The following is a 144,179-nucleotide window of genomic DNA, read 5'->3' as shown; positions in this document are numbered from 1 at the left end:
TACCCAACCAATAAACTCAGGGCCGAACCCAAATTTCGCCAAAACGGCCCAAATATATGGCCACTCCAAAGTGTCGAACGCCATAGTAGCATCTAAAGATGCCAAGATGGCCGGCTCCCGTATAAACTCGGCTCTAGCCAGCACACCGTGCAACCGCCTCAAATTTAGGGCGGTATTCCGATGGGGTATAAAACCGGACTGATCCTGATGAATCAAGTCGCCCGCGACCCGAACCAGTCGGTTAGCCAACACCTTAGCCAGAATTTTGGGTTCTGCGTTCAACAGCGAAATGGGCCTATAGGAGGCGCAACGGTCTCGCGGCTTCCCATCTTTGTGTATCACCACTATGGTGGCGAGGCGTTGGTCAGGGGGAAGGAAGCCCGCCGCACGTGCCGCCGAAAACATGTCTCGAAGATACGGCGCTATCTTATCAGGACGCAACCTATATAGTTCAATGGGAAGACCATTAGGACCCACCGCCTTACCAGACGCGATCGAGCGAATGGCCAAAGCGATCTCATCTGATGACAACTTCGCCTCCATCAATATTGCATCCGCCTCCGATAAGGTTGGCAGTGCGATGTCTCTAAGCAACAGATGAGAATCCTCCTCCGAACGCACGGAAACCGGAGAGTATACCCCGCGGAAGTGATCCGCGAAGCAGTCAACAATCTCCACAGGGTCAGTCACACGCACTCCATCCATTCTCTCCACAACGGGCACCACCTGCTCGCTCTCTCCTTCTTATCCAACCAAGCAATCAACTTTCCGGCCTTATACCCCACGTCATACAGTCGCCCTTGCTGCTCTCTATGCATCCCTTTAGCAGCTTCCGTGACTAGCGCTCTATAATCTAACTGTTTGAGGCTGAGAACATGCAATTTCTCATCAGTAACTCCACGCTCCAAGTCCTCCTCCATTTCAGCTATTTCAGCCTCCAGGCGAACCACCTCAGCTCTCTCGCACCTCTTAGTATGGGAGATAAGGGACAAGGCCTGCCCCCTGACCACCACTTTATAAGCCTCCCATAGGGAGACGGCCGACGACACCGACCCCACATTATCAGTGAAGTAGTGATCAGTGGACTTGACCAACTCCGCGCGGATCTTAGGGTTACGAAGATACCAGGGGCCAATGGGTGCCACTCTTCCCTCTGTGCCAGGGTCAACCCTCAATTGCAACCATATAGGGGAATGGTCAGAAATACCTCGGGCTACATGACGCACCTCCCCAATCATCCCCGCTTGGGTCGCCGGCATGAGCATATAGTCGAGTCTCGAGAGACTCCCATGGGCCCCCGAGTGAAAGGTATACTGCGCTTGTCCCGGGTGCATCATTCTCCAGCAATCTACCAGTCCCAAAGTGTCCAAAAAACTCCCCAACCAGGCCTGAGCCCTAGGGAGATTCCTGGGGGGGTGACGGTCCTCCAATCCAGAGACCACGGCATTAAAGTCTCCACCCAACACCAAAACCCCTCCAGGGAGCCCCAGGACCAAACGCCCCAAGTCAGCAAATGTAGTCGTCTGCAACCCCGGGGGCACATACACCGCCACCAGTGAAATGGTTCTGCCCTCCCATCTCCCCACCAGCGCCACATATCGCCCCCTATCATCGTGAAGCAACTCGTCCACTGCCAATGGGAGGGAGGTCCTAACCAAGATGCCCACTCCCCTAGAGCCAGAAGTGAAACCAGAGTGAGCGGCAAGGCGATAGCCCCTCCTATTTAGGGCCTGGAAGGAGTTCCCAACCAAATGTGTCTCCTGCAGGAAAACGATGTCGGGCGAGAGCCGCTTCAAGAACTGTAACACTACCCCGCGCTTGATCCTGTCCCCCAGACCATTCACATTCCACGAAAGGATTCGCAATCCCCTATCCCCCATCCCACTCCCGCACATGATACCCACATCTCGGAGAGCACAACCCGGAGAAATCAGCAAACAACTTCACATTGCCCTGCAAAACGAAAAAACAACAACCATCCCCAACAACCCCCCTCCCCCACAGACCCAAAACCACAACTCCCCCCTCCCTGCACCCCTGCGTGAGCCCGAACAGCCCCCCCAACTTGCAGTGTGCCTGTCGCCCTAACATATACCACAAAAGAACCCCAGAAGGAGGAAAGGACCCCAATAAGCTCCCCACAACCCCCAGACATTTGAAGGGCATGATGTGCCGGATTAGAGTGCAATTGAGCCAAGGTGCAAAAAATAGTCAGTCTAGTCCATCGCCAGGAACCAAGTTCTAGTCCTGCTCCACCACAACCCGTCCGCTCTCCTCCGTCCGATCATCTCGATCCTGTCCCCGCGGTAGGGCATCCAACCAGTCACCAACCGCCTCCGGTCGGTCAAAAAAGTGGGAACGACCCTGGAACTCAACCCGCAACCTCGCCGGGAATAACATCGCGTATTTCAGCTCCATGTCCCTCAGGCGCCGTTTGACACCCAAAAATCCCAGCCGCTGTTTCTGGACCGCTTGCGTGAAGTCCGGATAAAAGCTAACATTGGAGTTCTCAAACTTCAGCGGCCCAGCCACCCTCGACGCCTGAAGGATAGCATCTCTATCCCGAAAGTTAAAAAGTCGGGCGATTATAGGCCGCGGGGGAGCACCCACTTTGGGCGCACCACCCGGAATCCTGTGGGCCCGCTCCACCGCAAAGAACTTGCTCAATCCCTTGGGCGCGAGACGATTGATCACCAGATCCTCCACAAAAAGATCAGCAGCAGATTCCTCCGATCTTTCCGGCACTCCGATGATACGGACATTGTTCCGTCTAGCCCTGCTTTCCGAATCCTCAAGTCGACGATCAGTCTGGTCACTGGCAAGCCGCAACCTACGGACCTCCGTCTGCAGGGCGGCCACGTCCACAGTTAGGCTCGACGCCGCTTGTGACAAGGAGTCGACCCGCTCGTTGGTTTTAGACAGGTCTGCCCTGACCAAATTCACATCGATCAGTACCGCGTCCAACTTATGTGCCAGGGTATCAAATCGCTGACCCACTGCAGCCTTCATCTCCTCAATGGCGCCCATAACGTCCTGCAGGGTAAATTCTGACGCTGGGCCCGCAAGCTCTTTAGACCGCTCAGGCGATTTATGCAGGCCAGCGGGGGATCCCTTTAGCTGCGCATAGCGGTCCATGTTGTTGGCCTGAGCATAGGATCCCCTCCGGGTTGACTTAGATTTCGACTTGTCCCCTTCGAGTCTCGCCGCCATCGTCTGGAGGCCACCAAGGTTGGCACCCGCCAGCGCCAGGGACAGGGACCAGTTGGCTAATTTAAGCAGACACTGCGATCGCAGACAGGACGTCCGTGTATAGTCCGAAGATCAGGCCAGACACTCAGCCGATCTCAAAAAGCAGACTTGAAAACGAAAGTGAAAGTGCGGGGCACGGGGCAGGTCAAGCCCAGCATGCCGCTGTTGTTCACTTCGTACCCGGGCACCTCACCAACTCGAGACCGGGACCTAGGCAATAGCAGGCCGCAAACTTCGGAGGGCAACCATTCGGGTTCCCGGTGTCCGATCAGAATTCGGAAAACGGGTGGCACCTCAGCGCGAATGCATCAGCAAAAGCCCGTCAAATTTAGCAGGATTTAGTCAGGATAGATGTGGGAGGTTGCGGAGGCCCTCGAGAGCCGTAAGCCTATGCGGCCATCTTGGTTGCGCGCTAGGCTCCTCCCGTGAGGCAGATTCTTAAAAGGAACTTGGAGTCCCTGGTTATGCCCTGTAACTCTGTCCTGGTACAGTATATTGATGACCTGTTGACTGCGTCAAATACTCAAGAAGCTGGCAAGACTCATACTATTGTTCTGTTGAACCTCTTGTCTGAGAATGGACATAAGGTGTACCCCAATTAGTTCTAATACTGTTTGAAAGAAGTCCTATATCTCGAAGATCACATTGAGAAAGGAGTCAAGAAGGTGTTACAGGAACTAATCTTGCCAATTCTGCAAATAAAGCTGCCAACAACACAGAAAGAAGTCAGGATGTTCTTGAGAATGATCGGCTACTATTGCCTTTCTTCTAGTTAGGGTAAGGGGGAGACACACTTTAGATAACCCCTGCTCACCCCCTGGGTAGCTTGGCACGAGCAGACAGGCCTATTCCAAAGGCAAAGTGTAAAGTATTTGTACTTCAAACACACAGTAATACAGTGATAACACCACAAATGGACACCACACCAGTTTAGAAAAATAAAGTATCTTTATCTAAACTCAATAAGACCAAAACATCAAAATCCAACATACAAGTATTAATAAAATGACTTTATAAAGGTGTTTGGCAACTGGGTCCATAGAAAACTATGGATGCGAGATTTCTCATAAAGTTCCCGTAGTTGCGATAAAATTCACAAGGCCAAACAGCTGCACCAATGGCGACAGTTCAGTTCTGCTGCACGCAGGAGACGTGCCTTAAGGTCCAGTCAATAGGGGGAAAGCGATGCGTCGATTCTGAGGTGACTGATCAGCAGGTGATGCGTTGGAAAAACCTGCAGCACAGGTATGATACGTGGAAATCTGGAGTGCGTCGGTAATGGATGCGGCAGCGGCAAGCAGCGGCAAGCAGTGCTGCTTCGGTTTCTTCAACCACGACCCCTCATTGCACTGGTTCTTGCAGCGGCGACAGGCGCTGCATCGGTTTTGGCAGCTGCTCAGCATTGGGTGGAGATTCTTCTCACACCGCGGTGCTGTGTCGAGAAAACGGCCGCAAGAAGAGCGATGCGCTAATTTTCTTGTAGTTGCGTTGTTTTTTCAGCTCCCAACATCAGAAACAACCTCCGGAGGCCCAAGACAGTCACAGGCACCTCCTGGCATGCCAGAACTCCCAGCAAAGAAGTTCAGGGAAGCTTGGGGTGAAGTCTTTGTGTCCCTGAGACTTCTAAACAGGAGGCAAGCTCTACGCAAGCCCTTGGAGATCTTCTTCAAGCAGGGGACACAGCACACAGCAAAGTCCTTCTCCTTTCCTTGACAGAAACAGCTACTGTAGGCCAACACCAGACACACAGCAAAGGTGCAGTACTTCTCCTCAGTTTCTCCAGTTCTTCCCCTTGACAAAGGTTCCTCTTGATTCCAGAAGTAGTCTAAAGTTCAGGGGTTTTAGGTCCAATATTTATACCCCAAAATATATTTTTTCTCTTTGTGCAAGTGTCTCTGAGCCCAGTCCGGCTCTGTCCTCCCTGGTGCAGCATGACTGCAGGGGGTGGAGAAAGCATTGTGCAAAGGAGACAAGCCCTATTCAGGTGCAAGGGAATCTCCTCCCACTACTCTAAATTCAGCCAGGGTATATTCAGCCCAGGTGTGAGTCTTCCAGGAAGGGCCAGGCATACCTCAACCCCCAGTGGCTGTCTACAGTGAATGCACATCCCCTGGTCAATACACAAACAGGCAGAGGTACACAGAATGGTTAAACAAGAAAAATGCCTACTTTCTAAAAGTGGCATTTTCAAACACACAATTTAAAAACCATCTTTACTAAAAGATGTGTTATTAAATTCTGAGTTCAGAGAGCTTAAACTGTATTCCTCTATCTTGTTCCAATGGAAAGTTGTATTTACAAGATGTTATAAATAAACTCACATTCTATCCTATGGGTCAAGATAGCCTTTCTATAGTGAAAAACAAAATTGGCACTATTTCACTATCAGGACACGTCACAGACACCAGTACATGTCCTACCTTTCAACTACACTGCACCCTGCTGAGGGGGGTACCTTGGGCCTACCATAGGGGTGCCTTACATGTAAGAAAAGGGAAGGTTAGGGCCTCGCAAGTGGGTGCACTTTCCAAGTCGACATGGCAGTTAACAACTGTGCACAGGCACTGCAGTGGCAAGCCTGAGTTACCTTTTCAGATCACAATCAGTGCTGCAGGCCCAGTAATACCATTTAATTTATAGGCCCTGGCACACTTCAGTGCACTTTACTAGGGACTTACCAGTAAATTAAATATGCCAATCAGGGACAACAAATTGTACCAATAATTTACACAGGGAGCACTTGCACTTTGACACTGATCAGCAGTGGCAAAGTGCCCAAAGCATCTAAGCCAGCAAAACTAAATCCAGTACAGCATCAATAATACAGGAGGTAGAGGCAAAAAGTCAGAGGGAACCATGCCAAAGATGCCAAGTCTACCACAAGTGGATACCCAACTTTTCCCTAGTGACCAAGCCTTTACAGAGGCTGATACGCAATGATGTGTCAGATCTGGTACCTTGGGATAACGATTGTTTGGTTTCCTTGCTAGAGTTGAGAGAAAGTCTCTGCTGCCCTCTGGCACTGGGAAAGCCTGATTACAATAAAGAGTTTTCACTTTTTTGCAGTGAGAGGGAGGGCTGCACTCTCTCAGTGCTTACACAGCTGCATGGAAGTGCTCGTAGACCTTTTGCCTATTTTACTGCTACACTTGGTACAGTAGCTTCAGCATTACCCTGGTGTCTCAAATCCATGGCTGCTGCTGGTGTTAGCATTGAGAGGTGTGAAGGCATTGTTACGGGCCATCCTATAACTTTGTATGTGCCCCATTGAGGGAGGAGGCTGAGGCCGCGCGCGCATTCACCAGTGCTGACACAGGGACTCCGTAAGGCGGCCGCAGGAGGCCTCGGTGACCGAGGCCCGCCCTGAGGAAGTTGATGGAGAATAATTACCCAGTGACAAATGTATGTTGGCCAGTGTTTTGAAGAAACTTTTACCAAGGGTCGCTCCCCTTCCGCACAGCTCCGCCTGTGTGCTCCTGCCCTAACTGCCGCTGCTAAGATCTCGCCCATAAGTGTGCTTTCTCCGTTTCTGTGCCCCAGTGTTTTGCTTTTGTGCCACTGTTTTTCCCCCTTTGCTGCCCCGTTTTTTGCCTTCTGTGCCACTCTTTTTTCCCCTTTGCTGCACCGTTTTTTACCTTTTGTGCCACTGTTTTCCCCTTTGCTGCCCCGTTGTTTGCCTTCTGTGCCACTGTTTTTCCCCCTTTGCTGCACCGTTTTTTGCCTTCTGTGCCACTGTTTTCCCCCCTTTGCTGCCCTGTTTTTTGCCTTCTGTGCCACTGTTTTTCCCCCTTTGCTGCCCCATTTTTTGCCTTCTGTGCCACTGTTTTTCCACCTTTGCTGCCCCGTTTTTTGCCTTCTGTGCCACTGTTTTCCCCCTTTGCTGCCCCGTTTTTTGCCTTCTATGCCACTGTTTTTCTCCCTTTGCTGCCCCATTTTTTGCCTTCCGTGCCACTTTTTCCCCCTTTGCTGCCCAGTTGTTTGCCTTCTGTGCCACTGTTTTTCCCCCTTTGCTGCCCCTTTTTTTGCCTTCTGTGCCACTGTTTATCCCCCTTTGCTGCCCCGTTTTTTGCCTTCTGTGCCACTGTTTTTCCCCCCCTTGCTGCCCCATTTTGCTTTCTGTGCCCTAGTCTCCCCCCGCTGTGCACTCTGCGGCCCCGCCCCCCTGACTGCACACTGCCCATTCGCTGATCCCGCCTCCCAGCTCCTCCTCCCTCCCACCTCCCCATATATGCCGGAAGCTGCGTGGCCGCGCCGCTGGCGTGCCAAAGGCACGCCTAAGGCAGGCCCGTCTGCACCCGTCCGTGCCTGAACCGTGCCCAGCGCCAGGAACCCTGGCCCCCGCACACACCACGACGCCTGCCTCCGCTACGACTCCAGCACCCTCCATGCACTCAACGCCGGGCAATCACGCACCTGCTACCTGGCCGTCCCGAAGCGCACCCAAGGACCCTTCTCCTGCCGGAACTGCAGCTTCTCCAGCATCCGGCCCGCCAACCCGCCCAACATGGAAGCCAACTTCCTTAGGTGTATCCTGCTCAACACCCGCTCCGCCCGCAAACACGCCATCAAACTCTGGGACCTATTCGACTCCACCTCCCCAGACGTTGCCTTCCTGACGGAGACCTGGCTGACCTCCTCCTCGGCACCCAACATCGCCATAGCAATCCCGGAAGGCTACAAGATCACCCGCAAGGACCGCACCAACTGAACTGGAGGAGGAATCGCCATCGTCCACAGGAATACTCTCAAAATCTCGACACACGCCGATGACACCCTCAGCACCGCCGAACACCTGCACTTCCAGATCCACACTGACCCCAACACCACCCTCAGAGGCACCCTCGTCTACAGACCCCCCGGACCCCGACCGCAGTTCAGCGACTCCATCACCGAGCTCGTCAGCACACACGCCCTCACCTCCATGGACTACATCCTTCTCGGGGACCTGAACTTCAACCTCGAGAACAACAACGACCCCAACTCCACCACTCTGATCGACAACCTCGGCAACCTCGGACTCAGACAACTTGTCACAGCACCCACACACTCCGCCGGCCACATGCTTGACCCCATCTTCTCAGCGAGCAGCCATGTCTTCTTCGACCGCACCACCGAACTCCACTGGACCGACCACTGCTGCATCCACTTCACCTTCCGGAAACCCACCACACACAACCACACCCAGCAGATGCCTCGCTGCAGCTGGGGCAAGATCACCGAGGACCAGCTAACCGCCGCCCTCGCCCAGAGCCCACCCACAGACCCAACCGACCCCGACGCCGCAGCCCGCAACCTCAAACAATGGATCAACGACTGCGCCAACACCCTCGCCCCGCTCAAGAAACCCCCCAACACCCACACCAGTAAGAGAGCCAGCTGGTTCACCGAAGACATCCAGGCCTCCAAGCGAACCTGCCGAAAACTAGAAAAAAACTGGAACCGTGAAAGAACACCAGAAAGCTACACAGCCCACAGGAACGCCACCGGCCGACATCACCAACTCATCAGATCCGCCAAAAGGTCCGCCTTCAGAGACCGCCTTGACAACAATGCACACAACAGCAAAGAGCTCATCAGCATCGTAAATAAACTCTCCAACCCCAGCTCCAACACCAACGACATCCCACCGTCACAAGAACTGTGCGACTCACTGGCCACCTTCTTCCACTGCAAGAACACAGACATCCATGACAACTTCGACGCCGTCACTACCCCGACAACAGCAGAAACTCCCACTCCCATGACCACCACCCGCACCAACCACTTTCTCGCCTGGACCAACACCAACGACGACGACACCATCAAGATCATGAACACCGTCCTCTCCGGATCCCCGGAAGACCCCTGCCCACACCACATCTTCAACAAAGCCAGTAGGACCATTGCACCCCACTTTCGGAAAACCATCAACATCTCCTTCGAGACAGCGACCTTCCTGGAGAGCTGGAAGCATGCAGAGATCAACGCCTTACTAAAGAAACCCAAGGCGGACCCCAAGGACCTCAAGAACATCCGACCCATCTCCCTGCTTCCATTCCCTGCGAAGGTCATCGACAAGGCTGTCAACAAACAACTGACCAGCTTCCTCGAAGAGAACAACATCCTAGACCCATCCCAGTCAGGGTTCCACAGCAACCACAGCACCGAAACTGCCCTCGTCGCCGCCACCGACAACATTAGGATCGTGCTCGACAACGGAGAAACCGCGGCCCTGATCCTCCTGGACCTGTCAGCCGCCTTTGACACAGTCTTCCACCACACACTAAGAGCATGCCGCCACGACGCCGGAATCCAAGAGAAGGCCCTGGACTGGACCATCTCCTTCCTCTCCGGAAGAACCCAGAGGGTCCGCCTACCCCCCATCCGCTCCAAAGCCACCGAGATCATCTGCAGCATACCCCAAGGCTCATCTCTCAGCCCAATGTTATTCAACGTCTACATGGCACCACTCGCCCACGTCGCCCGACTACACGACCTAAACATCATCTCCTACGCCGATGACACCCAGCTGATCCTCTCGCTCACCAAGGACCCCCACACCGCCAAAACCAACCTCCATGAAGGAATGAAGGCCGTCGCCGACTGGATGAGGAACGCAAAAATGCGATGCAGCACGCGCAACGAAATTCGTTTTATTTATTTAAATGTGTACTTACCCCCGTTCATCCATATTCAGGTGTTTACATTTCCTCACCCTGCCCCTCCCCCGCCCCGCCTCACCGCCCCATGGAACTCCCTCCACGGACCGCTACTGTTTGAGGTATATCCTGTTGCTGTGTGAATCTTTTCACGCTGGGATCGAGGCATACCTGACCAGGAGGAATGACAGTCTCACAGTAGCAAAGTTTGTTTTGAGGGAGTTAATACCTAGGTTTGGCTTTCTGACTTCTCTAGACTCAGATTGGGGAACACATTTCCACAACAAAATCTTGAGAATGTTGTGTGCAGCTGTTCTAAGTTGCACTGAGACAGCATTGTAGCTATAGACCTGAGGCTTCAGGTCTGGTGAAACAGATCAATGGAACATTGATATCCAGGCTTGCAAAACTGTGTGTTTCTATGTCTCTGATGTGGCCTGAAGCTTCGCCTCTTGTGTTGATCAGTCTTCGCAGCATAACTGATCCGTAGACAGGATTGTCCCCCCATGAGATCATCATGGACCGATCTATGAGACTGCCAGCTGTACCTGCAAATGTGCTTGTGAAGGTTACCGATGACATGATACTTGATTACTGCAAAGGACTGCTGTTGTGGTGTGTTCTGTTTCATCATGTTGAAGCGCCACATGACCTTAGTCCTGGCAACTGGGTCTTGGTGAAGAAACATGTACAAAATAGTTGTCTGGAGTCCTGCTGGTTTAGTCCTTTCCAAGTGATTCTGAACACAACTGCTCTGAAGTGCCGAGGTCTCCCCAACTGCTTGCGTGTTGCCCACACTCCCTGAGTTCCATGTCTCCTTGATAATGTAATAGCACCTCTCCCAGAAGTGCTGGTGGTGGTCAAGAAATCATGGGAGAAGGTCAGTCAAGCTGTTGGGAAAACAGCTCTTGTTTGGCCTGAGGAGGGTCTTGAATAGTCGATAGCTGGATCAGAAATGGGAGAGTCTCGTCCTGTAGAGATGACTGAGGTAGACTCAGACCCCGATGAAGGTCCTAGTGCTATAGAAATGCGAGTGGCAGCAGGAGAACTCTGGCAGAGAAGGCAGGAGAGAGAGAGAGACTGAATTCACGAGGAGAAGGTGAGCTCCAGACTTTTCCAGAGGACACTGGGGATTCTGATTTGAGTAATGAAGGAGGTGAAGGTATTGTTCTCAGAAGATCCAAACAAGCCAGAGTACCCTATCGAAGTACCCTGTCAGAGGTTCTTGTCTCCTGAATAGGCTTCCTTTGCCACAAGTGACAGAGAGAGAGAGTTCTGGGAAGACTGGGATAACAAATCCAGTTGAACCTTCTTGTGTCAGAATCTATTCTAGATAGAACACTTTCTTCTCCCTACGTTCAGTCGTAGAGGCAGCATGGCCCGTAATCCCATTAAAGCATCCGATGGCAAGCAGATAGAGTCAACTGTGTGCCATCTTTTACTCCCTAAGGAAGGGGGTTTGCAAACAAACATTAAACTAACAAAACAATCTAAAATAACAACCTGATAAGTGAGTTTGTAACAGCACAGATGAGGTACTCAATAGCACAGGTGAGGTGCTCAATAGCATAGATGAGGTACACAATAGCATATGCGAGTAATCACAACACAGTTACCTGAACGTACCCCAGGGCCGGGAATGACTCATTGTTCATGTCTGCTTTATACCTTGGAGATGCTACTCCTATTTGGATCAAGAAGCGCACAATGAAGATCCGGTCCAGCCTATTGCAGAGAGGCTCCCTGTTAGGGTGTCACAGGGAAACAAATAGTCATATGGGGTTAAGCAGATGCTGCTGGTAACACATTGGCAAAATGCTGCACTAGTGATACAGGCAAAGCCACACACTCGAGCACTCTCACTGCCAAAACACTCTTGTCATGATACACCACCAGTTCCAAGTGCCCCTGCTAGGCGGCAATGTTCATGCAGTCAGAATGGTTCCTCGCAGGCTCTTCATTAAATACGTTTAGTCCTGCACACCAAACGGGTGAAGAGACCTTCATGGTAAGCATCACATTATAAGGTCCACAAAGTGGTTATCAATCATTACACAATTGTAATCACTTTCTAATCATGGCGCACCAAGCGCCTCTGGCAATCATCCTGAGAAGTGTCAATATGCCCAGAGGCTGTACTCACTATGCTGCACTGTTCTTATAGTCTTCTCCTGCAAGAAGCAAGAGAGCACTGTGACTTAGCTCCAGACCTCCAAGAAAATACCCAACGGATTGGGGAAAGCCAGCTGTCAACTCCATCATCAGGAAGCTCAATGCGAAGCATCAAGTACTTTCATGGGCAGGGTTTAAATAACCTTGGGTTAAAGATAGCCACTGGGACTTGGACAGCCTTTAGGGGAGTTCCCAGCATGGCCCCATTAGCAAAGAGCCATCTGGACAGCAAATATCGCAGCCCCAACCACTGAGGGCCGCCTTAGCTTCGCTGACCCAGCCATAAAGGGCTAGACCAGATAAAGCATCATTCCATCAGCAGCATTGGGCCAACAAATCACTGAGTGCCTGTCATGCTGCAATGTGGTCTCCTGAGGAGTCTTCAAGGGAGTAGATCCTCAGCCAGGGGATCCACAGGAGGTACCTGGAGGTTAACACGAGTAAGGAACATGAGGTAACAGCACAGCCCACCATGTATCCCCCCTGTGCATCACCCTCAGTGTATCTCCTATATGCAAGCACTATCCCCAAGCAGGTAGATTCCGTATAGTGTGCCTGCACCAGCTCCAGTGCAAGTTGGATGGAGTGCGTGGTGGAGGACCCTGTGATGGAAGAGTCTGTCTTGCCATATGGTGGAGCAGGGTACTGTCAGAAACTACGAAACAGAGGGTCCTACCGTATACTTGCACAGGAACAGAGATGCTAGTTCCCAATGCCCCTTCTAGGATTCTCCAGAGACCGAATAAGATCACGTCTCCAAACAACCCCAAAGGGGGAAGAGGGAATGGACAAAATAACAAAGAAAGAAGAGACTGGTTCAGGATTTTTCGGATCTCCAACACAGCACCCTTTTTCTCATCAGTCCGTTCTATAGACCTTCACTTGAATGATACCTGAGGAAACTAACAGAGCACAATTACTTAGCACCTAAGCCTACTCTACACTTTTCTAAATAGCTCTATAAGTATTTAGTTTGTACCCTTGGGAAGGAATGTACCCCTCAATCCTTTTGAACTAGCCTCTCTTCGTGTGGTTGGTGGTTGACTGCCTGGAATCTTTTTTCTTACTTGTTCTGCGCAGTTCTACCTAAGGCATATGAGCATTCAATGAATTAATCCAATTGCCTTATCTAATTTTAATTATTATTCTATTTATCAGCTCACCTGCCAGTATATTTTATGAAGTGTCCTCTATTCTTCTCTAAAATTATTGTGGTAACTTGTGGTAAGATTTTGCCGTCTTTTTCTTCACTAGGATTTAATAATGGCGTAGTTGTTTTCTCAATGAGTATTAGTCTCCTAGTTATTGCATTTATTCAATTATTTATTCTTGTTTTTCTTTCTTTAGCTTGGTAGTTTAGCAGTGATTTCTCTATATTCAGGTAAGTCTTTCTTCTTATATTCTGCGACTATATCTTTTTATTTATTTTTTCTGTTAGTGATATATTTCCTGTATTATTCTTTCTACAAATAGACAATATGTAACTTAGCTTTCAAGGTTGACTCCGAGTTCTTCTTCCTTTTGACCGCTAGAGTTAACTCCTGTCAAAAGTCGCTGAGGCGGAGGAGTTACGTCATGAAGAGTTCCTCACACGAGTCTTGTAATCTCCAGACTGGGAAAGAATATCGGGCAGGAGCGAAGGTAACTATGCTATGATGCTCCAATACTTTAACTGTAGACTAGGAATTATCATTATCATTTAAGTTCTAAGATTTTCCTGGAACGCGTAAGTTCAGCTCCGAACTCTGGCGACGCTTCGTTGAAGTGCTCATTCGTTAGGGAGAGCGCATTCCACCAAGGCTCCACACAGGTGTGAAGATAAAGACTAGACCACTCGTGTCAAAGGCCCAGTGGTTCTGACAGGTACCCTGGCTTTGGCTGGGGAATAGGTTATGCAACCTACTGTTCGGACATGTTTCATGACAACTTGAACTGAAATTTAGTTTGAACTACAATTGGAACTTAAATTCTCATCAAAAAATCCGCAATATGTTATTCTGCATGTGACTATCAGTGGCTTTGAACTGAGCATTTATTAGAGACATTTATCTAGATTGGTAAGAGAAGAAAGAAGAGTACCGAGGCCCAAGGCAGCTGAAGGAGTTGTCCTTTAGAAGAACTCTGAGTAGGGCTAAGGAAGACTCACAAAGACCTTGTATATAATCTTATTGCATATTATATGGACTTTGGTTTTGACATTTGCACAGGTGGAAATCGACAGAGAAGAGTCTACATCTACTAAGTTCCACCCAACGGTCCGGGTTTTAGAGAAATAATAGAAGCCAATCATAATATTATGAGATGTAGGTACATAATAGCAGGCACTCTAATAGTTGTAGTCATAGTACTAATCATTTTGCTTGTAAAATTATATCCAGCTACATCTAATTCAGTAGAGATTAAGGGCCTGATTACAAGTCTGGAGGTCACTCACGCAGGCAGTCCACAGTGCGCCATATTACAACTGTTAAAGTCGCAGGGGGGAGACCGCAGGCTGCGCCAAGTAACAGTCATTCCCTGGTGGTGGCGCAGGAGCACCACAATGCATCATGCTGAGCAGGGACCAGCACAGTCCCGCTCAGCATATTGCAAATTCCTGGACCACCAGCCTTTTCACGGCAGGCCCTGCCATGAAAAGGCTGGGGGTGCAGGAACAAAGGAGGCCCTACAGGACCCCCATGTCGCCCCCACCATATGGATACATTCAGGGGGGGCACAACATGTGCACCCTTTCTGTATTCCCCCCAGTTCCATCATGGCATGGACTTCAGCATCCATGCCGTGCTGGAACCTTTTGGCCATTCCCATTTTGATGCCTGTTTTCAAGACACCATAATGGGAAAGGCCAAAGGACCATCAACCATATTGCGAGTTGTACTTTTACAACTCGTAAATGGACGTCGGTCCATGCGTCGATTTGATGCAGCATAGCCAACGTTAAGCTCCTAATCGGGCCCTAAATCTGCAATTATTCCCAAACCCTCACACCCTAGTAGTAATAACCTGTATTTATTAGGTAAGACAGATTTATATGTAGATGCATCTAGAGGTTTGTCTATGCTAAGCAGATCTTTAAGTCATTGGGTCGCCCGGAAGCTATAGTTAAAAGGGACATAACATGGCTTAAACAGGATTTTCGTGATATGGTTGCTGCAGACCTAGTGGCTAGCCCCTCGTAGAGCGTTCTGTTCATCATTTTGTAATGACAAAATCAGTTCTTAGAGGGAAGCCTTATCTGGCCTTGGAGATGTCTAACTTTCATTGCAGATTGTTAACCTATTTTAGATTTAATATTTTTCATCAGCTCCTGTTGTCCAAAGGATCTTGGTGCAAAATTTCATAACTCCTGGACAGTATTTGTGATGCTATCTCCATTCCTGATACATTTCGTATCATCATGGTTTGTTCAATTTTTAGCCATTTTAGACATTGATTTAGTCGCCCACTCCTCCTACCTATGAACTTTACACAAGTGAGGCCTGCCTTTCTTTTCCAGCAGTTGTTAAATTCCACCACTATTTGTTTTTATTTGACTCTTTTTTTATCTGGGGTCATTCAGGGACGATGATGTTTTTTGACCCTGGTGTCTTATGTTGTGTATAATTAGTCTTTTCTTAAATTCTTATGCTTTTATGATTTTCCTGAAAAAATCAAATACAACTATTCATTCATTCACATCTAGAGAGGATTATTTTGCAAATACCCATTTTAAACTGCCTTATGAGTATATTGACACTATAGATGCCAGGGAATGCTACGTTTGTACTCAATTGCCGGCCTCAGCTGCAGAGGGTATTACTTATCACCATATCCCTTTGATTTATGTTGTTGCCTGTTGTATTTTGATGAGCCTTATGTATCGAACGGAACATTCTGAATATTATTTTTCTAATCAGTACTTCACTTTTTCAGAAGTCCCTATACTTGAACACCTAAATTGTCGCATTGATCCCAATTCTAAGTTTCCTGGAATTAATAAAAGGTTATTTAAAGGTGAAGACAAGAGGAGAAGTATGGAATCTAGGTAAAAACATACAAGAACATTAAGAAATAACATGAATGGACTAAAAAAGAATTAGAGCATCTAGTGGCAGGAAATCAAGCAGCATTGACTCTAGATTGGAAAAATAAAGGGAAATTATATATAACTGTGGAGAGATCAGCATTTGAAAATCATTTTTTGGGAAAGAGTAAGTGCGACCATACAGTTGAAGTTAGGGGAAATTAGAACTTGTTTTTGATGGGTAACATTCCTGCTGTTCCTGGAGTCTATTATATTTGTGGAGGACATGCTTATTTTACGTTGCCTAGAGGCTGGTTAGGTACTTGCTGTCTAGGTGTAGTTTTCCCAAAGATTTATCATGTGGAACGTCTCAAGGGCACTGTGTGGGAACAGAATTCCAGACATAAGCGAGGAGTTAGTGCTGAAGAAGTAGTGAGAGATATTTTTGGTGTGATGAGCCCATCTGCGGGTGTAATTTTGAATGACATTAAGATTAGAAAGTTGTCCACTATAGTGGGTAAGTTGGCTACTAGTACAGCAGGAGCTTTGTTAGTTATACGTACGGAAATGGTGGCTATCAGGTCCATAGTTTCGCAAAACTGCCTTGCGTTAGACATCTTGCTCACAAAATAGGGTGGAGTTTGACAAATGATAAAGGTCCAGCAATGCTGCACCTACATTTCTGATAAGAGAGGATTTGAAGAAGTTTATCAAGAATATTTCTGACCTACACAAGGATTTGCAGGAGTTAGAAGCAACAGGTGCTTGGGAAGCCACTGGAAGATAATTTTCTCCAGTAGGCAAATAGTTTGGAAACCTAGGAAGCGTAACTGTGGGTGCTATTCTGAAACCTCTGGTGATAATTGCCCTTTGTGTAATATTCCTAGTTGTGATCTTTAAGGGATATAAGTGCATTAAAGTCAAACGGGGAGTGAGGAGGAGAGTCAGAGTAAATACTATGACAACTTGAAATGTCTGGAAGAATCTTTAGATGATCCATCTGAAATTGTGATGGATTGATTCATCATAAGAGGGGAGACTGGAGCAGCATCATTTTGGTTCCACCCTTTCAAGTCTTAAGTATGCCATATATACGCACATGTAGTACCATATATTTGTGTGCTTTAATATCATTAACGTAAAGTGATGCACGTGATCGGAATGCTGAAGGTGCATTTGCTGTATAAATCAGACATTTAATATGACTGTGCATACTAATGTTTTACTTATAGTGATACCAAATTGCAGTTTTCATATATATCTACATTATTGCAGTTTGAGTAATTTTGTTAACTCTGTATATACTCATATTCATTTGAATACTATCTGCGAATTTTATAACTGTATATGCATCCATAACCATGCATTTAAATGTGTACTGAAGTGTTTGTTATGTTAACTAGACCAAAGGCCTTAAGGATTTGAAGTCTAATGTTTAACCCTGTATGTGAAAGTTTGCTTGAGTTGCAATGCTTGTTCTTGTTTGCAGGTTTGTTCATACGATCTCATAGTTAGTGAAAGGTACATTGTGTATGAGAGAAAGTGAGGCTCAGCAGAAGAAGTTTTGGCAAGGACGAGAGGTGCTAACAAACAAACAGAGAACTCCTATTTGTGTTATATCTGGAGACCGGAGGAATCCAAGGATGTCCTGATGCTCAGGCCATGAGATGGGAGTATCAAATAAGGTTGCCAAGGTCTGCTGTGGGAATGTGGAAAAGTACTGGAACACATGAAATGGGATTCTCGAATGTTGTGTGGAGTTTTTTTTTTTTTTAATTCTTTTTATTAAACCAATTCGACTGTCATACAGCAGATATTCATTGGCGGGCGACTTCAGTTTCAATCGGCCACAGTTTACACATTTCAATACATGTTTCAAACATTGTTTCCCAGCGGTTAGGGGTTTACATGAGCCTCATCATCAGTTTGTCTGCCAGGTGGGGGACACACATCTCCTCTATAATGGTTCCAGGCTCCCCATACCTTGCTCCACTTTCCAGGGCATCCCCTGGCTACAAACACTGACTTTTCCCTCCACATGCACCAATCTAAGTCCTCTTTCCACTTCCCCAGACGGGGTGGCTGAACAGCACCCCACAACTGTGCGATATTTCTTTTTGCGATCATGAACGCCAGCGTAGCCCACTGTTTAGTGCATGCGTTGAGGTCAGTAGGCTCCCAGACATTTAGCAGGCACCTCCGCGCCTCTGGGTGCATGTCGACCCCCAGCACAGCCCACATAGTGCGGTGTATACCTCTCCAATACGTTTCTATCCACTGACAACTCCAGAGGATATGGAAGAAAGTCCCTGTGTCTCCACACCCCGCCTACACTCTTCACTTTCCGCCCGCCCCATGCGAACCAGCCCAGGTCCTGTTACATATGTCCTATGCAAAATATTAAGCTGCACTAAGTCTGGCCTGGGTTGCCACCACCCTCGGGGAGGAGACCGCCTCTTGCCAGTCTTCATCATCCAGTTCGAGGCCTTCACTGTTCCACTTGCCCTTAAGGCGAACCAGTGGATCTTCCATATTGTTAATTAATTTCCTGTAAATAAGGGAAATAGTCTTCTCTGGGATATGTCCGTCCAACACTCGGGCTTCCAGTGGTGAGGCCTCTGGCAGTGTCTCGCCCCTGGGGACCCGCGATAATAACGAGTGGCGGATCTGGAGGTATCGAAAGTGTTCAGTGTCCATCATGCCGTATTGCTCCTTGAGGGAAGCAAACAGCAGTACCGTACCCTGTCCCCATATGTCTTTGATCTGTGTGATTCCAATAAGATCCCACCTATCAAAGCCCTTGGATCTCCAGAGGCTCCCTAGCTTTTCCGAATTCCATAAAGGCGTTGCTAACGTCAGTTTACCGTCCCATCCCAGGTGTTTATTGACCGCATGCCATATTTGGACTGCATGCACAGTAGGGCCGGTCAACGAGAACCTCCCCGGCCTGGCAAACAGAGCCCTAGTATAGTCCCCCCCCGGGAGCAGCCACCTATCCATGGCGTATCCGGGATCATCTGGGTTACAATGCATCCCGTGGTTAATCGCCGCCAGCTGGGCCGCCCAATAGTATTTCCTAATGTCAGGGAAACTAGTACCCCCGTCGTACCAATTCAGGGTCAGTTTTTAGAATGCAATCCGAGGTCTGCCGTCCCAGAGGAGTTTTCTCTGGACACTCTCGACCTCTTTAAAGTAGGACCCTGGGACCGGATCCATCGTGTTATGGTGCGCATACAGGAAACGCGGAAGGGCCATCATCTTAAAGAGGACCGCCCTCCCCAGTATGGAGAGAGGAAGGGACCTCCAACGGGCAACATCCACTTTGAGTCGCTGCAGGGGTGGGTCCAGGTTACAAGCAAAGCGCCGCCTCGGATCCAGGGACACATAGATCCCAAGGTATCGGAATACGTCCGAGGCAATTGTTATTGGGCAGCACGGCGGTATCGCCGGCGGTTCGCCTGCCAGCACATAAATTACTGACTTAGGCCAATTCACTGTGAAACCGAAATACCTACTAAAAATAGCTAGCACGTCCAATAGGCAGATCAGTGACGCCTTAGGAGTAGCAATTTAGAGTAGAACATCATCCGCATACAGGGAGATCTTGTCTTCCCATTCGTTAGTCCACCGCAATCCCCGAATAGATCGATCTTGCCGAATCCAAGCTGCGAGCGGTTCAGGTGCCAGCGCAAAAAGAAGCGGCGACAGGGGGCAACCCTGGCGGGTGCCCATGCTCAACTGGAAATCCATGGACTTCCGGTTATTCACTACTGCCCGGGCCATCGGGTCAGAATATAGGAGACGGATCCAGCTCAGAAATTCCGGGCCAATCCCGAACTGCAAATAAAAAGGGCCACTCAACCATGTCAAATGCCATGGTGGCATCTAATGAGACCAGGGCCGCCGGTTCCTGTATAGTCGACACTCTACTTAGCACCCCATGAAGGTGGCGCAGGTTGAGTGCCGTGTTACGATGTGGCATAAAGCCCGATTGATCCGGGTGTACTAGAGTAGTAATTACCTTCCTTAATCGCGTGGCCAACAACTTCGCCAGAATTTTAGGCTCCACATTTAGGAGCGATATAGGCCTGTATGATGCGCGGTGTGTTTCAGGTTTACCTTCTTTACGTATGACGACTATATTAGCGACCCGCTGATCCTACGGAAGCATTCCCTTCTTTCTGCTGTCCTCAAACATTGCACGGATGTGGGGGGCGAGTTTATTCGCTGCCAACTTGTATAATTCTACAGGGATACCGTTAGGACCCGTGGCTTTCCCGGAGCGCACATCTCTGATCGCCTGTGCCACCTCCTCATCCGTCAATGGGGACTCCATATATGCCCCGTTCTCATCCGAGATTGTGGGGAGTTTTATGTTGCTCATCATTTCGCTGTTATCCTCTTCCGAATATATCCCGGAGGCACTATAGATCGAGCGGTAATAGTCAGCGAACGCGTCGGCGATGGCCTGCGGCCCAGTAATAGGATGCGAGTCTTCTCCCTGTAACTCGGGTACCAGACGCGAGGCCCATTCCCTTCTATCCAGCCACGCTATCAACCTCCCGGCCTTGTCACCTAGCTTGTACACTCTGCTCTGGATCCTGCCACACTGCGCCTGCGCCCTATTTTTAGCAATACTGTTGAACTCCTCCTGCCTCAACTTCAACCGGTGAAGGCCTTCTGGGGTCACTCCCTGAGCTATCTCCTCCTCCTCCGACCTCAGTACCTCCTCCTCCGCCCCCGTCAGATCGGCCTGCCTATCTCTCTTTTTCCCCGCTATGGAAGAAACTACCTCACCCCTGATGACTGTTTTGCATGCCTCCCACAGGGTCTGCGCAGAGTCAACTGTGCCCCCGTTTTCTTGAAAGTATGCGTCTGTGGCCTTGATGGCATTTTTACGGATGATTGGATCTGTCAGATACCATGGGTTTATTGGGGCTATCCTGCCAACTGCAATGCTTCCCATTCCCATTTGAAGCCACACAGGGGAGTGATCGGAGATACCTCGTCCCAGGTGACGAATCTCTTGGATGGTATGGGCCTGTGACGCTGGGACTAGGATATAATCAATGCGTGACAGGCTACGATGGACACTCGATACGTGCGTATATTGTGTCCCGTTAGGGCTGAGGGTACGCCACCCATCCACCATCCCCATTGTTTCTAGAAAATTTGACAACCACTTCTGAGAGGGCTGCAAGTCTTGTGGCGGGTGCCTGTCTACCTCCCCAGCCACCACCGCGTTGAAGTCTCCCCCCATTACAAGGACACCCAGCGGGAATGTTAGAAAGATGGAGCCCAGATCCTTAAAGGTGTCCGCTTGCAAGCCGGGCGGGACATATACGGAGATGAATGTCGCCGTTCTCCCTTCCCACTGACCCGAAACCCCAACATATCTGCCACGAACATCGGTCCATGAATCCTTTATTATGAAAGGGAAAGAGTTCTTCACCAGTATGCCTACCCCTCGGGACCCAGATGTGAACCCCGAATGCGCCACCATTTTGTACCCTCCCCTATGCAGGGCAATGCATTTATTCCCAACTAAATGTGTTTCCTGAAGGAGGACCACATCTGGGGCGTGCCTCTTGACAAATTGGCTGACCATCCCCCACTTTAGTTTATCCCCCACCCCGTTCACATTCCAACTGAGGACTTTGACCCCCAAATCTTGCTCATTCCCCATTACCACAGTGTAGCCGAAGTCCCTCTCGCTCCGCCAACCATTCTGACATTGTCGAAAAATACATTGCAACAACAAACTCGAACACAACACTAATCCCCCACCCCCCCCAACACCCTCCTCCCTGCACCCCTGCTGACTGGGACCACCCATAACAAACTGGCAGAGTGCCTGTCGCCCTGAACCCTATCCCGAAGATAACTAAATGTAGTACTGAGGTGGCAGCCCACTCACCACCCCCGGGTTCCCATCCTCCAACTAGATTTGCCCTCAGTGTCCTTCAGCAGTCCATTACTACGATACCTTGTTCTCATTGATCAAGTCTCTCTTGGGGCCCACGACCCCCATACCGGACCACCAGTATAGCGTCCGTAAGGCCGCCCGCCGACCTCAAGCCTGTTCCTGCATCCCCTCTTCCTCGACTCTGCGACGTCCTCCAGCTCCACGAACGTGTCGGCCCTCGATCCAGTCTGCAGCCCCTTCGGGGGTATCGAAAAACCACACCCTCCCCTCACTCTCCACCCGCAGTCGTGCCGGGAACATCATAGCGTACTTAATCCCCTTGTCCCGGAGCTGTCTCTTGACTGCCAGGAATACCTTCTGCTGTTTCTGCTCCAGCTGGGTGAACTCTGGGAAGAAGGAGAGGGCTGCATTCTCGTAGCGCAGAGGGGCAGACGCTCGGGCCGACTGCAGGATAGCGTCTCTGTCCCTAAAATTAAGAACTCATGCAATAAGTGGGCGGGGGGGCGCACCAGCCTTGGGTCGCCCACCCGGGATCCTGTGCGCCCGTTCGATGGTGAAGAATTTCCCTAGGCCCTTAGGCTTGAGGTTGTTAAGAATCAAGTCTTCCACAAAGAGGTCCGGTGCAGGCCCCTCTGATTTCTCTGGCACCCCCAAAATGCGAACGTTGTTACGTCTAGACCTCCCTTCATAATCGACCAACTTACGCTCAGCCAATTCACAGAAACCCTTGAGATCGTGGACCTCCCGCTGGAGATCCAACACATCCTCCGCCAGGCCGGCCGTTTTAATATCCAAAGACTTGACCTTCTCATTGACTTTGGTGAGATCCGCCCGTATTAAGTTAACTTCGATGGAAACCGTGTCTAGTTTGTGTTCCAGGGATTCCACCTTGCATTCAAGAGAGGATTTGACACCTCCTATGGCAGTCATCACGTCTTTCAGGGTCAGCTCCGGAGGGGGGCTCACAGAGTCTCTCCCGGCCTTTAATGCCTGTTTCTGGTCCGTGAACGGGTCTTTAGGCTGTGTATAGCGGTCTAATTTGAAGGTCTGAACCTGCTTGTTGCCTTTATTAATTCTTGGCTGGGACTTCTCGGCCTCCACTCTGCTGCCCACTTCACTGGCCGTCCCCTGCAGCGCCCCGTCGGCGCCGGGATGCACCCCCCTCCGTATATCGACTCCGACGCCACCAAGATGTCCGCCGGTCCGCGCGTCTCACCAAATCCAGCACACACTCAGCGGGATCGGGGCGCGGAGGGCCCCCATTTCCCCCCCCCGCCGCCACCCAAGGATTTCCGCGTCCAGCCACCGCTTGCAGCTCCTGTGCGTCGCACCCCGAGGCAACCCAGGACCAGGGGGGGGAGGGGGTGGGTGGGGTCCCCAAGAAAGAGCACCCCACCGGCGTCCCCTACTTGCAACCGCCCCGTCAAGGCGTACACTGCAGATGATCCCCACGGCTCAGCGGCCCCAGGTCCAGCCAATCAGCGCCGACTCTCACTCCCAGCACCTCCCAGCTGTTATTCTCCGGCGTCCGAGTGCTCAAACCAACGCACCGTTAGTGCAATGCAGGATTCTCCCGCGAGGCGCCTCCTCCTCGGGCGCCTCGCTCACCCTGCAGCGGCTCCTAGCGTGCCCGGACTCGCGCCTCCGCCTCGTCCAGGGGGAGGCCGCGGTCGGCGTCCGCAGAGGGAGGGAGGGGCGAAAGCCTCAAGCGCGCCTCTCAGCTGGGAATCCTCTTCGAGGAATGGCGCCCCACCGGCCGGTGCCTACCGGCTCGCACCTCCGTCTCCCCTTCACCTCCACGCCACTTCCGCCTCACTCGAGCCCCCGGCTCGAAGTCATGCGCAGGCCCAGACAAGCGGCGCCGCCAGCTCAGCCGCCAAGGGGGTGAGAGACACCGGGTTTTCGGGAAAATGCATCGCTTTCCCAGTAGCTCCTTTACACAGACAGCTGGGACAGGATATCACGCAGGATAATAGGTCCCCGGGGTGGTGACCACGGAGCCCGGTGATTAAGCGGCCATCTTGGTCCGACGCTCGGCTCCTCCCGTTGTGTGGAGCTTTAATTGGTGGTCACACTTTAGCTTTAGGCAGATTCCTTTTTAGACTCAGAGGGGTACAGACGTCTTAGCTATATTTCTGTTGTGTGACTTTACGCTATACAATAGTCCTGGTTTTGGAGAACTTCTACAGAAGTCTCTAAAATGCTGATACTTTCCTGCATCTAATTAGGGTTTCCTGATTGATGGTACTTAATTCAGGCTTAGTATAGGTCAGTGGTTCCCAAACTTTTGACTCCTGAGGGCCCCCAATGACTCACCACTGGAAACCGGGGACCCCCAGCAATTTGTATGATTTAAATTTCAAACAATAAAAGAGTAATTCAGAAAAAAAAACACACGTGCACACAAAACAATTACTTTTATACTGAAAGAGTTTGCAAAAAGCGGAAAACTTTAATGAGAAGGTTGGTGCTGCATCTCTGTGATTAACTTTTAAATGTTTTTTTTTCGCAGTTAAAGGCTCCTGCTCCTGCCAGGGCCAGAGCCGAAACCCAAAGCAGCCCTGGCAAATGTTTCAGAACAAGCCCCCATACAGTGCACACCAAGTGCAGTGAGTGAGCCTGACCACTACAAAGGGGGCTTTGGGAGGATCTCCCCTTAAGAAAATTTATTAAACACTGGTGCATTCTACAACACATTTATCATTATATATTAAATTGTATTAGATGTTAAAGAATAGTAAATGATGACCTTACTGTGCACCAGGATTCGACAATCTTTGTGGGGGTTCTTCAATGATTCCCTTATCACCCGTCAACAGTACCTCTCATTTCTCCATAGCCCCTCTGTCACATGTAGTGCATTTGTTTTATAGCATCTCTCATGCCATTGTAGGATGTCAGAGCACTTTACATCACACACACATATAGAGACAATGAATCATTTGTGTAAATCAGTGTAGAGAAAATGTTAAATAAGGCAAAGGGGACTACAAGGTGTAGGATTCACATGTCATTCATACTGGTAGGCATTTTTAAAGAGTGCTTGGTCTGGAAAAGCACAAACTCAGGATTCAGAACATAACACAGTGGTTAGCATTGACTTTAACAATAAAAATCTATTTCCACCCAAATAAACCCCTTTAGCAGCATCGGGATAATGAACGACTGGGGAAAACATAAGTTACTAACTTGTACCATGCAGTGTGTAAGCAGCTCTTTGATGACAGTTTATAGGTCACTGTGCTAGATTATGATTGTCTCTTATTAGCTGCAGAGTAACACAAGAATATCTGTGACAAAAGCAGTAACCCACTGACCTATGCACATAAAATACTGTTTTTAAAAAGCACGGTACGTGTTCTTTGCAGCAGACATATCAACCCTCTGTGCTACATTAGATAAGTCGAACCTGCCTCTGGACAAAACTCTCATCTCTCTCCAGCAGGTAGATTAATCACTGGTGTTATCTTGACACTTTTATTGTTGCTTGAAAACTGCTAATTCTACAAGAAACTGTGCAGTGCTTTTAAAACTGCTGCCTGCGGACCCCCTGGGAATGTGTCACAGACCCCTGGGGGTCCATGGACCCCAGTTTGGGAAACACTGGTGTAGGTAATTTAGATTTACTCATTTATAGGCAAGAGGACCAGAAATCATATACTGATTACAATATTTTGTTCCTTATTTTCTGCATTGCTATTACTGAATTCCTCATTTGCTTTATGGTGTTGGGACTAAACTTTGTCAGTTTGGCTTTGATTTTATAATAAACCTACATTTAATCCCATTTGTTGACTTTTGGGTCCTCACTGTGTAGCCAAATGGGCTACACTGTAAATTGAACTCTTGAATGATGTTAACTCCTCTCTAATTCTCAGGCATCTAGAACGGTCTACTGCTGGGAAATTTGGATACTCAGCTCAGTGCTCTGTCACTTGCGTGGCTCTCACTTTGGTTGTTTTACCCAGAATCTCTTGCAAACCTCAAGCCTTAACTAAAAAACATATTTTCCTCACATTTCTGTGATGGCAAGTTATGGAATCTGCAGGGAGCCACAAACTTCCTTCCACTCAGCATTCCCCTACGTTTTCTGATAAATATGGTACCTCACTTGTGTGGGTGAGTCTAGTGCCTACGACAGGAAAGAGCCCAAAACGCACCATGGATACATCGCATTTTTTCACTCAAAACTGACCCATGTTTTGTAAAGTGGGAAGCTGTGGATTTTGGACTCTAACCGAGGAGGCACCTAGGGAACCCTAGCAAATCTGCACATTTTTAAAAACTAGATATGTGGGGAAATCCAGGGTGGAGTGACTTGTGTCGCCCGCAACAGGTTGTTTTACCCAGAATCCCTTGTAAACCTCAAACTTTGACTAAAACATAAATTTTCCTCCCATTTCTGTGATGGAAAGTTCTGGAACCTGCAGGGAACCACACACTTCATTTCACCAAGCATTCCCCTATGTCTTCCAATTAAAATTGTACCTCACGCAGATGGGTAGTCCTAGTTCCCATAACAGGAAATGGCCCAAAATGCAACATGGATATATCACATTTCTCCACCAAAAGCTGACCTATATTTTGCCCACTGCAGTGTTCTTGCTACAGGATTGAGGACGTGCACATTGACAGTCCTGATATTATGGTTATTCAGTTACGATTAAATTCCCAATCACATTTAATGGTACTGAATGTGTACGCGAGAGGACTTACGGGTGGCAGACAGTCCACCACAGTCTCCCTTTTAGACAGTTTTCTGGATAATTACAGAGGATCATGTAACCTTGTAATAGCAGGTGGCTTTCACACTACTTTTGAGCCCCTCGAGCAAGATGATAGTAATCTTAGTGAAGATGAAGACGCTCAATGGAACATTCCTTCATTAGAGCTGCCCCCGATCAGGAAATGGACAGAGGCAGCACTACATAAAAGCATTATGCATGGAGCGGGGCATCAGGGCAGTTAACGGGAGAACTCCCTCAGATAGATCAGGCTCCCACACTTTTTGTAATGGCCAGAGAAGGAGTCGCATTGACTATTTCCTTATCAATTTGGGACATTGGTCATTCCTCATTGATATGGAGGTATGTGAGAGAATTGAAAGTGATCACAACCCCCTCATACTAAAGATGTCGGCCCCAGGCTTTGTAACGGCCCAGTCACAGGTAGCTCAGTGCACGACAGCAGATGCCCTGATTTGTAAAGTTATGAGGCGGGTCAAAAGGGACAGAATCTTGGATAATTACCAATCGTTCGCACTAATAAGGGCAGACGTTGCTTGCACTCTAGCTGAGCTCCAATCCACCACCACACAGGATAAATTAAATGAGTTCATTACTCAAGCCCATAAAGACCCACTTTCTAAAGCCCTACAGACATCATTGCAAGGCAACAATAAAGCATGCCAACTGGTAAAACAAGGCATGTAGAGAAGTCTACAAGTGACTGGCCATAGAAATAAAAACAAAAGAAATGTGTAAAATCAAACAAGCAAGATTGAGCTATAGCAAGATTGGGATGAGCAAAGATGGCACGATCTCTATCAGGCCAGTAAAGAAAAAAAAAAAAGTTCTGGCAATTAGTTAAATTGGGTAGCGGAGAGCAAGGGCCAATAGCACAAAACCACGTAGCACCAGATTTGTGGGTCACATACTTTGAGGCACAATTTGCTGCAGAAGAAGAGGGGGGATTAGATGAACTGTTTCAAATCCCCAAACCTGCCACGGTCTTGTTTTTTGATATCGAGGAGGTCACATCGGCATTGACAGCAGTACCAAGAGGAAGTCCTTATAGCATACCGGCAGACCGATTCCTATACAATATCGATATTTAGCAAAAGTACATACAGCAGCTAGCAAATGCAATAGCTAGTGGAGCCTCAATACCCGAATCCTGGCGTGGTGCAGAAATCCTACCCATTTATAAAAAGGGTGATCGATCCAACCCCAGCAACTACAGGCCAATCAGTCTCATAGACTCAATACAAAAGATTATGGCAAGGCTAGTGTTGAGCAGAATAAAGAATTGAATCAAAGAGAATGATATTTTTTTTTACAATATTTTTTTTATTGAAAATAGAGACTTGTAGTAAGAACATTGCTGTAGTATATTTCCATACAATCATGTTTCTTTTATACACAATATTGAGCACGTATATAACACTTCAACGGATGGACATTCTGTGGCACATCTACAATTGCACAGTATGCTTTTTCAATCATCCTCGTCGGACACCGGGGTCAGTAGAGGATGGAGTTCAGATTTCCCCTCAATATGTATTCCATTTACCCCACACCCACACTCACTTGCGAGGGCAGCCTCTGTGAACATATGAAACTCTCTGGCCGCCATGGTAATATCCATATCTTTGCACCAGTCTTCCAGGACTGGGGAGGTACATGCTCCCCAAAAGCCTAGTAATATTCCGTTTTGCCATCGTTATACCCAAGGTTGCCCAAGCTTGGGCTGCATGGTTCGGATCTGTGGGTTCCCAGATGTTTAATAGACACCGCTTCGGCTCTGGCGGTACTGGATTTGCGCTAACTTGTGTGATTGTGTTCATCACTGCTTCCCAGTATAATTGGATTACAGGGCACTCCCACAGTGAGTGGTAGAAGGTGCCTATAGCACCGCATTGTCTTAGGTAGAGTTGGTCATTAACCCTCCCTATCTTTTGTAATGTTGTCCTGGTGTAATATGTTCTGTGCAGCACTTTAAGTCGGAGGAGGCGGAACCTGGAGGATACAGCCACCACCCATGGAGATTCTAGTGCTTCTTGCCAGTCGGAATCGTCTAGTTTGACAATGTCCAGAGAATGACATATTAACCCCGTTTCAGGCAGGATTTCGTGCTCATGTAATCATCATCGATCAGGTTTTCCGCTTCATTTTAATCTACTGGCGAGTTGTAATGATAGCAGGAGGCACCATTTATGCCGCTTTTGTGGACCTTAAGTCTGCATTTGATATGGTCTCCCGTAACAAACTGTGGGCAGTGCCACTTGACCTACTATCTGTAGTCATGAGACTACACAAGGCCAACTATGCCCAAGTGCGCTGGGGCTCATGGGGCAATATTACAGATCGGTTCCCAGTATCTAAAGTGGTCACCAAGGGTGTGTCATGGCCCCAACACTATTTTCATTATTCTAAATGGGGTCGTTAACTATTTTTCATCCCACCCGACAGACGCTCCATCACTTGCAGGGATTAAAGTACCGATTCTTATGTTTGCGGATGACACGCTTCACATCTCAAAAACACAAAGTGGGTTGCGGAGAGTGCTGACGCGCTTTGAAGATTTCTGCAAGACCGTGGCCTTGTGATAAATGCAAACAAAACAAAATTCATGGTCCTTCACAAACATAGAGCAGTAAAAGGTAGGGTACACTTAAACAAGGAACAACTCGAACAAACTGCTGTCTTTAATTATCTAGGGATCACCCTTAGGAAGAAAATTAAACTGGAAACCCCAGATTGAAATTATGGCTCTCAAACATCGCCAGTTGACAGGAGCACTGCTGAAAGAACACAAGCTCTCACAAGCTAAGCCGATAGGCCCAGCATTAAAGATCTACAATACCAAAGTTATGGCCTCCACACTATATGGTACTGAACTCTGGGGCTTCGACAATCTGACACCGCTAGTCATAGCCCAGAATACATTTGTGAGAGGCCTCACAGGTCTCCTGCAAAACACTCCACTAAAGCCCCTTTATTATGACCTGGGATGCAACCGTCTGGATGAGGCAGCAAGGTTTAGATCGATAGCATTTTGGCGTATATTATGGTCCACTCTGGAGCTATCACATTATGCTAAAGCGCTAAAGGATGTCAGAGAAGCCGACACCTTCTGCAAGATAGTTTGGCTCCAAAAGGTGAAGAGCACATTGGTGATTATGGGCCTAAGCCATCTATGGGAAGATCCAGCTGGCCATCAGTTCCCTTCTAAAAAAGAATTAAAGGAGCTTTATTGGTCTACAGTTATCACAAATAGCATACGTTCCATTGAGAACACTACACTGACTGGTATCTTCATGGAGTACAAGCCAAGTCCCACGTAGGAAATTTTCTGGGATGTTATAACCGAGCCCAGTGATAGGAGACTATTCTTCCAATTCGGGGTTGGCACGCTTCCGGTTAAATCCTATACCCACAAATGGCACAACACCACTGATAGCAAATGCCATTTATGTATAGAGCAGGAGGAGACAGTCCCACACATCCTTTTTGCATGTCCCGCCTATAAGGCTCCCTGGGACAAATGGTTAAAACCCTTATGTATTAATTTGGGCACAAGGTCTAGTGCTACAGTGCTAAGAATATTGAAGACAAATACCAATGTGCTCTGTGTGATATCCATCGCCAAATTTTTAAGTTGGATGTGGCGAATCCACGTCAAATTGCTAAAGATGTTGGCAACAACGTAAAGTAGTAGCACACAGTAAGAAGAAGTTGCTATTGTTTCGACAGGCCATGGGCAACCACCTGGTAAAAATTGCCCCAACACCTAGTCGTAATTACAAATAGATTTGCCGTAGTAATGGTCAAAATAAGTGACTTAGTCCTGTTTCGGAATTCACGTATTTGATAGCTATGGTCACATAGACTCACATTCGTATCCCTCCCCTTGTTCCAATGGTTAGAGTATTATTAATATTACGTTTTTATCATTGAGGCTTCTTACCTAAAATGTAGTTATCTGTAAATTCAATTGTATTATAAGAAGACCAAGAACACAATGGTTTTATGAGTAACTCTTTTACTGATAATTTTTTCATCTTTTGTGATCCCGCACTGAAACCACCTTTTATGCTATTGTATAATGATAAGCGCTGAAGCTTTAATGAATGTTTTATCTTTTTTTAAATGGTTCTCTCCTTTTTTACTTCATATAATATTGTGAATGTCTTTTATGATCTGTGTGATCGAAATAAAGATTATGAACTGAACTGAACTGACATACTGGATAGCTGTGGATTTTGGGCCCTGACTTAGGTGGAACCTATTGCAACCAAGTAAACCTGCACATTTTTTAAAACTAGACAACTTGGGGAGTCCAGGGTGGTGTGCCTTGTGTGGATCCTGTGAGGTTTTATTTTTTCCCATACTGCCATGCAAACCTCAAACTTTGCGTGAAATCACCCATTTTCATTACATTTCTATGATGGAAAACTTCTGGAATCCAAAGGTATCTACATAATTCCTACTTGGGGGAATGCTGTGTAATAGGAAATTTGCGACTTCCCACAGATTCCAGAAATTTCTCACCTCAAACGGAGCACTTTACCGGAGATCTTTTATTAAGCCGTCTGTGAAGGCTGGGCATATGGGTATTGGTGTAGATTGGAGTGATTAGTGTATAATTTGACCCAGTAGTTATCTTAGATGATTAGTTCCAGCAGATAGCACCGCTATTTTTAAAATAGACAGCCGGACTCTGTCATTAAAAAGTCTTTTTGGGAGTGCCCCTTTCTCTATTTTTAATCTTGCACTTATACTTGTACACTAATCACCCAATCTACACCAATAACCACACACCCAGCCTTCACAGATGGCTTATTTAAAGATCTCCGGTTAATGTGCCCCCTTTAGGGTGCCCATCAGCAATTGTAGTGCCGGCCCGACGTGGAGTAAAAGCCTGATGATCAAGCATACATGCCTAGGTGTGTGAGGGCAATTGTTCGCGCTCCCTCCTGACCTGAGTAGAAATCTTCCTTCTTCTTCTGAAAAGGAACTGCATACTCCATTGGTCTGTGCTATTCATTCTGAGCATGTATGCTGGTCTTTAATGCACTCTGAATTCTGTTGCTTCTTCTGACATGGAGATACAGTAAATGGTTTGCGCTGGTAAACCCCAGCTTTCCAGTCTACCTTTTAATCATTCCTGACCACTTTTGGGCATCCTCAATAAGTAATTAGTGGGGCACAGGAGGTGATGAGGAGCTAATGACTGGATTTTGTACTAGTCAGTACTCAACTTCTCCCTGCCTGCCATTACAGACTCTGACCAGGAGGTGCTTCATCTGCAATCCTGAGGCTGTGGCTTGGTATGAGCAGAATGTGCAAGCAGTGGGGTGAGAAAGAGATGGAGATTACTGGTAAGAAATCCATCCATCGGGGGCATGGCTTCAGCAGCCGAGATGGTGGCTGTGATCGAGAACTGCTTCCACAGCCCCCTCGGCTATCCTCCGTCATCCACCATGTGACAGCAAAGTTCTTGCCTCTCTGCCGCGCTCGGTGGTGGGGAAGACCAGAGGACTGAAATGAAGTGCTGGGAGTAGCGGAGCTGCAATCCATGGTCATGGTGCAGTGACCTCTCGGAGCCACACACAAGATGGCTGGCCGAGGTTGAGCGGTAAACCTCAAGAGGAGAGGAGGCCCTGCTGTGACTATACGCAAGCCTATTCCGGGGCCAGAGGGTGGTCCAGACCCACTGGTATGGAGTGCTGCCATTGCAGTGGCAGCGTGCCTGGCTGCGCCTCCTGGAGACCAGCTATCGTGGACCCTGGGCTGCTTGGAGGAAGCAGCTGTTGCAGCACAAGGAGTGCCTGGGGGAGCAAATCAGCACCTTAGAGGGTATCAGACTCAGAGACTGGCAGTGGGCACACTGCGAAGTAGGAAAGCGGGCCCTGCATTATGTTGGCAACTCTCCCTTTATTCTGCCCTTGCCTGTGCTTGGCCCTAGGGAAAATCCTGGAAGCCAGCTGTCTGCTGGGGGCAGCTCTCCCCTGAATCTACCATTTGCCTTCTGCTCTTCAGCGGGATGGGGGGTCGAGTTGGTTGCTGGAGCCACTTCTTGTGACTTGGGGGGGCTCTGAACCTCTGCACCTCTCTGCATCCCTTGGAAGGGTGCTAGGCATCCGTTGTGGCCTCAGTGTGGGTTGGCAGAGGGGGGGTGGTGTAATTGCAGAGCTTGTGGAGTAAGGAGCTGTGCTGTACATTATTGCCTCCTGGGATCCGATTTCTTGTTGGAATCTGGCGACATGACGGACCTGCTGGACGCTCCTTCCCTTTGCTTTAGACTGGGACTTTAAAGGGGCCTGGCCCTTATGACACTTATGACTAGTTGGGGCCCAGCCTGCGGTTGATGTGGTCGCTACAGAGGGGGACCACACTATTGGTGACAGGCCTGGCCCCCATTGTTCTCCATACTTGATCAACTTTCCTAGTTGATTGTCTCTTGGCTGTACTGCTTGTGCTGCCCATCCAGGTTTAGTGAGCCACTGGGGAGTGGCCTCTGCTTCCCCCTTGACACACCAACAGATTTCCAGTTGAAGATTGGAAGAGATAAGCCTCCCCGCTGGTGCAGATAATGAATGATCAATACACCAAACCCGCTGCTGGTACCCATGGGGCTGCTGGAAGCCCCTCACCTGTGTGATTGGCCGCAACGGGGCAGACCTTAATGTCATCCTTAAGGCGATTCAGGATTTCAGAGAAGTGGTTGAATCTAAGGTGGGTGAGGTCTGCATGGATGTGTACTTGCTGCTTAGGGACCTTCAGAATGTTGCTGGTCGGGTAATGCTGGGTAGAGTGTCTTTGGTAAAGCATAAGGTGGTGACCCTGAAACTGCAGCTCTTAGAACTACTTTCCACCACAGCGTTGCTGAAGGAGCGAGCTGAAGATTCAGAAAATAGATCATGGAGGAACAACCTCCAGTTTGTGGGCTTCCCAGAGAGTGTGGAGACATCCAGTGCAGATCGGCTGCTTGAAGACTAGCTAAAGTCATGGATACCCAATGACAAACTGTCTCAGTGGTTTGTGGTGGCGAGAGCTCACCAACCTCTGGCCTGTCGCCCCATCCAGGGCTCCTCACCACCGATAATGTCCCATATCTCTAAACATCGAGACTGAGACGCTATCCTCTGTGAAGTCAGGCTGCACCAAGACTTGAACTTCCAGAATTCTAGGATTATGATCTTCCCAGGTTATACTTGAGCAGTCCAATAGTGCAGGTGTTCGTTTGAGGACCTAAAGCAGAAAGTCTGGGCTCTCAATTTGCAATGCATGCTCCTCTTCCCAGCCAGGTTGAAAGTGCCGTTTAACTCCTCTACTTATTTTTCTGACACTCCAAAGCAAGTTTAGGAGTGGGACAGTGAGCACCTCGAAGGCCTGGAACCACTGTAGAGGTCACCATCCAACTCGGGGAGACCCCCTTCAACCCCTAATCCTCCAGCAGGAAGCATGCTCACTCCTGAAAGACTCTCTCCTGCCCACGGAGGAGACAAGACTCGTCGAGCATGGACCAAAGGGATATTGACATTGACACCGCTGGCGCAGACTCTCCGCTTTCAGACACACCAGATCTTTTCAGAGCCCAAGAGGAGGGTGCCACTGGGTCTTTCTGACATTACGAACGCTATCCTGGGTGTTGCTACTGGGAAAGGAATTGAACCATGATTCTTCTGGTCTCCCTTCCTACACCTAATCTGTTCTTTGTAAATACTTTAGTTCTGTTATGGCTTTTTAGTTTCTGATGTACTGCCATGATATGTGAGTTCCTACTTTCATGTGCCAAAATCCTAATTGAGGGGGCCACTAGGTGCCTATGAGCACCTCTAACACCTGCTTATTCTTTGTATGTTTGGGAGTAGTGCGACAGATGCTTCAGGGGTGGAAGTACCGGGTGAGGGAGGTTGGGGGATGAAGCTGTTCTTTTTGCCTTGTTTATTCCTTTAGATTTGACCACCTATCCAGCCGACATATCTCTTCTACACCACCCACATGAGTCTCGGTACATGGTCCCACATGTTCGTCCCATGGTTGAGTCTTCCTGGACGGCTCCAGGTAAGGTTGACATTGTCATTGTCTTTTCCCCTTGCTGATGTTGGTTAAGGTTCTTTCTTGGAACGTCAACAGCCTACTGGATCGCATCAAGTGATCAGCCGTTCTTAAATAAGTGAAAGAATTCCATCTTGGGGTGCTTATGTTTCAGGAAACCCACATGATTGGACTGACTCTGACTGCGCCATCCTGGGTCTCTTCGGCTACTATCGAGTGTTTCACATTAGGTTTTCTTGGGGCTCCCGAGCAGTTGCCATCCCACTGCACAAGGGATTCACATCGGTAGTTGTGGCCTCTCATGAGATCTCAAGGGTCGATATGTGGGTATTGAAGTTCCACTGGAAGGTAGATATTCTAATTTCTAAAAACATAAACATAACAGCGGACCCTTAGTAAAACAACACACCTTTCTGTATATCCACAAATATTCAAACATTAAGTATATTTGAAAAGTGCACACAATATCAACACCCGCTGCCAAGGTGTGGTCCAATAAACAAGGACTATACAAATAGCATCTATCAACAAGAAATAACAAATCGAAAAGGAAAGTTTTCCAATTTATGTATAAATCTTCTTTTTATTCTGTACGTGATTTTAAAATGTTCTTAAGGATGTAACTCTCAAACAGCCAACGCGTTTCGTCCAACACACTGGACTTCTTTAGGGCTTTAAACACGATATATACAAACATTTATAAAAACACAGAGGCATGAAACATATGACACAGAGATTGGGATCCTTCCTAGGGTAATATCAGATCATGCCCCCTCCTACTTAAGTTTGGATCCCTCACAGTGGCCCTGCACCCCATGTAGCTTATCAACAGCTGGTATCTTGTTGACCAGGACAGTTATGACTTTGTGAAAACTTAAATTTGCTCGGATTTTGAAACAAAGTGAGGCATGGTGGCCTCGGCAGGCACAATCTAGTCAGCCAGTAAACCTACCCTTAGTGGACTGGTTAAGGGGTATGGCCGGGCTGCAGAGGCATGCAAACTGTCACAAACGATGTCCCTAGAGGCCCAGGTCCCTTTCCCAGAACGACAGATATGCAGACGGCCATCGGCTGACCTAGACCGTAAATTGGCACTGGCGAGGTCTATTCTTAATCGGATTTCCCTGGAAGAGGGCAGACAGTGCTGGAGGTCATTGACACAACGTGTACAAACAAGGCCTCTGTTGTACGCCCAGTCCTGCGGAATATACCTTAGCCCTCGGTCCCCCAGTCCATGGTGAAGTGTCATGGTTGTCAATCATAGACTGAGTCCTGGGTTGAGAGAAATGCACACACAGACACCCCCTAGGCTCATCCCACTTATATATCATTGTGTGACTGGGTTGCGAGTGTTGAATGAGGACTTGTCTATAAACAGCCATAACATGTACTACAATTCCCAGAAATGCAAGCGAGCTCCTATTCCCAATAATGGAAATATTCAGTTGTATTTAAGCCGCTCCCATAGGGTGGGCCGGTGCTTGTCAAGCCGTTATGGAGCTCCTTGTGTATCGGAGCTTTCTCTGTGTGACTTTCATTGCGTTCATTCCCGAATACTTTCTCCCACGTTTGCGATCTCGGCTTAAGGATGAGCATTGAGCCTCCATGGAAGGCGTGAGGTGTTTCCACTTGAATGGGAAGACGACGGACCCGCTCTCAACTGCCAACACTTTTCGTGGCTTGCAAAGATGGAGCGAATCTGTCTGGAGCATTATTTTTAATCAAGCAGTGGGATGTGAAGGATACCCATTCTCAACCACCAGCCCTTTTTGTGGCTTGCACAGACTAATCGAATCTGTGTGGGGCGCTATTTTTAATCAAGCAGTCGGACGTGAAGGATTGCGTATCTACTGGAGCTGATATGGAGGTCGTCACACCCTTACTTTTTCTTGCTTCTGTGATGTTAATAGGAGTAGAGGCTTTTAATCATCTTATGGGCAGATAAGTAACTTTCTATGCACATTCTATGTGCCTAGGATTGCCTTTATTTATTGTTTCTTATAGACCTTTTTATGGGCCAGAACTTGGTTCTTGCAGTACAAGAATGTTGCCTGTTACATTACCGACTTCAAATGAACAATACTGTGGTATAGTTACATTCTACAAACTGCTGCTGTTTTGAGTGCATGTGAGTTGATATGTTTTGATGACGAATGCCATGAATTTGGATAGTTGGTTAGAAGTCTTATACTGAATGCTAATGCCTCATTATATTTCCTCCTGCATACAGGGTCTCCCACCAGGCTTACATCTCCAAGAGAAATAGGTATTTCTTTTACATAAGTGCAAACTTAAGTGGTCTTCCTGAGACTTCCGCAGCATTTTATAATTTTTTCCATTCCCCTTTCTCCTGTGTGCATTCTTGTGAAGTAGTGGTTCCTTTCACTCTTTTTGTGGATCAATGAAAGGAGGAGTGGGTGGACTGTCATCACCTCACTGGTTTTGTTCCTGAAGTTTAGTGACTCGTGTTCTCTGCTCACCTGACAGTTTGACAAGCCCAAGTTGCATATCCAGGCTGCGCGAAGAATACTAATACAGTCCTTACTTCCATCTTAGAAACGATGTCTACAATGCAGATGGATGTCAACACTTTTCGAGTGGAAAATTAGGAGTTACGGAAGGAATTGGGTTCCGCAGGGAGAGAGGTAGCTGGACTAGCCAGAAGGGGCTAACCAGATAATGAGGGTGGCTCTTACATTAAGGATTGGACATTGCCCCCTTCAACACGGACATCAGGTGCTTCTATAGGACAATCAGTACCGGCCTCAACAGAAGGGAGAGTGCCAGGTTCTGGGTATTTTTCTACATCACGCAACCTCCCTCTGTTAGCTTCAGGTCCATTGTCTATTCAGGTGATACAACCCCCACAAATACCCTTAGCTGCACCAGAATGCTTTTTTGGGGATCAAAAAAAGTTTGGGATTTTTCTTAATCAGTGTTGTTTACCTTTGTTTTGCAAACCCACAGCATTCCATGACCATCAGTCTAAAACCGCTTTTGTTATGTCATATCTGGGGGGGAATGCAGCAAGTTGGTCGATCCCATTGATAGAAAGAGACAACCCCATATTGTATAGCTTCTCTGATTTCTGGACTGAGATGCGCAAATTGTAAATCACATCTTCTTACTTTGGATCATAAACTGATCACCCTTAAACAGGTTTCACAGGATCTTCTAACCTATATCACCAAGTTCAATTGCCTCCTATTTGAAAATGATTGGTCTCAAGAAAAAGAACCACACTGTTCTATCAGGGGTTACGTGGTGAGTTGAAAGATGTCCTCATGCAAGTGGTTCACGTACCGCATACTTGTGTAGAACTAATTGAGCTCACTGAACAACTTGATCACCCGATACAAGAAAGAAAGAGTGATAAGAACCCTGGAGAGTCTAAGTACTACACCTCTCGTTCTAGGCCGGTAAATGAAAAAGTATTAAGACATTCAGAAGGGTTGGAGCCCATGCAAGTTAATGGTATACGTGGACCCCTTACTGCTGAATAGTGAGAAAAAAGGCACAAACAGAGATTATGCTTGTATTGCAAAAAAGGGGGACACTTGATCAAAGAGTGTAAGGCTAGGGCCCGGCTTGTAGAGAATGTTATGTTATGTTATGTTAATGGGTAACTTATATAGCGCACGGCTACTCCAAGGAGTGTCCCGGCGCTTTCTGACCCATTACTGAGAAAAGGGAAAGACAACAGAAACATAACAGAATTACTGATTAAAAAGCCATGTTTTCAAGGCCTTTCTAAAGGCAAACAGGTTGTGAATGCGGCGGAGATCAACAGGAAGGGAGTTCCATAGTTTGGGGGCGAGATATTTAAAGGAACGTCCACCTATTCTGACTTTCCTAATGGGAGGCACCATTGCCAGTCCAAGATTTTCCGACCGGAGAGATCTGGTGGGTTTGTAAAAAGAAAGCCGTTTCTGAATGTAGGGGGCCCCCACCGAATGGAGTGCCTTATGGGCCAGTGTAAGAGCTTTGAATGTGATTCGCTTCTTGATAGGAAGCCAGTGGAGGGAGGAAAGCAACTCAGATGATCTGGCATGCCGGGGTAGGCCGAAGATGGCTCTTGCCGCAGAATTATGTACAACCTGGAGTTTATGCAAGAGATAATCCGGCAAACCCAGGTAGAGGACATTTGAATAGTCAAGCCTAGAACAGATCAGAGCTTGTACTGTCAGCTTCCTGTGGGCTAAAGGGAGCAAAGAAAGAAATTTACGCATCATTTTAAGCAGACCAAAACAGGTACCCGTGAGACCTGTGATCTGTGTTTTCAGAGCCAGGGTGTTATCGATTTTGACCCCAAGGTTTTTAGCGACCAAAGAGGAAGAGGAAGGGGGGGACATGCAAACCGGCCACCATTCCTGCCAGGGCGGTTCTGCCTGACAGCCGAAGAAGAGCACCTCGGATTTATCAGGGTTGCACTTGAGGCTGCTCCTCTGAAACCAGTTGAAGACAGCCCCAAGGCAACCACGGATGCTATCCCCGTCAAACTCCATGCCCTTCTTGCAGGTGAAGAGGAGCTGGGTGTCGTCAGCGTATGATATGATCTGGGCACCCATTGACTCCGCCAGTACCGCCAATGGAGTCATGAAGATGTTAAAAGAATCAACCTTTTACAAAGATGCAAGCGATAGCGCAAAAGCAATGGGTGGAGTTGGAAAAATAAAGTACCTGAGTCAGCTAGAGATCCCTTGCTCGGGGATAGAAGACGATGTGATCTCTACAGTAATAAATAACAACATACAAATTTACGTTCCTGGATTCCGGAGCAACAGGCAATTTCATAAACAGGAAGTATGATCGAGATATTAGTGTACCTTGCCTAAAAAAGGAATCTCCTGAACCTGTGAAGGCAGTAGATGAGACTGCACTGACTTCGGGACCCATAAGGTTCCATACTCAACTTTAGTGATGCAGTTCGGAAAGGATCACTATGAAACCATACAGTTTGATTTCATTGACGCTCCTCACTTTCGTTTCATTTTAGGCATGCCGTGGTTGACACAGCACGATCTGACTGTACGCTGGGCTGCTCATACTGTTAATATGGACTCCTCTTTTTGTATTGAACCATGAAATAAATAAACTGTTTTTCAGAAGAGGACAAGAGGACCTTGCACTCGCAGACACTTCTTTTGTCTATAGAGTGCGAAAAACCATTGGTATGTTGTGTTTCCTCCTTGCCTCCAGATTATCAACAGTTTCGCTCTGTATTCAGTAAACAAGAAGTCAGTCACCTCCCATCTCATGGGGAATATGAATAGAGCATAGAATTGATGCCAGAGGCTGTGATTCCATGCAGCCGAATTCACGCTATAACTGAACCCGAAAAGCAATATCTGCAAGAATATCTGGATGAGAATTTTACAACAGGATTCATACGTCCTTCATCATCCTGCCTCTTCCCCTCTCTTTTTTATTCCAAAGAAGGTAGGAAACCTGAGAATCTGTATTAATTACAGAGCTATTAATAAGGTAACCATCAAGAACCAATATTCTTAGCCCTTCATACCTGTGATATTGGATCAACTAAAAGGAGCTAAAATCTTCACTAAGTTGGATCTCAGAGGTGCTTACAATTTGGTGAGAATGAAGCTGTGTGATGAGTGGAAGACAGTATTCAGAACAAAATTTGGGTTGCTTGATTGCCAGATGATGCCCTTCAGCCTCTGCAATGCTCCTGCGGCATTCCAGTATTTTATGGATGAGGTGCTTCATGGATTTTTGGATCTTCTGCATTGTATACATTGACAATAATGGCATACACTCACCCAATCAAAAGGACCACGTAACTCATGTGTGAGCAGTAGTTGATAGGTTACAGACATTCCTTTATGCAAAGCTTGAGAACTGTTTGTTCCATGCCTCTGAAATTGAATTTTTATGGTATGTTATCAATGCAAAGGGAATATAGATGGACACAAGAAAAGTCACAGCAATCACACAGTGGAAACCCCTACAAGTATTAAGACCTTACAGAGTTTGTTTTGTTTTTTGGTATCGAAGTACTACGTCGTCTCTTACCTTAACTTCTTATGACGATGCAGTGGATTTTTCGCAGGGACGCAATGGACCAACTTCCCTAAACTCTAACTAAAAACTTGTGGTTGTAAACTACAACAAGATACTAATTAGAAACTAGGGAGGAGGGTTGGATACTGGACGTGGTGGAAACTTGCTGTCGACCTGCGAAACAACAAGCAAGGATGCGTCAGATTTTAACCTTTCTTTTACCTTTTCACCTTCACAACGTCCTATACTATTCAACGTCTTTTTAATTACATTTTATCCCTGGGCCTACCTGCGATCAGAGTGTGGATGGCCTACGTCCAGTATTTTCTTGTCTTGGTATTGATGATCAGCGGAAAGAGTAGTCAGGCAATCTCTTGAAAAGGTTCTATAGGTGATAGGATCGTTATACTGTAAAGTAAAACAACATATTACCCTTCTATTACTCACAATTCTAAACATATGTCTAGTTTTCAAATTACTTCCAACTCACGTGTCTTTCTTCTCTTTCTTAAGCTGGTCTTGCTTTTCTAAACCTTTCAATAAACGTAGCCCGACTAATTTACCAAGAGATAAAAATCAGAAAATTTCTACTTCTTCCTTTCTAGAAACGAAACATTATTTCACAAAACATTTCTCTTAACAGTATATTTAGGCTCTGTTCCTTCTATGCAAAATGTTCTTATGCATCAAGTTCTTTCTATTTTGAAAAGTACAGAAAACGGAAGTTCCAAAAATTAGATTTAGCGCAAATCACTGTCTTGCGACGGGAGCCTTATTTCAGAAAGTACTTAACTCCTTCTCTTGTCTTTTCTCTTTGCAGGGTCATGTTGCGTAGGATGAAGCATCCGAAGATCAGAAGAAACCGGAGGTTCCAGAACATCAGGTAAGACGCGAGGAGCACAACAGAGCTGCTACTCGGGATACAAGCGGAAGGCAAAGCGCCTTCCAAAACACCGGGTGTGGCTTTTATAGTCAGCCACACCCAGTGTTAGCGCGCACCTTAACCACGTACGAAGGTGCGCGTTGAGGCATCTTTTGTTCTTCAAAGGTTTGAGTTTTGCATTGCATGTTTTCCGCCGAGTGCGGGAAAGCGGAAAAGGTACCAAAGGTTTACAAAGTCCTCCAAATGAAACAACATGAGTCATTATTATCCACATTTGGTTTCACCAATTTTTACAGGTGCTTTATCAAGCATTATTCCAAAATAATTCACTCTATAGCCCATTTACTAAGGAAAGGAGCTCCATACGTGTGGAATGAGGAGGCAGAACATGCCTTTCAGGAACGTAAGGCCCATTTCACTCATCTGGCTGTATTATGACATCCAAATGCTCAGTTGCCATTTGTGGTGGAAACCGACGCCTCTTAATACGCATTAGGGGGAGTTCTGTCTCCAAGTCATCTAGAAACCAGACAATTACATCCTGTGGCTTATTATTCAAGAAAACTCACTACCTGTGAGATGACTACAACGTCACAGATAAGAAGTTGTTAGCAATCAAAAGGGCATGTGAAGAATGGAGGGGACCTGCTAGGGGCCAAGCACACAATCGAAATATACACAGATCATCGGAACCTGTTATTCTTGAAGACAGCCCGGGCTCTTACGCCCCGGCAATTGCTATGGTCCCTTTTCTTTTCTGATTACAATTTCATTACTAAGTACAAAGCAGGACCCCAAAATGGCAAGGCTGATGCATTATCCAGACCAGATCCTTCAGTCTCGGATAAAAATGATCCTATGATTGAACCTCCATGAATCCTTCTAAAGGCCTTATTCATGGAAAAAGAAATAGCACTGATTACTTCAGAAGATTTCTTAGAGGATTTTAAGGTATGGTTATGTAACGTCAATAAGCAGGCTTCGGTACTTGAGGAACCAGAAAACAAATCAGAGAAGGATGGTCCGTTGTATCACTTCCATTCTTTATACGTACCTGACGAAACCTTGCAATTGTGAGTCTTCATCTAGGTCTATGATTCTATGTTGAGAGGACACATGGGTAGATACAAGACTATCACAACAACAAAACAATACTTTTGATGGCCTATGCTACGTCAAGCAGCAAAGAAATATATGAAGGAATGAGCGATTTTTGCTCAGGGGAAGGCCAGTCACATAAGACCCGCTGGATTGCTACGTGCTAGTCCTATCCCTCCAAGTCCCTGGCACACAGTATCAATGGACTTCATTGTGGAGATGCCATCCAGTGAAGGGCATACAGTAATCCTTGTTGTAGTAGATCACATAACCAAGATGGTTCATTGTATTCCTATGAATAGGATTCCTACATCATCAGAACTAGCAAGAAGTTTTTACAACACATTGTCTGCGCCCATGACATACCTGCTGTGATTATTACCGACAGAGGATCCCAATTTACCTCAAGGTTCTGGCAGGATTTGTGTAAAACCATAAAAGTAGATGCACGTCCATCCACCAGTTACCAAATGCAAACAGACGGAACATCTGAATCAAACATTGGAACAATACCTGAGGTGTTTCTCTTTGCAGCATGCAACAGAACGGAGCACTCTACTATGGTCAGCTGAATCCACATTCAATAATGCAGAACATGCTTCACGGGGATGCTCTCCTTTCTTTTGTTTATACAGATATAACCCAAACATGCTTCCTTTTGAATAACTAATCACCTACAGACATTCCTCAATACATGAACATCACATGCATCTCCGTGCACTACTCTTAGATGCAAAACACCATCTAGAGAAAGCGCAAGACACCGAGAGGCGCTTTGCAGACAAAAAACATTCAAAGGAACCTACATACCAAGTGGAGGATCAGGTAAGGCTAGCTACAAAAAATCTACCTCTTAAGGGGGTTAATAAGGTGAAACCCTGGTATATAGGGCCGTACAGGATTGTAAAGATAATAGACTCCAAAGCCATGAAACTGGCTCTTCCACCTTCATGGCACATACACCATGAATTCTATTTGTCCTTGTTGTGTCCTTGCCCTCTACATACTAGAATACTATTACACCATTACCAATCGAACTTGAAGGAAAGCTGGAATATTAGGTACAAAGTATTTTAGATTCAAAACTAAGCAGAGGGCAGGTTTAGTACCTCATGGATTGGAAGGGTTTCGCACCAGAGGACCAAACCTGGGAACCAGTTAAAATCCTTCATTGTTCGCTTCTCCTTTGACGTTTCAATGAACTAAACCCTTCAAAGCCGGGGCATCCGCCGAGACGTCGGTCTTTGCAGGGGGTACTGTCATGGTTGTCCACATATCATCGTGTGACTGTGTGCGAATGGTGAATGAAGACTTGTCTATAAACAGCCATAACATGTACTACAATTCCCAGATGACATCAGGCAAGCTAGCCCTTATTCCCCAATCACAGAAGAATCCAGTGGTATTCAAGCCACTCGCATAGGTTGGGCAGGTGCTTGTCAATCCATTACAGAGCTCCTTGTGCATCGGAGCTATCTCTATGTGACTTTCATTGCATTCATTCCAGAACGCTTTCTTCCGCGTTTGAGATCTTGGCACAAGGATGGGCGTTGTGCGTCTCTGGAAGGAGGGAGGCGTTTCATATGAATGGGAAGACGACAGACCTGTTCTCAACCACCGGCACTTTTCGCGGCTTGCACAGACAGATCAGATCTGTGTGGAGCACTATTTTTAATCAAGCAGTGGGATGTGAAGGATACCCGTTCTCAACTGCCGGCACTTTTCACAGCATGCACAGACAGATTGAATCTATGTGGAGAGCTATTTTTAATCAGGCAGTGGGACGTGAAGGATTGTATTTCTAATGGAGCTGATACGGAGTGGCATGCCCCCACTTTTTCTTGCTTCTGTGATGTTAACAGGAGAGGAGGTTTTGAATAATCTTATGGGGAGATAAGTAACTTGCTATGAACATTCAGGGGCCGATTCCGATCCTGTATTTTTTTTTCCCGTCCGACTCGTATCGGTAAATGTTTCCATACAAATCGTACAAGTCCCGTCCCGTGAAGTGCGATTCGTACGGGAAAAATACAACTTTTCCCGATCCGATTTGTACAGATCGGCTCGATCCTTACAAATCAGATCGGGAAAAGTTGTACCAGATGGACCCGGACACTTTTCCGTACAAATTGTAAAAATGCAGTCCAACCGTACTAGTACAATCCGGACCGGCTTTCCGATTTACGATTTGTACGGAAAACGTCCCGTACACGGGGAATGTCATTACCCGCTACGAAGCGAACTTTGTACGACTCGTATCCCGGGAAAAGTTGTTCCCGGGGTGCGAGTCGTACAGGGGTGTGAGTCGTACAGGCATACACCCCCGTGCGTTGTGTATGTACGGTGCATACCCCAACATCACGTATGTACTGTGCGTACCCCCAACATCGCTTACCCCAACATCGCGTACCCCAACATCGCATACCCCAACATCGCATACCCAACATCGCGTATGTACTGTGCATACCCCCAACATCGCATACCCCAACATCGCTTATGTACTGTGCATACCCCCAACATTGCATACCCCAACATCGCATACCCCAACATCACGTACCCCAACATCGCGTATGTACGGTGCGTACATACGCGATGTTGGGGTATGTGATGTTGGGGTATGCGATGTTGGGGTACGTGATGTTGGGGGTATGCACAGTACATACGCAATGTTGGGGTACGCACCGTACATACACAACGCACGGGGGTATATGCCTATACGACTTGTACCCCTGGGGACTCTGCTTTTACAGCTGTTTTTGACTCCCGTAAGAAAAGAGCCGTACGGAGTGCCGTAGGGACGAATCGTACTTTCTGGGCTGGAAACCGCTGCTTAAATACATACAGACATCGCATGCAAGCTGTTCCGGATCAGAATCGTTGGTTTATTTTAGCTGTATGGTCTTTTGTACGATTTGTATGGAAAGAGGCTTTCTGTACGAATCGTACTTCCTAGGTTGTAAGAAAAGTTTACCGGGTACGAGTTGTACGGGAAAAACGCTCCATACAACGATTTGTACAGCCTTTTTCCAGGATTGGAATCGGCCCCCTAATGTACCTTCAATTTCTTTGTTTATTGTTTCCTATAGACTGTTTTGTGGGCCTGAACTTGGTTTTTGCAGTACAAGACTATTGTCTGCTACATTACGGATTTTAAAGGAACAATGCTGTGGTGTTGTTACATTCAACAAACTGCTGCTCTTTTGAGTGCATGTGAATGATATGTTTTGATGATTAACACCATGAATTTGTTTAGTTGATTGAAAGGCTTATACTGAATTATATTTCCACTTGCATACAGGGTCTCACATCAGGCTTACATCTCCTTGAGCAAGAGGTATTTCTCTTACACAAGTGTAGACTGAAGAGGCTTTCCTGTGACATTCCTCTGCATTTTATTGTTTTTTCCATTCCCGTTTTGCCCTGTGTACATTCTTGTGAAGTAGTGGTTCCTTTCACTCTTTGTGGGTCTGCGGTACGAGGATTGGGTGAACTGTCATCTCCCCGCTAGTTTTGTTCCTGAAGGTAAGTGACTTTTGTTCTCTGCTAACCTGACACGATGGAGCTTGAGCGACCAATAGGAGCTGAGGAGAACAGAGAAGTGGTGCCTGCCATGTCTCCGGGAAAACCCTGGATCCTGACAAATTAACAATTGCGATTTTGCCCTCTTCTACTCTCCCATTTCCTGGCACTCTATGTGGAGGCATCGGAATGGGGTACTTTTTCCCCAGAGTTGGACATAGAAACTGTTGGACCTGGCCCTTTCTGCAGGGTCACCCCCAAACGTTTTGCCTTCCTCTTCCCCTTTTTGCTGAATTTGTTTTTGTAGACTTTAGGTCTCTGGTCACTTTACCACTGCTAACCAGTCCTAAATGTGCTTTCTACTTAAAACATGGTAACATTGGCTTAGCCACAATTGGCACGTTTAATTTACTTATATGTCCCTAGTAAAGTGCACTACATGTGCCCATGGCCTGTAAATTAAATGCTACAAGTGAGCCTGCAGCACTGATTGTGCCACGGAGTTCAGTAGCCCTTTAAACATGCATTAGGCCTACCATTGCAGAGCCTGTGTGTGCAGCTTTAAACTACCTTGTCAGCCTGGCAAGTTAACCCTCTTGCTAGTCCCAAACCTACTTTAATACATATAAGTTACCTCTAAGGTAGGCCCTAGACTGCCCCAAGGGCAGAGCACATGGAATTTAAAAAGTTGGACATGTACTTTAAGTTTTACATGTCCAGGAAGAGAAAAACTCTTAAATTCATTTTTCACTACTGCAAAGCCCATTTCTCCCGGATCACTGACAGAATATCGATAGACAGAATATCGAGCTACAGGAATATTGAGTCTAAAATATCGATGGACAGAATATCGACAGCCTATCTCCACAATGGTAAGTACAAAAATATCTAAACCAAAATATCATTGTTTAAAATATCGTTGTTTAAAATATAGTTTTTTTTAAATGTCTTAGAAATAATATAAAATAATTACATAGTAAATATAATTAATAAAAACAGTTAGAATTATTTAAAACTGTTAAAAACTGATAAATGATAAATGTAATATAAAAAAATTAAACATACATATTATTTTTTTATATATATTCACTTAATATTATTAATAAATAATAATTTTATTTAATTATAAAATGTTAGACACTGGGTGCCCTTGCTGCAGGGCCTGCAGCAGCATGCGCAATGTCAAGAAAACAATGCCCCAAGTTGCACACAAAGACAAGGATCTCAGGAAGGAACAATGCAAAAGGTGTATGCCAAGGAAGGAATGTCTAGTTCAACATGCCACACACACACACAATGGATGCACATGCAGCACAGTGGCCGTCGTGGAGACTGACATGCCACAATACCTATACAGCCACGGACATCATGCACAATACAGATTCTAATACCTGACAAACAGCTTGCATCTTGCTACTCTACACATAGACTCATATGCACCATCTCAGATAACTATGCCAGACATGCCGCATGCACAGTGGCAACAGACCTCCATTGACAGAGATGAGGCACCTTGGAGGCAGAGGGACACCTTTATTAGTCATGTGTGTCGGAATGCTAATGCAACTCTGGCAACACATACACAGGTCATGTGGATGAACATGTGGGACCGACACTGGCACCCCCCTTTGCACCACAGATGCTGGAAATCCATAGAACTGGCACACAAGTGACAGGTTACAGCTAAACACCCCCTGCTGCTCACGGAGAGGCTGCTATACACCATTGAGCCTCCAATGGGGAATTCACACACCATGTCAACCCGGTGCAACCCGTATGTTTCCGAGGGCAGTGTTACACACATTGATGGCTTCATCACAATCCACAATCCCATTACAGATGACTGTCACCAAGTCTGACCATCAATTCTGGTGAAGTCAGCTCCATGTCATATGCCCCATGGTGATTATACATGTATGCTAAGTATCCAAACATGAACAGGAGCAGTGCACACACAATCAAAACAAATACCACACCCAAAAATCCGTGCTGCATCCCTTACCCTAAGGAGATTTTCAAACTGGTCCGTGCATGTAACGCTGATTCAGCACATGTTGCTGTGTTCATGAGGAATAGCAGGAGCACAACAATGCCACCAGCAGACAGCATGCGCAAGTACCTGTGGATGAGATACACACCAGAAGTCAGCCAAAAGAAGCACATCCGCATGCATGTGCATGTACTCGACACGTATAAGGTTGTCAACATGCAAGGTGACAATGATGACTCTGGAAAAACATTCGTCTATTGCACCATCACTCGAGTGACACATCCAAACACACCTCTGACTCACCTGGCAGACATGCAGATGGACACACACATTGCAACACATGCCACACACAGCCCAATGCATGCACACTCAGAGACTGGAACTCACCACTAAGTAAAGAAGTTGCGTATGAGCCGACTCCGGATGTCCTCTACCGCCTCCTCCTCCTCCACATCACTTGCCTTGTGACCAAGCCCTTCATCCTCCACGGGTGGATGGTCCTGCTCATCTGGATCCAGGATGAGTGGCACAGCCTTCTCCACTGCCATGTTGTGCAGCATGCAGCACACGAGGAAGATCTTGCAGACCTTCACCGGTGCATATGGGAGTGCGCCACCGGTCTTGTGGAGGCAACGGAATCGGCTCTTCAGGAGGCCAAACGTCCTCTCTATCACTCGCCTGGTCCGCCCTTGGGCGTTGTTGTAGCGGTGCTCGGCAGCCGTGCTGGGGTTGCGGAGAGGCGTGATCAGCCATGGCATGTTGGGATAGCCAGCGTCCCCTACATGGAAACATCATGGACAAAAGTGGGTCAGGAGAAGCAGTAAGACAGGAAGATGACGCTAAATACAGGACTGACAGAGTATACCCACCAACAATACATGCCCGTTCGTTGCGCAGCTACAGCATCATTTCAGGCACCCTGCTACGCCTCATGATTTAGGCATCGTGTGCTGATCCTGGAAAACGAGCACAGACATGTGAAATCACCATGTTGGCAAGACACACCACAAGGGCATTAATGGAGTGGTAATGCTTGCGGTTCCTATACGCTACCTCCTGTGCCTGTGGTGGTACCAAAGCCACATGGGTTCCATCTATGGACCCAATGACATGGGGCATCCCTCCCAGGGCATAGAACTCACGCTTGACACCTGTCAACTGCTCAGGAGTTGCGAATTTAATGAACTCATCCAGGTGATCCAACATGGCCTCTAAATAATCATGCAGAACACGGCTGAACATGGTTTGGGACATGCCACCAACGTGAGCAATGGTATGTTGAAAGGTACCCGTGGCAAAGAAATGTAGGGCTGCCATCACCTTCATCTTTGATACCTGTGTAGCGGTTGGAGGTGTGGTGCCAGCCGTGTCGTCAAGTCCTCAATCAACTGTTGGGGGAAGCGGTAGCGGCATATACAGTCATGTTCCCTCAGGTCAGCCAAGTCCAGAATTGGTCGAGGGAGAGGCGGAGCCCTGCAGTGAATTTGAAGGGACAACGAAGAGTGAGTACAGTACACCACCAATGTCAATGTACTGAGCACTTGTTCAACAGGCAATACACATATGCTACATACAGAGTCAGGTCTGTGCTATATGCCCTGGACACGTATGCCAGGCAGGTGACACTCCTACCAAGAGCCAGCTACAAACGTCGATTCTCAACCTCAATATGCCATGCCATGAAACTAGCTGTGGGCCAGTGTAAGTGAACAGGCAGACACATTACAGGAGTTACAGACATCCACATATGTGCAGAAGAAGGATGTTTATTGTACAGACAGGTTGCGGAACACTAGATGCACAGGTCACATGTCATCGAAAAAGGACAGACCACACACCTTGCCATGAGGGAGTACATGTCAAGACTGATCACACATACATTGAGAGTATGCAGATATGTCCTTGTTTTGAGACTCCATGTCGATGCATACATACACACCTTACGTCGGATTACACATGTGGGCTGGTGTGCGTAACAGTGTGCCATGCCCATGTACACACAGACACATGTTGGTTGCAGCAACTGCAGATGCATTTGACCAAACACCTACAGCAGACCTATGGGAACACATGACACACACATGACTTAGTTACAGCGTGCAACGCGGGTATTCACATCTCAGGGGTAATATTCCGTGTACCTGGCATAAGGGGACAGTTGCGGGTGTCGGTGACTGTGCCATGCCAGTGACGCATGGCTCAACAAGTCTGTACTACATGCAAACATGTCAAAGGAGTGAAGGGGATGTGTGGCACATAGTGCACCATCACGCATGACATGTGTACACAGCTCATCATACTTTTATTGGCTTCACACCTCAGGAGTAATGTGCAACATCACAGCCTGACACACCTGTGCCCGACACATATAGTACTGCACAGACAATGCCTTGATGTCCAGCCTTGGCCAAGTATGAGAGCTCTATTCCTGTCTGTGTGCCGCCTGTCACCACTGTCAGGTGTGAAACACACCGTACATACGCTCTGAGGGCGTGTGTAGGGTCCCTATCACTATGGGAGTGCTGGCGTATGCGTACGCCATAGTGATACGGACCGTACACGTGTGTGTATGGTCCCTATCACTATGGGAGTGCTGGCGTATGCGTACGCCATAGTAATACGACCCGTACACACGCGTGAACAGTCCGTATCACTATGGCGTACGCATACGCCAGCACTCCCATAGTGATAGGGACCCTACACATGCGTGTGTGGTCCGTATCACTATGGCGTACGCATACGCCAGCACTCCCATAGTGATAGGGACCCTACCCACGCGTGTGTGGTCCGTATCACTATGGCGTACGCATACGCCAGCACTCCCATAGTGATAGGGACCCTACACACGCGTGTACGGTCCGTATCACTATGGCGTACGCATACGCCAGCACTCCCATAGTGATAGGGACCCTACACACGCGTGTACGGTCCGTATCACTGCATTTTGGGTGCCCTAGGGCAGTGGAACGCACCGTACCTGTGTGTAAATTTTGAAATAACATAGGGACAAGTATAAGGGCCTAAATGCATGCTGGATGTCATGGAGACCGAGTTTACAGTTTGAATTTTTGCATCAGGTGGCCAGCAGAAGTCGGTTGGAAACAATATACTTTGTTGCAAAGTGGTTGTTGACTTGACATCATGCTCAATTTTTAAACCATGCAAAGCCACTCACTGGGGTAGGTTTAAAGGGATTGGAGGAAACGTAGGATGCTAATGTGACTGACCAATCTCTCTGTACTCCTGTAAATGAAACAGGCCAGCAAGGCAGATATAAGGCAGCCAGGTCCCATGAGAGAGCACTTGCCTGCACATCCTTTCATTCCACAACACTGCTGCTGCTCGTGATTCCTCTGGCACCATGTCCAGGTCTGTGGAGAGAGCCCAGCCATTCACCATGGAGGAGAATATGGCGTTGGTGGATGTGATCCTCCCACAGTACACCATGCTGTATGGTCGACCAGGGGAGCAGGTGAGGGCTGACTCCACTAGCTTAGACTGTGCCCCTTTTTTGTGACTGTGACTTCTGGCATTGTGTCCCTGTGTGACAGACATGCAATGTTGTTTAGAGTGGGTCGCAGGGTGGGGAAGGCCTCATGTCTCCCATGCAGAGCATGCTGTAGTTCCTGTGTGCACTCCTCACTTGCATAGTGCTTACTGTGACAATCAATGCATGGTGCATGCCACATTCTGCCTGGCTACTCCTCCTGGGAATGTTGTTGCTACAGTCCTGATGTGATTCTGTGATCCCCCCAGTGTGACAGGTGACAGTACCCATAGATGTGTGTTTGTTTAGGGTACCTGTGCTGTGAGTGTCCAAATTATGTGTTCGTCCCCTGGACATTGGTGTGTGTGTGTAAGTCCCCTGTCATGTGGGTGAGTGCATATAGGGAGTGTTGCACACCAGCTGCATGAGGGATGGATATACCCTGGCCATGTGATGTGAGCAGGGAGCAGTGCTGTGTGACTGCTGTGCTGAGCCAGCCCCACACCTGTGACACCCCCCAGTCTAGTGGCACATGGGCAGAGTGAGGTTTGTACCCACAGTTGGCATTGGCAGGTGATTGTCCTGTGCCTGTGTGTGTTAGTGTACTCTGCTGAGGTTGCGTCAGTGGGCTGCGGCATGTGACTGCTTTGAGGTGCTGTACATAATCCTGGTGTAGCTTGTGATGCACAGTGTGATCCAGGATCATTGATTGTGTGGCACCCCTCATGCCACCTGTGTACTTTCAATGCCACATAGTGCATTTTGCCTTCCCCAGAGGATAATGTCCCTATGACAAAGGTGCAATGAGTTTTCTGCATACCATGGCCTGTTCAAACAAGCCAAATTATTAATATGTGTGTCTCTGTGTCATTGCTCAGGTGTATTAAAGTATTCTCACTTTTGCATCCTCACAGGTAGGCGTCCATGCCAAGGGGGAGATATGGAAGCAAGCCGTCAGTGCCGTGAGGAAGACGGAGGGTCGGAAGCGGCACCTAGCCCAGGTGAGGAAACGCTGGCAGGATATCCGGTGCTGGACGAGGAGGATTGCACGGGTCCTGCTGGGGGACTCACCTGAGAGCCACAAGAGCCGTGGGCGCCGGCGTCTGACCCACATCCATAAGCGTGTGCTGGCGGTGGTCTTCCCCGACTTGGACAAGCGCTTACAGGAGAAGCAGCAGCAGGAAGGGGGTAGGTACATGTGTGTTTGTTGTGTGTCACCAGCTTTTGGAAGTGCGCAGTTGCATGGATACACTGCCAGGGTTTAAATGTGCAGTGCATAACCAGTTCCCCAAAGTAAACCGGTGCTGTTCTTCCTCCCTTCCCCTCCTTGCCATCTGTTCCCTGGTCTGTGTGTAGTCACTCTTGCACAAGGTAATCTAGGCTGGCAGTTAATCCAAGTGCCCAATGCTTGCAGCATCATGTGTGGGGGTGGTGTGTAACAGGTTTTGGGACCTTGCCTGTGCCCTGGCCAGTTCTGTCATTGTGGGGTCCATGTCAGTTGGCACTGATGCTGAGTCCCGACATAGGAGTGGGTCTTTAAAGTGTACTGCCTTACAGCATGCATGTCCAATGTTGTGCCCTCTGACATGATGTGCATGAGTGGGAGTAATGCATAGTGCAGGGACGGTTGCTTCAGTTGCAGTCATATCCATCCAGGACCATGGAGGAGTGTGGCCACTACCGTGCCCTGGGGCACCTTTTCCTAGGTATCATGTGTGTCATCCAACAATGTGGACATACTCTGTGTCTTCGGCATAGGTTGGGCTCTGTGGCATTGTACCCTGGCCTCATCTGTATTTACGTAAACTGTGCTACATGTGTCCACTGTACAGTGTGACCCAATTTTGCTTGTGCATACTCACAGTGGGCAGTGCCTGTGTGTCTTGGTACAACAATCTGATGATGGTTGATTGTCAATGATGTATGTGGACAGGTGCAACAGGGGTGGTTTGTGTACAATCAGGATTTAGTGCAGCCCATGTGTTTTCATCCCAGAGTAAGAGGTGTAAGTACTTCCTCTGTCTCAATCACATTGTCTCAGGTAGGGGGTGGTTTGTGCGGGCAAGGCCTACATGTCCAACTCTGAAGTCTCCTTGCTAGGTCTGGCCTGTGTGTGATGTTTGTCTGGACATACACTCAAGGTGCAGTGACCCAGTCATGTTGGGCATGTTTTAATGCGTTAGCTTTGCAGCATGTGCAAAAAGTTAATAGACATGGCTCCTGCTCATCCCTTTTTTGGCAACGCTGTGTGGTACAGATGCTGTGCACGATTGTCCCTAGAGCCTGGCTCCTCTGTCCAATTTGATATCAAGTAATTTGCTGTTGTGTCATGCTCTCCATCGTTTCTCAGTGGCATGGTGGGTCAACCAGCTGTGTGTTGCAGGGCCTACATATGTACCTTGTATTGTAGATGTTACTCATGTTGCTTTTCAGGCTATGCACTGTGACCTATGTAGATTTGACTCATGTGACATATGTATACAGGTGTCTGATTATTTCCTGTCTCTTCACCTTGCCCAGAGCATCGTCGGGGGACTCCGAGGGAGACACTGGCACGGACCGTGAGGAGGGAGCAGGCACCAGTGGCAGCAGTGCTGTCTTGTCTGGCACATCGAGTGGCACGGAGGCCGAGGGGAGTGAGGCGGAGGACCTGTCCAGTACCACCACCGACAATGACGCTGATGGGTCCGAGGCTGATCTCCCAGAGGGGGCGGAGGCTGCTCCCACAGCTGACAGCAGCACTCGATCTCTACCCGCCCCCTCGATTCCCATCACCGGCCTCCCACTTGCTCTGGTCCCTTCCCGCCGTGCTAGGTCACCACGTGTCTCCTTCTTGCCAGGCACCGCACCCCCTGCCCCTGTTTCCACTGCTGCCGCGAATGCCGAGTCTGTGGACATCCTGCGCCAGTTGCAGGTTGGTCAGACTGCGATGCTTAATGTCCTCCATGGCCACACACGAGTGCTCACCCAGATGGAGGCATACCTGCCACTTATTTTTTATATGAATGTGGTTGCTCCTTGACTCTATTTAAACTGCATTCTTGGAACACGTTTATTCGGGGTGGATGTTCATCATGCCTCATAATCTTTGCACTTTCCTCCTTGGCTGCTGTATGTGTGTGAAACACGGTTATCGTTTTGTGAAGTGCTGTCAATCTGCATACCTCTGTCTGCATGTTTCGGTGGCCTCCGCGATGACTGTACTCAGTATGATGCAAGAGTGTGTGGGTAAGTCGGTCATGGTGTGGTATCGCCACGCGTAAAACATCCCTGCAGGACTCTTTCACACACAACACAACATTTGAGAGCAGGGAAGAACCAAATTCAGGATGATAAATCGTTTGAATATAATCTCCCCATTGACATGCATTTAAATAGAGATGTTTTTAAGCAGAAGACAGACAAAATAAATAAATGTATCACCTGCCTAAATTAGGAGGGTTGACATGTATGCTTTCACTGTTTCCAAGGGGCAGTGAAGAGAATGGGTCATGCAGTAGTTGAAGCACCGCTACTGGGACTGTTTAACTACATGCATGGGGCTGGGGGAGAGTGGGTTACGCTGCAATGATGCCCCTGGTGCTTCCCCCCCCCCACTGTGCACAGCTATACGGGGTTGTGCAGTGGGGGTTCAGCTGCAGCACCTGGCCTTCGGGACGACCCTGTGCCAAACCCCTTCATCAGGGGTTTGGCTGCTCCCTGCATGGGGTTAAGCACAGGTTGCCCAAGGAGGGTGGGTGTAAACTCAACTCAGATTATGATACAACACAGACATTCATTGCAGAGCCCAAAGGATAAAGTGACTTTATAGGTAGGTATAGCAATACATTCTTAGCTTACATTAAAAAACCTCCCTGAAATTCCCTGAAAAACGAAAGGTTAAAGTGACATTATAGTTAGTTGTTGTGATGAGATAAGAATAACTTTTTAAAGCCAAAAACAAATTCACCAGTCATACTTTTGTGAACTAAGTAAAACTTAAGCCTCCATCGTGCACTGCTTATGACCTCACATATTACATCACTCATAACATGTTAAAATGACATAATTGATTACATCACTGATGACATCTCAGATGACTTCATTGATGACATCAATCAGTCATTGTGGCAACGTCCTATAGGGTTTCAGGACATGAAATAAATCAGCACGCTACACATGTACCCAGTTGTCCATCACTAACCACATGATAATGGACATACCCTTTGACAACATGCTGGCCACATAGAATATCTGACAAGTCACCCGCATTTTGAGGTTGTTACTTGTATTCACCCATGCAACAAACAAAATGCCTTCATAGACTTTAACTGGGTCATCTCCTTCATGAACTCTGAACACTCGCCAAAAACGATTCTGTACTATTTTCTCCATCTTAAATTCTTCACATGACCCTCAGTTATAAGTGAAGAGGTTGACAGGTATACATAAGACACCTTCTGCCAGGCAATATGAACAACTCTCCTTAGTTTGCTAAACTACACTACAAACATTCCTGAGATGAGCACATGGGGGAGTGAGTTTAAACCCTCTTTAATTGGATCATCCCTAGACTCTACATTATGAAACAATTTGAAATGCCTCTAAATCTTCAGCTACGTTCTGAAAATAAACATCCGTTTGTTAAATAGAATTTGCCTAATTAATGTGGGAATGTGCTGGTAATTCAGGAAAAGACTCAAGACCTGGCTGTTTGAAAGAACAAGGCACTGGGTAGCAGCTAGCAACTCCAGCACCTTGAGATTCATCCAGATAATGTAACATGTATGTGTAAAGTGCATGTTCACCCATGGGCATCTTGGCGCTGAATAACAGATGTTTATTGTTACCCAACTCAATGGTACTAATTTTATTGACCTCAGGAGGATGAAAGGCTGAGTGAACCTGCCAGAATTTGAATCTGTGACTATCCGGTCAAACACAGGCCCCTACAGTGGACGTATTACTCCACTAAACCACCATACAGATGATTTGCCATGCTTTAGTCACCCTGATTTGAATAATTGTGCCCAGACATCCACTGGTGGATAATGTATTGTCAACAGAAGCGTTGGCTTTTCTCCCAGATTTTTGCAGCAAGCTTTTGGGTTAAGCCACAGCCTACTTTGAATTATGCCTCTGCAAGACGCATTATGGGTGCTCAGCCTTTACCTTGTTCAACAAGGAGTGGAACCTGCAGCCCAAAAAATCTGGTTTGAAACAGCAAACCATATAACATTCTACCTGCAGAATGACACTTGCCTCAGGACTTATGCAATTTCTACACCGACGACCTAGGAGGACTGACTGACACTGAAGGCTCCCCGCACACAGAACTTTGCCTCTCAAACCAAATTTCGAGATCCTTACCACGGATCAACCCCTAAAAGGCTGAACCAAGTGTATATCCTGGATCACCTCAGCCATACCTCTGAGAGGTGTCTTTAGCACATACTCTTCCGGTCGCAGAATGGACCATACCTATTATTGACGTATACTCTACCAGAGGCGCCCCAACGTTTTTTCTTACCTTGCTCTAAAGAAGCCCATGTCTGGGCGAAACGCGTTGGCTGTATTGAAGGACATCACGAATAAAAACACACGAAAGAACACAAGCAACGACGTGGACTCATTTATTACTTGTATACTGGATGCACATACTACAGAGCTCTTAAATATATTGCCTCTCATACCCCTGTGAACAATTTTGCAATTTCCACTCTATGCACCCACATATGTGCACAAAGTAACCTTATGCTGTATATGATGACAGGCCCTTTTCTACTAACTTTCTGTTTTAAAATGATGTATGACTAAAGGAGCAATGTGAATAGCAGTATCAAGGATGATGTAATTTGAGATGTCATCAGTGATGTCATCAATGATATAATTTAACATGTCATGAATGTTGTAATATTTGAGGTCATAAGCAGTGCATGACGGGCGTGCAAGTGATAGTTCACTGAACTATAACTGGCAAATTTCAGGGTTTTTTGTTTTTTAAACATTAGTTATTATCTCGTTCCAACACCGAACAGTAACATCACTTTAACCTTTGTTTTTTGCAGGATAGATAGATAGATAGATAGATAGATAGATAGATAGATAGATAGATAGATAGATAGATAGATAGATAGATAGATAGACAGACAGACAGACAGACAGATAGATAGACAGACAGACAGACAGACAGACAGATAGATAGACAGACAGACAGACAGATAGATAGATAGATAGATAGATAGATAGATAGATAGATAGATAGATAGATAGATAGATAGATAGATAGATAGATAGATAGATAGATAGATAGATAGATAGATAGATAGATAGATAGATAGATAGATAGATAGATAGATAGATAGATAGATAGATAGATAGATAGATAGATAGATAGATATGCATACAGATGTAACAGATAGGCACTGTAGGGATGGTAATAGAGCAGACTTGTCTCCAGTGAATAATCGTTTTCTCAGTGACATTCCGATTGATCTCAAGGGACATACAAAGATTTATGTTGAGTCAAATGAAGTGTACAACCACACTGCATATGTAACATTCAGCAAAGTCATACTGGCATGGGTAGTGTACCTCATATGTGTATGCCACATACACCAACTGTGTGTGTCATGTTACATAATGGCAGCCCTACTCTTCACAGGAACTAGCATATCCCATGTATGCCATTGTTCAGCGTAACACAAGCCTTGCAAGACAGTGGTGGATCAGATAATAAATCCAAGTACTGATGGCACTACGCTCAGCAGTATATGGCAAACATCCTATTGTTATATAACATTACACTTGTGTGCACATGATAATGCTGATGATGTAACTGATATAAATTTCATACAATGTGCACTATCACCTTCTCAATTTGCGTACCAACTTTTGCAGCCACTAAATTATTTTGCAAACTGACCTATATATAAATAGTTCCTTTAATAAAATAAAGAATTGGAGTGGGTAGCAATCTAACCTACCTCTTGAATATTAATGAGATAGGTCACAAATTGTAACTTGCTCGGTTGGAGAACTTTACAAGAAAGGTGATCTGGTGGAGCCAGCAGACCACCATATTTGTGACGGCTTTTAAATAAAGCAAACTTTTAAAAAGAAATACAGCCTGTTTTTCTTAAAAGAAACAAGGCATTGCTTTCTTTTTTCTATTTGTGTGACAGTTAGCAGTAGCCCCATGAACTACTGTCTACTCCCTAAGAAACTTTTTTTTAACATTCACAAATGGGAAAGGGTTCCTTAGGACCTCTTCACTTTTGCGAATGGGGCTACCACCCCCTTTGCGGTGTCATTAACTTTCCAAGCGTTTGTTACCAGATTTAGTTGGCAAAATATTGATACACAGCATACTGTTTCAGTATGTGGAAGGGGCGCCTACAACATGCCTCTCCACAGGTGCGTAACGCAAGCCCCTGCAGCGTGGGGGTGGGCCCAACAGGTCAGGGGCTACCATCACTTTGCGTTAGGCCACTGCCCTCGGTATCCATTTCTAAACATATTTAGCAAATTAGAAACACTTCCCAGAGTCGCTAAATGTGTTAGTACATAGGAAAAAGCGTTTTAGCATTTGCAAACCTTCTGATTTACCAATTCAGACGGTTTGCAAATGCTAAGGGCCTTAGTACATGAGAGCCCAGGTTCTTAGGTTAGAGACTCAGCCATGGGATCACACTTCCCACTGTACTGCTGAATGACATGTAAAAAACACAATGTCATAATAATAATGTACCAGATACTTCTCACCTACTGCAGCTTTTTTTATTTATATTTTTGGAGTTTTTTTTTAAATAAATAAAACGTGAAAAATATAGCTAAGCAGCTGCATATTTAGCAGAACAAAAACATGAGTGTATTAACCAGACATAAACTCAAAACGGCGTTATCATCTGAGAGTTTCCGAGCGCTCTGTAAACTCGCACAACACAGTCATAAAATTATAATGATTTTTCTATCGTGTCCAATCATCTCCTACATTTTTATGCAGCGAAGTAAAAATACAAAGGAGAGTCGCCACGCTTCTGCAGAATAACATCTCACAAATCCAGCCCGAAACGAGCATCAGTATTTCACATCTTACGCTAAAGACAAATGAGGCAAGGACTCAGGAGTTATTCATCCCAGGAAGCCTCCAGAGCCGCAGTCCACACTAAAGCCCTTCAGTTGTATTTGCACTGAAAATATTAGGAGCGCAGATATCAATAGTTACATTGTAAAATCTCAAAACGTTTACATTTTTTATCAGTCTCATAAATCAAATGAGGTGGTGTTTCCGATAGAGCTCTAAACCTTTCACTGTGATTTATACCAAGAGATGGATGCAGACTCCAGGAAAATGACATTTTACTCATAATTCAACATGGACCACAACAAATATAAAGTCCTGTTTAAATGAAAAAATAATAAAAATACAACACTCTATTTCCTCCTACAGCTTGAACTCTATGCTATTACACTAAAAGACACATTTTTGATTAAGATACTATTTTCCATAATCAATATTCTGTCTTCTGGCTTCCTGTTACTTTCTGGCATGGTTTTGCATCAGCTGGTTGGGGATAACAAATAGGGTGCAGCAGAGCTCCACTGTTAGGCAATACTTTTTTACCAGCTCTGCCTCATTGATTTTCAGAGTCCCAGTTCCTTAAAAATAGGTTGATTGTTTGTAGCCAATTCTTCCAATCTGACTCCCTCTTGCGGCTATTTGTGGTGGTGCCATAAGACAACTGTATACATTGGCCTTTGTTTTGTGTAGCCCTAGCCCTGGCATTAGTCAGACTTGCACCCAGGGAAAGTTATGATGAAAATATTTCCATTAAAAGGAGAACAGCTGTGTAAAGTTTTTCGTGTGGATGTGTTTAATGTATGCAATTTACGCATACCTTATACATCAGATAATTATGAACAGTTGTGCTAAAGTGAGCATGAACAGGAAGTGTTAGACAAATGTAATTAAAAAAATGGTGTGAATACACACATATTTTTTACCTAGTTACCTCGCAGTAACTTTGTAGGTATTGGGCTGAACAGTGAGAAGAGGTTTTATACTCCAGGTAATCGCCAATCTACTAATAAAAAAGCATGTTTGGCTATTTGTTGTAACCTGGCGCCACCTGTCGGTTGCACCCTAGTGTACTAGCCTTACGAAAGGAAGCACCAGCCGTTCTATTCACAAAGCTTGAGGAATGCATCCGCTACACTGATCTGATCACCTTATCTTTACCCACATTTGTGAGGTGTAAAAAGTACAGTTTCAGGATGACAACAGTAAGGGGTGTCAAGTGCACATAAACATAATATAAGTGAAAAAATATATAATGTAACAATAAAAACAATATCTCTGCAATCCAGTATTGCAATGGTTTACTTTCTTCCTCCACAACAGATCACACAGATTCAAGGTGAATCAATCCCTATCCCAGCCCTCTTCAGTATCTATGGGGGTTCCACCGGGGTCCGCCTTATCACCAATACTCATCAATTTATTCCTGGAACCGTTGCCAAATGCACTGAAATTTGCGAACATTCTCTTCCATATGTATTAGGACGACGCTCAACTTCATTTGAGACTCACCTCCCCCGAAGACTTCATTTCACTCAACTTTACCTTGACGAATACTCAAAATTGGCTAACTGATAACCACCTCATGCTCAACACCTCCAAAATGGAATTCCTTCTCGTTGTTCCGTCTAATCACACTCCCAAGATCGACCACTGGCTGAAATACCTTAGGGCTTTCAACTGCTCTCCCCACATTATCGAGTCTGCGAAATCCCTCAGAATCACACTAGATAAGCACTTGGACATGCAGAACCATATTAACAATGTAAGCTAGTGTGCTAAACACCAGTTGAACATTCTAAGGAATCTCAAACCATTCCTTCCACAGGAGAACTTCAAGACGGCGGTACAAGCTCTTGTACTGACTAGGCTAGACTATGGTAGCTCCATGCTCTGTGGACCTCCCAAATATAACTTGGCCCCACTAAAAGCCTCCATTAATACTGCAGCCAGACTGATTACTGGTACAAACATAAACATCTCCCCAGCCCTCAAATCCCTAAACTGGCTGTCATACGAAGAAAGAATACAATTAAAGTAGCCTGCATGACACACAAAGTGCTCCATCTGAAGACTCCCTTTTATCTGACTCAAAAATTAGAACTATCTGGTAGGTGCAGACTGTCACGGAGGGCAAGTTCATTGCTCCTGAAACCACAGCTCTTCAACAAAATGAGAACAAGTCACAGAGCCTTCTCAGGTGCTGCCCTGAAGATTTGGAAGTCCGACAAATTTCTTCCACTTCTTCCACTGCCCCCATTTCAACAACTAGACTGGTGTGCAACTGCGTATCCCAGCGTTTGCCTGCTATGCTCATAGATGTATCGAATGTTCTTGATCTTGTTCGTGTTATGCATATTCAAGTAATGCTTTCCTTCCCTATTCTATACCCCACCTATCCTAATTGTGAAGCACTCTGATACCCGCCTAAGTCATGTTCGCACTATATAAAACTTTATAATTGTATTTTTCTTTTTAAAATACCTGTCCTCAAGACTTGCATACTATGAGGCCTATGCACAAACTGCATTTTGTAGTATGTGAAGTAGTACTGAAGTAGTATTATTCACATACTACAAAATAATATTCACAAACATATGTGCAGAGATGTCTGCCAATCCTATCTTTTGTAGAGAGGACAACCTTCTTGAGGGGAGTGAGATGGAAATGACATCCAGGTACCCCTCCAGGAAGACGTTGTGCCAGCTGCATCCAGGGAACTTCTCATTATCCGCTTTCCTCTCATCTTGCCACTTCCTTTTAATATCCCCCACTGAGTGTGTCTCCTCCCACAATGCATTGACAGAGGATATCACCTCTTGCCATAAGGCTGCCTTCTGTGTTCCACTGAGTGTGAAAGGGAGCAACCAATGTGGTTGTAGCGTTTACCCTACATTTAACTACAAGGGCTGTCTCCTCCTCACTGAAGTTTCTCTTCCTCTTCAAAACTGGGGTCTGCATTTTTCCTGCATAATATGGTGGCTGTAGGACTTAAAAGATGAAAAAGAAAAACAGAGCCAGCGATGTGGGTAGTAGTTAGGTTGTTGGGAGGGGATGACTGTCAGGTGTATGATTTGGTTGAGTGGTATGTAATGCAGTTCAGAGAAATGTGATTTTCCTATTCCCTTCCATGCAGCAGTCCCCCTCCCATATGTCAAGATCCCTTATGTTATCGGCAGGCCTGCTGTTTCTCCGCGCCTCCCGCGTCGTTCCCAGTTGCGCCTGGTATCTTCCCAAGTGTAGACCACCACCACCTCCCTTCTTAGCGAGCTCGCTCACCCTCTCGCATGGAGACCACAGTGCACTCATGCAGCAGATACGCACAGAGGGCACGCCATGCGTGTGTGCGGACCTTGCTCTGAGCCAGGACTCCAACCACCACGGACCCCCTTCACTTCACTTCAGACAAACTTCAAGCCATGCAACCCAGACACCAGAACAAGAGCTGCATCTAGGTCTCAGCCAGGACCACTGAAGGCCCCTTCTACTGCCGAACTGCAGCTTTAGCTGCATCACTATGGAAACAACTGACGCCATGTCAATCAGTCACACCACAACATCACACCCAGTAGCAAGGCCAGCACCAACACCTCTGTAGAAATCAAGTGCCTGCTGATCAACGCACGCTCACTTCGAGAACATGCCACATAAAACTGGGGCAGCATCACCATCCACGCCTCAGACGCTGTCTTCATCACAGAGACCTGACTGAATCCGGCATCAGCACCCGGCATCGCCACAGTCACCCCGATTGGATACAAGATCGTGCACCAAGACCACACCAGTAGAAAAGGTGACGGCATAGCCATAATCTACAAAGAGACCCGCAAATGCGCAACTACCGATATCACCCCCTTCATGGAGTACCTCAACTTCCAACTCCAAATGAACAGCAAACCCACAATCCAAGGCAACCATGCCTACAGACCTCTGGGACACCGCCCTCCCTTCTGTAATGGCATCCACGACTTCATCGCTCCTATCGCCATCAACATGAATCTTTAAATCTTCCTTGGAGTCCTCAACTTTCACCGTGAGAACACCGATGACACCAACACAGCTGACCTCCTAGAAAGTATGGCCAACCTTGGACTCAAGCAACTGGTCACCAACTCCAGCCACATCGCAGGACACACGCTTGAGCCTATCTTCACAGCCAGCAACAGAGTAAAGTACACCCACACTGAAGAGCTCACCTGGACTGACCACCTCTGTGTTCACTTTGTCATCTCGGAACCCTCCAACACGCTCACCTCCACCGCAAGCGAAACACGGTGGAACTGGTCCAAGGTATCAGAACAACGCTGGACCAATGCCCTCTAATCCACCTACCCACCAGCACTGAGAACAGGGAACAAGCAGTGGAGAATTTCACAAACGGGATCACAGCAAGCGCTGACGACCATGAAAAAACGAAATACCCAGAAAGCAACTGCAGACAGACTGAAAGGAGATGGTGTGCCAGTAAGACACTCGAGGACCGAATACACTTCAAAGCTGCCCTCAACCATTACCACCACCTCCTGAAAAACACCTAGAAGACCACCCTAGCCACCTGCATCAATGACAGCTCCAGCAACTCCAAGGAACTCTTCAACATATTCAAGGAATTCACCACCCCTTCAGCAACAGAAAACAACATAACACCCTTGCAAGATCTTGCAACGCCCCAGTGGACTTCTTCTACAACAAAATTAACACCATCTACTTCTCACCCCAACCTCCTTCCGCACACAGCATCAACTTCCTCACACCGACTGACGCCCACCCACACCATCTCACCTTATGGAACCCCCTGCCCGAAAGGAAACAGAAACCATAATAGGATCGATCCACTCCGGAGCTCCTGCAGACCCCTGCCCCCACCATGCTTTCAACCTTGGCAATCAACTCATCAGCAAAGAACTGACCAAGGTCCTTAAATCCTCGATCACCACTTTGCAAACACGCCGACTTGAAGCCTTTGCTGAAGAAGCCATCTGTGGACCCAGGAGAACTGAAGAACTACCGTCCCATCTCTTTGCTCCCCTTCCTCTCCAAGGTCATCAGGAAGGCAATCAGCATCCAGCTCACCAGACATCTGGAGAACCACAATCTCCTGGACCCCTTCAGACCAAACCACAGCACGGAGACAACTCTAGTCACAGCCACAGATGACATCCGAATGCTACTAGACATGGGAGAAACAGTGGCCCTCATCATCCTTGACCTCTCAGCAGCTTTCGGCACCGTATCCCACCACACACTGATCAACAGGCTCCACCAGATCGGAATCCAAGGAGCACCTCTGAAGTGAATTTCATCATACCTCACAGGAAGAATGAAGAAACTCCTCCTCCCTCCTTACTCTTCGCTCTCTAAGGACATCACCTGCAGGGTACCTCAAGGCTCATCCCTCAGCCCAACCCTCTTCAACACATACATGACTCCCTGGGCCAACGTTGTCAAAAGCCACTGACTCAACATCATCTCCTATGCCCACAACACCCAACTCATCCTCTCTCTAACTAACAATTCAAGAATCATCAAAGAAAAATTCCAAACATGCATTAAAGATGTTGCTGACTGGATGAACAACAATTGTCTCAAGCTCAACACCGAAAAGACAGAAGTACTCATCTTCGGGAAAGGCAAGTGCACACACTGGAACAATGAATGGTGGCCTCCGGACCTGAGCCCAACCCTGATACCCACCGGACATGCCCGCAACCTCTGCATCATCCTCGACAGCGAGCTATCCATGAAGAAGTAAGTCAGCACTCTCTCCAGCACCTGCTTCCTCATGTTCCGTATGCTCAGGAAGGTTTTCAGATGGCTCCTGACCAACACCAGGCGAACTGTCATGCAGGCTCTCGTCACCAGCAGAATTGACTACGGCAACTCCCTCTACGAAGAAATAACAGCCCAACTCATGAAAAAGGCCCAGACAATCCAGAACACAACAACCAGGCTCATGCTTGACCTCCCCAGAAAGATCCGCATAACCGCTCACCTCAGGAAACTCCACTGGCTACCAGTTATGAAAATATATGCCAGTACACGCTACTCACACACACATACAAGGCGTTACACAATGTAGGACCTACATACCTCAACCAACGCGTGACCTTTCACCAGCCCACAGAAAGCTCAGATCTGAATCCCTCGCCCTAGCTGCCACCCATCGTATCAGCCGAACAAATAGCAGAGGACGCTCCTTCTCCCATCTTGCGGCCAATCCTGGAATGGCCTCCCCTGCCCTTCAGAGCCTCACCATCGCTCCAGCAATTCAGGAAGTACCTCAAGATATGGATGTTCAATCGATTGGAGAACAGGCAGAATTATCTAACAGCACCTCGAGACCCTCACGGGCGAAGCAGCCTCACTCTACAAATCCGAATTGATTGATTTTTTTATTTTTTAGTTTTAAGTAGCGTGAACTTGACCCGAAGATATCAGGTATCAGAGCGCTTTTCATGAGCACCAGTTTCATTACAGAGGGACACACATTCATTTTCTTTTTTTTTGGTAGGCACGTGGTGATTAAGTGATTTACCCACAATCACAGGATGTTGAGCATTGTTGCTGAGACTCGAAACTGGTTCCCCAGCTTCGAGGTTGACCGCTCTAGCCGTAAGGCTACATCCTCTCATCTAATTGATTGAGAAAACTCCAGCCCAGTTGCAGAGGTTCCAGCCAAGCAGGCAGAATGTAAAATAAAGTCAGAACGTTACGAGTTGTAACTGTAAGCTCATAAATTAAGTTGATGCAGACTCCACCTACTAAATAGAGGAGGCGAAGACATGTAATTCTTCACCTAGGTGTAATTTTACATTGGAAATGCAGAATATTGAAAAGTAGTAAAGTTACTCATAGGTGTAACAGTTAATTTACATGTAAGTGAATCTTTGTTTGTAAATGTACTCCAAAAGCATTGCATACAATACAATATGCAAAAAAAATTGAATATTAAACAGGTGCATATCATCAAAGGTACATTCTACTGTGGCGTGGCAAATGAATAAATGAAATGAACGCAAACATATTAAGCCGTGCACTATCAGGAGCATTCATTATGCTGTGTATGACGTGCAAATGTAAACTGTTTAATGAATTTACTCTCTATGTCTTATCTTCACACTTTGCTCATAATTGCATTATATAGCATCTTTTGAACAAAGAAAAATTCTTAGAAATTGGGAGCAGAGTTCTTGCAAACTAAATGCAAGTAGCCCCTTCGATTTAAAATGCACTTAAAAGTGTAGTTCTGAAGCAGAGTCTTCTCTGAATGCTGCACTCTGCTCTTTCTTTTCACCTGCCTGAGACCAAGTCAAGGAGAGGAGGGACGAGGAGCCTTGCTATTGTTATAGAAGGTGTCATCTGCAAGATTGTAGAGCATATAGATGTCATATACAGAAGGACAGAGGTGTTCCTTCCCACAGATGGTAAGTTTTCAAAATGATGGCTAGTGATTTGAGGAGTGCATGGAAATCCAGCCCTAATGGTGAGAGGGTTGACTTGTTTTCCCTAAGTATGACTGTGTTTCCTTGGTTTAGAGACAATTGGAAGATTCTCCAAAACCAGGGTGGTGTACCAGCTGAAGAGAGCTGAATCTGGTGGCTGATGGTAAGGCAAGCAGGGAAGTGCAACATGAGAGGCTAATTGGAGGATCCAACTGTGCTGTGATAGTAGTTAGTAATGTAATGTAGGCTTCCATGTGCAATAAATAGCAAAAACAAGAGATAAGAGACCAAACCCTCATTGCACGGAAATCAGGGTATGGCTGAAAGAGATCACTGTGACCCGGCCACTAGCAATGTGGTGGTGAGGCAGAGAGAAAAGATGGCTGCTTTGGAGACAATATTGACAAAGTTTGACTTCGTTAAATAAAACCTTGGTGTCAATGGTATCCTGCGTTGGTGTCAATGGTATCCTGCCTAGAATACTTAGAGAAGTGAGCAACAGAGACAGAAGCCAAGCTAATAGCTGTGGATTCAATGATATGTACACTGGTTTGGGTGGGCGACTGTGACAGAGGTGATGCAGTCTTTGTTTATAGAGCAGTCAACACAACACCTGGACATGGTATGTCTGGGATAGTGGGGCCCGAAAGGCCTTTTAGGTCCCGGGTACAATCAGACACAAAGATTGTTGGTGTAATTGTTGTGATGCTTAGGAATCTGGATCTGTTATCTTTTACTGAAAAATGTAGAAAACCTCATAGAAACTGTGGTAGTTGAGGAATGGAGACTCCTCCTTTTCCAGGATCATATTGATCTGCATAGGTGAGATGAGGATAACTCCAAAAACTGAGGAAATAATTACTTTATAGCCATATCTTCACTTTGATATGAAGACTGTTTACAAGCGGTAAGTGTAAGAAATTGGATTATTGGTTGAGGGGGTGGAAACCCCTCTCAGGTAACAACCACAGTCCTTGTCAAGGTGAACCACAAAAAAGTCACTAAATTATCCTGTGCTTAACAAACTGGTAGTTTGGCTAGTGTTTTAAGTAATATTAATATCAAATAAGGTTTTATGAAAGGATATATTATGTATGGCTTTTAGTAACTTTTTATCAATTGAAACACATAGAAAAATCATTGGTTCAGTCAAGCTTAACTTAGAGGCAATGTGTAAAGTATTTATGCAGCACACAAACAGTAACAAAGTGAAAACACAACACAAGAAAAGACCTGAACCAATTTAGAAAACTAGAGTACATTTTATTAAATATACTGATACCAGAATGACAAAAATCTAATCTGAAGACCTGGAGATATTCAGCTTGAAAGCTCTTAATAAAGATTCCTCATAGAAACCCAAAATGCCACTTGTGGTCATCTGGCTGTGCTAGAAAGGGGGAAAGTCACAAGTTCAGGTGAACTGCAATAGAGCGCTGGTCGGATATAGGGACCAGGTCAGTCCAGATGAAAAGTTGGCATCAGAGGAGGTTGCGAGTAGGAGGTTGAGCATCATGGATGGTCGTTACTGTGGAGCAAAGAGCCAGCCGGATGTTGTGGGCGCTCATCGCTGTAGTGCGAACAGCGAGTCTAGCATCACAGACAGTAGTTGCTGTAGCTTCGTGTTTGCGCTTTTTAAGTTGTTTTTTTCTGTAGCGTGGAGTGCAGGTCTTGGTTGCTTGTCACCTTCATTGTTGGAGCAAAGAGTAGGCTGCACAGGAGCTTCATGTTGGTTGTCATCATGGGCAAAATAGCTTTGGTGTGAATGGGCCTGCTCGTGGTCGCGAGCAGCCCAAACTTCAGGATTTTCATCTTTGTTTAGGAAGAGTAAACTCTCTATGCCAGCCAAGGATCAAGGACCTGAGGAGGCATCTCTTGGAGACCAGAACACACTCCAGAAGAGGTCATCAGGCATCAGGCAGGTCCAGTTACAGGCAGGTCCAATTGCAGAAGGTCATCTGGGCAGTTGCAGGGAGGCCTCTAAAGCTTGTTGTGTCCCTGCAACTCACACAGGAGGTCAGCCAACTGACCCTTGTAGTCACTCTGGGTGGCATGGGATGAAGGCAGGCAAGTGCAATCTTCCTTCTCAGACAGCAAGGCAGTCCTTCAAGCAGCTGGGCATTCCTCTGGCAGCAAGGCAGTCCTTCTTCTGGAACTGTTACCTGTCCAACAGTGGCTCTGAAGGTCCAATATTTATACCTGGTGCCAGCCTGTGTGTGCGGTAACCCCTGTCCTATTCCCAGATCTGGTTCTGGAAAGTTCTTCCCCTGTCAAGGCTCCAAATTATCTGGGGTGAAAAAATTCAGGGCAGGCCTAGTGTCAGGTTTCCTTGTGAGTGTAGGAGGCAAAGCCCTTTGAAGTGCAATTGGGGCTGGGTGCTGCGCCTCCCCAGTCATCCTGTAAGGATGGCCCATCATGTCCACACTTAAGCCCCTTTTGTTTCACTGTATTTAAGCAATACACAGACCCCCAACAGCAAGGCCTTTCAAAGTCGAAAGACCCAGTATACTGGTAGAAGGCACAGTTGGTTAGGTAACAAAAATGGCAACATTCTAAAAGTGGCATTTTAGTAATAGTAACGTACAAGCCGACTTTACCATGAGAGGATTTTAAATTACGCTTCAAAAGAGACCAAGAAGTATATTTCTATCAAGTTAGCACTTATTAAATGCAATAAAGTAATCGAGTGCTAGTCAATGGAAGAGTACAAACAACCGTGAAAAATAATTTTTGGGGTTTTTCACTGCCAGGACATGTAAAACTTGTACACATGTCCTAATATTTAAATACACACCCTGCCCCATTAGCCTTTAGGGCCTACCCTAGAGCTGACTTATAAGTATTAAAAATGAAGGTTTAGGCCTCGGAAAAGTTGTATTTTGCCAGGTAGAAACAGCAGCATAAAAGGGTAAAACAGGCTGTAGTGCCAGGCCTGAGACATTTTTTACAGTGCTGCTTTAGTGGGTGGCACAATGAGTGCTGCTGGCCCTCTATGAGCACTTAACTTACAGGCCCTGGATACATGTAGCACCATTACTAGGGACTTGCAAGTAAAATAAATGTGCCAGTTAGGTGTAATCAAATGTTACCATGTTTTAAGGAGAGGATACAAGCACTTTAGCACTGGTTAGCAGTGGTAAAGTGTACAGAGTCCTAACGCCCCCCAAAAAAGAAAATTCAGCAAGCAAGAAGGGTGAAGGCAAAACGTTTGGGGGTATACCACACCAAGGATGTCAGGTCTCACGGTGTGGAATGGTAAGTCCTATAACCTCTCCCATTCTTTGCTTAAGTGTACCAGATGGATATTTATGTGCTACAAAAGGGTAATTGTACTTCCTATCTTTTTCCATTCTTTTCTCAAAGGGCAAAATTGCACTCCCTGTTAAGAAATATCTGTTTCACTCCCATCAGTTTTAACAGGTGAGTGGTTGCTCCCCATTCCTATTGTAGACACAGAAGGGATAAAGTACCCCCTGCCATACATTAGAAGGATATTTTAAATCACCAAGGAGTTCCACAACCATATAGCGGAACGAGGCCGAAGCCGAGTTCCTTTATATGGTCATGGAACTCCAAGGTGACTTGCAATATCCTTATCATGTACGCCAGTGGGTACTTTATCTCATATAATACATGGTCACACCATCTGCTTTCCCACAAACAACTTAAAACTTTGGTGCGCAGCTCTCTCATATGAAAGAACGAGCATTTTTGCAAACATGAAGAATAAAAATAAAACTTCTAGTGCAAAATAAAACACTTCAAAAAGCGATTAGATATTTGTTGCAAACAGATATTAGAAACAGTTCAATACAAGTCAGTTTAGAGAAGGCAAAATAAGCTGCAGTATCTCCAACCATGTAGAAATATGCTGAAGAATTCTAGCTTTTCTCAATTTAAGGAGGGCCAAAAATAAACATATTCTCTCTGCTTCTCATTGTAAGCTATTAAAATAAAGCAGTAGAAAGAAAAGCAACATTCTCTTTGTTGCTTTGAACAGATGCTCCAATTATGCTCCATGATCTGACCTGCCTTTCACCTTGGCTATTGGTTCTGGCAGCAGGCATTGTGATGTCAGGACTCCACTGTAATAACCTTATAATAGTGGAGTAATAATGTCTTTTCTTTATAACTGGCGACTTGATGTGTCACAAGTTGCCAATTATGAAGAGATTAATGGCTGCCGTTTATACAGGGATTACAGATTCCCATGCAATATAGTTTTTCTCTGTCCTTCACAGGAGCTACTCTCCAACTGTATGTAGGGAGCAAATGTTGTTTCAAAACTTAGTGAATACACACAGTTGTAAATTTGCGAGTCTTCACCTACTTAGCCAGGCATTCCTGCCGTGAACCGCCCACTAACCACCCCAGGATCAAATTTGCTCACACTTGATATTGCAAAATACCATTGCACTAATATGTGTGAGGAAAACCATTAAAGAGTGTACATTTTGCAAATGCAAAACGTGAATTTACTCTTGCAAATTGAGGCATTTGCACAGTTAAATATAATAAATTACTCTATGGATCTCGCCCATAAAACTTAAAGTCCACTGACAATATTTCGTCGGAAAATCGTTGCATTGCTAATGCACGTGGCCCAAGCCATGCAAAGGTGTTTACATGGGTATAATTCCCCACACTCACTTTGTGGAGAATGTAACACTTAAATCGCGGTTCCCTTTGTTTACTTGTAGAGAACGATATAGCGGAAACCTCTAGGCCTATAGAAACTGGAAAAGCACATACAGGTGTTGTTTCCTCTTTATTTTTCCATTTGCTAGAACTGATGCGATTTCAGCATGAATGATGCACTTCATGCTCATAAATCAAATGCAGAACAGATGCTGAAAGTATGTTTCAAGCCGTTTCTCCTCGCCTGAGTGCTCCCTGTTTCCATGTCAATACACACATTCTGCCTGCGCGTTATTCATCCAAGCCTGCTTTCTACTTATTTGTCACCTTTATTCACTTTTGGGTGAAATTCTACTCAGTGTTGCTTACACATGAAGTCTTTCAGTTTCTTTCGAACTGAAGCAATTCTTTTGTTGTTACTGAGTGGAATGTATTTGAAATCATTTTGCAATTTAGCGCTAATGAGAGAATATAATTTTAGTTCTCAATTCACATTCAATTGAATACCTTTATTTGATAACCGTTGCATTCGTATTTTTCATTGATCAATCATTGCATTTGTACTGCGTTTTTCAATAAATCTATTTTGATTATGTTATCTGTGGTTGTGAATAGGATCTACAATTCTAGTGTAATATTAAAGAAAAGGAGGCTTACCACATAGAGGATTTAAATGAAGAGGTCCTTCTTTTGATGCACATGTCTTGTGGTGTTGGCACCGCACATGTCATTGGGGAGACCTCTGGGATAATGCTTCCTATCACTGGGTGTCAAGTGATAAAAATTGAGCACCTGTGCAAAAATGGTACAAATGCTTTTTATTGCTTTTTTTCCATTTGCTTATTAGGGAATGGCACAAGTGGATAGGTTTTTTCCTCACTGATGATCTGTAGACTGCTTTCCTCCCTCCTTTTAAATTTGATGCAACTGTGGTGTACCTCAAGGCTCACTACCCTTCCCTTTATTTTTTAATATTTACACGACACCCTGTACTCAGCTTCTTCATTTTAATGCGAGTTCGATTTTACATGTATGTAGTTGATACTTAGCTTAAAGTTTCCATCTCTCAAGTTAATCTTTCCAACTTTGAATCAGTTCGGGACTCTTGTCCCATTGCCCCAAATGTTATTAAACAGTAGATGGCCTCAGACTTATTAAAACGCAGCCAGAAAAAATTAAGATCCTCTTACTAGGGATACAAAGAACAAATGGAGCCCTGGTGGCTGTCAAGAGGCCATGAACCCACTACTGCCTCCTTCCAACTTCTGTGTCTATATCTATTCACATCTCCCCTCGAGCATCAGATCTCTGAAGGAGAAAGTACCTGTTTTTGACAGATTAAACTTTTGCAGAATATCTTGCCCTGATGACCACCACACTCAAGTAGACACAGCCTTAGACTATGCTAAGTCCAGTAGACTTGGGACTTAGCAAAGTCTCGCTGTAACTTCCCAAACTTTAACTATCTGGGACTCACAGAGAAGCTTAAGAGAATGCTGCATGTGGTGCAGAACACTGCAGAGAAGCTCATCATCGCACCATTGTTGTGGTCACATATCTCCCATCTCAGTGCATGTTCACCGGGGAAGAGTTTTTTTAGTAATTGCGCTGTCCTTTTTTACCTTCAAATTTAGCTGCACTTATCCTGATGCACCTTGCACTCTGCCGGCCACTTTCTGTTAGACATTCAAAAGGTCAGGACTATCACATATGGTAGCAGTTGTTTCTGTGTGGCTGCAGCAGGGGTGGAAAAAATCCCATTAGATCTTCGTTTACTGCCTTCCCTATAGACCTTTTTATTAGAAACTGAAGACTTTTAGTCAACTTTAGTTAATAAATATGTTAAAAGTTGCCCTTTGTCACTGTGTGATATGTTGAAGAAAACTACCAGAGTTTGGAAAATCTTTGATTGCAGAGTCTTTATTATTTTACTGTCAGTATTGTCTAATCAAAATCTCAGTTAATTCTCCATGTAATTTTCCCTTTTTAGTCCTCAGAGTTGCTTCTGCTCTGTTTGTCAGAGGACACCTGTTCTCTATTTATCTTGCAGGGATGCCTTGCCTTTGGGACTGGATGCCTCCGACAAGAACACAGAAATGACGGCAAAGTAGGTGCTCTGTCTGTACGTATGACCCTCTCTTTTCTCTTACTTCTTTTTCTCTATGACAGTTCTTCTATTCTTTTTGTTTTTCTTTAGTGCTCCTGCTCACCTTCTTATCTTTGGCCCCTGCTTTATTTTACCTTCAGGTGGTCCTTTCTTTTCTATATTTTTCCTCTCACTCACACAACTAACTTAAATAGTCACCAACAAACAAAACAACTAAAATAAAACTCTTACTCTGTGGTCTTAAGGGAACACAAAAGAAAGTAGGGTTTCAGCAAAAAGAAACCTAAGCCGCCCTCCCTTTAATGTTTGCATCCTCCTGCCACCCTCTGCTAAGAATGCCTTCGCCACTACCACAGGCGGGAACCCACCTGATCAAGCCACGCTCCCTCTCCATTGCTACGGGTGCCGGGGAGACCCTGCAGCAGAAGTGGTGGTTTCGGGTGTCAGACTTTCTCTGACTCCCTGGGGTCCTTCGACCTGCAGCTCGACATTCTGCTCCCTTAGTCTCCACTTCTCGAACAGGACTGCAACTCCTTGGCTCTCTCCTTCTTCAACCAACAAACAGGAGCTGGGGTTTTGGTTGCCTCTCTCCCTCTCTGGTGATGTCTCCTTTGTTTCCTCCTTGGTTCTTTCCTTCTCCTCCTCCTTTCCGCGCTGTCCCTTTTCTATCCCCTTTTCTATTCCTGACTTCCATCTTTCTTTCGACTTCCTGTTGAGACAATGTGAGTCTGTTTTCTGTGTTTGCCTGTTTGTCCTGTCTTAATCTTAATATCAGTCATTTGTTTACCCCTAACATGATTTCGTATTTTTTCGCTTTTGCCCACGGAGGAGCGAGTCGAGCTTTGAGTGGATAGTCGAACAGTCACCAGGTAAGTACATAACCACGTCGGGTTCCTGTATCCCAGGCCCTGATACACCGATAACTGGTCTATTAAATCAGATTAGAAATGCTATCACTTTTACAAAGCTAGATCTTGAAGGAACTTACCACTGAGCGAGGATTGGAAAGGGTGATGATGGAAAACTGCATTCTGAACTAAGGGCATTATTTCTTATTTAGAGTTTCGTGGATGGGGGACTCTTTCAAAATGTGACAGATATCCCGTCCACCATATTACAAGTGCCATAGGCTATTGTGCACTTGTAATGTGGAGGACAGACAGGATGTCCACCATATTTGTGTGTATTCCATCTGCCAGGCCCTAAATTTGGATTCTTTGAACACCAAGTCAGGCCTTTGCAATGCTCCTGCAGCACTTCAGTATTTTATACTGAAGTATTGGGAAGATTTTATCTTATAGTCACGCCAAAAGTACTGGATCGTTGTTTGCTGTATTTGGGGAATGTCTCTGTATTGGTTACAATGGACTTGGAACTCAGTGTTTGTGTCGATTGGATCTGTTGCAAACTGTGCTCTGCCTTTTATGTCCTGTTACAAAATTAATTAAAAAAAAAAAAGAAGTATTGGAAAGATTTTTGGATGTGTCTTATATTGTCTCTTTAGATTAATGTTTGACAAGGTGCAAATGCTGAATTTTGATATCAAAATGCTATAGTGCTCAATATTGGGCACAGTAGGTCATGGGTACTAGAATTTCAATGTTTGGAACATTGAGGGTAGAGATCAAGTATTTTTCATAATAATATCATAGTTTTTAAATATAGTCAATTTTAGATCATAGTGTTTAGTATTGTTTTAAGTTGATGTAATATGTTGTTTGTGTACCAGGTGAGGTTTATTTATTTTTTAATGTTATTTAAAATGTGTTTGCATTGTGTTTTCCTGGTGTGTTGGCTGAATAATGTTTTAGTTTGTTTAATATAGTTATATTGCTTTTGAATTTTTACATTTTCTGCATTTCAAAATGTGTATGTTTTCTGGGTTTTAGGGCTTATATGGGAACTGGGAGGTTGGGGTTTTAAAAAATAGCATTTTTAGTTTTTTGATTGTTTAAATTATATGTAGAATCTTTAAAATTTGAAATTGTAATTTGATATTTTACTGTATATTTTGAAAAACAGGTTGTTGGAGTTTATGAGGGTTTATTTTCTATGTTGTTTGGGAGGAATAAGTGAGATATAAAGTAAACATTAGTTTTTGTAACAATGAAAACAATTTAAGTAAATATAATTAATATGTTTATTTTTGGTACTTTTATTAAACAATTCTTTGTAAAATAGTTTGAACACTTTATTTTTAGAATAATTAAACATTCAGATAAACATTGTCACACTTTTATTTAACTAGCAGTTTTACAACAGTTTTTGTACAGCAAACAATTTTATTTATGTGAGTTAAATGAGTAATACATGTTTTTAACAAGGTAAAACACACTGATGTTTCTTTTATATATGTTCAAAACTTTTTTACTAATGCATATTACATTTACAAATGTTCTTATATTTTTAAATTAATATTCTTTGAGCATGGTATACTATTTCTCACTCACATTTTCCAATATTTTCATTTGTTGTAGAGAAACATGTTGTAAAATGTTTTTTTACCATTATATTATTTCAAATAAAACTTTTGATTATCGTTTTATTATTTTAATCATTTTCTATATCATATATTTTACATAGAAATACATTAGTGTCTTTCATTACATTACTATGCTATAATTTTACAGCATCAGTTAAAGTGTTGAGGTATTAAAATTGTTTTGATATTATATATACCACTCTATGTTAGACTGTTAGTGTCAGGGCTCAGAACAGCTGTGTGTTTAGTAAATTTTTATATTAGTGGTTATTTAAGGTTTTGTTGTGAATATGAGTTTTTTTAATTATAAATTGTAATGTGTTTTTAAGGTGGGTGGGATGTGCATATATGTAGAAGATTCTCACTCTCAAGGGAGAAGGTCCAAAGGGTATCTTCTCGCTAAGCCAATGATAAATCTTGAATAATTTTATTGGGTGAATAGTTGTTGTATTTGTTTATTACGTTCAGTAGCTCATTATAGTTTGTGTTTTGCTTGTTTCCAAGCAGAGTGAATATGAAGCATATGCCTTTGCCTTAGTATTGCCCATTGATAGTATATTATTGGTAAAATGGAGGTGGGCAGGTTTTAATGTACCAATCATGAGTCAGATGTGAGATTGTGTTAGTGGTGATAGGTTTGGTACTATTACACATATGGTTATTCATTTGTGATTATTGAAGTTATTATGTAGCATAAAATCCTGTTTTGTACATGCAATAGTTAGATTATCAGAAATTCCTGTTTCTGAGAAGGTTTTTGGAGCAGGGTTATCTATTCTTTCTCTTCTTTTTCTATGTATTGTTCTTTTTAGGTTAGGTACAGATGGTAGTTTGGTATTACAGTGAGTAGGTACCAAGTATAACTTCTTCAGTATTGTTTTACTTGGAGCTGTTGAACTTGTTGAGTGTCTTGATCTCTGACATATTTGTTAGACTATAGTGTCAGTTATAATCTCCACTTAGTCCTTTAGTGGTGAACCATTGTTACTCAGTTCCTATGAAGCTAGTAGGACTGTGGACTGGATAAAGAAAACTTCATAATATAGGGACTGAGGCTACTTATATCATCAGTAAATGTTAGTTCGGCTAGCTCACAGTACTGCATCTAAACTCCTCAACCTCCAGAGTTATACATTCTGTTGGCAACCTCAAACATGACCACTCATATTCCCAAGGACTTCCTGGTAACAGATCTAACTCTATTGTTTATCACTTTTGCATGCCCAAGGTTTCACAAAGAGAAGAAACAATAATACATTTTGAATATTTATTGGAAAGATCTAATCCTTGTAAGTAAAACATGAACTGGTGATTATTAGACAGATAAGCCATTATTGTTATAAACTTTATTACAACGGTGAAAAATACAAACAATTGCACAAAGTCCTATCTATTAGCAATACCCCTGCACTAGTGAGAGCGTGATGGTAGTACCCTTCTATCAGACCCAGTTGAAATGATCTAACCCCATAACTTGATGTAATGTCTTAACAAAAGCACTCCCTCAAAGTGTGCAAGCTTACACACACATCTGCCTGCCCAGCTAGCTTCCTTCTTAGGATGAATGTCAGGGCCTGCAGAGCTGCATCTCATTCACAACTCTCAGCAGCTTCCATGTTAACTCCTGTGTGAAATACCTCTCACCGAATTTAAAACTGATGCTGTTTAAATAATAAAACACCAGCCTTCTCTCATTCTGCCAGAGACACAGAAAAACTTCTTTACTTAGTCTGGGCGAAAGAGTTGTCTCCTGTGAACACAAAATAAAAGCAAGAAAATTGCGTTCTTGTATGTGTCCCTGAACCTAACTGTGCAGACTACACAAAAATGTCTTAGCTATAATAAATGCATGTGTGGCATTTTGTTGTGTTAGTGAAAAACGTGTTCAAACCACCATCTTAAAAAGATGCTAACTTAGAAGGAAAACTAAAATGGAGACAAAATGTAAACCCTATAACACTTTCCATAGCAAACATTAGAATAATATTTGTATATTTCTAGTAACTATGTTGCTTGCTTCTGGGCTCTTTGATGTAGGTGTAGCCTAGGTACATGAGTGCAGGGGTTTCACTTTCTGAAACTCTATGAAGGGGCCTGCATTGGACATACAGGGTTCCGCAATTTAAAAATATGACAACATATTTTAATATTCGATGCTAGAGGTTAAATTTGTTAATTGCTCCTATTTATGATATCAGTTTTTCATTCATATTATAAATTTTCAGTTGTTTTGAGGGTTTTTTCTTCAAAATGTGTGCCTTCTGCTTTTTGGCGATATCAAAAGGAATACAGAAAATATATCAAAGTAGGTTGATTATTTATGGTTTTGGTTTTTAAATTATTAATTTTTTTTTTAATTTCATTTGTAAAGTCTTTGTACTGACTTTTTTCTAGTAAGTTTCTTGATTTATTTGTGAATCCAGGAAGCATAGCTCTCACTAACCTTATATTCTGCAGGAGAAGCAGAACTCTGATGAAAAAGAGCAGACAAGTAAGGCTTCAGCTGAGAAACATGAAAAGTGTAGGGATCCTTCTAAGAATCAGGAAGATGGATCCTAAAGGCAACAGGATTGATTTGTTTGGTTATCACAGAGAGACGAAGATAATGGGGACGGAACCGCACTGGTAAGTTTTGAGTGGGCAAGAACCGAATATATGTCAATAGAACGCATGTGATACATCGCATGCCATTACAATGCGTCGTTACAACGAACGTGTTGTTACATCGCATACGATTACATAGGGGGCATGCTGGAGTTAGGAATAGTATAATTTACAATTCCCACTCCAGTTTGTGCAACTATAGAGAAGGTGTTGGATTGTAAATCCAACACCTTCTGCCCCATGACAGCAAGTCGTTGTAACGACTTGCGATGTAATCGTATGCGATGTAACAATGTGGTCGTTGTAACAACTGTGTTGTATTGGCATGCAATGTATGGCATGCAAACTAAACAATGTCTCCCGCAAGAACCTGAAAGACAAGCAAACCATATCTCCCACTTTAAAGTTTGGGAACTTCTTAATGTATCTGCTGTAGTTTTCATAGCAGTTTTAGACACTTGTAAATTCTGGGCAATTGTGTAAGAAATAGTGGTATTGAGGAGGGTGAGTACCCACCTCAAGTAATAACCACAATGCTTGTCTGGGTGAACACTAAAAGTCCCTAAAACCTGAGCTCAACCACCTGGTAGCTATGGTACAAAGCAGACAGGCAAAACTTAGAGGCAAAGTGCAAAGTATTTATGCAGTACAAAAACAGTAGAAAGTCAAAACTCAACCCAAGAAAAATCTCAAACCAATTTAGAAAAAAAGAAACATGTTAATAAACACAATTACCCCAAAATGACAAAAATCTAATGAGGGAAGCTGAAGTTATAAGTTTTTTAAATGTATACATGAAAATAGTGCCAAAAAACGCTATCTGGTTATAGTTGACCAGTGCCTAGGCGCAAGTTAAGGCTGACAGCGATGGAGCATGTGTCGGATACAGAAACCTGGCTCAGCCCAGGCAGACGTTTTACCTTGTGGCTTAGTCTCTGTAATGGAAGTCAAAAAAATTTCATTGGGGCAAGGCAGCAGGCTGTGACCGATAAGGACTCCTTGTCATCAGATAGCCACTGGACGAGGTGTTGGTGAAGCCGTTGACTTTCATTGGGTAAGCTCTGAGAGGGAGAAATAAACATTTTGCGGCCAGAGTAAGTTCCTTGCTGGCTGGATACTTTACGTACCTTTTGCCAGGTGAATATTTCTACCTTCGTTCTTAGTCACTTTTTTGGAGCTCAGACTTTCCTAGCTGGGCAATGCTGCAGACTGTAGCTGACAGAGCTCCAAAACGCCGGAAATCTTCTCCATGAGATCCCACTGAACTGGATTTTCTGCTGTGGAAAATCTCCGAGCAGGAGCAACCTGAATCATTGGCCCTCTGACAACGCACCTTCGTTGGATGGCTTGGCAGGCTGGTCCCAGTCCTCCAGAGATCTTTGAACCCAAAAAGTTTCTAAGTCTCAGGTTTCAGAAAACATTAGGAGAAGTACACTTTGAAACCAGTCAAAAATTCAGAATCTTGGCGACAGCACTTGAGACTCAAAACTCACTTTACTAGAGGCCAGCAGCAGGCTTCAAGGCTTGTCCAGTTGTAACTGGTCAGCAGGACAGGAGGATGACATTATGACCCTTGGAGTTTAATTTTTTGTCCTGGGTACAAGAGGGAGAGCAGATCCAGACATCTTTGCCCTTCTCAGGTCACAGACAACAGGTCAATCTATATTCTGTTCTTCCACAGGCCCAGAAACTGTTCTGAAGTGGGTACTGTGGGTAACACATTTATGCTGGGCACCACCCTGTGGGTGGGAGAAACTCCTGCCCATTCCCTAACCAATGGGGTAAATGTTCCCGGGGTGACCTTGTCCACGTTTTCAGCATTTCATGTGTGCCCTACTGCAAACAATCCCACAGTGCCCCTCTCTACCTAAAACTAAGATCTGCAGAGCCTTTCTTTCCCTGGGCAGAGCTTCTGTGCCCACCCTAAAGATATGGCCAGGGAAATGAGCAACATCTCCTATGTTGTCACTCAAGACAATTTCTGCGGGCAGGCTAGAGTGACAAAACAAGGGACAGGCTCATGTGTCAGTTACACCAGCCTTTGACAATCCAGATGGTCAGCTTGCCAGAGGAAAATAATAACTTTCCACATCCAAGGCATTTGTCTCAGCTCTGGGAGCAAATTCACATCTCATTGAAGGAGCTATGCAGCTCATGGGTGACTGTTGAAACTTATGGGAAAGGACCCCTAGACGCTTTAGGCAAGGAAAAGGTAATTTTCTAAAAGTACATTTTCCTAAATATGTAGTACAAATTCATCTTCACCAGTTAATTGGGCTTGTCATAAATATTTCACAAATGAACTTTGTAGTTGTTTCCTAGCTGGAAATAATAATATTAGATGTCATGTTGTATTCCAATGCTTTCCTTTGAAATTGCCAAACCTGCTACAGTGAAAATAGCCTTTAGGCCCTTTTCACTGCAGAGACATGTTCAACATTAAACTTTTACAAGCCCTATTTCTAAATATCACGGACCATGCCTAATAGGCAGTAAGCACTACTTAGTGGTGACGTATTAATATTTAAAAGGAAGGTTTGGGCCTGCGAAATAGGGTTATTTTGGCAGGTTAAATTTGCAGTTGAAGCTTGCACAGCTAGGCAACACATGGCAGGCCTGCAGCCTTGTTTACAGTTTTAATGCAGTAGATGGCACAATGGGTGCTGCGGTCCACTTGTGACATTTAACTTATAGACCTTGGTAAACTTTATGCCAAATACTGGGGACTTATAGGTACATTGCCAATTAGAAGTATGCCAATTTCATTGTATTGAAAGGGGTAGCACAGGCACTTTAACACTGGGTAGCAGGGGGAAGTGCATAGAGTTCTACAGCTAGCAAATAGAGTCAAGGCAAAAATCTGGGGGATTTACCATGCAGAGTGTGGTTATATCCAATAGCTTGACTCTCAGAATCTAGCTTCTCTAGAACGTTTGTGGCTGCAGGCACAAGAGGAGTAGGCAGAGGAGAAGCTGCAAAGGAATAATGATGGAACTCTTGGCTACAGTAAAAAGTAGAAACCTTGGTAGCAGAATAAATAAGGTTATTAAAAGGGAATTTTGCCAAAGCTAAGTATTACGCCCAGCTGTTTTGAGTGGCATTACAAAAACACCTCAGAGGCTGTTCAAGTCTTTGGTTGACTCTCTCAGTCTATGGGCCAAAAGCTCACTTTCAATATCTGAATACTTTTACTCGCCTGAAATCAGGACATGAGAAAGATAAAAAAATGAATATTTCGAGTTGTCTGCTTCCTCCAGGAGGTGAAGAAGAACTGCTCTCACAACAAAACGTGAAGCATCAGTAACAACAATTAATTTTCTAAAGGGATCTAGCTGCCTGAGAATAGGAGCTTGGTTGAAAGTCTTCTAAAATTGACAAAACTCTCCTTCACTTTATGAGCCGAAAAAATACCACTAGTCAGATTCTCCTTTTTCAGATTTGCATATATATATATTTATATAGCTACTTATATTGGTCATTTTCTTATTGAACCGTCCATACAATTAGCCTGTCCCAAGAAACTCTGGGTCCCCTTTGATGGGCTCAGATTGATGGCCAGTCCAAGATGGCTGGAATCTTAAGAGGGTCCATTGATGATCCTCTCTCAGAGGGGTAATACCCCAGACATTCCACTTCTCTCAAACTCATACTTATCCACTATTCAAGACAGGTTTACCCTGAGACATTGAGGAACAGAACAAATATGGATCCGATCCTCAGGAAGGGACGAAGATATGGTTAGAATCTCAAGATACACCTCAGAAACAGTTTCAGGACAACAGAGAATATACTGGTGATATGTCTCTAGAACCTTGCTGGAGCATTGGTAAGGCAAGGAGTATGACCCGCTACTCATAATGTCCAACGAGTGTCCAAAAGGCCACCTTCCACTCATCACCCTTCTTTATCTGTGGAAGATTATATGCTCCACTGAGATCTAGTGTAGTGAAGTATTTAGCACCATGAACAGGCTCAAGAATATCTTTCGTGAGATGAGGTAGGTAATGGTCCTTTATGGTGACCTTATTCAAACCACGAAATACTATGCACGATCTTAGCTCCTTGGTCTTTTTCGGGATAAAGAAGAGAGGAGTTCCAGTGGAGAAGTAGACAAAACAATAAGGCTATTTTGAAGATTGTCATCTAAATATCCCCTCTGAACATGTTTCTTGTGCTGGGAACAAATGCATCCTTCCATGAAGAAATATGGCTCCACATATGATCAACATTGCACAGTTCAAATCTCAATCAGAAGAGAGTGACACAGATCTAGGCTTTTGAAAAATGTCAAGGACTTCTTGATAAGTCACAAGGATAGACAAGACCTGATGAATAGTAGAATGAGACTGGTCTTAAGAAAGTTTTTGTACAACTGGAGCCCAATGGCTCCCGTTAGAATAACAATTGTGTCTACAGGACTGGAAGTAAAGAGGCACAACTCTGATTTCTCAATTAATCTAGTGATTTTGTCATTCCAGCCAAGGTATCCCTATCACAATTACATAATTAGAAGACACGATCAGATCAAAGGCAACCACCTCTATGATTGCATAAGGAAAAGATGGGCCTGATTCACAAAGGTAAACTTCCACTTTTGTGTAAGTTTATAATTTTTGCAATTCACTAAGGAATTTTACGAGCAGCATCTTTATGACTGCCTTTCTTTTTTGTGTTTGGAGTCGCCGTCACAAGTGTGGAGACTCCACAGTCAGAAAGATACTAACCGTAAAATTCCTTTGTGAACTGCAAAAACGAGAGGGCGACTGATGGAGGTGATAAGATCTGATGTCAATAGAGAACCATGACTAATTTGTATATCATCAGGATAAGTCTTCTTTCTGACCTGAATTTGGAGTCTCTGTGCAGAATTCAAGTCATATGCCTTCCATGAGAATCAGACAAAGCTGGAACAGTGATGGACGGAATGAGAGGGATTTGAATAATTAAATTCAACACAAACATGCATGTACTAGACCAATCAAATGAACGGAAATCTTAGCCAGAGCAGAATATCCTGCCTGGTACTCCCTTATAAAGAATGGGACCTGACATTCCCCTGAGGTCTGGAAGGTCAAACAGGGCAGTCTTGCATCAGCTGACTTGGGCTTGCACAATAGAGACACAAGTCTCTCTTATGTCGTTGATCCTTTTGAGTGTTAGATAATGGGACTCTAGCCAATTGGCCCTGCATAATTTCTTCAAATAAAGGATCAGTAGATTTAGTAGCAGACTCAGCCCATCTCAAGAAGTCAGGGAAGAGGAGTAGAGGTGAACCGTTGTTCTTTCTTTTTTTCCCCTTTTTTTCATTAAACTCTCCTTAATTTTGTGTTCTATTAGGAGAGCTTGAGTCCAGAAAATGAAGAGTTCTAATAATTCTTGCCAGCTAATCCTTGAAGTCTTCCTTTAAACCTCTTTGAATATCTGAGTGCACTCCACCCAAGTGGTTTCAGCAGCAAGTTCACAAAACTGAGTACAATAGGATGGTACATCAGAGTTTCCCCAAGATATTTAACTCAACACGTCCTAAGCAGAAGTTTCACAATCTGGTCTCTCAAACATGTTCTTTAATTTAAAATTAAGTTAAAATTGGTATACGACAACAAGAGGAGTTGCCCAGGTCACAGCTGCACCGATCAGAGAGCCAATCAGGTACCCCATCTTTGATCTGTCAGAGAAAACTGACCAGGATGAAAAGCAAAATAAACCACTAAGCCATCCAAAAACTCGTTCAACTTTGAAAGATCCCCAAAATACTAAGGAGTTAAGGAGCTGATGGCAGGAAGGAAGTGGATTGCTTGATGTAGAGCTGCAGTCTCAGTCCTTCTCTGGTCTAGTCCCAGTGTTTGTTACTGAAGAGCAATTACAAAGTCATCATCAGGAACCATTACCGATGTTTTGGGCATGGCAACATGCTTAGCTGCAATCTGGGGCTTCCACTGTTTGAGATAGGGGCGACTATTTCCTGAAGCCACAATATCACCACATACTAGAGTGTGTGATAGACAGTTATCCTCGAGAAGCTGTCACCTTCTCAAGAGGAAAATAGGAAGGCATAAAAAACCTCCTTGCTGGATGAAGACTTCAAAGGAATCAAGAAAATCTGGAACCTGAAACCCAAAAATGGAACTCTTCAGAAGCAAAGAGTCAGAATCAGCAAGTGGAGGAAGCGAGGATACAACCAAAGCACCACAGCTTTGTTGCAGTACACCCTCCAACCTTATATAGCAGAAAAACAGGAAAAGGAAATGACATCATGACACATGAAAGGAGGCATAATGGATTGGGAAAAAAGAAAAACAAAACAAAACAAAAAACATAACCGGACTAGCAGTGGAGAAGTCTTAACGACACCTGCAAACTTTCAGACAAGTGATTGCCATTCTGGAACTGGTGGGGCGAGGAGAAGCTACCAGGAGAATAGTAGCACGAAAGAAGGCAGCTCCCAGGTGAGTGAGTCTCACAGCCCTGCAGTATGTCACATTTTATGATGCCCGGAAGCTGCGGAACCATGCGAGGTAAAGCAAACCTCGGATGCCCAGATGGCTGAGATGCTGCGGGGATGCCCAGATGGCTGAGATGCTGCGGCCGCAACAATGAATAAATAAAGGAGATTCACACAAAATTAAAGCATGTTAAACATGTTTAGATTAATATAACTGGTAATACTTAACAACTACATAAGAAGGTGCAACTGTTTTACAATTATTTCCTATATATACCCATGTGTAAACAAAAAGTAAAAACGAGTTTCCCGATACTAACATGCACTCACAACATGAATAAGTCTCAAAAAAAATATATGCATGCAAATTATCACGCACTCATTTGCACTGTAGATTCTGCAATTACAAAAATGAATCAATCCTTCACTTACTCTGTTGCTGCTCTGAATTTAATTTGGAATTACATATATTTCTCAAATCCTTCATCTTGTAAAACAGGATTTTCTCCTGTGCTGGGACACTAACATCATGCCTTAACTCTAACAACATAATAGGGCTCGTTTGTGCCTCCAATTTTTTTAATATAGTTCGCAAAACAATGAAGGTTACTCAACCAACTGGTACTTATGTAGATTTTATAGCTCCATGAAAAGAGTGCTTTGTAAGGCCACTGTTCGAAGTATATATCCTCTAGGAAACAACATTGACTGTTTCAAATCATATTTATAATCCCTCATATTGTTACATGATTTTTTTATTAATCTATATAACAGTATGCAAAAGGGAGAGGCGAATGGCTAGTTGAACTACATGTTATTTCAACAATTACATCTCTGGGGATGTCATTCTACTTTATTGTAAAGCATGGTTAGATAATGCAATTGCAGCTAGCATTATTGCATAACTCTGAGCAGTATTTCTTGTGAATCCTTACATTCCATCTATCATGCACCTAACAGCTGTTCTGTGGACCCTTATTCTGTACTGAAAGTGAGTCAGGATGCACCTGAATTCGGTGTCTAAGTGTGGGCCATGCATTAGCCTGCTGAAGTTTCACAATGTCAGCAAAGTTATAGTTCATTTTCATAATTGCAGATGTTGATAGAGCTGATTGTTCATGTATTCATGACTGCTGATTCTCTTCTACTAATTTCGACCAGAGCTGATATCTGCAGTTGGAGGCGGGGTGCGAGAGGAGGTGCAGAATTGTCTATGCCCCCTCCATCGTCTGAGGTCCAAGACTCAATGTCGACATTGGAAGTGGCCAGGAGATCCCCAGGCTCCTGTTTTTCAGTAACTTGCACTTGTTCATGCTCTTTGATTGAGTACCTTCAACACATATGATGGCCTTATATAGTGCAGTGGTGGTTATCAGCACAGTTACTGAGGGATGTCCAGATGAGGCATCAGTGTCACTTGCAGCACTGCTTGGTGAGGTGTTGTTGTTGTCAATTTACTTGTTGTTCTTATTCTTACGAGAGTGTGATGCTACTGATGTACGTAATAGCAATAGTCGTTACAGAACTTTATGAGGCTATTCTTGTTCCGCTTCTCAGCCTCCCTGTAAGGTGGTGGTTCATTGGTAACTAGGCCTGTCCACTGTTGCCAGTTGCAAAAGACTATGGGAATATAGCATGAATGTTATTTTTCCAAGTCAGTTGGTATATTGTTGATTTGTCAAATACATATTTTTTTTACCATTTTTATAAAAACATGGCACAATAACAGCCAATATTTATTTGATCTATTTAAAAAAATAAAAATACTGTATTACATTACATGTTTGATACAAGTTTTTGTAAATTATAGCTCACCTCAGTCTTCTATTTCTTCTTCCTCAGGGCCCCTTCAGTGCCTTCAGTACTTGCTGTTTGGATGACTGTTCACAATATTTCATCGTAGGGCTGCAACTGCAACTCTGTTGCTGTTCCACCACCAGAAGATTGTGACTTCTAGCATAAGTTTATTTTTTAGCTCCCTAGCATGACACCTAAGGTCTTGACAATGCATTTTACAGTCATCAACTGTACACAGATAACCAGAAACCAAATTGACCATATCAGCAATGTTCTGCCATATTTTTGCTCTTACTTGTGCACTTGTTTTGTTGAAATGTATCCAGAATTCATGTCTCCCACTTCAGCACCTCCTCAGCAAGTACCCTGAGTTCCCATTCTTAAATATCGTCTGTTTTATTCAACTGGAGGCTACGGAATTGATATATAGTGACGTGAATTCCAAACAGCACACAAAGATGGAAGATGGAGGATTGACTGTGAAATCTAAAATGGCTGCTGCTTCTTTTGCAGGAGGTGGATTCCTTGCAGAAGAACACTTCCTGCTGAACTAGATGAAGTAGGTGTATTCTTATTGGGGTAAAAAGCTTCAACAATGCACAGGCAATGCGTATGCTTCAAGGAAATGATGTATTTCCTGTCTTTCTAAGTCACTTTCTGCTATCATGCTATACTTTGCACATGCATGTTTTTTCTGGCCCTTAAATATTCAGGCAGATTTAAAACCAGATCGGATTGATTTGCATACGGTGTCACACATGCTAAATCCAATATGTGAGACCCTGAAAACACTTGTACTCATGGTGTTAGACCTGTCAGCCCTTTGGGTGGTCCCTCCTCATCATTATTTATTTTGTCCCACTTTTGCCTCAAACCCTGTTAGTATTTTTCCTTTTTGGGAACCACCAGACTTTTTAGTATTGATGCAGATTCAGGGAGCCATTTTATCTACCCCTGGAACTTCTGTCTGAGGGCCTGGAGCACAACATGGTGGCCACCCATTGTCACCTGTGACATCACTGGAACCTACTAGAACCTTCTGCAACATTCTGGAACCCTGTGACAGTTGGAGGCGGTTTAGAATGTTGGGAAGCTAAAGTCAGAGTTGACAGTTGGAGTTGGCAGTTGGCACCTGACTGGTGAAGAGAGAGGAGCAGAAACCTGAAGGAGGAAGGAGTGAGGCAGCAGGGGTGGAAACTTGTGCCTGGAGTGGGGTCCATAAACCCACCCTTGATACTAGTCCCTACTGACTGAGCCCAGCCTGGAGCCCTGTGTGGGAGAAAGCAGGAAAAACCATCTTAAGGACCTGGACAGCAGGAACAGGCCTTAAAAATAAAGAACAGCAAGTTCCTGACCTGGTTACTGGTAACTTCCTGAAACCCGACGTCGAGAAGCCTGGAGACCTGGAGCCCGAGGTGGAGAAGCGGCGCTGACTGGAAAACAGACGTCGTACCCGGAGCCGCTAGAGGTCGAGAGAGGGCGCCGACGGAGGTCGTGAAGAGTACCAGAGGTCGTGGAGGTAACACCTGAGGTCGAGTGTGCGGCGTCGACGGGGGAGTGAAGTCCGCCCCCCGGAGTCGCCGGAGACCGAGGTAAAGCGTGCCGGAGGTCGGGAGTGGAGATCGCACTCCGGAGTCGCCGGAACCTGAAGAGAATCGTGCCGGAGGTCGGGAGTGGAGGTCGCACTCCGGAATCGCCGGAACCTGAGGAAAGGAGCACCGGAGGTCGGGAGTGGAGATCGCACTCCGGAGCCGTCGGAAGTCGACATCGAGCCAAGACTGCTCGACGTCATCGAACCGGAGGTCGACATCGAGCCGAGGCCGCCGACATCGAACCTGAGCCGCCCGAAGTCGACATCGAGCCAAGACTGCCCGACGTCATTGAACCGGAGATCGACATCGAGCCGAGGCCGCCGACATCGAACCGGAACCGCCTCCCGGCGTCGTCAAGGACTGACATTGCGCCGAGGCCGCCGACATCGAACCGGAACCGCCTCACGGCGTCGACACGACTCCAGCGGCGTCGGAGCTTCATAAAAAGGGCAGTAAGTGGAATAGAGGGCGCCTAAGGCCCTGTGAAGCCCTAAGAGACTATCCTAGGGGCTAGAGAGGTGCTGGAACCAGCTTGATTGTGCCAGGGGTGAGCTGAGACTAATACAGAGGGGTTGTGTAGTGTGGGAGAGCCAGATCTCTAGATTCCCCCTTGATCTACCTCAGTTTAGGCCTCAGCCTTGTCCAAGCCAGGGAGTATACCCCTCAGGCCATCCAAATCTCTACAAGCTGGGATTGGGTCAAATCATCCCATAGTACCTCAGGAATGTGAACTGATTTACAAGTGTCACTGTTGGCTTTTATTATTTATTGAGGGCACTGTATTTATTGTATTTATCCTATTTATTGCCCCACAGTATTTATTGTTTCACAGTATTTATTGTCGCACAATATTTATGGTCTCGCAGTATTTATTGCCTCATAATATTGAATTGCCTGTAATGTAATGCACTTATATTTATGCCTTGATTATTTATGATCTACCTTATTTATTGAATCGTTAAGACAGTATTTATTTGACGTACCCTTCCACAGAAAAAGCCTTGTGTACTGTGATTGTATTATTATTTATTTAATCAGCAACTAAGAGAAAAGAAGATAAAGAGATATATTTTCAGTATAATTTTTAAGGTGTAGTGTCGTTTTTGGAACGGATGCACGCATGGTTATTGTGTGGGTATGTCGTATGCTTAACACGATGCCTTCCTTACCGCTCGAGCCAAGCTACCACAGCGTGTCTGGGAGAACACCACCACCACCCTTCCGGTGTGGGAGTGGGTTTTTCCAACATGATTGGTGTTCAGCGGCGGGATTGAGCTGTGCCTACGTATACTCGACAATAACTGTGGGTAGTCCATGGGCCTACACCTGGAGTTTTCTCAAAGCGGCCTTCCTAATTGTGAGTTTTTGTTTTTCCAAATTTACTCTGGTGGTGGGAGGAGGTATTATTAAAGGTACCCCCCTGCATTGCTTCTGTAAAAACCTGTCTTCTGTTCTGAGTGGGCAAAATGGAGTTTGTCTTAGAAAATGTGGAAAGTTATACTGTGGCCCAACTCAGAGAGTTCTGTCAGAGAGAGGGGGTGTACTGTCCCCCAGGTGCCAAGAAGGCTGAACTCCAGACCAGCTTGAGGGCTTGGGGGGAGGCACGACGAGAGAGTAAGGCTGAGCAGGAAGACAGGGATGGAGAGCCTGACAGCGAGGGGGCTGGGATGTACCAACCTGAGGTGGGGAACCTAGTAGCGGGGCCCAGAACCATTTCCAGGAAGGGCAGCACTGTCTCTAGCGGTGGCTTATCTGAAGTCGAGTTAACTGACCGGAGGGAGAAAAGACAGCTCACATGGGACTTAGCAAGGCTGGAGAAAGAGAAGGAGGAACAGAGGATGGCTCATGAGTTAAGGCTGAAAGAGATAGATCTTCAGATCCTAAGAGTCGGGGCACACCCTGTTCCTAATGGTGGCAGCAAAGACCAAGAGTTCACTAGGGAACCCAAACCCTACTTGCCGAAGGACATAGTAGCTAGCTATGGGGCGGGTGACGATATCGCCAAGTGGCTAGCGGCCTATGAGGTCTCGTTAAGGGCCCATGGGGTTCCAGAGAAGTACTGGGGAGGGGGATTGTACAAGTACATGCCTCCAGCTGGTAGGGATGCATTATTGGCCCTAGAGGAGGATGAGCAGACCCACTACCCCACCATGAAAGTGGCGCTCATAAGAAAGTTTGGACTAACACCCGAAAAGTAGAGACAGAAGTTCCGGGGTAGTCACAAACTGGGCACACAGAATTGGGTGGACTTCCTGGACTATGCAAAGAAGGCACTAGAGGGTTGGATTCAGGGCAGTGAAGTGAGGAACTACGAGGGGTTGTTTGATTTAGTACTGAAGGAACACCTGCTTGAAAAATGTTTCCCTGAACTGCGTCAACACCTGGTGGATAGCAAGCTGACCAATCCCCGGAAGCTTGCTGAGGAGGCGGACATTTGGGCTAGTACCCGGGTGTCCACAAGGGGGACTGGAGGGGATACTCAAAAGGCCGGACAGGGCGCCCCCCAGAAGAAAGAGGGAGGGGAAAAGAAAAAGGAGTTCTCCAAAGGCCCCCAAAATAATTTCCAAGGAAAGGGAACAGGATTCACCCCTAGGGCTAACCCACCCAGAAACCCTAATCCTGGCCAGAGTCAGCAGCCAAGGGTTGTCCATTGCTACGAGTGCGGTGGCGTCGGACACTATAAGGGAGATGCGAAGTGCCCGAAAAGACCACCCCCTCCCATTGGAGGAAAGGCCCCCGGAGTAGCTAGTGTAGTGCTCGGGGAGGAGATGCCCTTAACTAAGGGAAGGGAGTGGGCGGGTGTCACTTTAGTGTCCCTGGGAGAACGGGAGATGGTTCCTAAGATCCAGGTGCCCGCAAATACCGTAAAGTATGGGCAGTGGGTCACCATCAACGGCCAAAGAGGGGAGGCTCTGAGAGACACAGGAGCCAGTATGACTATGGTACGTAGCCAACTGGTGTCTCCAGAGCAGGTAATTCCCGATGTACTCCACCCAGCCGCGATGGCTGACGGCAGAACAGGCCACTATCCGGTGGCCGAGGTTCCCTTTGAATGGGAGGGGGTTGCAGGTTCACTTCGAGTTGCCGTAAGCCCTGCCGTGCCAGTCGATTGTCTGCTGGGGAATGACATGGAGCACAATGCTTGGAAGGAGGTGGAATACCGGACTCATGCCGAGGTGCTGGGTACACCTGACTGGGCCTGTGTTAGCACAAGGCCCGCGACTACCCGGAGAGGGAGTTCGTTTCGGCTGGAGCCTGGAACAAAGGCCCAGCCAGCTGCCAGTCAAGGGAAGAACCGAGGACAGGAGGAGCCTGCCTCGGCGTCCACACCCCGTAGGACGGATAGGCCACCGGAGGTGGTGGACCAGGAGTCTGCGGTGGGGGATGTTACCAAACTGGAAGACCTACCCATCCCGGCCGAGTGGCACGTGGAGGGAGGCCCGTCCAGGGAGGAATTCTGCCAGGGCCAGAGGGAGTGCCCTACCCTTGAGGGACTGAGGCGACAGGCCGAAGCCCAGGCAGCAGGGAACGTTGAAGGGAACTACAGTGTTTACTGGGAGGATGGCCTCCTCTACAGTGAACCCAAGGCACCCCTACATGGATCGTCACAAGCCTTGGTAGTCCCTCAACGTTATCGAGCCTTCCTACTGGAGTTGGCTCACGAGATCCCATTGGCAGGACACCTGGGGCAAGACAAGACCTTCGCCCGTCTTGTCCCACACTTTTATTGGCCTCAAATGAAAGTGTCGTCCGATACCTACTGCCGGACATGTGTGTCTTGCCAAGCCAGTTGGAAAACAGGGGTGAAGCTGAAAGCTCCCCTGGAACCACTTCCTGTCGTTAGCACCCCCTTTGAAAGGGTGGGCATCGACATTGTGGGTCCGTTAGATCCACCTACTACAGCTGGTCACAGGTTTATCCTGGTTCTGGTGGATCATGCCACACTGTACCCAGAGGCAATACCTCTGAGGACCATAACAGCACCTGTTGTGGTGAGGGCCATGATGGGAATCTTTACCCGAGTGGGTTTTCCCAAGGAAGTTGTGTCCGACAGGGGGACCAACTTCATGTCAGCGTACATGCGGGCCATGTGGAAGGAGTGTGGAGTGACCTACCGGTTCACAACTCCTTACCACCCCCAGACCAATGGTCTGGTGGAGAGGTTTAACAAAACCTTGAAAGGCATGATCAGAAGTCTGCCTGAAAGCCTGCGGAGGAAATGGGATGTCCTCCTACCCTGTTTATTGTTTTCCTACAGGGAAGTGCCACAGAAGGGAGTGGGCTTCAGCCCCTTCGAGCTTCTGTATGGGCACCCTGTACGTGGACCTCTCAACCTGGTGAGAGACGGATGGGAAAGAACTCCCAGAAAGCTTCCCCAGGACGTGGTGAGCTACATGCAGGCCTTCCGGAGCCAAATGGCTAAGTTGTGGAAGCAAGCTTCTGACAACTTGGAAGCCAGCCAAGCAGTGATGAAGGCGTGGTATGACCACAATGCTCACCCGGTGGAGTTGGAGCCTGGCCAGAAGGTGTGGGTGATCGAACCGGGAGAGCTTAGCGCCCTCCAGGATCGCTGGTCAGGACCCTTTGAGGTATTGGAGAAGAAGGGTAAGGCTACCTATTTGGTGGACCTTAAAACCCCTCGTCAGCCCCTACGGGTGCTGCACGCCAACCGCCTCAAACCCCACCACGAGAGGCCCGAAGTCATCTTGATGATGGTGACTGACGGAGGAGAGGACGTGGAAAGCGAGCCTCTCCCCGATTTGTTTGCGTCTCAAGAGAAGGATGGGTCGGTGGAGGGAGTGATTCTCTTCCCATCTCTAACTCCTGAACAGCAGGAGGACTGCCGCCAGGTCCTGGGACAGTACTCTTCGTTGTTCTCCCTTGTTCCGGGTAGGACTCACCTGTGCGTCCATGACGTGGACACAGGAGACAGCCCACCTGTGAAGTCCAAGATCTACCGGATGTCAGACAAGGTGAAGGCCAGCATTCACAGTGAAGTCACTAAGATGCTGGAGCTAGGAGTGATCGAACCTTCTAGCAGCCCCTGGTCCAGTCCGGTGGTACTAGTACCAAAAGCTGCACCACCGGGTGCCCAACCGGAACTGAGGTTCTGTGTGGACTACCGGGGACTGAATTCAGTAACCAAAACTGATGCTCATCCGATCCCTAGGGCGGATGAATTAATTGACCGGCTGGGAGCTGCCCAATATCTAAGTACCTTTGACCTTACTTCAGGGTACTGGCAGATCTCTTTGACCGATGGAGCAAGGGAAAGGTCAGCCTTCTCCACGCCCAATGGCCACTACCAGTTCTGTGTGATGCCCTTTGGGCTCAAGAACGCACCTGCCACGTTTCAGCGCCTGGTAAACCAGATCCTCACCGGAATGGAGAGTTTCTCTGCTGCCTATCTGGATGACATAGCCGTCTTCAGTAACAGCTGGGAGGATCACTTGCGTCACCTGCAAGCTGTTCTCCAGGCCCTGAGACAAGCTGGATTGACGATCAAGGCCAGCAAGTGCCAGATCGGGCAGGGGTCGGTAGTGTACCTTGGACACTTGGTGGGTAGGGGAGCGGTGCAACCCCTCCAGGCGAAGATCGAGGCCATCATGGCCTGGGAACCCCCCAAGACACAGACTGAGGTCCGAGCTTTTCTGGGCCTCACGGGATACTACCGCCGCTTCGTGAAGGGTTACGGTACCATCGTAGCCCCCCTCACGGAGCTCACGTCCAAGAAACAACCTCGACGGGTAGTCTGGACGGAGGCTTGTCAGCAGGCCTTTGTGAGACTGAAGAAAGCCATTTGCGAGGCCCCGGTCTTAAGGGCCCCAGACTTTTCCAAGGAGTTCATTGTCCAGACGGATGCATCAGAACATGGCATTGGGGCAGTGTTATCGCAACTCAATGAAGAGGGTCTGGATCAACCCGTGGTCTTCCTATCCCGGAGACTACTTCCCAGGGAACAGAAGTGGAGTGCAATAGAGCGTGAAGCCTTTGCAGTGGTATGGGCTCTGAAGAAGTTGCGGCCATACCTGTTTGGCTCGCACTTCCTGGTTCAGACCGACCACAGACCCCTTCGTTGGCTGATGCAGATCAAGGGGGAGAACTCCAAGTTGTTGAGGTGGTCTATTTCCCTACAGGGAATGGACTTTCAGGTGGAACATCGGCCTGGAGTGGACCACGCCAATGCAGATGGTCTCTCAAGGTATTTCCGCCTTAGTGATGAGAACTCCCAAGGGGTTGGGTAGCTCTCCCCACTTTCAGCTGGGGGGGACGCGTGTTAGACCTGTCAGCCCTTTGGGTGGTCCCTCCTCATCATTATTTATTTTGTCCCACTTTTGCCTCAAACCCTGTTAGTATTTTTCCTTTTTGGGAACCACCAGACTTTTTAGTATTGATGCAGATTCAGGGAGCCATTTTATCTACCCCTGGAACTTCTGTCTGAGGGCCTGGAGCACAAAATGGTGGCCACCCATTGTCACCTGTGACATCACTGGAACCTACTAGCACCTTCTGCAACATTCTGGAACCCTGTGACAGTTGGAGGCGGTTTAGAATGTTGGGAAGCTAAAGTCAGAGTTGACAGTTGGAGTTGGCAGTTGGCACCTGACTGGTGAAGAGAGAGGAGCAGAAACCTGAAGGAGGAAGGAGTGAGGCAGCAGGGGTGGAAACTTGTGCCTGGAGTGGGGTCCATAAACCCACCCTTGATACTAGTCCCTACTGACTGAGCCCAGCCTGGAGCCCTGTGTGGGAGAAAGCAGGAAAAACCATCTTAAGGACCTGGACAGCAGGAACAGGCCTTAAAAATAAAGAACAGCAAGTTCCTGACCTGGTTACTGGTAACTTCCTGAAACCCGACGTCGAGAAGCCTGGAGACCTGGAGCCCGAGGTGGAGAAGCGGCGCTGACTGGAAAGCAGACGTCGTACCCAGAGCCGCTAGAGGTCGAGAGAGGGCGCCGACGGAGGTCGTGAAGAGTACCAGAGGTCGTGGAGGAAAACACCTGAGGTCGAGTGTGCGGCGTCGACGGGGGAGTGAAGTCCGCCCCCCGGAGTCGCCGGAGACCGAGGTAAAGCGTGCCGGAGGTCGGGAGTGGAGATCGCACTCCGGAGTCGCCGGAACCTGAAGAGAATCGTGCCGGAGGTCGGGAGTGGAGGTCGCACTCCGAAATCGCCGGAACCTGAGGAAAGGAGCACCGGAGGTCGGGAGTGGAGATCGCACTCCGGAGCCGTCGGAAGTCGACATCGAGCCAAGACTGCCCGACGTCATCGAACCGGAGGTCGACATCGAGCCGAGGCCGCCGACATCGAACCTGAGCCGCCCGAAGTCGACATCGAGCCAAGACTGCCCGACGTCATTGAACCGGAGATCGACATCGAGCCGAGGCCGCCGACATCGAACCGGAACCGCCTCCCGGCGTCGTCAAGGACTGACATTGCGCCGAGGCTGCCGACATCGAACCGGAACCGCCTCACGGCGTCGACACGACTCCAGCGGCGTCGGAGCTTCATAAAAAGGGCAGTAAGTGGAATAGAGGGCGCCTAAGGCCCTGTGAAGCCCTAGGAGACTATCCTAGGGGCTAGAGAGGTGCTGGAACCAGCTTGATTGTGCCAGGGGTGAGCTGAGACTAATACAGAGGGGTTGTGTAGTGTGGGAGAGCCAGATCTCTAGATTCCCCCTTGATCTACCTCAGTTTAGGCCTCAGCCTTGTCCAAGCCAGGGAGTATACCCCTCAGGCCATCCAAATCTCTACAAGCTGGGATTGGGTCAAATCATCCCATAGTACCTCAGGAATGTGAACTGATTTACAAGTGTCACTGTTGGCTTTTATTATTTATTGAGGGCACTGTATTTATTGTATTTATCCTATTTATTGCCCCACAGTATTTATTGTTTCACAGTATTTATTGTCGCACAATATTTATGGTCTCGCAGTATTTATTGCCTCATAATATTGAATTGCCTGTAATGTAATGCACTTATATTTATGCCTTGATTATTTATGATCTACCTTATTTATTGAATCGTTAAGACAGTATTTATTTGACGTACCCTTCCACAGAAAAAGCCTTGTGTACTGTGATTGTATTATTATTTATTTAATCAGCAACTAAGAGAAAAGAAGATAAAGAGATATATTTTCAGTATAATTTTTAAGGTGTAGTGTCGTTTTTGGAACGGATGCACGCATGGTTATTGTGTGGGTATGTCGTATGCTTAACATGGTGCCTTCCTTACCGCTCGAGCCAAGCTACCACAGCGTGTCTGGGAGAACACCACCACCACCCTTCCGGTGTGGGAGTGGGTTTTTCCAACACATGGGGTCTGTGGTTGGCTTAACTCTGTGGTAATGCTATCTCTGGGTGTGGAATTAATACACATGGATATTGTGAGACATTGGGTACTGGTTGAGGAGGGTGAAACCCTACTCAAGCAGGAATCACAATCTTTGTCAGGGTGAGGCACAAGCAAACCTTAAATTAACCTGTGCTCATCCCTCTGGTAGCTTGGCACTGAGAAGTCAGGCTTAACTTAGAGGTAATGTGTAAAGTATGTATTCAGCACTTTAAACAGTGATAAAGTGAAAACACAACACAAGAAAAATCTAATACCAAATTAGAAACTTAGAGCAAAATTCAATAAATAAATAAAGACCAAAATGACAAAATTCAATCAGTAGAACCGGAGGTATGCAATTTTAAAGACTTAAGTGAAAATAGCATGAAAAAGACCAAATCGCCACTTGTGGCTATTTGATAGTGCGAGACTGGGAGAAAGGCACTAGTTCAGGCTAACTGTGATGGAGCACGATGCAGGAACTAGGTTAGCCCAGCTGAAAAGTTACTTTCTCAGTCCGGGGCAAAGAGTCCTGTTCGTGGTGGAGGGTGTCATAAGAAGAAGGGAATCATTGCTGATGATCGTCGATGTAGTGCAAAGAGCAGGCCTAGTGTCACGGAAGGTCATCGCTGTAGCGCGACAATCCTGTTGTTGTTGTGGGCAGTTGGGCAAGAACTTTGCAGTGGTGCTTGATGCAAGCAGTCACTGCTGTAGCACGAAGGGTCGAGTTGACAGAACTTTGCGTTGACAGGCAGTATGAGTGACAAGTTCTAGGCACCAACAGGCCTGTTCCCGTTCACGATGAACCCAAAACTTCACTGAGGCCACAGCAAGGGTCCAGGATCTGAGGGGCACCACTTGGCAGGGGGGTCAAGGATTACTCCAGCTGGATATGGGTGCTGGTTTAGGTGACTATGAGCCTGTAATGTTCCTTCAACTCTGAACAGAAGGCCAGAAGACTAGCCCTTGGAGTCACTGTTGGAGTCCTGGGTTCAGGTGCAGGTCCAACCCCTCTGCTTACAATTCAAAATATCCAGTGCGATGCCTCTCACATATTTGAAATAATCCAGCCATATGCCTGGGCAATTGGGAACTTGAAGTTATACACGGCAGTCCAGCCGTGAGGTTGCACCATCGCCTGATTGAACAGTGGGCCGGCTGCCTTGTGACTACGAGGCTCTTTCCGGACCAGCAGCATGGCGTAAGATTGAATTTGCACGCAAACAACAGTTCAGTGTTAGCCCACTAATGGCTGGATTATTTCAAATATGTGAGAGGCATCGCACTGGATATTTTGAATTGTAAGCAGTATTTACTATGAACTGTGAAACGATTTCTGAACCACCGATCCCAGAATGCATAGTGCTTTATCAGGAGGCCCACTGGGGCAATAAATACAGAGGTGTTACTAATCAGTGGTTTGGCTTCATTTTTTAGCGAGAACTCTGCCTGTGAACAAGGACGATGGAAGTCTGAAACGCGTCAGGCATTATTGATTGAACACTGAGTTTGCGTTTGTGCTGCAGCCTGATATTATTGTTGTTGGACGAGTGCATCCTATGCTTGGGCAATTGGGAACTTGAATTTATACAAGGCAGTCCAGCCGTGAGGTTGCACCATCGCTTGATTGAACAGCGGGCCGGTTGCGTTGTGAGTACGAGGCTCTTTCCGGACCAGCAGCATGGCGTAAGATTGAATTTGCACGCAAACAACAGTTCAGTGTTAGACCACTAATGGCTGGATTATTTCAAATATGTGAGAGGCATCGCACTGGATATTTTGAATTGTAAGCAGTATTTACTATGAACTGTGAAACGATTTCTGAACCACCGATCCCACAATGCATAGTGCTTTATCAGGAGGCCCACTGGGGCAATAAATACAGAGGTGTTACTAATCAGTGGTTTGGCTTCATTTTTTAGCGAGAACTCTGCCAGTGAACAAGGACGATGGAAGTCTGAAACGCGTCAGGCATTATTGATTGAACACTGAGTTTGCGTTTGTGCTGCAGCCTGATATTATTGTTGTTGGACGAGTGCATCCTATGCTTGGGCAATTGGGAACTTGAATTTATACACGGCAGTCCAGCCGTGAGGTTGCACCATCGCTTGATTGAACAGCGGGCCGGTTGCCTTTTGAGTACGAGGCTCTTTCCGGACCAGCAGCATGGCGTAAGATTGAATTTGCACGCAAACAACAGTTCAGTGTTAGCCCACTAATGGCTGGATTATTTCAAATATGTGAGAGGCATCGCACTGGATATTTTGAATTGTAAGCAGTATTTACTATGAACTGTGAAACGATTTCTGAACCACCGATCCCAGAATGCATAGTGCTTTATCAGGAGGCCCACTGGGGCAATAAATACAGAGGTGTTACTAATCAGTGGTTTGGCTTAATTTTTTAGCGAGAACTCTGCCAGTGAACAAGGACGATGGAAGTCTGAAACGCGTCAGGCGTTATTGATTGAACACTGAGTTTGCGTTTGTGCTGCAGCCTGATATTATTATTGTTGGACGAGTGCATCCTATGCTTGGGCAATTGGGAACTTGAATTTATACACGGCAGTCCAGCCGTGAGGTTGCACCATCGCTTGATTGAACAGCGGGCCGGTTGCCTTGTGAGTACGAGGCTCTTTCCGGACCAGCAGCATGGCGTAAGATTGAATTTGCACGCAAACAACAGTTAAGTGTTAGCCCACTAATGGCTGGATTATTTCAAATATGGGAGAGGCATCGCACTGGATATTTTGAATTGTAAGCAGTATTTACTATGAACTGTGAAACGATTTCTGAACCACCGATCCCAGAATGCATAGTGCTTTATCAGGAGGCCCACTGGGGCAATAAATACAGAGGTGTTACTAATCAGTGGTTTGGCTTCATTTTTTAGCGAGAACTCTGCCTGTGAACATGGACGATGGAAGTCTGAAACGCGTCAGGCATTATTGATTGCACACTGAGTTTGCGTTTGCGCTGCAGCCTGATATTATTGTTGTTGGACGAGTGCATCCTATGCTTGGGTAATTGGGAATTTGAATTTATACACGGCAGTCCAGCCGTGAGTTTGCACCATCGCTTGATTGAACAGCGGGCCGGTTGCCTTGTGAGTACGAGGCTCTTTCCGGACCAGCAGCATGGCGTAAGATTGAATTTGCACGCAAACAACAGTTCAGTGTTAGCCCACTAATGGCTGGATTATTTCAAATATGTGAGAGGCATCGCACTGGATATTTTGAATTGTAAGCAGTATTTACTATGAACTGTGAAACGATTTCTGAACCACCGATCCCAGAATGCATAGTGCTTTATCAGGAGGCCCACTGGGGCAATAAATACAGAGGTGTTACTAATCAGTGGTTTGGCTTCATTTTTTAGCGAGAACTCTGCCTGTGAACAAGGACGATGGAAGTCTGAAACGCGTCAGGCATTATTGATTGAACACTGAGTTTGCGTTTGTGCTGCAGCCTGATATTATTGTTGTTGGACGAGTGCATCCTATGCTTGGGCAATTGGGAACTTGAATTTATACACGGCAGTCCAGCCGTGAGGTTGCACCATCGCTTGATTGAACAGCGGGCCGGTTGCCTTATGAGTACGAGGCTCTTTCCGGACCAGCAGCATGGCGTAAGATTGAATTTGCACGCAAACAACAGTTCAGTGTTAGCCCACTAATGGCTGGATTATTTCAAATATGTGAGAGGCATCGCTCTGGATATTTTGAATTGTAAGCAGTATTTACTATGAACTGTGAAACGATTTCTGAACCACCGATCCCAGAATGCATGGTGCTTTATCAGGAGGCCCACTGGGGCAATAAATACAGAGGTTTTACTAATCAGTGGTTGGCTTCATTTTTTAGCGAGAACTCTGCCTGTGAACAAGGACGATGGAAGTCTGAAACGCGTCAGGCATTATTGATTGAACACTGAGTTTGTGCTGCAGCCTGATATTATTGTTGCTGGACGAGTGCATCCTATGCTTGGGCAATTGGGAACTTGAATATATATATATATATATATATGTATATATATATATATATATTCACTGAAAAAACCATAGGTTTCACACATGTTATAGTTAGCGGAAATTTTACTGATAAAAAACCAGTGAAATTCCCCCGTTATAGTTAGCGCAGGCAACTATAACTCACGCGACTGCAATCCTCTGCTGATGCTAATACTGTATTTAGACACTTATTTGCCCATGTCTTCTTCCATACATTTTTAGCTATACATATATTACAAATATTTTTTTTTCATAAAGACACATATGTCATCAGCAGAAGATTGCAGTCGCGTGAGTTATAGTTGCCTGCGCTAACTATAACGGGGGAATTTCACTGGTTTTTTATCAGTAAAATTTCCGCTAACTATAACATGTGTGAAACCTATGGTTTTTCAGTGAATTTGCAAGGTTTTTTAAATGCTAATTCCTAACTATAACGTGTGTGAAACCTATGGTTTTTTCAGTGAATTAGTACGGTTTTTTAAATGCTAAGTTTTTTTCCCTTATAATAAGCCCTGTACATTTGGTGGCCTTCGGCCACCAAAAGCACAGGGGGTGGGGTAAGTGTGGATATTGTTTTTTGCCCTTAACATAAGCCCTGTACATTTGGTGGCCTTCGGCCACCAAAAGCACAGGGGGTGGGGTAAGTGTGGATAGTGTTTTTTTTATTTTTATTTTTTTACCGTACGCTTACGGTAAGCGTACGGTAAGCGTACCCCGCGAAATTGCCGAAAAAAAAATAAAACCGTTTTTGCACTTGGGGGATGTTTGGGGACTCCCTCAACATAACTATGTGGGAGGGAGTTGTCAAAACAGCCCCTTTACATGTTTTTGGGCTTGATATTTTAAAAATCACTCTCAGTGCGAGAGACAAAATGGCGGCCGCCGCTTCCTGGTTTCGGCCGATTCGAATGTTTACTAAGATCTAAGAGCCAATCAGAATCGCGCTCGCGCACGCCACCGTACGCTTACCGTAAGCGTACGGTAAGCGTACCGTAAGCTGGCTCAGATATATATATTGATTTAAAGGCTATTTTCTCAGAATCTACTGAACAGATTTACACCAAACCTACAAAAGGCACTTCCTTGACCTAGGGACTACCTCTCTGCCAAATTTTGAGTAATTCTGTTCAGCCGTTCGGGCTGTAGCTCGTTCTAAAGGTCCTATGGAAAAATGCATGGGAAAAACGCGTTTTGGGACCCCCCTTTTATCTCAGCCCCCGCTTGACGGATTCCCCCGAGACTTTCAGGGTAGGAGCGGAGCGTAGCGCCCCACCTATTTTGAAAAATTTGCGAGGATTCGTCGACCGGCTCCGCTCCTACCCTGAAAGTCTCGGGGGGATTCGTCAAGCGGGGGCTGAGATAAAAGGGGGGTCCCAAAACGCGTTTTTCCCATGCATTTTTCCATAGGACCTTTAGACAGGGCTACAGCCCGAACGGCTGAACAGAAATACTAGAAATTTGGCAGAGAGGTAGTCCTCAGGTCAAGGAAGTGCCTTTTGTAGGTTTGGTGTAAATCTGTTCAGTAGATTCTGAGAAAATAGCCTTTAAATCAATATATATATCTGAGCCAGCTTACGGTGCGCTTACGGTACGCTTACCGTACGCGTACGGTGGCGTGCGCGAGCGCGATTCTGATTGGCTCTTAGATCTTAGTAAACATTCGAATCGGCCGAAACCAGGAAGCGGCGGCCGCCATTTTCTCTCTCGCACTGAGAGTGATGTTTAAAATATAAAGCACAAAAACATGTAAAGGGGCTGTTTAGACAGCTCCCACACACATAGCCATGTTGAGGGAGTCCCCAAAGATCTCCCAAGGCCAAAAACAGAATTTTTTTTTTTTCGATAATTTCGCCGATTACGCTTACCGTACGCGTACGTTAAAAAATTATAAAAAAAAAAAAAAAATCCACACTCTCCCCACCCCGTGTGCAATTGGTGCCCGAAGAGCACCAATTGTGCATGGCTTATTACATTTGAGATAAACTAAAATTTTAAAAAAAAAATAGTAAAAAAAAAAATTATCCACACTCTCTCGACCCCGTGTGCAAATGGTGCCCGAAGGGCACCATTTGTGCATGGCATATAACCTTTTCGAAAAATTAAAATATTACCTTTCAAAACGAAGTGCATCATATGTCCTCCATGTGCGCACGGTGCGCGAAGCGCATCGTGCGTACATGGCCCATCTAGCGTAACGTGGGCATGCGGTGCGCGTAGCGCACCGCGTGCCCACCGTGCGTGCACGGCACTAACTGCGTAAAGTGGGCGCACGGTGCTATAACTCACGCGACCGCAATCTTCTGCTGATGACATATGTGTCTTTATGAAAAAAAAATATTTGTAATATATGTATAGCTAAAAATGTATGGAAGAAGACATGGGCAAATAAGTGTCTAAATACAGTATTAGCATCAGCAGAGGATTGCGGTCGCGTGAGTTATAGTTGCCTGCACTAACTATAACGGGGGAATTTCATTGGTTTTTTATCAGTAAAATTTCCGCTAACTATAACATGTGTGAAACCTATGGTTTTTTCAGTGAATTTGCAAGGTTTTTTAAATGCTAATTCCTAACTATAACGTGTGTGAAACCTATGGTTTTTTCAGTGAATATATATATATATATATATATATATATATATATTCACTGGTTTCAAGAGTGCAACTGTGATGGACTGTATGGGTGGGTGAGTATATGTATGAGTGTGTTAGTGAGTGAATGTATATCTCAGTGGTACGTGTGTGAATAACTACATATGTGAAAGGCAGTATATATGTGTGTTAGAGTATATAAATGTCTATGAGTGAGAGTGTGTGATTGTGAGCGTGGCTGCATGGATGAGTATTTGCTTGTATCAGTGATTGTACACGAACGTAAGAATGTGCTAGTTTTTGTATGACTAAGTGAGCTGGTGTGTGTATAACTGTATAGGTGAGTAAATGGGAGTGTGAATAATTATTTGCATGACTGACTAGGTGTGTGAGTACCTCTATGGATGAGTGGTGGTGTGTGAGTGTTTATATAGGTGTATGAGTGCATATGATAGTCCTGTACTGAGTGACCGTAAGTATGAGTGACTGTACGGGTGAGTGAGTGGATGTGTGTGTAGACCTAAGAATCAGTGTGTGGGTATGTAGTTTTTTGGTGTTGGAGTGTCTATGGTTTTGAGAATGGCAGTCTGTTATTTAGCGTGGGTGTATCTAAAGTTATGTTAGGGTGTGAGAAGATGCATGAAATTATCACATGGATGATGTCATCAGTAATGTTATCAGTGATGTCATTTGAGATGTCATCAGTGATGTCACTGACCCCGTCATGAGCGATGTAATATGTGACATCATCAGCAGTGCATTGCGGGGGCGTGAGTTATAGTTAGCTAAACTAACTATAACGAGGGAATTTCATGGGTTTTGTACGAGTGCAATGTCCAACTAACTATAACTTTCCCTAAAACCTATGGTTTTTTCAGTGAATTTCAAAGGTTTTTTAAATGCTAATTTCTAACTACAACGTGCCTGAAACCTATGGTTTTTTCAGTGAAATTCAAAGGTTTTTTAAATGCTAAATTCTAACAAAAACGTGCCTGAAACCTATGGTTTTTTCAGTGAATTTCAAAGGTTTTTCAAATGCTAGTTTCTAACTATGACTACAGAGGTAGGACATGTGAAGAAAGAAGAAAAAACGCACAGAAAGAAGCAAAAGAAATGCAGAAAGAAGCAACAAAAGTCCACAAAGCCGAAGAAAAGTGCAGGAAGAAGCAAGACATGTGCAGAAAGAACCAACAGAGGAGCAGAAAGAGGCCTTGTTGCAAAATCATCCTGTGCCCACAACTTTTTCAGACGGGTACTGGTGGTGACTGACTCTGACTAACCAGGCCTAGAGCCAGTGCTATGCTAAAAGACACTTAGAATAGAGTGAAAACACCTACATACACTAGAGAACACTATGCGTTGGGGTACCCCTGTGATTAGCATAACCTCCTCTGTAAGGCCCTAATAAATAATAGAGCAGGGGGATTAAAACTACCTCTAAGTCAGAGGTGCAGAAATACCCCGCCCCCTCCCTTCACCACTGTGCAAATGCGCCCTAAGGGCACTTTTTAAGTTGGGGATTAAGTCCCCTTGAATCCTGAGGGTCCCTGGGGTCCAAGTAGTCCACCAGGTACCTCCAGTAAGCACCACAGAGCTGCGTTGCAGAGGGGTGTAAAAAGGTGCATGGCCTGGACCACCTCTCTGCAACGCAGGCCTCTGGCAGTTACTAGAGGTACCTGATGGGCTAGTTGGCCCCCAGGAGCCCTCAGGATTGAACGGGAATTAATTCCCCAACTTAAAATACGCCACAGGGCGTGTTTGCACACATGTCACATCAGGCCCCGCCCCTCCCATCCCACTGTGTAAACGCGCCCGTGGCACGTTTTAAGTTGGGGGATTAAGTCCCCTTGAATCCTGAGGGTCCCTGGGGTCCAACTAGCCCACCAGGTACCTCCAGTAAGAGCCACAGAGCTACATTGCAGACAGGTGTAAAAATGGGGCGTGGCCTGGACCACCTCTCTGCAACGCAGGCCTCTGGCGCTTTTTGGAGGTACCTGATGGGCTAGTTGTCTTCCAGGGGCCCTCAGCACTGAAGGGGAATTAATTCCCCAACTTAAAACGCACCACAGGGTGTGTTTGCACACATGCCACCTCAGGCCCCGCCACCTTCCTTCACCACTGTGCAAACGCGCCCTGTGGCGCATTTTAAGTTGAGGGATAAATTCCCCTTGAATCCTGAGGATCCCTGGGGTCCCCAACCGTCAACGAGTCGAAAGTAAACTTAGTGGTCAATCTCACTGACTTGGCCCTCACACCAACACAAAACAAGGTCCTTGAGAGGGGACTCGGTTTTGTGCCCACGAATCGTATGGACAAATTTAAGACACTGACTGAGATCAATGAATTCATCCGTAAACTGAAGTTGAAGGTGTTTTTCAATGATCTACCGACTACTGAAATGATGAGAAAAGACACAGGTCTCCGTAACAAATCCACTTTTGTACCCCCGAATTCTGCACTACCGGTGGAACTCCTTGCTTTTGAAAAAGCAGTGATGGGAGAGATACAGGATATCCCGGCAGTGAACAACACCACCTTTAATAACACCACAAGGGAAGAAAAGGAGGCCACACGTGAACTGTCCATGAACCATGATATTATCATCAAACCTGCAGACAAGGGGGGAGCAATTGTGTTGCAAACTACAGTCAATTATGACATCGAGTGTAGGAAACTATTGGACGATCTCAGGAACTATGGTATTCTACAGGTAGATCCTACCGAATCAGGATTAGAATCGTCACGATGGTGGAGGAAGCTCTAGCGAATGATTGGATCACTAAGAAGGAGGCAGAATTCCTGGTTAATACCAACCCCAGGATCCCTTACTTCTACACGATACCCAAAATCCATAAGAATCTGACCTCCCCTCCGGGTAGACCCATCGTTTCAGGTGTCAACTCAATTTTGGAACCATTGTCCAGGTTCGCGGACGCGTTCCTTCGACCTCTGGTTCAAGGTACTAGCACATACCTACGGGACACCAAGAATGTCCTGCAAATACTACAGGACATTGAGTTTGACCCTACGAAGAATTTACTGTTAGGACTTGATGTGGAAAGCCTGTATACCAGCCTCCCCCATGATGAAACATTACTTATTATTGAGGAGGTGCTCTTTTCTGCTCCGTGGGAATACCATACACCACGTAATCTGGTGATGGAATGTGTATCACTGGCGCTCACTCGCAATTTCTTCATGTATGCTGATGACATCTATGAGCAACGACACGGTACCAGCATGGGGAGTACCTTCGCTCCAAGTCTAGCAGGGCTCTATGTACACCATCTCGAAACCAGTAGGATCTTACACGCAATGAATCCCTTCCTCCCACACATCAAAGTCTGGAAAAGATACATAGACGATGTTTTGGTTGTATGGGAAGGTGATACAAACTCAACTGATGCTTTCATGGTGTGGCTCAACCAACAGAATATGTTCTTGAAATTCACACATACTGTATCGGCTCACAACCTGGTATTCCTGGACCTCAATATCTACCCGGAACAGGGCAGACTGAAAACCACTACACATTTCAAGGCTACAGCTAAGAACTGTTTACTCCTGTTCGATAGTTTTCATCCCCGTCACCTTAGGATAAATCTACCCTATGGTCAATTCCTCCGCCTTCGCAGAAACTGCACGGAGGTAAAAGAGTTCAAAAAACAAGCATCTGAACTACGCCTAAAACTGATCGAGCGTAACTACCCCGAGCAGATCATTGATAAAGCCCTAAAGAGAGCAAGGAATAATAACAGGGAAGCCCTTTTGGAAGACAAAGTGGTCACTCAGACAGAAGAAAGACCTATTTGTGTGACCACCTTCAACACACACTCCAACAAGATCACTAAGATAGTGAACAAACACTGGCGTCTCCTTAACAGTTGTGGCTTGAACATTTCTAAACCTATGTTTGCGCACAAAAGGGGTCGCAACCTTAAAGACATGCTTGTCCACACCAGACCCAAGAACATGTCCGGGCCTAGAATTGAGGGTCTACTACCGCCAGTACAGGGTCATCATCCCTGTGGTAACTGCAGCACTTGTCCACTCACAAAAAAAAGCAGACATATTCAATTCCGCAATGGCGCAAAATGGGACCAGAGGAGCTTTACGAATTGCAACAGCAAAAACGTTGTTTATTTAATCACCTGCCCGTGTGGTCTTGAATATGTGGGCATGACTACAAGACCCATCAAGATACGCATTGGCGAACACCGTAGCAATGTCAGATGTGGGCGCAGTACTACCAAGATGTCCAACCACTATATCTCCAGTGGACATGGCGTTGATGATCTACAATGGACAGTGGTTGAACAAATGGGCAGCGAACATGGCCTTCTTGAAAAAGAACAGCGTTGGGTTTTTCGCTTGGGTACCCATATCCATGGATTAAACCAGTTCCATCTCTAAAAAGATCTGATTACAGACTAAATGGCTTTCTACTATGAGCTCTACAACCTTTCTGGACCACCCCTCTTTTATTTGGGGGGCGAGTGTTCCATGGTTACACTTATCCGGTAATTCTCCCTCACCACGGTGAGGTTTCTGTCACCCCCGCCTATTTTTTAAGAATGTGTTTTTCATCAATAATCATTGTTACATTCCTGCACATTCTAAGCACTCTGGCGGTCTCTCATATATGACGTGTGACTATTTAGCCCATCACTACTGTGGCTACCCCCTTACCTGTGCGGAGGTATGCCAATCACTTAATTTACATTATGGCAGGGTGAGTTAATACATACCTCGCCCACTACTATTACCCACTCCCAAACCCAGATGACCGCAGCACTTGCTCTCTTTTTATTTGATCTCTTTCGTTCCATCAGTTTGGTATCCATGCAGGCATCTGTTTAAGACACTTTTGCCTCCCCTTGGGGTCTTTTTCCTTTCAATCTGGGTCTAGACAGTTGTTCTCAGTGACCGCCTCGGACCCGATCCCAGGGGACTACAGCATTCGCTCCCCGTTTTCATTTCTATTAATTCTGTATCGATGCAGGTAGTGGGTCTAGACACCTCTATCTTCCCCCTGGGGTCCTTCTCCTTTTAGTCTCGGCTCAGGCAATTGATCTGGATGACCCGGACGGTCCCCTTCCGGTTCCGGGTCTCCATGTGCAGAGTCAGCGCGCATAGGGTTTTGGCGCGATTACCTTAATTGAAGTAGCTATTTAAACGGGCTCTCTTCGACTCAGTTTCATCGACGGAGCCGACCGGGGTGGTTCATTTGGCAGGACATTGATCCTTGGAGTCGTAAGTACGGCGCTTTTGGATGAACGAGGTAATATTGTGATAACGCTATCATTTTGATCGTTGGACCACTTTTTCCCTCTCCCATTACTCCCTTTGTATAGGTAGCCTACCTGGCACGCCCACTACCCGGTCCACGAGCTCATGAGGCTATTTACCTCCTTTTAGCAAGTATGTCCATACTTTGGGGATCTTGTTACTGGCATGGATATACATTGAATTAATGCGGGATTTCAGTCCCATTCTGAATAGAGTGTGTGCTTTCTGTTGTATGTGTGTTATGTCTAATGTTTTATGTTCATTTGTCACACAGTGCTTTCATCACAGATCACGTGATAACGTTATGGATATCGCTAAGAGACCAGTACTCTGCACCCCCTTTTTTTCAGATCACCGTACTCACACGGTGGATTCTACTACCTCCTACGTAACTAATATGCCTTTATCTCTCGTTTATTCCCTTTAGGTTAATAGGATTATGTAAGACCTATTAAGGCATTACGACTTCTTGGAGGCTATTTACTTCCATTTTTTCATTTAATTTCTTACAATTTTTGTTTTAACACAACACAGTTAGTGGCAGGAAGGGATCCTTAAGGTCCTGACTAAGAAGCACGGGGAAGCTTCGAAACATGTCGACAACACTAGGAGGCATAGCTCATTGAGGCATACACCCTCCTCACCCCACCTTTTACTAGTACCAGCTCGAATGGCAGAATAAATCTTTCAAGTCCAGAGAGCCAGGTATTTTTTAACTCACTTCTTAATTCACTCCTGACCCTTCCTCTCACACCCCCGCATCACACATAGCTGTCTCACTAACAACAGTGCTCCCACGTAGTCGTAGGTCGCAGCACGCCCTGTCCCGTAGAGGGGCAGGAAGACCCCTATGATGAAGCATGACACCAAGGGCCCTTTTGGTGTGTGAGGGGTATTCAAACAACTAATGTGTATTCTCCACGACCGTGGGGTGCATATTGAGTAATCGGGAGATCTCTTATACCCATGGGTGGATCCCTTTTGTTTATGTCCAACTAGGCCACCAGGTACCTCCAGTAAGGGCCACAGAGCTCCGTTGCAGAGAGGTATAAAAAGGGGCGTGGCCTGGACCACCTCAATGTAACGCAAGCATTTGGTGCTTTTTGGATGCACCTGATGGGCTAGTTTTCCCCCGGGGGCCCTCAGAATTAAAGGGGAATTAATTCCCCAACTTAAAACGCACCACAGGATGTGTTTGCACACGTCTCCTCAGGCCCCGCCCCCTTCCTTCACAACTGTGCAAATGCGCCCTGTGGTGCGTTTTAAGTTGGGGGATAAAGTCCCCTTGAATCCTGAGGATCACAGGGGTCCAAGTAGGCCACCAGGTACCTCCAGTAAGGGCCACAGAGCTGCGTTACAGAGAGGTGTAAAAAGGGGCGTGGCCTGGACCACCTCTCTGCAACGCAGGCCTCTGGTGCTTTGTGGACGTACCTGATGGTCTAGTTGGCCCCCAGGGGCCCTCAGGAGTGAAAGGGAATTCATTCCTCAACCTAAAACATGCCACAGGACATGTTTGCACACATGTCGCCTCAGGCCCCGCCCCCTCCAAGCAACACTATGCAAACGCACTGTTAGACACGGGGTAGCGTGGTGCAGAGCGGGTGGGCCAAACTCCGGAGGAAAAGTGTAAAGCATCCATGCAGCACACACATGCGACACACGAGGCACACTACAAAAAGAGACCACACACCAGATTAGGATAAAAACAGTATGTGTATTGTAAAATAAACACATCAGAAGGGAATCACAGGTGCAGATAAACTGTGCCAGCCGGCACCGGGTAATAATTCACAGGGGGAGACTATTTACAGGGCAGGGCCAATCGGGCCGCTGCCAGAACCATCATGAGTCTACGAATAAATGAAAGTCCATAAGCAATAATGTCTCACCGGCCGTACCTACTGGAGAGAAGACATGCACTTGGCATAAATCACTTTAGGCATTTATCAAGGTAGGCCTAAACACAAAACCAGCCACGTAGGCATTAGGGAAAAACATTAGGCATAGAGACATTAGCATAGGGCATACGCATGCGAGCACCGAGGCATCATCATTATGAAAGCATTAGGCGTACCCAACTTGGCTCAGGCAAAAACCTAGAAATAACTCTTAGGCATAGAAACACAATTATGCAGCCTACCAGCTTACGTCACCTTGGGCCTAAACTACTGAGGCATAAAAGCAAAATCATTAGGCATCAGTCATGAGGCATCGGTCACATTGGGCATAACATAACCTTGGGCATAACCTTATGCATATAAGCACATTATACTTCATACCCACACAAGTACCTTGGGCCTCTCCTCAATGTGAACATCAGGCCTACCAACAGTGGAAGGCATCAGGCATAGAATAAAAACATTAGGCACAAATCCCATTAACAGTGGGCATAACATTAGCGTAAGTCAGAGCAGACCTAAACAGGTGCATGGGACATTTCCTTAGGCGTAAAAGCACATTATGCATTTTATCAGCATACATGAAACATGAGGTAGGCCAACATGGTGCAGAAAACACATTATGCCAAACATCAGTAGTGCGTCATGGGAATACCACCTGGGTGTATAACCCACCATGCGTCCCAAACCATATGCCCCTCGTGGCAGCTGCCCACTGTCCAGAGGGGCTGTTGTGGAAAATAAATGCAGCGCTGTCCGTGGGATGCAGGACTAAGAGTCCTGGGGGCTGGAAAACAGTTGTAGCACTTCACGAGGCGCTAGACAGCAAGCAGAGCACAGTCAATGCAAATATAGCACTCTGGCAGCACAGCGCTGCAGGACCCATGCACCTTCTTCTCCTGGGCAGGGGCTGGAGGCAGCACTCACGAGGCGCTAGATGGCTCACAGTCCCAGGGTCCCACCGAGGGAATAGCACCCACGCTCCTCACCTCCTGGGCGATGGAAATCTAGCGCTCCAGGGACAACAAGATAGCACCTCTCTCTCCTGGCACTCCACATGCAGTGCTCACGAGGCGCTAGGGCCCAGAGGCACACAGTCCCACACACCAAAGTAGCACCCACGCTCTTCACCTCCTGGGAGTACAGTACAGTGCAATAGAGCCCTCTCAAGGCACTAGGTCCCACAGGATAACGCTGTAGCGCTCACAAGGCGCTAGGGCAGGAGAGCAGGCAGGCAATGCTGGGCCAGATCAGCAGTCAGTGGGCACTCATCCGTATAGGACAGCAGCTCTTAGAAGCAGTCATCTCCCGTAAAGTGGCACTCCTCCTGACATAGCAGTCTTCACTCCAGCAAGGGGGCTCTTACTAGCCCTGTGGACAGCAGAGGGGTACAGTTGGGCACAGGGGCCTGCACACAGGCACATGCGGCGGTACCTCCTGGCAGAGTGTCCCCTCTCATTCAGGTCCACACTCAGTCTGAGCACATGGAGGCATAGCTCCTCTACATATCCACCCCTCCTCCCACCTACCAGCAAGGGCTAGAATCTTCCAGAAGGCTCCTGGCAGTTCCCAACTGTCACTGTGGGGGAAGTGTGGAGCACCTTGTCATTCAGACACTAGACTGCCAACTCACCGCAGGCAGGCGGCACAAAGCACACAGCAATGGCTTCCATTTTAAAAGTGACATTTTTGCAATGGTGAAAATAAAGGTGTGTACGCCATTGCACAGCATTTAATTTTTTCCTCTCACACCACACATGGCATATACATTTCCTACCATAGGGGAGATGTGCCCTAAATGAGGGGGGTTCCTAATATAAGCCTATGTAAGGCAGAACGCACCACAAACAGGGTGACATTTTAAACGTCACATTTTTAAACAGCGCAAATAACTCTCTGCACACCATTGCACAGTATTTAACATGTTCCTTTCAGCCACCCCCTGTTAGTAGAAAGGCTAGGGGGGAAAAGTGAAAAAATTAAAGGAACAAGGACCAAGTCCAACACGCACCCTGTGGCGCGTTTTAAGTTGGGGAATTAATTCCCCTTCAATACTGGGGGTCCCTGGTGGCCAACTAGCCCACCATGGACCTCCAGTAAGCGCCACAGAGCTGCGTTGCAGAGAGGTGTAAAAAGGGGCGTGGCCTCTGAACACCTCTCTGCAACGCAGCCCTGTGGCGCTTACTGGAGGTACCTGTTGGGCTAGTTGGCCACCAGGGACCCCCAGTATTGACATGGAATTAATTGTCCAACTTAAAACACCCCACAGGGCGAATTTTGCAGAGTGTTGTTTGGAGGGGGCGGGGCCTATGCACAATCACGTTGATTTTTTGGGGATTTTTTTGTAAGGGGGGCTGTGTGGCTCCCCTTCTTTTTACTTTTTTGGGGCCCTGGGGACCCCATCCCCCAGGGCCTGACCCCCAATTTAAAAAAAAAAAATAATTATTCAGGGAAGGGGGCCGCGTGGGCCCCCCTCCTGCGCCAATTCCGGGCCCCGGGCACCCCATCACCCGGGGCATGGCCATATTTTTTTTTATTACAATGGAGGGGAACTGCGTGGCCCCCCTCCTCAGGCCATTTATGGCCCCGGGGACCCGATCCCCCGGGGCCGGCCTTTGCGCTATTTATTATTTTTTTTTTGTATGATTATTGGCGAGGGGGACCGCGTGGCCGCCCTCCCTGGCCACGTCTGGCCCGGGGGACCCGATCCCCTGGGGCCTGGCCACCTCGTTGGGGACCGTGGGAGGAGCCCCAATTCCCCTACGGTCCCTGCCGGCTCCCCGCGTCCTGCGGGAGCCGGCATTGCTTTTCCACATGGGGAGCTGCTGACATGCAGCTCCCGGTGTGGAATAGCAATGTGGTTTGGATTTTGGAAGAGAGAGCAGGTTTCCTGCTCTCTCTTCCAAAACCCAAACCCCAGTTTGCTATGACAGGGCGGGAGCAGCTATAGCAAACAGCAATGTCCAGGTGGTGGGCACCCCGGGACACTGCAGGAGCTGGCCCTGGGGGGTGGCGGTCCCCAGGGCCATCACAGGCTCCAGGAGGGGGGCCACGCGGCCCCCTCCCCTTACATTGGTGGTGGCTCCCAGGGCTCGCGGCTCCGTAACGGACCCCCTAATTTACATAATTAGTGCCCGGGGGAGGTGGCGGTCCCCAGGGCATGTGGGGGGGCTCGAGCCCCCCAAAGGTATCTGTATTTTTTTTTAGAAAAGCCCCGGGGGTGGCAATCCCTGAGGCAGCGGGGGGGCCGTGAGCCCCCGCAAAATAATTAATAAAAGCCCCAGGGGGTGGCTGTCCCTGGGGCTTGGGGGGGCCTTGGAGGCCCCCCACACATAAAAAACTAAAGCCCCTGGGGTTGGCAGTCCCTGGGGCTGTGGGGGTCGTGAGCCCCCCGCAAATATTTATAAAAAAGCCCCAGGGGGTGGCGGTCCCCTGGGCTGCGGGGGTCCCTCTTGGGCCCCTGCTTTTATGTTTTTTTTTATTATATGCATATTTTGGGCATGCCCCCGGGACTTGGCCCACCCGGGGGCTAATTAATAACACAGCGCGGGAGTCCGCGCTTCGGTTTTTTAAATTTTCGCCCGGATCTGCATTACTGTTTTGCGCTGTCGTTTTTCTGTTTTCTTGTGCCTCGGTTCTACCGAGGCACAAGATGGCTGCCAACACTTCCTGGTTTGGAGTGTTGACAGGCAATTAGAATAAAGCTCGTGATCGGGAGGGTGCGCGGATTCTCCGTGCCTCTAGATATCACTATCTTTATTTCTTAATTTCTCAAAAACTACTGAACGGATTTACTCCAGTTTTTAACAGGTCGCTTTCTGAGCCAAGCAGTACCTTTTTGCCAAATTTGGTGTAATTCCGTTCAGCAGTTTTTGCAATAACTGTGTCTAAAGTTTCCTATGGGAAAATTATTTTTTCACCACTATTTTCTTAATTTCTCAGGAACTACTGAACGGATTTACACCTTTTTAAAAAAAAGGATGCTTTCTGAACCAAGGGCTACCTTTTTGCATAATTTGGTGAAAATTCCGTTTAGCAGTTCGGGCTGTAGCCGTGTCTAAAATTTCCTATGGAAAATAACATAGGGAAAACGCGTTTTGGACCCCCCTTTTTTCTCGGCCCCATGAATATGTGTCTTTCTGAAAAATAAATATTTTTTATATATGTATATCTAAAGGTTAATGGAAGAATAAATGGGTAAATAAGTGTCTAAATGGATGTTTTTTTGGTAAAATTAATTGTATAACTGACTTATTAACAGTATCTTAGTGAATACAGTGATGTAATATGTGACGTCATCAGCAGTGGATTGCGGTCGCGCGAGTTATATTTAGCTGAACTAACTATAGCGGGGGAATTTCACTGGTTTTTTACGAGTGAAATGTCCAGCTAACTATAACATGTGTGAAACCTATGGTTTTTTCAGTGAATTTGCAAGGTTTTTTAAATGCTAATTCCTAACTATAACGTGTGTGAAACCTGTGGTTTTTTAAGTGAATTTGCAAGGTTTTTTAAATGCTAATTTCTAACTATAACGTGTGTGAAACCTATGTTTTTTTTAGTGAATATATATATATATATATATGAATATATATTTTGTTTTGTTCTTCAAAAGAGCACCAGAAGATGGAAAAGCAAAGGAGCTAAGGACAGCCGGAGGACCTGGGAGAATTTCTGAGAAAAATCCGGGCAGCATCGGAGGTACATGGCAGCGAGTGGCTGAGGCAACATCTGTTGCAGGACACCAGGGAAGGACCAAGCTAGCAACCTGATAACACCAACGTGCCAGCACCCAAGAGGAGAAGGAGAGTGCCAGCCAGGCTAAGAGAGGCAGCAGCACTCAAGAAAGCCTACTAGCAGGACCAAGCAGGGGGACTGAGGACACAGCATCAAGTGGTGAGCATATTAGTACGATAGTGCGAGAGTGTTTCAAAACCATGGCACCACTTTTGCTTAAGGGGTTGGGTATGCAGGGGTCAGGGGCGGCAGGGGCCCAAACAGAAGGGAAGGTATCCGGTTTGCCCTGGCATCTGATAGACCCAGGTCAGGCGCACCATTAACGCTTGAGGGGCCAGGGCACACAAGAGGTGCATGGAGAGATAGGGACCCCCATAGCGGCATGGGGTAGCGCGACCACACCAAGCGACCCGCCTAGTGCTCCCCCAGTGCCAGAACCATATGCGAGGTCCTCACCCGGTCCGACATCCATGACCACGAGGGCCACAGGCCTAGCAAGCCTCATACCACTAGCAGTCAAAGAAAGGAGATGGAGGAAGGAGTTTATTGACGTTATACACTTAGATGGGTTGTGTTGGAAAAGGCCCTTTTTGCAGGGTTAGCCCTAAACTTTTAGCTTTTTCCTCCTATTTTTTCCTGACCTGTGTGTGTTGGTTTTAGGACTCTGGGCACTTCACCACTGCTGATCAGTGCTAAAGTGCATATGCTCAATGTGTAAACTGTGTTTTGATTGGTGTTTCCATGATTGGCTATTTGATTTATGTCTCAGTCCCTAGTAAAGTGAACTGCGAGTGCCAGGGCCTTTAAATCAAATGCTGTTGGTGGGCTGCAGCACTGGATTGTGCCACCCACGCAAACAGGCTGTAAAGTGTGTCTAAGGCCTGCCATTGCAGAGCCTGTGTGCAGCCTGGGGCTGCCATGTCGACTTGGCAAGTGCACACAGTAGTGGGACCCTGATCCCAAGCATTTAGATTACTTCTGAACTAAGGAAACCTGCCAGGAAGAAGGCCCGGGAATGCTGGAGGAGGAGTACTGCCCCTATGCTGCATGTTGTGGGGTTGGCCTGCAGTGGTTGCTTCTGTCTTGGATAGGGAAAGGACTGGACTGTACTTTCATCATCCTGCTGTTAGAATTTTCTCCAAGGGCTTGAAGTAGAGCTTGCCTCCTGTTGGAAGTCTCAGGGATAGAAAAGACTTGCACAGATCTCGCTGGAATCAAGGAACCTGCCAAGACGAAGAGCTGGAAGAGCTGCCAGGAGGAGTACTGCCCCTTTGCTGTGTTGTTGATTTGTTGGGTTGGCCTGCAGCTGCTGCTTCTGCCTTGGGCAGTGAAAGGACTGGACTGAACTTGCTCTACTTGTGCTGAGTATCTCCAAGGGCCTGAACTGAGCTGGCCTCCTGTTAAGAAGTCTCAGGGACTGCAAAGACTTCACCAACCTCTGGGTCCCGCTCCTGGAACCGCTGTTTCAGTTGCCACAGAGAAGAGGGAACCGTGACCAACTCCGTCACTGACTCCGTCGCTGGCCTTGTGTCCTGAAGGCACCGCAGGCCGCACCGACTCGCCCTGCACCGCAAGCCTTGGTCTCACCGAATCCGTCACCGAGCCGCTGCCTGCACCACATCGAGAGACACCGCAACCTGCATTGCCTTGCTTCACTTCACTGGCCTAGGCTCACCAACACGGTCGCTGCTGGCTCGACACCCGTGATCGACTCGTCACCGACAGCTGTCCGGCTCGGCCAGCGCCAATTCCCGCCAACTGGCTCTGTCGCCCGCATCGCAACTTGCCAGCACCGCATCGAGCACCGTCTCGCCCTGCACCGTAAGCCTTGGTATCACTGATGCCGTCTACACGATCGTCACTGAGCCGCTGCTCGCACCGCATCAAGGGACACCGCACCTTGCACGCTTCCACCTTGCACCATGACCGCGACGAACGCCACAACTGGCTCTGTCCCCTACACCGCAACCTGCCAGCACCGCATCGAGCACCGACTCACCCTGCACTGCAAGCCTTCGTCTCACAGACGCCATCTGCACGATCGTCACCGAGCCGCTGCTCGCACCGCATCGAGGGACACCGCACCTTGCACCGCTTCCATTTTGCATCGCAACCGCGACGGATGCCAAGACCGACTCGCACACCCGTGTGAGCCACACTAAGAAAGGTACTGTGAACGAATCTCTCCCGCTGTTGCTGGCCCGTACCGACGCAGTCAGCGGGAACTGCAAGACTCTGTTGTTTTCAGCATTGCGGTAGACTCGGATCGAGCTACCGACTCGTATGAACTGTGTTTATCAACGTATTTTGCAACTTAAAGACATTTTGAGAAGTAACTATTTCTGAAGTACTGTATGGTGGATATTTATCGTATTTGGTCTTGTTTATATACAAATATTGGATATTTTTCTAAAACTGGTGTGGTGTCCGTTTGTAGTGCTTACATTGTATTACTGTTGGTTTTGTGCAAATGCTTTACACACTGCCTCTAAGATAAGCCTGACTGCTCGTGCCAAGCTACCAAGGGGGTGAGCAGGGGTTATTTTAGGAGTGTAACTCCCTTGTCCTGACTAGAGTGGTGGTTTCTACCTGGCTTGGGTGCAAACCTTAGCCAACCAGAAATCCCATTTCTAACAGGTTGGACCTGACTACTAGCTAAATCAGAAGATGTCCTCTGGGAGAAAAAGAAGGGGGAATCCCGTGCTGTTTTAGCTATCATTTAGCATACAATCACCACTACTACTCAGTCACTCATACATGTATCTGTATTGGCACACAAATTCCTCACGTAATGAAAAAAGATTTTTTCACTTCAATTTATTATATAAATCTTTACACATAGTGTTTTGTCAGTCAACAATAGTTAAAAGTTAAAAGACCTTTGTTACTACATTTGGTCACAATAAAAACATATATGAAAAAATACAAAATTAAAAAACACAATATGACATAATCCTATCTATCACTGTCTACCAAGGTGCTTTTCAGGGAGAAAAACAATAGACACACATATCTGTCATTGATTACCACATTCAAAAATGACAGTTAGACCAACTTGTAGGGTGTTTAAATGTGAAACATCAAGGTCTACTGTCCATCAGTAGATGGGAAAGATTGTGGGTTTTCATTGGAGGGCGTCGACGCGTTTCGAAGGACTAATCAGATTGTGCCTTCTTTTTCAAGACCAGACAATATTTTTCAACTCCCGTATTTGAAAAATCTATAAACATAAACATATACATATATTTAAATTAACATTTGAATCAAAGTTATATTTCATCAACGATGTTATTGTGTTTTATGCATCATGGTTCTAATACGCTATCTTTTGTGAATCAACACTGGGAGGGTCAAAAATGCTAATCTAAACAATTATTCATATCTATTTGTCTATTGTCGTCGAACAATTTATTCAATACTTTAGGTACTTGAATGTCATATTGAGAATAAAAAGGGGAAAAAACCTTCTTTTTAAAAAAAAATGTATGCCAATACACGACCTCATTTACTCTGGTGTTGTACACACCGAGAACACTACACATTCATATAATCAAACCTCACATTCTCGCTATCGTGCATCCGAATCTTCCAACTAATTTGATAAAGTTCAAGGTTTCAAGAATTGATTTTAATCTAGGGGCAGAGAGGATAAATCATCCTTCCCCTTACCTCTTCCCGTATTTCTGATGTGGGGAACCAACCATTATTTCTGGTAGTTGGCCACCTTAATTCTTTAGGAAACGTGATTCCAGGTTGCTGTGATAACTCCTATGGAGACCAAAAATTATTAGTCTACCCATAATGATTAAATCTCTAATTACGTAGTTATATTTCCTTAGTACGATATCTACCTGGTTCTTTTATTATGAATTCCTATTCATGCTCTCTGTTGGGTATCCTCGTTTTCCCTTGTTTCCTTTCGTTTGGTGAAACTGAGGGGCGGGAAGCCGTTTTCCTCTGTATTTCTTGCGGAACTTGGCTGCTTATTTTATTACGCTTCGTGTTCCCAGTCTTATTGTTTTGGGGCCTGAATCGATAAAAACAAAGCGAAATGGAGCACTACTATTAGCTCACTTAAACTATTTTTCTAGTCCGTGGTAGAGATCTCTGGGCAAAACCATTTAGTAATCTGCCTTTCATTTTTTCTAATGTCTAACTGATATATAAATGACCTCTTGTTGTCCTTTTGGTTGCCTTTTCTTTGCACTACCTCAGTCATTATCACTATTTTTCCTTTCCTATTGTTTCACCTCCCTCGTGTGGTGGACCTTCTATTACTCAAAAGTGTTGTTTTTTAAGAAAGACTACACTTCAAATATGGAAATACAGTCTCGTCTGCAGTTCTTCTACACTGAAGGAAAAGAGCCCGGGGGTCCCATAGTGCGAGTGGTAATTCCTACGTTTCTCTGTCTTTCTCCTCTCCTCGTTCCCCCCTATGGTCGCCCTCTTAGTTCGGTTATACATACATTCTACTCTTTCCTATTTTTACTATCTCACTATCTAGAGTCTGGCTCACCAAGTTCTTACCCGTTTCGTCGGTTGTAGCTCCGATAACCGGTGTTGTCTAGTGTATTCTTTGTCCTGCATCAGTTTCTCTTTATTTTAGTGTATGCGTTAGTCGTCATCACGCTTGCCATACCCTCATTTGTGTCTCTATTCCCGATTGGCTATCCCGACTGTTCCTTATCCATTCACGTTTACTGTTCCAATAGTCGGTCTTAGCTGAGTGAAAACTTTATTTAAAACTAAAGTGTACGAATATACACATAATCTCGATGTACATGGTATTTAACCATTCTATTATCTCCTTTTCTAAATAAAGTTAAAAACTATATTGTCCTGAATTGTGATATCTATCATTTTTACCATGCTCACTTCTATTTTCAATTTAGAGAAATTGTGAAAGTACTTAGATCTTTATCGTGCTATATTAGTTCCTCCCTAGGATCTGATATAGTGTTCATCCATAGTTACATCAGTCTCCCTATGTTTTTTTTAAGGGTTCACTATAAGTAATTTTTTTTCCTATCCCTCTCTATTTCTACGTAATTTTTCGAAAGAGGGGGGTTACAGAAATAAGTTTAAGACTAAATCCCACACCTCCTGTATTTGCGACTTTTTTATAATTATTTATGTGATCAACTGTTTAATATTGCTGTCTTAAAGTCTATAGAATTCTGTTGAACCATTATTTTATAATTCTCTCCAGGGTCTATGATACGAGGTATCAGCTGGATCTCATCAAATTATTGACATCCAGTCTTCTCGTGAGTTGAGCCCCTTTTGTACTGTATTTAGTTTACAGATGTACCATTGTTCCCTTAATTTCCTTTTCTTTACTATATCACCTCCTCTCTTATTCCCTGATATCTTTTCCAGTATAAACCATCTAATGTCTTCGCAGTCATGACCTAATTTTAAGAAATGTTCCGTTAGGGGTGCATTGACCTTCCCTGTTCTTAGAGCTGATTTATGTTCCTGCACTCTGAGTCTTAATTCTCTGCCGGTTTCCCCTACATAACCTAGTTCGCATGGGCAGATTAGCAAGTAGATCAGATTTTTACTACGACAATTGTTCAAACTGTTGCATTTAATCTCTTGGCCATTGTGAGTGATAGTTTTCGCCACTATGCAGTGTTCACAGATAGAGCATGTTCCACATTTGTTGTTGCCTATTGCTCTAGTTCCATATATCGTGCTCTGTTCTTCTTTCCTATCTTGCCTGTAGGTCTTTACCAAGCTGTTTTTGATGTTTCTATTTCTTCTGTAGGCAAACAGTGGTTTCTCTAATTTTGAAGTCTGCCCATCATTTAAGATCTTCCAATTCCTATTTAGAATATTCTTAATCTGATTACTTTGCTCGCTGAACTGACTAACAAATACAATTTTCTCTTTTTTCTGATTATCATTTTGGATCTTATTTTGATCAAGCATATATTCTCGATCGTAGTACTTTGCTCTCTTGTAGGATTGGTTGATTAATTTTCTAGGGTATCCTCGGTCTTTCAGTTTCTGCTTGAGAAAATCTGAATGTTTATTAAAATCATATATCGAAGAACAGATCCTGCGTAACCGCAGGAATTGCCCAAATGGGATATTATCCCTTTGTGCCTTAGGGTGGAAACTACTGTAGTGTAATAAGGTGTTTTTGTCCGTGGGTTTACTATATAGTTCAACTTCCAGCTGGCCTTCACTGTCTTTGATGCAGATGTCCAAAAAGTTAACCTTTTCCTTACTAAATTCAAAGTGAATTTTAAATTTGGATCCCCTAGATTTAACCAACCAATAAAGCTCTCTAGTTCTTCTTGGCTACCTTCCCAGATGAAAATGATGTAATCAATGAAGCGGTACCATGAACTCACGTTCTCAAAATATGGTGCAGCTTCATTGAAGACATGTTTGTTTTCAAATTCCACTACATATAGGTAGGCCAGACTGGGAGCACATGTGGCTCCCATACTGGTACCTTTGACCTGCTGGAATAAGTCATCTTCAAAGAGGAAAAGATTGTTTTTCAATACCATCGTGATACATTGTGTAATAAACTCCATGCTGCCACCATGGAGATCCGTCTGTTGCAGCAATGATCTAATCACTTTGATGGTATCATCCTGCGGAATGTTTGTGTATAGAGCTTCTATATCTAGGGTAACCAAAAATTGAGTTACCCTGTTGAATGCTCTCCCTTCAAATGCTGTGATTGCATGAGCGGAATCTTTCAAATATGATTTCTGTTGCTGTACCAATGGCTTGATAAAACAATCAGCGCAAATGCTGAGTGGTTCCAAAAGAGAGCCAATGCTGCTTACAATCGGTCTCATAGGTGGATTTTTTAGATCTTTATGGACCATTGGTAGTCCATATATGGCCGGTGTGATGGGAGAGCTAGTGTTAAGAAATTTGTATTTGTCTATGCAAATACACCCTTCATCTCTTGCTAAATTGGTTAGATTATCAATTTCATTCTTTAGTTTCAAAAGTTTATTTTGAGGGACTTTCATGTAATGCTCTGGTACCATCAATAGTTCCAGCATTTTATTTCTATAGTCCTCTGAGTCAAACACCACGATCCCCCCCCCCTTATCGGCGGGTTTGATCGTGATAGTCAAATCATCCTGTAGGGCTTTTATTGCATCCCTTTGTTCCTTAGAGAGATTGTTGTTAAAGCTTCTTTTAGTGCTTGATTTATCTAGCAATTGTTTGGTTTCCATATCCATAATTTTCTCAAAAATTTCAACATTTTTATCGATTACATTCAGTGAGGGGGTAAATGTTGATTTTGGTTTAAGACCTGATGCATTCTCAGGGGCCTGATACTCCCTATCTTCAAAGAATTTCCTTAGCCTGATTTTTCTAAATAGAATTTTGAGATCCTTCTCAAATTCAAATCTATTTAACACTGTGCTTGGGGCAAAACTAAAACCCTTTTCCAGAACATCCATTTCACCCTTAGTGAGATGGCGTCTCGATAAGTTAATGATTGGGAACTTATTTACCTCTAATACCTTTGATTGCGTGTTTTCAGGTATTCTTGTTGGGGGTAGTTTCTGCCCTGATCCTGCTGCTGAAACGTCCCCCCAAGGTCGCCCCTTTTTCTGTTCCGGTAGTTCCCTTGGCCCCTTCTCTGCCTCTGGCCTAAAAAAGAACCTTGTTCCATATTTCCCACACTTCTATTTGGTTGTTCTTTGTTAAAATCCTCCTCTTCACTGCTAGATCCTGATGTCTCTGAGAACGTTACCCTTTGATTCTTCCCTCTAGCGTATATTGGTCTTTGTATATATGGTCTTTCCCACCTTGGATTTTTTTGATTATAATATTCCTTTGCCAAATATGGGTAGACATATTCTACATTGTACCTCTCTACATCCTTCTTTAGTTTATTACTTTTTTTGTTTATTAGATATTCCCTGTACCCATTGACATCTTGTTCTATTTCCTCTAACTTTCTTTTGGCATCCTCTAGGCCAGTACAGGCTTTGATTTTTAAATCTAGTTCTTCAATTTCCTTTCTTTCCAAGATATGAATTTCTTGTGCCGTCTCAATAATCAGTATGATCCAATCACGGCTACAACGATTTGCAATATGAGTCCATATTTCCAGGAATTTTCGGTTTTCTATGAACAGACCTGGTTCATTACGAACCCGGAGGCCGATTGGAATCACTCCTGATTTTAGGTATTCTACCAGAAATTCGGCATGAAGCTCCGTTCTTATCATTTTCTTCTTTAAATTAAGTAACTTAAGGAATTGTTCACTATTTAGTGAAGCAATGCTTGTATTGCCATTAGGGCGAGGAGTTTGGTTTATCAGTTTATTAAATTGTTCCTCTGAGAACCCAAACGTTTTGAATGAATCCATTGAGCCTATATCTCTTTAGGATGTTTGGCCAGTTGGCTCTGACAATAATATACCTCTCCAACCAACCGGTTGTACAGAAGAATGTATAAATGAAGAGAGGAACCCTTGGTAACCCAAAGGACTAGAGTTGAATCACAAAACTAAATCAGAAGATGTCCTCTGGGAGAAAAAGAAGGGGGAATCCCGTGCTGTTTTAGCTATCATTTAGCATACAATTACCACTACTACTCAGTCACTCATACATGTATCTGTATTGGCACACAAATTCCTCACGTAATGAAAAAGATTTTTTCACTTCAATTTATTATATAAATCTTTACACGTAGTGTTTTGTCAGTCAACAATAGTTAAAAGTTAAAAGACCTTTGTTACTACATTTGGTCACAATAAAAACATATATGAAAAAATACAAAATTAAAAAACACAATATGACATAATCCTATCTATCACTGTCTACCAAGGTGCTTTTCAGGGAGAAAAACAATAGACAAAAATATCTGTCATTGATTACCACATTCAAAAATGACAGTTAGACCAACTTGTAGGGTGTTTAAATGTGAAACATCAAGGTCTACTGTCCATCAGTAGATGGGAAAGATTGTGGGTTTTCATTGGAGGGCGTCGACGCGTTTCGAAGGACTAATCAGATTGTGCCTTCTTTTTCAAGACCAGACAATATTTTTCAACTCCCGTATTTGAAAAATCTATAAACATAAACATATACATATATTTAAATTAACATTTGAATCAAAGTTATATTTCATCAACGATGTTATTGTGTTTTATGCATCATGGTTCTAATACGCTATCTTTTGTTAATCAACACTGGAAGGGTCAAAAATGCTAATCTAAACAATTATTCATATCTATTTGTCTATTGTCGTCGAACAATTTATTCAATACTTTAGGTACTTGAATGTCATATTGAGAATAAAAAGAAGAAAAAAACCTTCTTTTTTTAAAAAAATGTATGCCAGTACACGACCTCATTTACTCTGGTGTTGTACACACCCAGAACACTACACATTCATATAATCAAACCTCACATTCTCGCTATCGTGCATCCGAATCTTCCAACTAATTTGATAAAGTTCAAGGTTTCAAGAATTGATTTTAATCTAGGGGCAGAGAGGATAAATCATCCTTCCCCTTACCGCTTCCCGTATTTCTGATGTGGGGAACCAACCATTTATTTCTGGTAGTTGGCCACCTTTTTTTTTTTTTTTTTTTTTTGTTTTCTTGTTTTTCAAAAACCTTTATTCAGCATGATTACACAGTACACAGCCCCATGCCTACAACCATCAAATGGCCGGCGGCTTGATAGGAAGGTGGATTTTAAGGTTGAACACAGCTGCCTGCCTACAACCCTCTAGGGGCCGGCTGCGGCATACGAGACATTGATAGTAGGATGTAAACTCGAAGAACAGGTCATATCCACCGTGGAAGACTGCACAGTCAGTAATCATGTCACAGTAGTATGTACCGGAAGTGTAAGGGCGCCCTTCAGTACTGTGCAGTGTCACCTCCACCTCCCTCCCCAACACAGAGCGCAACATAGCAGTACCATGAGATCCAGCCATTCAGGAGAACAAGAGAGGTAGAGGGGGACCAGGGTCTCGCCGCTCAGTGACATCGCAACAAGTTCCGCCTCCTCAGTTGGGGCACAGCTTTTGATTGTATTGCATGAAAAGCCAATGATGATAGGGTGGAAAGAGGAGTTATGGCTGCGGGTGTGACAGCAGATACGTCTGAAGGGGACCCCAAATGTCAATCGGCCTGGATGCGGAAGGGAGGAGCTCTGCATATGAAGTACATTGTCCTGACAGTGAACCATGTCTTTGATCCAATCCTTAAACTTAGGAGCTCTACCCCTCCCCCATCTGCAGGCTACGAGTCTCTTAGCCATGAGAAGGGCGATTGTGACAAATCTACGAACAGGCCTCTTAATAGTTTTGGTGTAGCCCAATAGCGCCTGCGTCGGAGAGGGTACAAGAGGGACGTCAATCATTTCGGAAATGCCGGAATACACATGCTGCCAGTAAGTGGCTAATTCACGGCATCCCCAAGCCATATGAAGGAAGTCTGCCGCGGGAGCATGGCAGCGCCAACAGAGATCCTCCCCCCGAAGGCCCACCCTGTGCATGTGCGCCGGAGTACAATATAGCCGATGTAGGAATTTATAGTGAATCACCCTAAACCTACTGCTGGAGGAGATCTGTTCGGTTTGCAGGCAGCAATAGCTCCAGAGCTCGTCATCTATGGTCTGACCCAGTTCCTCCTCCCATTTGGCCCGTGCTCTACAAGGCAGGGAATCTGGTGAAGTGCGTAATGAGTGGTATAGGGTGGAGACTGCGTGTGAAGGAGTGACAGCCTTAAGTACCTGATGGAGGGGCTCTAAAATGGGCGGTTCGCCAGGGAAGTCCCCCGTCAGCGCTCGGATACCACTACGAAGCCTGATATAAAGGAATGTGTCCATGGAGGTCGGGGCAATGTCCGCGGATAAATGTGTGAGGGAGCGGAAGAGGCCATCATGGTAAAGATCCCCCCATGTCTTGATATGGAATTTGGCCATAAAGTTTTTGAACAATTGTTCTTGTAAGAGGGGCAGCAGGGGGTGATAGGCCAGGGGAAGCAGTGGGGAATAGAGCAGTGTCGTGTGGGTGAGTTTCGCTATGTATCGCCACGCTAGAATGGAACTGGAAATAGTGGTGTGGTATGTCGTTCGTGTCTCTGGCGCGCTGAATATCGCTCCAGTCAGTGGGATAGGGTCCGCCAGCCAATGTTCCACAGCTGTCTGTGGCAGGAAGGGAGTGGGGTGGATCCAGTGATGAACGAAGTGGGCTTGTGCGCTATAATAGTACAGCTCAAAGTTCGGCAGGTCTAATCCCCCCTGCACGAAAGGACGGGTCAATGTCTCCCAGCTGAGACGTGGCCTCTTTCCTCCCCAGACCAGTCGAATAAGCTCAGAGCGCAGGAGTTTAAAAAAGGACCGGCCTGGGTAATACGGGATATTTAGGAAGAGGTAGAGGAGCTTAGGAAGAACCACCATCTTGATGAGGGAGGCTCGGCCTGCAAGGGAGAGAGGCAGCGTAATCCACCTGGCCACGCAGGTCTGGATATGATCAAATGTGCGACCATAGTTCAGTCGCATCAACTCCTCCCGATCACGAGAGAGAAGTATGCCCAGGTATCTGACCTCATCCTCCTCCCAGCGTAAGGGGTATTCCAGCCGGAACGGCTGAGCAGCCGCGGTGAGGGGAAAGACGGTGGACTTACCCCAGTTAATATGAACGCCAGACATGCCCGCGAAGCGAATAAACTCCCGAAGGATGGGATGTAGGTTAGTGGCGGGATCCCGGATGTATAGGGTGATGTCATCCGCATATAGGGAGATTAGCACCTCTCTCTGGAGACAACGCAGCGCCTTGTCTCGGTGATTTTGTCGGAGCCGGGCAGCCAGCGGCTCCATAGCCACCGCGAACAGTAACGGGGATAGGGGGCAACCCTGACGGGTGCCCCGCGAGACCGCGAAAGCCTCCGATATCCGCCCATTTATCCCCACCCTAGCAATCGGCCGGTCATATAGGATATCGATCCAGCGTGTGAAACCCAGTGGGAATCCCATATTACGCAGGATACAGTGCAGATAGTCCCATTCCAGGGAGTCAAAGGCTTTGGTGGCGTCCAAGAAAACCGCCACCAGTGGCAAATCAGGGTCTACATTGTGTATAATGGAGAAAAGCGTCCGGAGATTATTGGAAGTGGCTCTGCCAGGAACGAACCCAGCCTGATCGGACAGCACCAGACCGCCCAGTAACAGCTGTAGACGGTTGGCTAGGGCCTTGGCCAGAACTTTTGCGTCACAGTTAATTAAAGAGAGGGGGCGGTAAGAGTCGCAGGAACAAGGTGGTTTGCCCGGTTTCAGCAGGGAAGTGATCAGCGCTTCCTGCATTGATGGGGGGAGCGTACCAGACTCATGCGCCTCCAGAAAAACTTCTCGGAGTACCGGAGCTAAGATGTCTATGTAGGCCTTGTAGAAATCCATGGGCAAACCGTCCAGACCGGGGGCCTTTCCAGGTGCCATCTGATTGATTGCATCTCTGATCTCGTCTAGGCCTATGGGTTCCGCCAAGAACTCACGCTGACGATCCGAGAGCCAGCCTAGGGTGAGTTCTCTTAGGTAGTCGTCCATGTCTAGCGCGCCAGCTCTGGTGGAGGAGTAAAGTGTAGAATAGTGTGTAGTGAAGGCCGCTAGGAGCGACTGAGTGTCGCGTATGGGAACCCCCTCTTCCCCCTGAAGCTCCAACACAAAGTTGGAGCCACGCAGTGGTCGGACCGCGCTTGCAAGGGATCTACCGAGACGCTCACCCTCCCCATATGCCCGGGCCTTAAAGTATTTGCCCCGGAAGCGTGCCTCTCTGTCAGCTGTAGTAGTGTATTCCGACAGCGCCGTACGGTACCTCGCCTGCGCATCTGTGTTGACGGCAAAGTCTGGGCCAGTTTCCAGGGTATGTAGTGTGGATTCCAAATTATGCAGTGTAGCGCGTAGGGCCTTCAACACCCCGGAGCTCTTAGAGATACAGACACCGCGAATCGTGACCTTCAGTGCTTCCCATAGGGTGGCCACGCGGTCTACCGATCCCTTGTTATGGGAAAGGAAGTCTTCCAGTTCCTGACCTAGTTCAGACCTGAACAGTTCATCGAGTAAGATATGGGGCTGGAGTCGCCACGTCGGGGATCTACCCATTATGTCTGGTAGGCGGAACTTGGCGAGCACTGGAGAATGGTCGGAAAATGTACGGCCTACGTGTTGCACAGTGACCAGGGAGGGGGCCAGTGCCCTATTTACCATAATGTAATCTAGTCTGGCCCATGTGGCATAAGCAGTATTCCAGTGCGTGCCCTCCATGGAGGTCGGGTGTAAGTGGCGCCAGGTATCCACGACATCCTGAGTGTCGCAGATGTCTCTCAGGTATTTGTGTGTGTTATCATAGTGGCAAGCAGAGGGGTTGGATCTATCCATGGCAGGGTCTAAAACAGCGTTGAAGTCACCTCCCCAGATGAGGTGCGTGGAGCCCACTTCACGGATCTTGTTCCAAAGAGCAATGAAGCTGCGTGGGTCATCGCAATTAGGACCATAAGAGCAGGCCAGGGTGATAGTCTCAATGCCTATCCTGCCCCACGCCATACAATATCGGCCCTCTGTATCCTTGGCTGTACCCAGGGGAACATAAGGAACCCCTCGTTTTAAGAGAATAGCAGTGCCCCTTGCATAGGAGGAGTATGACGCGCAAATCGAGTGCGCAGCCCAAATAGCAGCAAATGATCCTCTACGGAGAGGGTCCATATGTGTCTCCTGTAGGAAGGCCACCTGAACATGAAGTCTATCCAAAGCACCCAAGATTCGCCGCCTCTTCCTCAGGTCTCCTAATCCCCGGACATTCCAAGAAAGAGCGGTGAGCAGCCCTCCCCCACCTGGCTCAGCGTGTGTGGCGTGCGCTAGGTCCTAGAACACGGGAACCCCAGGTTATTACATCCACCCGGCGGCTGTTCCAAACATGGAGCCATCTATTAAGGGCGGCACACTGTGCTACATCAACAAATATGCGTGTAATGCTCATGCTAAAAAACAACAACAAACTTAAGACAAACCCCTGAGAACCCACCCACCCACTCCGACATCCCAATCATGCCGGGCATCTTCCCCACCCCGCACAAACCCACAATGTCTTGTCATTCACTCAGTAGGGAGCACCCAAGTGGGGGACACCAGGGGTCCAGACCCGCCATCCCACTCCCCCATTATCTCAACCGCTATCCCCTGGAGCCAAGATCCAGTGGAGAAACACGGGAGGGGGAGGTTGGTGCCAGGGCGCAATCAAGTTAAATCATCGTCAGGGAACCATCAATAAGACTGATAGGTGGGAGCTCCACCATAACGGCGAGAGCACAGAGCTACGTGTGGAGCAGCAATTTAACTTCACAGAAGAAAAGCAAAAAGACAGAGGCAAAACAAGTGCACAGCATACAGAGTATCATCAATGGAGCTTAACGGCAGCTGGAGATCCCCCAGTCAGTCGAGGGCAGAAGTGGGTGATCGGGATCTCGCACTCCCCGAGGGGGAGAGGGCCAGTTCAGTAGATCTTTTGTGGTCTTTCAGAAACAGTTCAACTTGGGCAGGATCATGAAATATGTGAGGCTTGCCATGATGGACAACCCGTAGCCGAGCCGGGTATAACATGGAGTATTGAAGTCCATGGTGGAGCAGTCGTTTCTTGACCTGTCCAAACTTGCGACGCGCCTCTTGCACAGATTGTGTAAAGTCTGGAAAGAAGGAGAGCGTGGTATTTTTGAAGAGGACTGGTTGTTTTTCTCTGGCAAGTCGTAGAAGGGTGTCCCGATCCCTATAATTCAAAAAACGGATGACTATAGGCCTTGGGGGCACTCCGGGTATGGGGCGAGGGCCCAAAGTGCGGTGAGCCCGTTCCACCACCAGCTGAGGAGAGAAGGCGGCCGCGCCGAAAAGGTCGGGGATAAGTTTCTCGATAAAAAGTTCCATCTTGCCCACAGCGGTAGTCTCTGCCAGACCAATAAGGCGTACGTTGTTGCGGCGCGATCTCGCCTCTAAATCCTCATTTTTTTCAGCGATTACCTTCAGCAATCGCTCCATCTGCGAGACCTTGGACGTGGTGGCCGTTGCGCCATCTTCCAACTCGGAGACCCGCTGTTCCACTTCCTTAAACCGCTCCTCGTGCTGGTCCAGTCTGTGTACCAAGAAGTCCAGGCGGCGCGACATACCATCGATCTTGGCGTCAATGGAGGTGAGGCTGGTCTGCATGTTCAAAAGGAGTGCTTTCCAATCCACCTCGTCTGTGCCGTCTCCCGCAGAATCGCCGTCTCCCGACGGAGGGGCGTGGGATTTTTTGGTCGGAGCCTCAAAGGGGAGCCGGGACTGTTTGGCGTGTTTGGCATCAGTCTTCCCCATTGTGGCGGTCGGCCTCTTAACCTCGGAGTTTGATCCCCAACACGGAGCAGCCCCGCCAGTACAGTTAGGGCCTGTATGTGTACAGCAGGGAGAGACCCGGGGTGCACTCCGGTCACCGCCGACTGCAACCCGCCCACGAAGCTGGTAAATCGGAGGGCCCTCAGACAGCCACCATGCGCCAGGGGCAGTAGATCGTGCCAGGAGAGGGGCCTCGAGCCCCGGGGGCGGTCCCAATCAGGTGCCCTCTGCGCTTACAGCATCGCAGAGGGCCAAAAGCAAGTAGCGGAGTCCTCGTGTCGCTCCCTGTGGGGGGGGGGCACCAACAGCAAAGATAACGCACCCCCCGCCGCACCCAGGGCTGTCCAGAGCTAGGTGGGGTACTCCTCGCCAGCCCCGCGGGTCACGCCCAGGCCCACGATGGCAGCACCACAGTCCGCGCCCCCAGCCAAGCCTCGGCTCGCTCTCGCCTTACCGGTGTGTTGTGGAGGTCGGCGATGGGCAGGGGGGAGTCACTGCAGGAGCCTGTGTCGCCGGTCTCCGCCCTCAGCCTCGGCCGCGTTCTGCGGCCTAGCGCACCCGCCAGAACCCCGCTGCAGCGTGCGCACAGCAGCCGGCCTCCTCGCATCAGTCGATCAGCCTCAGCGGCCGCCGGGGAGTTCAACGGGCGTTGCTGGCGAACCACTTGCCAGAATGGTCTCAAATTCGGTATACCGGTCCGGCGTCCGCTGCCCGTCAAGTAGAGCTGGTCAGGGTCGTGTCCCTTAGACGTAGGATGGGCTGATGGAGATTCAAAGCGCCCGGCTGGCGAGAGCCTCACGAACGTGCGGCCATGTCGGTCTGGCGCCCTCTAGCGCCCCCCCGTAGTTGGCCACCTTAATTCTTTAGGAAACGTCATTCCAGGTTGCTGTGATAACTCCTATGGAGACCAAAAATTATTAGTCTACCCATAATGATTAAATCTCTAATTACGTAGTTATATTTCCTTAGTACGATATCTACCTGGTTCTTTTATTATGAATTCCTATTCATTCTCTCTGTTGGGTATCCTCGTTTTCCCTTGTTTCCTTTCGTTTGGTGAAACTGAGGGGCGGGAAGCCGTTTTCCGTTTTCCTCTGTATTTCTTGCGGAACTTGGCTGCTTATTTTATTACACTCCGTGTTCCCAGTCTTATTGTTTTGGGGCCTGAATCGATAAAAACAAAGCGAAATGGAGCACTACTATTAGCTCACTTAAACTATTTTTCTAGTCCGTGGTAGAGATCTCTGGGCAAAACCATTTAGTAATCTGCCTTTCATTTTTTCTAATGCCTAACTGATATATAAATGACCTCTTGTTTTCCTTTTGGTTGCCTTTTCTTTGCACTACCTCAGTCATTATCACTATTTTTCCTTTCCTATTGTTTCACCTCCCTCGTGTGGTGGCCCTTCTATTACTCAAAAGTGTTGTTTTTTAAGAAAGACTACACTTCAAATATGGAAATACAGTCTCGTCTGCAGTTCTTCTATACTGAAGGAAAAGAGCCCGGGGGTCCCATAGTGCGAGTGGTAATTCCTACGTTTCTCTGTCTTTCTCCTCTCCTCGTTCCCCCCTATGGTCGCCCTCTTATTTCGGTTATACATACATTCTACTCTTTCCTATTTTTACTATCTCACTATCTAGAGTCTGGCTCACCAAGTTCTTACCCGTTTCGTCGGTTGTAGCTCCGATAACCGGCGGCGTCTCTCTGCGTCCGTCACGGTGTCGTCTAGTGTATTCTTTGTCCTGCATCAGTTTCTCTTTATTTTAGTGTATGCGTTAGTCGTCATCACGCTTGCCATACCCTCATTTGTGTCTCTATTCCCGATTGGCTATCCCGACTGTTCCTTATCCATTCACGTTTACTGTTCCAATAGTCGGTCTTAGCTGAGTGAAAACTTTATTTAAAATTAAAGTGTACGAATATACACATAATCTCGATGTACATGGTATTTAACCATTCTATTATCTCCTTTTCTAAATAAAGTTAAAAACTATATTGTCCTGAATTGTGATATCTATCATTTTTACCATGCTCACTTCTATTTTCAATTTAGAGAAATTGTGAAAGTGCTTAGATCTTTATCATGCTATATTAGTTCCTCCCTAGGATCTGATATAGTGTTCATCCATAGTTACATCAGTCTCCCTATATTTTTTTGAAGGGTTCACTATAAGTAATTTGTTTTTCCTATCCCTCTCTATTTCTACTGAATTTTTCCAAAGAGGGGGGTTACAGAAATAAGTTTAAGACTAAATCCCACACCTCCTGTATTTGCGACTTTTTTTATAATTATTTATGTGATCAACTGTTTAATATTGCTGTCTTAAAGTCTATAGAATTCTGTTGAACCATTATTTTATAATTTTCTCCAGGGTCTATGATATCAGCTGGATCTCATCAAATTATTGACATCCAGTCTTCTCGTGAGTTGAGCCCCTTTTGTACTGTATTTAGTTTACAGATGTACCATTGTTCCCTTAATTTCCTTTTCTTTACTATATCACCTCCTCTCTTATTCCCTGATATCTTTTCCAGTATAAACCATCTAATGTCTTCGCAGTCATGTGGATTTGCATAGACGAATACAAATTTCTTTACACTAGCTCTCCCATCACACCGGCCATATATGGACTGCCAAAGGTCCATAAAGAATCCACCTATGAGACCGATTGTAAGCAGCATTGGCTCTCTTTTGGAACCACTCAGCATTTACGCTGATTGTTTTATCAAGCCATTGGTACAGCAACAGAAATCATATTTGAAAGATTCCGCTCATGCAATCACAGCATTTGAAGGGAGAGCATTCAACAGGGTAACTCAATTTTTGGTTACCCTAGATATAGAAGCTCTATACACAAACATTCCGCAGGATGATACCATCAAAGTGATTAGATCATTGCTGCAACAGACGGATCTCCGTGGTGGCAGCATGGAGTTTATTACACAATGTATCACGATGGTATTGAAAAACAATCTTTTCCTCTTTGAAGATGACTTATTCCAGCAGGTCAAAGGTACCAGTATGGGAGCCACATGTGCTCCCAGTCTGGCCTGCCTATATGTAGGGGAATTTGAAAACAAACATGTCTTCAATGAAGAGGCACCATATTTTGAGAACGTGAGTTCATGGTACCGCTTCATTGATTACATCATTTTCATCTGGGAAGTTAGCCAAGAAGAACTAGAGAGCTTTATTGGTTGGTTAAATCTAGGGGATCCAAATTTAAAATTCACTTCAGAATTTAGTAAGGAAAAGGTTAACTTTTTGGACATCTGCATCAAAGACAGTGAAGGCCAGCTGGAAGTGGAACTATATAGTAAACCCACGGACAAAAACACCTTATTACACTACAGTAGTTTCCACCCTAAGGCACAAAGGGATAATATCCCATTTGGGCAATTCCTGCGGTTACGCAGGAACTGTTCTTCGATATATGATTTTAATAAACATTCAGATTTTCTCAAGCAGAAACTGAAAGACCGAGGATACCCTAGAAAATTAATCAACCAATCCTACAAGAGAGCAAAGTACTACTCGAGAATATATGCTTGATCAAAATAAGATCCAAAATGATAATCAGAAAAAAGAGAAAATTGTATTTGTTAGTCAGTTCAGCGAGCAAAGTAATCAGATTAAGAATATTCTAAATAGGAATTGGAAGATCTTAAATGATGGGCAGGCTTCAAAATTAGAGAAACCACTGTTTGCCTACAGAAGAAATAGAAACACCAAAAAACAGCTTGGTAAAGACCTACAGGCAAGATAGGAAAGAAGAACAGAGCACGATATATGGAACTAGAGCAATAGGCAACAACAAATGTGGAACATGCTCTATCTGTGAACACTGCATAGTGGCGAAAACTATCACTCACAATGGCCAAGAGATTAAATGCAACAGTTTGAACAATTGTCGTAGTAAAAATCTGATCTACTTGCTAATCTGCCCATGCGAACTAGGTTATGTAGGGGAAACCGGCAGAGAATTAAGACTCAGAGTGCAGGAACATAAATCAGCTCTAAGAACAGGGAAGGTCAATGCACCCCTAACGGAACATTTCTTAAAATTAGGTCATGACTGCGAAGACATTAGATGGTTTATACTGGAAAAGATATCAGGGAATAAGAGAGGAGGTGATATAGTCAAGAAAAGGAAATTAAGGGAACAATGGTACATCTGTAAACTAAATACAGTACAAAAGGGTCTCAACTCACGAGAAGACTGGATGTCAATAATTTGATGAGATCCAGCTGATACCTCGTATCATAGACCCTGGAGAAAATTATAAAATAATGGTTCAACAGAATTCTATAGACTTTAAGACAGCAATATTAAACAGTTGATCACATAAATAAATATAAAAAAGTCGCAAATACAGGAGGTGTGGGATTTAGTCTTAAACTTATTTCTGTAACCCCCCTCTTTCGAAAAATTCCGTAGAAATAGAGAGGGATAGGAAAAACAAATTACTTATAGTGAACCCTTAAAAAAAAACATAGGGAGACTGATGTAACTATGGATGAACACTATATCAGATCCTAGGGAGGAACTAATATAGCACGATAAAGATCTAAGTACTTTCACAATTTCTCTAAATTGAAAATAGAAGTGAGCATGGTAAAAATGATAGATATCACAATTCAGGACAATATAGTTTTTAACTTTATTTAGAAAAGGAGATAATAGAATGGTTAAATACCATGTACATCGAGATTATGTGTATATTCGTACACTTTAATTTTAAATAAAGTTTTCACTCAGCTAAGACCGACTATTGGAACAGTAAACGTGAATGGATAAGGAACAGTCGGGATAGCCAATCGGGAATAGAGACACAAATGAGGGTATGGCAAGCGTGATGACGACTAACGCATACACTAAAATAAAGAGAAACTGATGCAGGACAAAGAATACACTAGACGACACCGTGACGGACGCAGAGAGACGCCGCCGGTTATCAGAGCTACAACCGACGAAACGGGTAAGAACTTGGTGAGCCAGACTCTAGATAGTGAGATAGTAAAAATAGGAAAGAGTAGAATGTATGTATAACCGAAATAAGAGGGCGACCATAGGGGGGAACGAGGAGAGGAGAAAGACAGAGATACGTAGGAATTACCACTCGCACTATGGGACCCCCGGGCTCTTTTCCTTCAGTATAGAAGAACTGCAGACGAGACTGTATTTCCCTATTTGAAGTGTAGTCTTTCTTAAAAAATAACACTTTTGAGTAATAGAAGGGCCACCACACGAGGGAGGTGAAACAATAGGAAAGGAAAAATAGTGATAATGACTGAGGTAGTGCAAAGAAAAGGCAACCAAAAGGAAAACAAGAGGTCATTTATATATCAGTTAGACATTAGAAAAAATGAAAGGCAGATTACTAAATGGTTTTGCCCAGAGATCTCTACCATGGACTAGAAAAATAGTTTAAGTGAGCTAATAGTAGTGCTCCATTTCGCTTTGTTTTTATCGATTCAGGCCCCAAAACAATAAGACTGGGAACACGGAGCGTAATAAAATAAGCAGCCAAGTTCCGCAAGAAATACAGAGGAAAACGGAAAACGGCTTCCCGCCCCTCAGTTTCACCAAACGAAAGGAAACAAGGGAAAACGAGGATACCCAACAGAGAGAATGAATAGGAATTCATAATAAAAGAACCAGGTAGATATCGTACTAAGGAAATATAACTACGTAATTAGAGATTTAATCATTATAGGTAGACTAATAATTTTTGGTCTCCATAGGAGTTATCACAGCAACCTGGAATCACGTTTCCTAAAGAATTAAGGTGGCCAACTACCAGAAATAAATGGTTGGTTCCCCACATCAGAAATATGGGAAGAGGTAAGGGGAAGGATGATTTATCCTCTCTGCCCCTAGATTAAAATCAATTCTTGAAACCTTGAACTTTATCAAATTAGTTGGAAGATTCGGATTCACGATAGCGAGAATGTGAGGTTTGATTATATGAATGTGTAGTGTTCTGGGTGTGTACAACACCAGAGTAAATGAGGTTGTGTATTGGCATACATTTTTTTTAAAAAAGAAGGTTTTTTCCCCTTTTTATTCTCAATATGACATTCAAGTACTTAAGGTATTGAATAAATTGTTCGACGACAATAGACAAATAGATATGAATAATTGTTTAGATTAGCATTTTTGACCCTTCCAGTGTTGATTAACAAAAGATAGCGTATTAGAACCATGATGCATAAAACACAATAACATCGTTGATGAAATATAACTTTGATTCAAATGTTAATTTAAATATATGTATATGTTTATGTTTATAGATTTTTCAAATACGGGAGTTGAAAAATATTGTCTGGTCTTGAAAAAGAAGGAACAATCTGATTAGTCCTTCGAAACGCGTCGACACCCTCCAATGAAAACCCACAATCTTTCCCATCTACTGATGGACAGTAGACCTTGATGTTTCACATTTAAACAGCCTACAAGTTGGTCTAACTGTCATTTTTGAATGTGGTAATCAATGACAGATATTTTTGTCTATTGTTTTTCTCCCTGAAAAGCACCTTGGTAGACAGTGATAGATAGGATTATGTCATATTGTGTTTTTTAATTTTGTATTTTTTCATATATGTTTTTATTGTGACCAAATGTAGTAACAACGGTCTTTTAACTTTTAACTATTGTTGACTGACAAAACACTATGTGTAAAGATTTATATAATAAATTGAAGTGAAAAAATCTTTTTTCATTACGTGAGGAATTTGTGTGCCAATACAGATACATGTATGAGTGACTGAGTAGTAGTGGTGATTGTATGCTAAATGATAGCTAAAACAGCACGGGATTCCCCCTTCTTTTTCTGCCAGAGGACATCTTCTGATTTAGTTTTGTGATTCAACTCTAGTCCTTTGGGTTACCAAGGGTTCCTCTCTTTATTTATACATTCTCCTGACTACTAGCGACAAGAAGGATGAGGATAGAAGGGAAAGACAGAAGGAGAGGAAGGAAAGAAACTTTGATAATTGGTTAGATGCATTTAGGATAATGGCATGCATAATTGCAGAGAAATTCCCGTGCTGCGCAGCCGACCTATGGCTCTACGAGGCCAACATACATAATGCACAAAGGCAATTCCCTGGCGACGCATGGCTAGAATACGATAAAGGTTTCGTCTAAAGATGCAAACACACCCAGAGATGGAATGGAATGAGGAGGATGTGCCAGGTTTTATAGACAAGATGATGGTAGCCAGGGAGGCCAAGGCATGGGCAGGGAGGAGTGAACAGCCCTTTCGGGGTTCCTTCCACAAAAGGTTGGGGGAGGACATTCCAAAAAACAGTCCAGCCCATGGAGAGCCCCACACGCTAGCGGGGCAGCGGCAATATGCTGGAAACACGAAGCCAATGAATGTACTTACGGGGCCTCTTGCAAGTTTCAACACATTTGCTCCTCTTGCCGCGGGGGACACCCGGCAGCAGGGTGCAGACGCAAGAAGGAACTCAGGCGGGACAAGAAAGAGAAGAAAAAGCAGTGACGCAACCAAAGAGGGCGAGGGGGGACCACAAGATATTCAAAGGTGCAGGTTAGCCAGATCCCCCATCAACACTCGCCAACTATGCAAGCTAGCCAACACATACCACAACAAGACAGACGCTGCAATACTAGTTCAAGGTTTTAATGAAGGTTTTGTTATTCCATTTGCGGGCCCTCTCCCCCCAGGCACGGCAAATAATCTGAAATCAGCGCTACAACACCCAGGGGTAGTCACTAAGAAATTGGAGAAAGAGAAGGCCTTGGGTAGAATAGAGGGCCCCTTCCCTCTCACATGAGAAAGGGGCTGGTGATCTCACCACTAGGGGTGGTCCCCCCCCAAAAAAGGTCAGTTCCGCCTAATTCACCACCTGTACTTTCCTGAGGGGTCATCAGTAAATGATGGGATCAGAGCAGAAGCATGCTCAGTGGGTTACGCTACAGTGGATGACGCCATCAATTTAGTCAGAGCAGCGGGCCGTGGGGCCCTCATGGCAAAGGCAGACATAGAATCAACCTTTCACTTACTCGCGGTTCACCCATCTAGCTTCCACCTACTGGGTTTTGGTGGGAGAGAGAGCTGTACTATGATAAAGCCATGCCAATGGGGTGCTCGGTATCCTGCGCTTACTTTGAAATCTTCAGTACCTTCCTAGAATGGGCACTACACGTCAGGCATCCTCAAGGCGGGAAACTCCATTGCCTCGATGATTTCCTCTTCACAGGCCCCGCTGAGTCGACCGAGTGTGGCTACACCCTGGCAGCATTTGCAAAGTTAGCAGAGGAACTAGGGATCCCCCTGGCGGGGGAAAAGAAGTGGGCCCGGCGACAAAAATTACATTCCTGGGGATGGAGCTAGACTCAGTAGCAGGAACGTCCTGGCTACCTGCCTAAAAAAGAAAGATTTCAGGGAGAAAATTAGGGGCCACTGCGGTCGCGAAAAGGCAACACTCAGGGACCTCCAAAGGGTAATAGGCAAACTCAATTTTCCATCTAGGGTTATCCCAGCAGGCATGGTTTTCGCCAGGTGGTTAACCCAATTAACGGCAGAACTTACCCTCAAGCACCATCAATTCAGGCTGGGGTCAGGAGTCAAGCAGGACCTGTTAATGTAGGACACATTCCTGACAGACTTTAATGGGGTATTGATCTAGAGAGAAGGTTGTGTCACAAGCAGATAGATAGCGCTGTTCACGGACGCAGCAGGCAGCACAGGTTTTTGAGCAATCCTGGGTGGTAAATGGTGCGTGGGCCAATGGCCTAGCAGTTGGCGCAGGCAGGGCATAGCCAGCAATATTACATTCCTTGAGCTGTTCCCCATCATAGTAGCCCTAGCAATCTGGCAAAAGGAATTGCATACCATGAAGCTGACACTATGGTCAGACAACAAAGGTGTAGTACAGGCAATTAATAGAGGATCAGCCAGGTGCCCAGACACACAATTAATGTGCCAACTGGTTAAATTGCAATTTGAAGGAAACATAGACCTGAGAGGACGCCATGTACCAGGGGTGGAGAACGAGGTAGCAGACGCCATGTCAAGAGCACCGATGAACAGATTGAGGGTACTGGCCCCAGGGGCAGAGCAGAACATGACTCCCCTTGGAAGAGCGCAGAGGGCACAAGGAGGGACAACAGGCGCCCAATAGACTTTGCAAAACTGGGCCTACTGCTGACAGCACTGGGTGACATAACAAAGGATACCTTCGAACTCCTCCTGTTTAAGGCAGCGTTCTCCACTGCATTCTATGGGGCATTCCGCCTCAGCGAGCTAGTGGTGCCCTCGAGGGCAGGCACAGCCGAGCGATGCTTGCAGGCAAGCGATGTATCCCCAGAACAACTGAGCTGGAGATACTACTGAGACGGTCAAAGACAGACCAGACCAGCAAAGGGGTGGTCGTGCGGCTTCAATGCATCAGAGACCAGAGCTGCTGTGCAGTGTGCTGCCTGCTGGCATTCATGGTAGTGCGACCAGCTGGCGAAGGGCCAGTGTTCAAACACAGGGACGGCACCCATTTGAGCAAATTCCAGTTCACAACAGTCATCTGCCTGGCCCTCAGCCAAGCGGGGCTACCACCAGGGAGTTTTGGGTCACACTCATTCAGAATCGGGGCAGCAACAATAGCAACACAACACGGGATGACCGAGGCTGGGATACAGGCAGTAGGTAGATGGCGGTCGCGGGCATACTGGACCTACGTGAGACCGCAGTTACTGTAGAACCACTTTGATGGTCTTGGGATGGCAGGGGCGCCTCTCCCAAGGACAAGCAGCAGATTGACAATTGTGCTGCACCTGGTGTGGGTTGTGGGCCATTTCTTCGTAACCAGAATGCAGTCCTTTTGGTGGCGAGGGGGCCACAGACGGGAAGGAAGACCGGCGGGCACATGCATCTGGTGGCTGGGCCAACCAGGAATGAGATGGGACCAGCTGCCGGCGACCCTAGCGAACCTGCAGGCGGATGCAGCATGGCATCCGGACATTTTGATTATCTATTTGAGGGGTTACGATCTGGCCAAACGGGGGAGGAAAGCACTTCTCCACGACATACAGAGAGACCTAACGGAAGCAGCCAGGTCTTTCAGGAGTACCGCCATCATCTGGTCAGAACTGATCAGCAGAAGGGAGTGGCGCGGGGCTGAATCACAAAAAGCAGTCGAGAACTCAAGAAAAAAGGTGAACCTCGCCGTGAGGAAATTCTGCAGAACCAATGGATTTTAAAGTATCAGGCACGGGCTCATCCACACTGGTCGTCCAGAGCTCTATGGGCAGGATGGCGTGCACCTGTCAGAATAAGGCATGCAAGTATTCTGGGACAACCTGTGGGGCGCCATGGCTCTAGCAGGTTGCAGATAAAATGACAAGAGGAACGGGGGAGCCGCAGGAAGACGTAAACCTCCTGGACGGCGTGGCGTACAGCTACGCGTACAATGGTTGGTACGGAGGCACACCGAAGGGCGGTGTGTAAGAATAGGACCATTCACTTTGGGATGCCTCACGACTGGGTGAGTTGGCCTAAGGGCGGTGGGTAGGACCACTCACTTTATGATGCCTCACGGCTGCCTGAGTTGGCCTACCAAAAGGGGGTAGTAAACGGAGACGGCGCTCGCAGCCCAGCCCCAGCCGGATGGCAGGGCACAACAAAGTCTAACAAGGTAGCGAGTTGTGGCCTAATTCCAGGACAGAAGCTACCCCCCGTGCAAAGAGAGCGCAAATCCAACCGAACAAAGAGACGACCCAGAAGGGACAAGAAACAAAACAAGCCTGCATATTAGATAACCAACGAACTGTCAGTCCAATTTGCTAATTGGTGATGTACCTATGATTTATGGTGCAGGTATTCCTAATAAAACTGCGGCCAACAAATGACCACTACAAACACAAACGTATGTTGGCTTGTTTATTCTAAGGAATACAGAGATGGGAATTTTGCATGTACTCTGGAGTGGGCACAGTGCGGGGGTTATCACTCTAGCACTGGTTAGTGAGCAATAAGTGGTTCCAAAAAAAGGAGGGTGAAGGTAAAAAGTTAGATGATGACCCTGCAGAAAGGGCCAAGTCCCACAGACACTGTATAATGTGTAATGAGGGCCTTAGTGGTCTAAGGAACTAAACATTTGGTTTATAGTATTTTTCCAGACTGATTGTTTGCATCTTGCTTCTAAATTCTACACATTATTACAAATGACAAAAGTTTTTGTCCACTATAGGAGTCGATGTAACTCTTTTTCATTACCCTTATAAGGGATCAAATGTAGGCTGCTTCCCTACTTTGAAATATCTTGTGATGATGCAGTACCTCATGAAGAATTTATTAAAAATCTCAAAACATAAATTTTGTTTGATGAGAACTGTATTTGAAAAATGTCTAACTTATGCTGGTTTTATCTCGTTCTGTAAATATTTTACTCGTCTGTCTTTTTTAGGTCTCGCCTGACCCAGCGCATGCGCTGGTCTGGCGAGACTTATTGAGAGGGTTCCAAAAAGTACTACCAGGCCAGCCTAGAGCTACAGTGCATGTGCGCGGGCGCGCTTGCCGCGCTTTACCGCGATCACTTTCACTTTCGCGGCCGCAAGACCGCTTTGCATAGCCAATAGGTCTCACTTTTGGGACCGTATAAGTATTTAGTTATGCAACTTTTGCATGGCTAAACACTTATAAGGTCCCAAAGGCGAGACCTATTGGCTATGCCAATGCTTGTTATCTCTTGTGATTTGTAGCTTTGCACCCCAAGGCATACACTATGTACCTTTTTTATAACATTTTCTCGTGGAAACTGATGGTTGTGGCATCAGTATTATGTGTTCCTATAGTGATCTGGATCAACAAGGCTACAGTAAAGGACTTCCAAAAATTCTACTGTGCATTCTATATTGTACGAGCCAGGTCTGGTTGCTTACAGGCACATGCATCATCATAGGGTTTTGAGATTCCTTAATTGCGATTATTAAGGAATCGCAATTAAGGAATAGCAAAACCCTATGCATGTAGGAATCGCTAAAGAAATAGCGATTCCCACAAATTCCTTAATTGCAACTAGCAAATTGCGAGTCGCAATTAAGGAATGTCTTCTCATTCATTCCTATGGGCCTCCAGGCCCATAGGAATGAATTAGAGATTGCGGGAGCAATTTGCGAGTATCAGTAGGTACTCGCAAATTGCTCCCGCAATTTCGATGGTGCAAGGGTGTCAAAATGACACCCTATTGCACCCATGTATGTTAACTCTGCACATATGTTGCATACACACATGCTCTAAGGGCATGTGTGTGCGCAACATGAAACTTAGAAAAATGCAAATAAGTGCATTTTTCTAAGTTTTCGCAAATTACCATGAAGTCCAGCTTCATGGTAATTTGCTCACGCTAATAGCGAAATCGCTATTTTTAAAACTGTAATGCATTGCATTTAAGGAATCTCAATTAGGGATTCCTTAAATGCTATCGCTATTTAAGGAATCGCTATTTTGAGATTCTTTAAATAGCGATTTGTGCATTTGGGATGATGCATCCCAAATGCAAAAATACCGGTCGCAAAGGGGCAGATTCTGAGAATCTGCCCGTTTGCGACCGGTTTTGTGCTTGATGCATGTGCCTGTTAGTGGACTAATTCATCCATTGTAGGGGCCTGTGTTCGACCTCTTGGTCACAGGTTCAAATCCCAGGTGGGCTCACTCAGCCTTTCATCCTCCCGAGGTCAATAAAACAAGCACCATTGAGTTGGATACAAATTAACATCTGTTATTCAGCGTCAAGATGCCCACGGGTGAACGTGCACCTTAAAAGTACACGTAAAGTTCTATAAACCTACTTGATGTTTTGAAACTGGCATAATAAATACATGTAGTAGGAAATATTATTTTAAGCTGTGCCAAATGAGTGTAGTTTGCACTCGCCATGGCAGCACAGTGATTGACCTGCTCGTGGGTTTCAATCGCAAAGTGCTTCATCTTGCACTGTCACAGCAGCATGCCACAGGCAGACAGGCAGCCACGCATTCTCAGAAGGCTGCAGAGAAGGG

The sequence above is a fragment of the Triturus cristatus genome, chromosome 5_2 (genome assembly GCF_964204655.1).
Source record: "Triturus cristatus chromosome 5_2, aTriCri1.1, whole genome shotgun sequence".
Lineage (NCBI taxonomy): Eukaryota > Metazoa > Chordata > Amphibia > Caudata > Salamandridae > Triturus > Triturus cristatus.
The sequence above is the reverse complement of the archived record's forward strand: the minus strand, read 5'-3'. Positions refer to the sequence as shown.